Source organism: Barbus barbus, assembly GCF_936440315.1.
Source record: "Barbus barbus genome assembly, chromosome: 22".
In the NCBI taxonomy this organism is placed as follows: domain Eukaryota; kingdom Metazoa; phylum Chordata; class Actinopteri; order Cypriniformes; family Cyprinidae; genus Barbus; species Barbus barbus.
The window spans coordinates 29526403-29670581 of record NC_136750.1 but is presented as its reverse complement, the minus strand read 5'-3'; the positions used below and the strand labels follow the sequence as shown (position 1 = coordinate 29670581).

The 144179-nt window shown below is 35.7% G+C and overlaps 6 protein-coding genes across 19 annotated transcripts in view; 3 read left to right on the top strand and 3 right to left on the bottom strand.

The window, feature by feature from the left end:
* LOC306888170 (protein unc-13 homolog C-like) overlaps nt 1-8858 on the top strand; it is a gene marked incomplete at its 5' end in the record, with an annotated part of 162650 nt that extends 153792 nt beyond the window's left edge. The window contains 3 exons of the mRNA XM_079446334.1: nt 2839-2931; nt 4800-4959; nt 7377-8858. Of these exons, the coding sequence (XP_079302460.1) occupies nt 2839-2931; nt 4800-4959; nt 7377-7662 (539 nt within the window). The 3' untranslated portion in view covers nt 7663-8858. The remainder of the gene's footprint in view (nt 1-2838; nt 2932-4799; nt 4960-7376) is intronic.
* Nucleotides 8859-77498: 68640 nt separating this feature from the next.
* On the top strand, nt 77499-82806 carry LOC306888571 (potassium/sodium hyperpolarization-activated cyclic nucleotide-gated channel 1-like). Its single transcript, XM_079446989.1, has 11 exons — nt 77499-77894; nt 78452-78647; nt 78763-78864; nt 78956-79093; nt 79616-79777; nt 79862-79955; nt 80268-80395; nt 80498-80629; nt 80786-81023; nt 82108-82275; nt 82502-82806. Exons 1-11 carry the CDS (start codon nt 77692-77694, stop codon nt 82573-82575), a joined length of 1635 nt encoding a protein of 544 aa, XP_079303115.1. The 5' UTR covers nt 77499-77691; the 3' UTR covers nt 82576-82806.
* Nucleotides 80420-107433, bottom strand: LOC306888572 (ras-related protein Rab-27A-like). Of its 3 annotated transcripts, XM_079446992.1 has the most exons (7): nt 100295-100434; nt 92809-92981; nt 91185-91270; nt 90690-90793; nt 89607-89730; nt 86948-87153; nt 80420-81135 (listed from the first exon to the last, which is right to left on the bottom strand). In XM_079446992.1, the coding sequence occupies exons 2-6, from the start codon at nt 92959-92961 to the stop codon at nt 86952-86954; spliced, it is 669 nt and encodes a 222-aa protein (XP_079303118.1). In that variant the 5' UTR covers nt 92962-92981; nt 100295-100434; the 3' UTR covers nt 80420-81135; nt 86948-86951. The 3 variants fall into 3 exon arrangements, with proteins under 3 accessions (XP_079303118.1, XP_079303117.1, XP_079303116.1); XM_079446991.1 differs by lacking the exon at nt 80420-81135 and having other exon boundaries at nt 86375-87153; nt 100295-100429; XM_079446990.1 differs by lacking the exons at nt 80420-81135; nt 100295-100434 and adding an exon at nt 107264-107433 and having other exon boundaries at nt 86552-87153.
* On the top strand, nt 104049-105535 carry LOC306888574 (GPI mannosyltransferase 3-like). Its single transcript, XM_079446994.1, has 3 exons — nt 104049-104251; nt 105067-105196; nt 105278-105535. Exons 1-3 carry the CDS (start codon nt 104146-104148, stop codon nt 105417-105419), a joined length of 378 nt encoding a protein of 125 aa, XP_079303120.1. The 5' UTR covers nt 104049-104145; the 3' UTR covers nt 105420-105535.
* Nucleotides 107434-111390: 3957 nt separating the features above from the next.
* Nucleotides 111391-126012, bottom strand: LOC306888570 (cell cycle progression protein 1-like). Of its 12 annotated transcripts, none has more exons than XM_079446986.1 (12): nt 125605-125716; nt 124385-124461; nt 123294-123378; nt 122995-123083; nt 122694-122889; nt 120356-120472; nt 118760-118926; nt 116881-117016; nt 116493-116590; nt 115432-115557; nt 113682-114976; nt 111391-112456 (listed from the first exon to the last, which is right to left on the bottom strand). In XM_079446986.1, exons 2-12 carry the CDS (start codon nt 124442-124444, stop codon nt 112441-112443), a joined length of 2385 nt encoding a protein of 794 aa, XP_079303112.1. In that variant the 5' UTR covers nt 124445-124461; nt 125605-125716; the 3' UTR covers nt 111391-112440. The 12 variants fall into 12 exon arrangements, with proteins under 12 accessions (XP_079303112.1, XP_079303113.1, XP_079303114.1 ...); XM_079446987.1 differs by having other exon boundaries at nt 116502-116590; XM_079446988.1 differs by having other exon boundaries at nt 120356-120439.
* A 12711-nt stretch (nt 126013-138723) lies between these two features.
* Nucleotides 138724-142139, bottom strand: LOC306888327 (pygopus homolog 1-like; the record flags this gene model as incomplete). Its single annotated transcript, XM_079446543.1, has 3 exons — nt 138724-139839; nt 141055-141120; nt 142086-142139. The coding sequence occupies 3 exons, from the start codon at nt 142137-142139 to the stop codon at nt 138877-138879; spliced, it is 1083 nt and encodes a 360-aa protein (XP_079302669.1). The 3' UTR covers nt 138724-138876.
* Between the last annotated feature and the right edge of the window lie 2040 nt (nt 142140-144179).

The window sequence follows — 144179 nt, the reverse complement described above, 5'->3', positions numbered from 1 at the left end:
GTTTTCCCTTCATAAAAAAAACCTTCATTTAAAAACTGCATGTTGTGCTTACTTGTGTTATCTTTGATTAATATTTAAATTTGTTTGATGATCTGTAAACATTAAAGTGTGACAAACATGCAATAAAAATAAAAAATCAGGAAGGGGGCCAACACTTTTTCACACCACTGTATATTGACATCTGTGAGAAGTGGGAAATGGATTCATAGAATAGAATAAATAAACAATGTTATATAAAAAGTATTTTTTATTATACATGTACATATAACAATATATGCATATTGCACACTGCATAATATATTGAATATTGTTGAGTATAATAATAATAATAATTATTATTATTATGTGTGCTTATTACTAGTTAACAATGTTTTTCCTTGCAGCTAATGTTCTAAATTGAATTTACCATCTCGGTTTATTCTTTATTATTATACCTTAATAAATATGGTTGGTTATGGTAGTTACTATCAATTGTATAGTGAATTATTGTTGGATTGGAAAGAAGTAAAGTGATCAAGCAAATTTAGGCTATTTATATAATATATATAATAATATAACAATTTCAAATAAATTTAATTAAATTGATTAATATTATTATATTATAATATTTAGCAATTATTTTCCTTCCAATGTTCTAAAGTTCATTCACCACCTGTTGATTTACTAATAATTTAATATTTATCATTAATTGCAATTGCAACAGCTTGATTAGTGTTTATTAGCATTATTGTTTAAGTTTGTTTGCATTTCCAGCCTGGAAAATAAATCGACAGACTCTTTGGGCATCTGCCACAGAAAGTCTTTGTGAAAGCTGGCGTTTGTTACGAGGTCAGAGAGCAAATGAAAGCAGAGAGGAGGTTAATCCAATCGTGATTGATTGTTGATGTCTGCTGTGGACGCTGTAGGTCGTTTAGCTGACACTCTTCAGTTAATTTGGTTAAACGTGGCCTTGACAGTTTCCCTGTTTGCTGCAAACCTTGCGGGGGAAATGCAAAGATACAAAACACAGCGTTCACTCCTCCATTATTCTCCCATTCGGAGCGATCTGTCTGGATGTACTCCAGAGAGGACAGAGTTTAATTCTTCCAAAAATATAGTCTAAACCAACAAGCATCCCGAAATCCATTAGACTAGAGTTATGGGATTGTGAATTCTGGGGTTTGACAGTCTACAGCTATTAAATATGATTCGAGGGGAAATAAATCTCTCTCAGGTTAGATTATATTGACTTTTCCTAAAGATAGAAATGATTTTAATCTTTTTTTTTTTTTTTACAGCCTTAAAGCATCTGCAGCTCTCCAACTTTCTCTCTAATAATGTTAAACAACTTTATTAGCTTTATTGACTTTAATTTCCAATTTTCAGGTAACTTCCAATTGAGGCACAAACTAATTGCTATTTAACACCAGTTTTGTTTTTTGTGCTTCTCTTATGTGTAGTATAAGGTGGTTTATTGTTGTATCAGAAAGAAGTAATATACAGAAGTGAGAAATACAAGTGTGTGTGTGTGTGCGTGTGTGTGTGTTGTTTTTTCTTTTTGTGTTTAATACTTAGCCTTTCTTTTCCTAGGAGAAAATGTTCTAGATTGCATATTTACCATCTGTTGATTTATTATTTTAATTTTTATTTATTATTTTAATTTGATAATTATTATAAAACAAATTCTGTGTGTTTGTTTATACTGTATGTTGGCTATTTATAATAGTAATAATTGTTATTATTGATATTATGTGTTTTGTTCATATTTATGTTTTTTAAGGTTATAAATAATTATTATATTGTTTATATGTATGTTTTCTTTCTTTTTGTAACGTGTGTGTGTGTGTCTGATGATTTATTATCTATATATAAGGTGGATGGATGGGTTGGTTGGTTGGTTGGTTGGTTGGTTGGTTGGTTGGTTGGTTGGTTGGTTGGTTGGTTGGTTGGTTGGTTGGTTGGTTGGTTGGTTGGTTGGTTGGTTGGTTGGTTGGTTGGATGGATGGATGGATGGATGGATGGATGGATGGATGGATGGATGGATGGATGGATGGATGGATGGATGGATGGATGGATGGATGGATGGATGGATGGATGGATGGATGGATGGATGGATGGATGGATGGATGGATGGATGGATGGATGGATGGATGGATGGATGGATGGATGGATGGATGGATGGATGGATGGATGGATGGATGGATGGAGGGAGGGAGGGAGGGAGGGAGGGAGGGAGGGATGGATGGATGGATGGATGGATGGATGGATGGATGGTTGGTTGGTTGGTTGGAGGGAGGGAGGGAGGGAGGGAGGGATGGATGGATGGTTGGTTGGTTGGTTGGTTGGTTGGTTGGTTGGTTGGTTGGTTGGTTGGTTGGTTGGTTGGAGGGATGGATGGATGGTTGGTTGGTTGGTTGGTTGGTTGGTTGGAGGGATGGATGGATGGTTGGTTGGTTGGTTGGTTGGTTGGTTGGTTGGTTGGTTGGAGGGATGGATGGATGGATGGTTGGTTGGTTGGTTGGTTGGTTGGTTGGAGGGATGGATGGATGGTTGGTTGGTTGGTTGGTTGGTTGGTTGGTTGGAGGGATGGATGGATGGTTGGTTGGTTGGTTATAAATTATTATAATTTTTTTTTTTTATTTGTGTGTGTGTTTATATGTTGGTTTATTTGTCTTGGCAGATAATGTTCTACAACATAATTAATCACAACAGTCTCATATGTCAAGCTGAAGCACATTTCATTAATCACTCTATGGTTTTATTGTGTATTCAGTTAGTGTAGTGTGTGTGTTCAGTGTGTAACGCATGCTCTTATCTGACATACTGTATGATGTTCATGTGTCTCAAAACTGATTCCAGGTCAGTCCACGTCTGGATCCATCGGGGAGGTCGCCATCCAGGTGGACCTGATCTCACACCCCGGCACTGGAGAGCACAAAGTCAGCGTCAAAGGTAACATACACACACACACACAGCGCTTAATTCATGATTAAGACACTCTGAAGTCTAAATTACTCAAATTAGCGTGTTTCTCTTTGCCACAGACACTGTATTATTTTAATCAGTTTGTGTAATTTCACTAATAAAGCGTTTGCTGCTGCTCTAATTAGCAGAATGAAAGTTTCCTGTAATGGCTCTCATCTGGCCGCTTTATCAAGAGCTCAGGATCTGTTAATGAGCTCCGTCTCTATAGGAGACACGAAACCTGGACTGCAGAGAGACACCTGCACAACAAACCCAATTAATGACCGCAAACACTGCTTAATAATATGAAAAATCATTAAAAAAAAAAAAAACTAAATTGCACTTTCTAATCAAAATAAATATGAGTGACATTGTGTTATTATGGATTTATGCCATTGAGGAAAACTACAAAACATACATTATAATATTCCTAATTAACTTCTTTCATGATTTATTGTTGTTAATACATTTGTAGGCCGTTTACTGCTGGAGATCACCTTGGTGCATTAATAGAAAATTAAAAGAGCATATTTGCCTCGTCCAATCAGCGGTAATTATGTTTTATAATACAGCTTGTGATCTAGTTTACTACACTGTAAAAATAATAATTGAAGTTGTAAATAAAGTTATAATGTAAATGTAATATGTAAATAATGTTTCAGTCTTTATTATGGAAGCTTGTTGCTGCAAAGAAATAAAAAATATAAAGGTAATTGTAATATTTTATATCACAATTAAAAAATATATATATTTTACAATTTGGAGTTCATATTTCACAATTCAACATTTTTATCACAATTCAGATTTTTTTTTTATCACAACTATGACTTTTTTCAGAATTGTGAGGTATATACTCAATTGTGAGATATAAATGCACATTTGTGAGAAAAAAGTGAGAATTTAGAGTTTCTAACTTGCAATTCTGAGAAACAAATGTGATATATAAACATAGAAATTCAGAAATGTGAGGAAAAATTCTGAATTGTGAGATAAACTCAGAAAAAAAGTTGCTATTCTTAAATGTTTTTTATTCTGTGGCAGTAATAGAAATTATGTGGCTTCAAAAATTAAAAATTTCATGTTTAATTCAGTGTCTTACATGCTATTTCTTTGTAATTATTTTTTAAATTTACTAGCAATTTATAAGTGAAAATCAATCCTTTTTCTCCCCCAGTGTAAGCAGGTCTGAATATCTTCCTTGTGCCTGATCATGTGACTCTGTAGTGATAGCACGCAATCTAGAAGTCATATAATTAAACATGACTCTCTCGTGTTTGCTGATCTAACTCGGGAGCATCCTCTATGGAAGCAGAATAATGACAATAGTTTTTGAAACATAAAGCATGCTGAATTCCACAAATAAAAAAAAAAAAGATGCATTGCAAATAACTGCTTGCATTTAAATGCCTTGTATTTCCAGGGCTTGCATTTTTAGGTCCTGAAATTTAACATAGTTGTTTATTTAAGCTGTGAATATTTCAATTCAAAATATTTCACACACATTTTCATAATTAAAAATTCAATAATTCATATTCACCTTACAGAATTCCAAAATATCCAATCTGTTTAAAAATACGATGTATAATATTCGACAGGCAAATTTCGGTCATTTTATTTAACTTTCCAAATTCGCTGCCACAAATTCAGTGGTTAAAATTCGGCAGAAAATTCAGATAGCAGTAGAGCACCGATGCATGATCTCCAGCTGATGTCAGCCGCTCGCCAGCAGGTGGCGCAAGCTGCTGTTGATGAAGGCCACATGTGGATCATTTACAAAAACTGATTTGCAGAAACAGCATGCTTTGTTTCAAAAACTATTGTCATTATTCTGCTTCCATAATCCTCTTCCTCTGCAGTTGTGGGGGTGAACAATATCAACTGGCAGACGAACGCCATGTTTCGGCCCTTCGTGGAGATCAACGCCATCGGCCCACACCTGGCTGACAAGAAACGCAAGTTTAGCACCAAAACCAAGAATAACAACTGGTCTCCAAAATTCAACGAAGCATTCCAGTAGTGAGTATTCATTTCATATAGCAACTGAACCTGTCTATAGTTTATATTCATATCAGTTGTTGTGTACTTCAAGATATAAAAAGTACCATGTTTATGGAGATGGAACCATGCAATACCACGTTTTTTTGGGCTATTCACTCAAATATGATGCAAAAAGCACTGTCCGTGTTCAGTAACATGTAAACTTGATTTTTAATTTTTGAACATTTGCTCACCAAGGCTGCATTTATTTAATAACAAAATACAGTAAAATTTGTATATATTATTATAATTTAAAATAACTGTTTTCTGTATGAATATATTAAGAGTTAATTTGCAAAAACTCAATTTTTAACAATCTTCAAAAATCATGTTTTTTCTCCAATTTATCTCAATCAAACTGCAGTTGGGTTATTTTGATTAATTAAAAATAACAAAAAAATACAGCTAACTAACACAATAGAAACATAATAACATGATAAAAAACGTGATTTTTGACAACTTCAACTTTACGAACTCTTGATATGGTCAACTGTAATTTATTTCTGTGATTTTCAGCATCATTCCTCCAGTCTTCAGTGTCACATGATCTTCAGAAATCACTCTAATATACTGATTTACTGCTCAAGAGACATTTCTGATTATTATCAATGTTGAAAACAGTTGTGCTGCTTCATATTTTTTGCAGAAACCATCATGAATAAAAAAGAAAAGAACAGAATTGATTTGAAACGGAACATTATAAGTGTCTTTACTGTCACTTCTGATGAATTTAATGAGTCCTCGCTGAGTAAAAGCACTTTTGAATGGTAATGTATGTCAAGGTGTCACAGTATCATCACTGATACATTACACTATTGATTTATAAGAGTTGGATGTGAATCCCACAGGCTTATATATTACTGAAAATGACTATTAAATGGATAAAGAGTGGTGATTAGATACGTGATCACTATTATTCCCTCCGTAATCCCATTTCTCTGTCATCGTGCCCTCATTTCAAAAGTTTTACAGAAAGAAATGAATCATACTTTTGAAAGACCAATGTGAAACTCAGTAGCCTAATAAAAGATATTTTATTTTATATATTGAGCTCTTGGAACAGCAGAATGTATCTCACTTTATCTCCTATTATTGGACCCTTTTGCTCGTGAAATAAATGAATCATGTCTGACTGTAAATAGAGCATTCGACATCAGCGATTGTCTCGTCTGTTTCCTGGCTTTTCACAGCGGCGTTGACGGATCGCCTTTAAGCTGCACAAATGCACTTGAACAAGAGCACAGAAACCAAGCGTCCACGTGAAGATTTACTCCTGACAGTCTCATTTTAGGCTTGTGAAGGAAAAGATAATTGAGAAAGGCTTTCCAGAACAGTTGACTCCACAAAAAGACCAGCATTTGGTGTTTCAATGGCATTCAAAGCCAGCGAGTAAAATGTAATGGAAAACTCAATGACACACTGAATTAACCTCTCTCTTAGAGCGCACGTAAAATAGCATGAACTCAAAGCCCACCTTTGGATATTAAGGGCCTTTTAGCTTAATAAAGCCATTTTTGCGTGGAAACATAAAAGAGCTCCTGTGTGGCGCTTTTCACTCCGTCAATGCAATTTCTGTGTCGGACAAACATTAAGCTGACTGGGTTACAGAAACGCTGCTTTACAAACACATCTGATATATGCCTGTGGAAAAGATTTTACATTCATGCACTGGACAAACATCTTTGTGTATGTTGTGCTGGCTGATATGACAGTCGCCTCGGACTTTCTGAATGCAGAAAGCGTGAATGCATCATCGTGCAAAGGTTATGCGTGCCATTGTAGAGATGCTCTATTCACCGCCAGCCATGCAGTTGAATGAGAACTAGCAAAAGTGGTCAATAGAGTGGTTGCCATGATAAAATGAGTAATATTCAGTCAGCTTAACGTACAATAAAATACAGTAGCTTTTGAGGCTGATTTGACTGGAGTCTTCATATCTTGTAAAAACATACAAGTACCACTCGTGTTAAAACGCTTGGACATCCATGAGGTGAGACATTCTGGAGGGTTGCAATTGTATATTATGTACAAATATGTGGATTATTTGAACTTTTAAATGTATAAATTATACTTTAAGTGAATGGACTACTTGTGGCCTTTTGGTCTCTTTCTTCTGAAAACTTTCCGGTGTCATTATGCATATAATAAGAAAAATATCCATATTTAAAACTTTTATAAACCATAATAATTGTCGGCATAGCATATATTGTAATGTTTATTTGGGTTTAATATCTTGCTCCATAGAGTCCATTGTGCGTAGTTTTGTTTGTTTTTACAAACTAAAGGATTAGTTGAATTGCAATGAGTGTTAAACCTGGAACGTTTGTTTAATACGTAATCAAAAAGTCAAATTTGATGCGAATTAACATAAATGTTGTTGTGCCTTCTCCATCCAGCGTGCTGAGTAATGAACACGGCCCAGAGGCCTACGAGCTTCACATCTCCGTGAAGGACTACTGCTTCGCCCGAGAGGACCAAATCATCGGCTTGACGGTCCTGCAGCTCAGAGAACTGGCTGAGAAGGGCAGCCTGAACGCCTGCTATCCGCTCGCCAGGAGCGTAACCATGGACGAAACCGGCCTGACCATCCTGAGAATACTCTCGCAAAGGACCAACGACGAAGTGGCCAAAGAGTTCGTACGTCTCAAATCAGACACGCGGTCGGCCGAGGAAGTGTCGTAGAGAAGAGCGGTTGTGTTTGTTTTTGTGCATGTGTGTAAAACATCTGTTGGAATGTTCATTTTAAACTACAAGTACGTACAAAAGTGTTTACCTACCGTATGCTCTCTATCAAATATTATATTCTGCGAAGTTATGTTCAAGAGACAGTTTTGTATGACGATTAGTCTTTTTGAACAGATATCGTATTTGTTCAGATAAAGTGCCAAACCTGATGAGTTTAAAAAAATGCAAAAAAAAACAAAAAACAAAACAATAGACTAAATACAAATGCATATGAATTATTGGTGAAGTTGGTATCTTTCTAAATTTGCTCAATTATTTTGTCTGGTGTATATCATCCCTTTTTAAGTGTGTATCAGGTTTGTTTGTCTTCATTCCCGCACCGTTTTTGTTCGTTCGTTTGTTTTTTTCCGTTTTTAACACACGGCACTGGTGGTGCATGTCTCGTTTTCTTGGTGACGTCTCTCTCCCATGTGTTCACAGTGACTGTGGGCATCGGCTCGGACCCAACGTTTTGTATTCGAGTCCACTTTAAAAAGAGACCATTTTTTTAAATGGCGATGACTGCTACGAATCTCTTCATAAGTGTTTGTAATTTTATAGTCGTTGAAAACAATGAAAACCACCTCGAGTGCTGCCAGTCCAGGCAGGAGGGGTGGGAGGTTCTTTGCGTTTGTTTTAGTTGCTTTACGTTTCCTTTTTTACCATAGGCTTTCAGCCTTTCTGAATTATCACTGTGAACATGGGCTGTGAAAGGCAAGCTTACATCACATTTGTTGACTGTTTGATATCATCTTTTTATTTTTTCAAACAACTTTGATTCTTAAAAAAAGAATACAAACTGCCAAAGTTATATGAAAATGTTCATACAAAAGCAATCCATGATCTGTATGGAAATCAGTATATACTATGTACACCTGCTACATACTGTACATTATGTTTCTAGTATTGCTGAATCAGTTCTGATTGTCAATGGGCCGGTTTTGAGTTTATTTCGGGATGATTTCTGTGGAGTTGTTTTATCTGGTATGAACGTGGTAAATATTGCTTCACAGAAGAGTCACATCGATCGCCGTCATCTCATTTATTTTTGTTTACAGAGGAAAAAGTTTAACATTTGGTATTTATGCAACATTCCTATGTATTGCACTGATGGCAAATTGTATGTCATGTAAATATATTTAGTGAGAAATTGTAATGAAGGTCTCGTTTGCATTTTTAAACTCTCTATCAGCATTGAACGATGGTTTATGATTAAACTTTCAGGCCTCACAGAGGAAGTCAAAGGGTTAATTTCACAAATACATGGCCAGGTCATCCCAAATTTAAAACAAGAAATTGCATCGACATTATTTTCATCACACTGACTGCCCGCCAAATTCTACATTTTTATCAACAATACAGGCAAACTACACATGCATACATTATATTATACTGTGTATATCTCAGAGGTATTTGCCTTTATTGAAAAAGACATGGTTACTACACTTTTACTATAATTCTATTCAATTCAAGTTTATTTGTATAGCGCTTTGTACGATACAAATCGTTGCAAAGCAGCTTCACAGGAAATTAAGTTTCTACATTATATTTATATAGAAACTTAATATGTGTCCCTGGAGCACAAAACCAGTCTTAAGTCGCTGGGGTATATTTGTAGCAATAGCCAACTATATATCGTATGGGTTAGTATGGGTCAAAATTATCAATTTTTCTTTTATGCCAAAAATCATTAGGATATTAAGTAAAGATCATGTTCCATGAAGATATTTAGTAAATTTCTTACTGATTAGTAATATGCATTAGATTAGTAATATGCATTGCTAAGAACTTCATTTGAACAACTTTAAAGGTGATTTTCTCAATATTTAGATTTTTTTGCTCCCTCAGATTCCAGATTTTCAAATAGTTGCATCTCAGACAAATATCGTCCAATCATAACAAGCCATACATCAATGGAACGCTCATTTAGCCAGCTTTCAGATGTTGTATAAATCTCAATTTCAAAAAATTTAAAAATGTGTGGTCCAGGGTCACATATATTTAACTTATGGCAAAATGTGGTAATTCTGTATATTGTCTGAGTGTTGGCATCCTCTGAGGTCCTCTATAATAAAACCATGGTTAATTTTCGTAAGGGATATGCAACTGGATGACAGTATTTGTTGTTGGCTTTGAAACAGTGACGGATCTCCTGACAGTATGTAGTAACAGGCTCTGGATGTGACTGGCACACATAAGATGACAGCACGCTTTGAGACGGGAGCGTTTGTCATGCTGCTGGTGAACAGGAAGCTGTTCACGGATCCAGAATGGCGCTCTGAGAGATAGGTCACGTGACGTCTTTGTGCTCTTTTGCACGCTAGCAGAGAGCAGGAGGGAAATACAATTTGCATTCAAAATAATCCATGTCGCACAACAGATGGTAAGACCACAGATACAAATACACAGATTCTGTATTGACGACTATTAGTAAGTTATTGACAATCAACGCCATATTGGAAAGGTCAAACTGACAGATGTGGCGCACTACAGACAGCAGCTGTTCCAAACATTTGGTGCGTCATTAACATCAGACAATTCGTCTTAATGCAGATTATATACCATTAAAGAGAAAATTGGTCAAATGTTCTTGCACTACATGACATTATCAGGGTGCAACATAATTGTTTTGCTGTTTTGATTGGCAGTCATACTATAGCTTCCATAATTTAATCAAGAATGCCAACAGCTTCCATAATATGTGACCCTGGACCACAAAACCTGTCATAAGGGTCCATTTTTTTATATAAATAAGCTTTCCATTGGTGTATGGTTTGTTAGGATAGGACAATATTTGTCTGAGATACAACTATTTGAAAATCTGGAATCTGAGGGAGCAAAAAAATCTAAATATTGAGAAAATCACCTTTAAAGTTGTTCAAATGAAGTTCTTAGCAATGCATATTACTAATCAAAAATGAAGTTTTTATATATTTACGGTAGGAAAGTTTCAAAATATCTTCATGGAACATGATCTTTCCTTACTAATGATTTTTGGCATAAAAGAAAAATCGATTCAATTTTGACCCATACAATGTATTGTTGGCTATTGCTACAAACATGCTACTTTTCATCTCATAAATACACTTTCAAAAATAGTGGATGAAAGCATCACCATCCAAATGGGCCATAGTGTTACCTTCACATATGTAGAGAACATTTGTAAGAAAGAAAAAAAACCTGATAGAAAACAGAAAAGGTCCTAGTTTCTGCCAAGACATCAGGTTTATGGATTTTAAAGAAAAAATCTAATTTGACAAGTGAATGTATTTTCTGTATTGAAGCATATGTTGGAATGCTTTTTAAAATTATATTAATATTTTTCAAATATATTTTCAAAAATATGCAAAAAATGAATATATTGGTAGAACATATTTTTCAATTTTTCAAGCCTAAAACACAATGGAGTGCAGGTATTTTGAAAACACCTTGAAAATTCCTTCATATTAACACAGTACATTGGGAAATGTTTTCTTTTCTTGCGTACCTGTTCAGTTTTATTGAGAGAAACCTCTAAGACAGGCCTGTATGCTTCTGCAATGCTGATTTTATAGAACTCATCATTCAGAGCTCAATGAATTATTGAGTCAGTATACATATTGACTGCAGCCTCAGACGCATGGGAAGCAGTTGCTATGGAAACGCTGTATCTCAGCATCCGAGTGCTTTGGGTGATGCTCTTCATGTCTTTGACCATAAAAACTGACATCTTAAAAACCGTAATCACCAAACCAGCAATCAGCCAATATTGCAGTTCCTGTGGGTCTATAGTAAAGCTCTGACCCGGTCATCAATCTCTCAGCGGTGGCTCAAAGGGAAACAGGCCTGTTTGAGAAGATTTAGAATAATGTTGAAGGCCTTTGCTGTATCTCTTACTAATGCAGCTGAATACCAACTCACTCTGTGTTTGTTTTTGCTAACCCACGGTTTTCCCCTTTGGCCTCGACTGCATCTCTCACCCACAGCAGATCAGATTTGACAAGATATTGTGTAATTTATAATAGCTACGAAGCTCATCCTGCCCATTCAGCGGTGTTTTATTAAATGTTAATTATTTTTTCTAACACATCCACTTAATTCAGTCTCATTGGGGAAGAAAAATTGTTTCCCTTAGAGACTTTTGCTAAGATCTCAATATGAACTCAAACATATTTCATCAAAATATGAAAAGATTTTACAAGAAGCATCTGTACTACAATAAAAGCGGAGTCCTAAGCTGTGCTCATATGACAAAATAAATCAAATAAATATTCAACCTTTATATACCAAAATGTATTTCAGGGGCAAAAAAGTACATTTCATATCTTACAGTAGCCTACAATTAGAATTCATTCATTACTTATTTTTATTTAAATACATTCACACGTTATAGACAAGAGAAAAAAAATCTAATTTGACAAGTGGATGTATTTTCTGGATTGAAATACTGTATATGGAGGGCAAAATATATTTTGGAATGGTTTTACAAATTATATTAATATTTTTATAATATATTTTCAAAAATGGAAAAGAAAATATATTGGTAGAACATATTTTTCTATAAATATATTTTGTAACATACTGTAGGTTTTTGCCATTTAAAAATATATTTGAAAATAGACTTTGCCATATGGGAAGGGAAGAATCTCTCAGGAAAAACCTTCTCTGCACACTTAAAATAAAGGTTCTTTATTACAGTCTATGGTTCCATTGCACAAAAAGGTTCTTTAAATTATGAAACATTCTTTAAAGGTCTTTTCACTGAAAGGTTCTTCGAGGAACCAAAATGGTGGTTATTGCAACATAAAAAAAAGAAAAGAAAATTTGGAACCTTTATTTTTTTAACCATTTAAAGTGGGGAATGAACAAGACTTTTAGAGCCCAAATCACCAAAACAAAATAAATATATTGCACTTGAAATTCCTCAACCAACTACTTTGTTCATATGGCAGTCAATTCTGAAAACTCTTCACAATATACACAGATGAATCCAACACTCCCTTCTGTCAAAAACAGCACATGCTGTGATTCATGAATCTGCTCAGAGCCGAGGACACACACGAGCAGGTGGAGATTGATTTTGCATATGCCCTTCAACTGTCTGCTTACGGCATATTATGAAAGATCTTGAAACGAGCGGATAGGATGACATGAGACCATGCAGACAGAGATAGACTCAAGATTCTCATAGCCTTTGAATGACACACTTATAACTTACACAGGTCCAGATAAACATTATATTGCTCAGAGTTTGCTCTCTAAAGCTCATGGCTTTTGCGTTTGTTTCAAATATCAATTTTGTTGCAATCATTTCTCCTAAAAGTTCTTAGAAGAAACAAATGGACATAATACAGGCAATAGTTAGACAATAGTATATATAGTGAGAGAATTATTGGAGAAACATCTGAGACAAAGTTAAAGGAATAGTTCACCCAAAAATTTAAATTTGTTGAATGTTAACTCACCCTCAGGCCATTAAAAATGTAGTTTGTTTCTTCATCAGATTTGGAGAAATGTATCATTGTGTCTCAGCAATGGATGCTCTGCAGTGAATGGGTGCCGTCAGAATGAGAGTCCAAACAGCTGATAAAAACATCACAATAATCCACACCCCTCCAGTCCATCAGTTAACATCTGGAGAAGACAAAAGCTGCGTGTTTGTAAGAAACAAACTTATCATTAAGATGTGTTAACTTCAAACTGTTGCTTCTGGCCAAAATCCAACTCTAAAATCCTTCCTCCAGAGATAAAATCCATCTCCTGTTTTCTCTCATCAAAGTCCAGGTTTGTAAACGGTGCTTGATCTGTGCAGATTTCTCTCCTGATTCAGACCACACCACTTTTTCACTGGAGGAAGCATTATTATTAGTGCTGTCAATCGATTCTAAAAAATTAACTAATTAATCACACATTTCTGAAATTAAATCACGATTAATCCCACCTAACATTAAACTTTTTAAATATACTTTATATTGCAATAATTTCACATTCAATTATTGTAGATACAACATAAAAACAAAAGACAGTATATTTTTAATATTTGCTTAATGGCATCTTTTTTTCATGACTGAAGTGCCTGTCTCACTGATACCAATACTGATGTGTCTATGAAACGGTTCTCTTTTTCCTAATATTTAACCATTGAATATAGGCATTAAAGGACCATGGTGCTACATAAATACAGACATACAACAATGAAGTAAAAAAACACTATAAACCTAGACACAACTAACCTTGCTTACTGAAGGCCCTGACTAAAACCCCACGGTATGCCACTGCTAGGTACTTTACTATATTGACTGGGTTAAACAGAATTACTAAAAAGAGACTAAAATCCAATTTTCATTGACTAAAAATAGACGAAAATAGTCATGATAATTCTGACTAAAATATGACTAAAATGCTCAGACTTTTAGGTGACTGAAACTTGACTAGACTAAAAAGAGTATGAACGTGACTAAAACTAATAAAAACTAAAATGACATCTTCACACAAAGACTAGACTAAAACTAAAATTAAAACAGGCCGCCAAAAACAACACTAGTGTACACAAACCTCCAACACACATTTCTGTTCAAACAACTTGTAAAAGTGCATGTCGCATCCAATGACCCCTTTAAGTTGGAGAGTGCGTCTTAACGTTGTTAAACTGGAAAAATAATCACCTGATTTTGACACCACTAGTTATTATGGATTATGGACTAGTATTTTAGTTAAAAACATCTTGATGGATTTGTTTCTTACAAACAGGCAGCTTGTTAACTGATGGACTGGAGTGGTGTGGATTATTGTTATGTTTTTATCAGCTGTTTGGACTCTCATTCTGACGGCACCCATTCACTGCAGAGCATTCATTGCTGAGACACTGATGCAATGCTATACATTTCTCCAAATCCGATGAAGAAACAAACTCATCTTTTCTTTCCCATGAGGTGCGATAAAAACATTAATGTTGGCTTGCAAAAATACACAGCTCTCCTTCCAATGTTCATACTATTTTTTGGCTAAGGACAGAAGACTAAAGTGTGTTTTAAGTCTTCAGTGTTATTAAGGCTGAGCTGCTCTGGAGGCTTCCCTGTGCATCAGCCATTAGGACATTTGCCTCAGAAAACAGACACAATGCTGTCTAATTCAGGAAGCGTCTTGGGGAAGAAATGCTCCAGCGTCATTGGTCTCGCAGCGATTCTCAGACGGCTGTTTGTCCTTATTGGACATGTCTCGAGGAAGCGAGCTGTCCTGCTTCATCAAGCACAGAGAAACATACTGTACATACACAAGCAGCCAAAAGACATTAACCTTCAACCCGCATTCTCGCGCCAGCTCATAATAATCTGCTCATAAACACAAGGAGAAAAAGACAGAAAGAGATGCATTACCAAGAGTACAGAGACGACTTAATGTCGGTTGCGACCCGAAGCTCCCGTTCACATTACAGAAGTCTTTTAGCATCTGTTCAAATGACAAGGACTTCAAATGTCGTTTCGCTTTCATCTGTTCCGGGTGTGTCGACATTCATTTGACAGTTCAATGAGACGTGTTTGCGAACGCCACGCGACATATTTATGGATTGTAATAATTGCTTTCAAGGACAGGAACGGTCACACCTCTGAATATGTTTGAGTTTATCATTCCATCAGGAAATAAAGGTCTCATCTTCACAGAGGACATCATGACATGGTCACCACGTTCACACGGCAAAGTTTCAATAGTTACAAGTGCATTTACATGTACACACAGAGTGAATCTCCTAAATTAATGAAACATTGCCAGATTCACATTGCATCCAGCTGCCGCTGATCACAGGCCGACTGAAAGGAAACATACGTAACCGAGACGTTAATTTTACAAACAATTACAAAGAAATGGCAAGCAACACATTGAATTAAATAGGCCATTAATGTTTTAGTTATAACATAAAATTGTTAATGATCTGTAATAATAATAATAATAGTAAACGGTATTTTATTTTAGTTTGTTAGTCATTAGATTTACAAGAAAATTTTGCAGTTGTCAGCTGTAGTCTATGAAATATTACAACCACACATGCATAAAAATGCATGACAATAATACAATACAATAATGAGAATATAAACTATTATAAAAACATGCACATTAAAGGCAATACTGTACGTAAAGCACATTTGTTTGAGAAATTATGACCACTTTATTATTGTTAACCTCATTTAAATATTTTTTTTCTCATTAAAAATGAGTTTTTAATTATACATAATTTTATTAAAACTAAATATTGCATCTGAAAAGATGTAATCTGGATATTTATTAAAGAACAGATTTTTTTTTAATTCTCATTCTGATTTAATGACAATTTAAGGGGGAAACTGAGGGGAAATACTGTCATAAAAAAATCCTAACAATCGGATTCATTTTCTATCTTTCCCAATTTTGAGGTGTTCCTGTAGCTCAAGTGAGGCAACGCAAACGCACACCTATAGAGGTGCAAGTTGAAAAGAAAAAATATATGATCTAGTTGAAAGAGAACTGCACACTCACTTAAGCATAGGCTATTTATTGGAATAACTGAATAAAAGCCTATGCTTAAGTGTGTGCAGTTGTTATATTTCAACTAGTTCCTGTAGCTACACCTGCAACACCTAAGTCATGGGTTTGATTCTCATGAAATGCATGAACTGGTATAATCTTGAATGCATATCTTGAATGCAATGTATGTCGCTTTGGATAAAAGTGCCTGGCAAATACATGAGCATAAATGTTTAAAAATGTGCATGAAATATGGATATTTCTTTGTAATATTCCCTGTTTTACTGTATACTGGGTTCCCCTACTTGATATACTGGCTTTATAAGCAGACTGAATGAGATCATGTTTTCAGAGATCATCTTAAGCAGGGACGTGTGAAAGACGATAGAAGCTCCACAGGTTGCTAATCAATCAGGAAGAGCGCTAGAGGAATGACACAGATCCGCCTGTCCTCCTACTGGTCCAGTTCTCACAGCTGCTGCACGAGAGAGGAGAATTCGCCCCCTAAGAAGAGACCGTCGCAGTCATTTAAGAAATATGGATAAACTCCTCAATGTCGTCTAATAAAGGACGCCTCCACCTCCAGTCCCTCCCGACAGCAGGCTAAGCTTTGAAGGATCCGTCTGCCGACTGAAACACTTCAAAGCTTTGATGCTGCGCTGCAGACAGAATATTAAGTCATCACTATTACTGCTCATAGAGACCGGAGTTTCTCCAAGCACCACTCTGAATTTAAAATGCAAGTACTGAAATGATTTACTGAGATGTCACAGTATGCAGATTTTCTATATGCATGAAATGACTTGATTTCACAAAAGAATGATTCGTTTGTGAACCAGACATGACTCTGGACTGTTTGTCTGAGGCTCTGGATTAAATGTTGTAAATAATGTTCAGTTTCTTGCACAGACCGATCGTTTCTCTTCATAAGACCACAATATAACATCAGGAGCCAGGGGTATTAATTTTGTATTGCCATCTCGGAGTGATGGAAGCCATTGCATTTTATGAATCACCAGAGACCTCGCTTTCAGCTAAAAATCTTCTTTACTGTTCTACTGAAGAACAAACTCAACTGCATCTTGGATGGCCAGAACTATCCCTATTATACTATATACTACAAATGACCTGAATACTAAATGTCTTGAACTTCTAGTATGAAAAAAAATATTTGTTTCCCACTTGGTTAAAGGGATCATATCGAGAAAAAACTAATATTCCTTGAGATTTTGAACTTAAAAGTCTGATATACTATGAAAACTGCAGCTTTCAGAATTCAGACAGCCTACATCTATTGAAATTAAGCATTAAAATGAATCATCCTGAACTCCTACAATGTTCTGACATAAACTAGATACACATTTACAACGTTTGTTTTATATCCATTCACAGTGAAGTAAAGAGGAGAAAGTAGAATAGATGTTAGACTATTCTTCCACATGACATACAGTACAACTATCAACAAGCATAGAAACGAGCTTTTGCATTTGTATGCAAGTCATTAGATTCAGCCATCAGAAGTTACTTCTTAGACCATATTTGTTGTACAAGTGGCTGTCAAAAATTACAAATTTTTTATGTCAATGAAATTAATGTACTATATTTTAGTTAGATGTTTTTTTTATTTAATATTTTGTATTTTTAGGGGATTTTATGGTACTAAATTTTATTTATGCAGTAGTTGTGATCCATTTATTATCTTTTAGACACCCGTCGCAAATACTTTGAAGCATAGACTTAAGTTCGGTCTCTTTTTAAAGAAGACACTTTGCAGATTGTTTCTAAGTGAAAATGTTTTTAAAAAGTGAAATAAAATAAAAATATAGTTATATACGTTTGCTTATTGTTATGAAGAATTTTTCAAATTTTATATGAAATACAGTGGGTACGGAAAGTATTCAGACCCCCTTAAATTTTTCACTCTTTGTTATATTGCAGCCATTTGCTAAAATCATTTAAGTTCATTTTTTTTCCTCATTAATGTACACACAGCACCCCATATTGACAGAAAAACACAGAATTGTTGACATTTCTGCAGATTTATTAAAAAATAAAAACTTGAACTTGAAAATGAAGTTGTGTTCCAAATTTGAGGCTGATATCACAAAAATGAGCCTCCAGCAACATTTTGCTGGAACGTTTCCACTAGGATATGTGTTTCCATTTTTGTTTCCATTTGTTTCCACTTTTTTTGTGTGTGTGCACATGAAAAGTGCCAAGCCAAACTTTACCAAGTTTTTTCACCATTCTGATGAAGTTAAGAGAAAGAAACAAAAAACATTTCTCAAAATTTGCAGAGAAACGCACCAAGATATTGAATCATGAACGCAATATTGTTATTGAATTGATCCAACATATGTTTTTAAGTTGAAGGGAAAAATTATCTCATTAAGTGAACTTAACGAACTAACTATACAGTGAAAATGTTAAGTTGAATTAAAACAAAATCAGAAGCTCCAAGATGTGTCAACTTGAAAAAAAAAAATACTTGGAAACAACTAAACTGATATCATTTAAGATTTTGGTCACATTTGAAGGCTTGTGATTGTTATGATCCTGCACACATTCAGTCTCTTCCTGAATAATATTCACACGGTTCACAAAGTTTCTGGGATAAGCATTGAGCAACTCTGAGGGGAACAGCAAGTACAGCAATAATCAATACAGCTCTCTATAGGAGCTATACGTGCACAAACTCAAACATACAGCATTATTTTCAGATGTGTTATTTACAGAGTCTGTTTCTGGAGACACTAATGATACACTAATACATTACAGCTAATTATTTCTGTCAGGTTCACTCTAAGAAGGTCTTTCCTTTTCTATACTGGCTACAGGAGAAGTTTTACTTGGCCTTTTTGTGAGAAAAATATGTATATTTTACTATAAGAAGCCAGTGGAGAAACTCGATGACCCAACAACGTCCCGTAATGAGCTTCTATCGGGAGCTCATTATTTGACATAATACAGTTTGCTGTGGGATGCAAAAATGCTTCCGAAAAGTGTCTCCTGAAACAAACAAACAACAACAAACAAAAAAACTAGTAATCTGACATCTTTCTAAAGTTTCAGAAGAAATCTCACCAATGTGCTCAGATTTGCAAAGATACTAAATATATGCAATCAAAGGTTTAAGATCTTTAAACGCAAACATTTCTCATCAATTCATTTCATAGCTCTAACTCTATACTGTCTATTTGTATCTCTCCTAAAGGATTTTAGGAGGGTCTGAGACAGTTCTTCACAATATGAGGGAAATTGGCAGTTGTGTGATTGATTTTACTTCCAGGAGTCTGAACCATGAGGGATTTTGTGAAAGACCTGGATTTCTGAAGTTAGAGGCATCAAATCTTTGAACGATCAGTTTAATTTGAAGCACTAGCAAGTACATTAAATATACTAGCAGAAATTCAGCTTCTATACTGTCTAAAGTTTTTAGACTACCTTAAAAATGGGTATCTTGTCTTAATTTCATTTATGTTCAATTTATTTAAATTTAAGTTAACAAACATTTTGTGCTACATTAATCATTTTTGTTGCCAAGCTAAGTTGGGAGTGGATCTGTAATTAAGTCAAGTCACACAGGAACTTAAATTCATTGTTTCGACAAACATTATACAGACCTGTCAGTATTCCTGTGCACTGAAAAAAATAGAAAATCAGATGATAGCAGAAAATTACCTATATGTTACGTTTACAGATATTTCCTTCAGCCCCAAATCCCACTAGGCAATGTGTAAAATTAGTTCAAATAAAACACCTGTAAAAGTGAAGTGACATACTGCCAAGTATGGTGACCCATACTCGGAATTCGTGCTCTGCATTTAACCCATCCAACTTGCGCACACGCACACACACACACACACACACCGTGAACACACACCCGGAGCAGTGGGCAGCTAATGCTGCGGCGCCCGGGGAGCAGTTGGGGATTCGGTGTCTTGCTCAAGGGCACCTCAGTCGTGGTATTGAGGGTGGAGAGAGCGCTGGACATTCACTCCCCCCCACCTACAATCCCTGCCGGCCCGAGACTCGAACCCGCAACCTTTGGATTATGAGTCCGACTCTCTAACCATTAGGCCACGACTTCCCACAAGTTGTGGCCAAATGGTAAAAAAATCAGACAATTAATGAAAAATTCATACGGAAAAACAGTACATTGTATGCATTTTTACAGACTTTTCTTAGAGTGAAGCTTAAACAGTAGAGCATGGCACTAGCAACATCAAGGTCATGGGTTCGATTACCATATATGAACTGAATAAAATAAAATTCAAGTTGCTTTGGATAAAAAAAAAAAAAAAAAAGGTCTGACAAACGCATACAATAAATGCACGTGAATTCTGATTGCAAAGTCCACATTTACATTTATTCCTAGCATTTAGAAATTAGTTTAAAAAAAAGGACATTTCTTAGCTGCTATGTAATTATTTGAAATTATTAGACTTTTTATCAATTTTTGGTGTAATTTCAAAGTATTTCTCAATTTTTTAATTAATCAAAAAAGAGTTAATAATAATATGGTAACATTCAAATCTTTGAAATTTTTCACATCAGATCCAGTACAGTTTTAGGTGAAAAATATTAAGTGATGACTGTTTCTTAAAGGAACAAATCTCCGGGTCCATGCTGTATAATAAGTGTTCAGATCTACAGAAACAGACAGTTTTCAATACTGATGTAACTGGATTTAAAGACGCTTACTCAGATTTACCGCGTTAACCGTCATCATAGATCAGCATAAGGGACACGGCTCTCTAAAGCGGTTCCTGAAGCTCTGATTCACACTATTGATCCTGGTGTGTTTGGAGGGGTTTTGGCACCGGAGACTGCCGGATCACTCGAGCGCTGATCCATTCATGCCTGGATCTGTTTCCTATTTAATCACATATGGCTCTGCCGGCTTCCTGTTCAATCTCTGCCAAATCTGTCATCAGCGGAGCGGACGCCAACTGTCCCGATCGCAGCCTGAGCCAACCGGAATAACGGCTGCCTATGAGAGGAGACACTAGGGGCGCGTGGGTTACTTAAAACTGTTACAGGGCAGACCGGGGAGTGAGTTTTTTAGGGGAAAAGTAGAAATGCACAGTCTCCTGTGAGAGCTAAGTTTAGGTGTAGGGTTGGTGTATAGCACATACAGTTTGTTCAGTATAAAAACCATTACGCCTGTGGGATGTCCCCACTTTTCACAAAAACAAGTGTGTGTGTGTTATTTTGTATTTTATTAAATTATTATTATTATTATTATTATTTATTTAATGCTAAATCTGGGCATTAAAACAATAAAATAAAAATATTTTTTTCTGATTTAACATTATTTGGGGTAGGAAAGAGTTTTAAATGTGTTTAAAATAAGAGTTTTCTGCTCACCGAGGCTGTATTTTTATAATCAAAAATACAATAAAAACAGTGAAAATCTGAACAATTATTACAATTTGAAATAGCTATTTGAATGTGAATGCATATTAAACTGTAATTTATATCTGTGATCAAAGCTGTATTTTCAGCATCATTACTCCAGTCTTCAGTGTCATATGATCCTTCAGAAATCACTGTAATATGCTGATTTGCTTCTCAAAAGACATTTCTGATTATTATCAATGTTGAGAACAGTTGTGCTGCTTTATATTTTTGAAAACGTGTGATAAACGTTTATCAGGAATCTTTGAAATTTGAAATAGAAATCTTTTGTCACACTTTAAAATGCCACTTTTGAACAATTTAATGCATCTTTTCAAATAAAAGTATTATTTGAATGAATCTTACTGACCCCAAACATTTAAACAGTATTTAATAACATATTTGACCATGATGCATTGAGTCATTAAAGGAATTCAATCATCTAAATACAAAACACAGACTCAGGACTGCAGATATGCCTGTAACTCAATTGAGAGAGATGCGGTGTTATGAGTCTGAGATGCAGAGTGAATGATAAACAGAAGCATGTGAAGTGTGTCGCTCTGTTCAGTGTTCAGCACAGAAGCGCAGGCGTCTCAAGCCATCTGTCACACTGGTAATTACCACTACAGGGCAAAACTCTCTTTGTTTTCAGCACTTTTGGCCAGTGCCTCATTTCATTTTTACTTCTTTATTTTAATTTTTTTAAATAATTAACGCAATTATCAATTTTTCCTAGCATCCTTTGACTAGTGTTACAGTAGACTATGTACACACTATCGAGCACAATAAGATGCAAAAGAGAAGTAAATTCGGTTCTGAGCACAGAAAGCTGCTTCAATGGACAAAAACACATTTTCTGGCGAGTGACCTCATAAACACCGCCTCAAATCAGGTAAAAAGTCCTAAATGACTGCAAGGAGTTGAGAGAAAACCGGATGTGTGTCAGATCTACATCAGGATTTAAAGAGACAGCACTGCTTTTAAAGTCAAACCTGCTGCAGTCTGTCATTGACGGAAATCAAACAACAAAAGGAAAAAGAGAAATCACTCACTGCTCTGATCACTGATTAACTTTTGTTGCTTGAATAAAGATTCATTTATATTCAATTTAGAGTTTCTGCATACACAAGTTTAAGTGAAGATTGTTTTAAGCTCACTTAAATTACAAGTTGTTATTTTCAAAGCCTATGTTAAAAATAATGGCATGATACTGTAATGTTGAAAGGCTATAATGAATGGAAAATGCATTTAATAGAGACATCAGTAGCAGTATTGATATCAATGATACTGGCCTTCATTAGTAATAGGCTACTTAGTAAGAAGATGCTATTAAACACACATTTAAAATATATCTTTAAAACATCTTTGTTGTGGAGATTCAGTGTGAAATTAAATATATGAATATGTGAATAATCACAGAAAAATGTGTAAGTAGTTTATTTTGAATCGATCGACAGCAGCACTAATAATAAGCTAAAACAAACCTCTTAAAATCTCAAAAGACATAACCCTGTGGTGACCTTTAACCTTTTCTCAAACTGTCCTAAAGTGGAGAAAAATGTCTCGTATCACTAGTGAAACTGCTTCTATATTAATTTAATACACTGGGGTTTCATTTACTATTATAAATTATATTATAATCATGAAAAACAAATAATGAATAAAACAATCCCCAAACTTTATTTATTTCCATAGTAATAATTTACTCAATTTTGAGTAAAACTAAATATTCAGTTAGGGGAAAAGCTGGATTTTATCGACCAGGAATTGAGTGGCTCATAAAAAGTGGGCAAAGATCTGCAAAATAGTGCATTTTGATTTGATGTTAACTTTAAAATATTTTGAGAGATGCATAATGTAGCTCTGTGGAAGTTTCTCATTATTCCTCCACCTTCACAATGCAATAATTAATCTGACACGAACGTCTGCAATCATACTCCAAAGTCATTACATTCCCAACTTTAATTAACTTACGATCCGTCCTTAACTTTATTGTTGTACTTACAATTGTTGTAATTACATTTACAGGATATTTCATGGTGCACAAACTTTATAGCTCATTACTTACAGCAAAGCTAGGACTGCAAAACAATCCAACCAATCATTAATGATTCTTTGCTGATGCATGGTGGACATATTGCTTATTGTAAACGATGATTAAAGATCTCATGCGGACAGCGTTTAATTGTTAATCATACACACCTGTGATGTTGCATGTTGCATTTATTGAAGTGCAAACTAAAATGTTAAATCAGTGGGGTGTGTAAACAGCCCTGAGCTAGTGATTAATGCCAGCCTTGAGTAAATCTTCTGGGATTTGTTAAACACAAACCAAGAGACTGATGAAAAGAAAGCCATATGGATGTTTAGAACTATGTTATACATGGATAATGTTAAAGAAATAGTTCAGCCATCCTCAGGCCATCCAAGATGTAGATGAGTTTGTTTCTTCATCAGATTTGGAGAAATGTAGCACTGCATCAGTGTCTCAGCAATGGATGCTCTGCAGTGAATGGGTGCCGTCAGAATGAGAGTCCAAACAGCTGATAAAAACAATAATGCACACCACTCCAGTCCATCAGTTAACATCTGGAGAAGACAAAAGTAAGAAACACATTCATCATTAAGGTGTTTTATACCGTTAAAATACAAGTCCATAATCCATAGTAACACTTCCTCCAGTAAAAAGGTGGTCTGGTCTGAATCAAGAGAGAAATCTGCACAGATCAAGCACCTTTTACAAGCCAAAACAGCTCTAAACAAATGTGTGGCTGGATTTTGATGTGAGAAACAACAGGAGATGGACTTTTTCACTGGAGGACGCGTTATTATAGATTATGGACTCATATTTTAGCCGGAAGCATCAGTTTTCAGTTAAAAACGTCTTAATGATGGATTTGTTTCAGCTTTAGTCTTCTCCAGATCTTAACTGATGGACTGGAGTGGTGTGGATTATTGTGATGTTTTTATCAGCTGTTTGGACTCTCATTCTGACGGCACCCATTCACTGCAGAGCATTTCTCCAAATCTGATGAAGAAACAAACTCATCTACATCTTGGATGATCTGAGGGTAAGGATATTTTTAGCAAATTTTCATTTTTGGTTTAACTATTCCTTTAAGTTCTTAGTGATTTATCATCAAGTGAACTGTAAGTAAAAGTGCTATGCAACGAAAAATAAATGTAAAAAAAAAACGTGTATCAGACCGCAGCAGTTTCTCATCTGACTGAAGCTGAAGCACCAGAGAACAAGAGCCACTCGAACACTGAAAACAAGCTGGCTCGACTCGATAAGCAAATCTGGCTCGACAGCATGTTTCCAGCCATTGAGTGAAACACAATTAGCAAATATTTAATCTGAACCAGAAAGGGCTAACAAATTCATAAGTGCTTTATAAATACACAAACACACTCGTATACTGAACTACACAGCATGAGCACTGAACAAAATCCTCTTCATAACCAGAATATTAGTGTTGTTTTTCAGTCAAAATAATTAAAAGTCTCTCTTGAGAAGGAACATTTCCAGAAGGTAGAAAGACATCTTGTTTTAAACGTTATATGTAATGAACATGCAAATAAGTAATCTTCTTTGTGCTTTTCATAGCTAAAATACATTCACAATAAAGACAGGAAACATGCTATATATTCTGTAGTTTCAGCATGAATATATTGTGGAAATGCTCTGATGTAAAACGTCCCCAGATGTCTTTGTGGTTTTATTTCAAATGCTTAAATCTAATCTAATTTGTTATTGCAAGTATGCAAAGCATGCCGCTTTAATTATTGGCTTGATTACAGATGAACATATTCACAAATTCATGCACAACCGAATTATTCCTAAATTTAAAGGACAAAAAGTTAACTGACGTAAAAGATTTTTAAAGTTATTATTTACCCTTTTCAAACCTGTATTCTAACTAAAGAATATATGAAAGAAAAACTACACAATACATAAGTGTATTTGTGCTATAAAGTGCTCTTGCTGTTGGACTAAATGCATTCATACACTACAGGAGTAGTGAACAGCACATTTTCCGGAAGGTGTGTCTTTAGTCATGTTATAGAAAGTTGTATTCATTTCGGTATAATGTGCAATGCATTATTCTTATTTTAACAGTGTTTTTTGTGTGTACACATAAACACAGATGAAACGAAGAGCTGTTGAAGCACATGGCAGTCTGTGGAGTTTCAGGACTCCACCTGAAGCTCTAATTCTGTATTTACATTTACATTTATTCATTTAGCTGACGCTTTTATCCAAAGCGACTTACAATTGCTATATATGTCAGAGGTCGCACGCCTCTGGAGCAACTAGGGGTTAAGTGTCTTGCTCAGGGACACATTGGTGTCTCACAGTGGATTCGAACCCGGGTCTCTCACACCAAAGGCATGTGTCTTATCCACTGCACCATCACCACGTTTGGATATTTGGATTCTTCATAATAAAAGCAGCCACATGACACCGGCGAGCCTGTGAGGAGTTTGAACAGAGACGATCTAAATATAGCTGCCCAAATCATCATCATCATCACCATCATCATCACTGTGAGAGGAACCGATATGACGCTCTCCTCTGCATCTAACAGCCAGGGACACAATAGGTTTGTTTTACTGTGTTTCAATGATGATGAGACATTTTAAACTCATTATGACAGTGCTGTCTTTTCCACGGGGGAAGATATTACCATCCCAGTAATGACAGCTGATCATCACAAACCATGCTCTTTTATAAAAGGTCACCCAGAAAACGAGTGTGCTGACGTATGTGCCGTGGTGTAGAGGTTAAAGTTCAGGACTGGTCAGCAGGAGGCTTAAGACTCTACCACTGTGAATAAACATCTATTTAACATGAACTAGACCTCCAGTCACTAACCTGTGGATTAAATATGATGCCAAATTAAAAGAATAGTTGCTCCAATGAAAAACTTTTTTACATAATAAAATATATAGAAATACATAAAAATAAAAAACTAATAATAAAATTATTATTATTTTTAGAAGTAGTAGTATGGGCATTACAGTATGACTTTCTATGCACGTAACTTTGATTTTTATACTACTACTACTAATATAATAATAATAATCATAATAAAAGTAGTAGTATTTAATATTATTAATGGATGGCTGAAAATGTATTATTTATTATTATTATTAATATATATATATATATATATATATATATATGAAGAGTTCATTTGAATCAAACTGCAGTTGGGTTATTTTGATTAGGTTAAAAAATAACAAAAAAATACAGCTAACTAACAATAAAACACAATAAAAACATGATTAAAAAACATGATTTTTAGCTGGGTTTTTTTGCAAATAAACACTTCATATATATACTGTATCAATTACAACTAATGGATGGCATGCATAAAATGTATTATTATTATTTTCATTATTAGAATTATTATTATTATTGATAATTATTACATTTTATTATGTAAAATTGTTGTTCATTATTGAATAACTTATGTCATGTCACTATATATATATATATATATATATATATATATATATATATACCGTTTATCAATTAATAGATGGCTGTTATGTTATATTATTGATATAATAATAACAATAATAACATTTTATTATTAAATTATTATTATCATAATTAATGAAAGACTATCACTTTTTTCCAATTATAGCATTTTACCAAAAAAACACATGTACACACCCACACACACACAGTGATATAAATAGTCTGTTAAAGCTCTCGATTGATTGAATCACTCACGAGTGAAGGCGCTAAAATCATGAATGACGCATGTGCTGCTGTACGAGCGACTGTAAGTGTGTGTTTGAGCGGCTCTGCTACAACTACTCTCAAAGCAATGACACCTCCAACAGTCTGAAACTTCAATCTGTTTCCAATGGGAGCACAGTGTGTGTGTGTGTGTGTGAGAGAGAGAGAGAGAGAGAGCTGTCGTTGATGACGCACTGTTTTCATTGTAGTCAGTCATGAGAAGGTTCCTCAGGAGATGCTGCTAAACAGCGCGACACGAGGAGAATCCAGAGACTGAGGAATATTTAACCCTGCTGGGAAACTGATAAACACCTTTTAGACACCTTTAGAGCTTGAGTTTTCACCTTTATTAGACGGGACAGTGGAGAACTGACAGGAGAAAGAGGAATTGGATGGGTACGGGCTGGATTTGAACATAACAGCTCGCTACCCTTTGTGTCACAGCTCAGACAGACGAATAATGCAATTTAACTAACGTTAAGCTCCATCTGTGACATTACAAAGAGAAAAATCACCGACTCATCCCTGAAAGCAAAAACAACAAATAATCACAGTAATGCATAATCTTTTTTTTTTTTTTTTGGAAATAAATTAATTTTGTTTAGCACGGATGCACTAATTTGATAATAAAAATAATCAATTATATAATGATAAAATAGATTTCTATTTCAAATAAATGCTGTACTTTTGAACGTTTCTGAAGGATCATGTGACTGATATGAAAGCCCATTTATGACACTGAATAAGGTAATTATGACTTAATTTTACAATTCTGACTTTTTTTCAAAATTGCAAGATATAAACTCACAATTCTGAATTTCAGAATTGCAAGATATACTGTAAATTATAAGCAATTCTGACTTTTTTCTCACAATTGCAAGTTTATATCATGCACTTCTAACTTCTTTTCTCAGAATAGTTCATCCCTATAATTTTAGAAGTTTATCTAGAATTGTGAGATAAAAAAGTCACAATTACCTTTTTTATTTTTTATTCAGTGGCAGAAACAAGCTTCCATACACTGAAGACTGGAGTAATGATGCTGAAAATTCTGCTTTGAATCACAGGAATAAATTAGATTTTAGAATATATTTACATTGAAAACAGTTATTTTAAACTGTAATAATATTTCACAATTTTACTGTATTTTTGATTAAATAAATTCAACCTTGGTGAGCAAGAGAGATTTATTTTAAAAGCATTACAAACTCAACCCCAAACTTCTCTCCACATACATAGGTTCAAAGAGTCACAATGACGTGAATTAATGGGAGTCTCACACTTCTTTTCTTCGTTTGATAAAGGCCATGAACCTCTGGAGTGTGTGCTGGACAGTTTGACAGAAACGAGCACCTCTGTCTGTCTGTGGTGAGCCGACAGCTCTGTTAATTGAGGCTTCTGAGAAACACGTCAGCCGTCTGATAATCAGCCCATTAGATCTCACCATCTCATCTGTGTTCAATAATTCTCCATCACTCTCAAAACTATTGGTGAAGAGAAATGTTGCCCTTTAAACTCATTCATTAGCTGGTTGCTTATAATTAGTGTTATTGATTTGCATAAACCACAAACACTGAGTATGAAAATTATTCCTCAAATCACTTTGTTACTTTACTAATGATCAGACTTACAATTGCCACACGCTGCATAATAAAACAGATGAAAAAAAATATTATTAATTATAACCTGTTATAATTAATCCCACAGACGCACATTAAAGAGGGGCTCTTTAGATGACAGACAGGAAAAAAACACCTAGTAACTACTTAAAACTCCCTAACAATGCCCTAGTAACCATCCTGAACACCTTAGCAACTGCATAGTTATGGCCTAGCAACCACTCAGAACATTAATTTAATTCATGTAGCATTTTTTTTTTTGCAGGAAGGAACCACTTAGCAACTACTTAGAACTCCCTAGCAACCACCTAGCAACTCCCTAGTAACCATCTAGAACACATTAGCAACTGCATAGTTATGCCCTAGCAACCACTCAGAACATCCTATATCATGCAGCATTCTTTGCGAGGAGAAACTACCTAGCAACCACTAACTGCTTCGGGTGTGTATTCACAGGGTGTGTGTGCGTGTGTGTGTGTGTGTGTGTACTTGGATGGGTTAAATGCAGAGCACAAATACTTGTCACCATACTTGGCCACACATCACTTCACTTACAAACCCCCAGCAACCCCCTAGTAACCACCCAGAAGACCTGAACAACTGCATAGTTAGCTATATCATATAGCATTTTTGCAAAGAGACCACCTAGCAACCATTAGAACCCCGTAGGAACACCCTAGTAACCATCCAGAAGACCTTAACAACTGCAAAGCTATATCCTAGCAACCACTCAAAACATTCTATATCATGCAGCATTCTTTGCAAGGAGAAACCACCTAGCAACCACTTACAAACCCCTAGCAACATTCTAGTAAACGTCCATGAACACCTTGGCAACTGCAAAGTTATGCCCTAGCAACCACTCAGAACATCCTAATTCAAGCAGCATTTTTTTGCAGGAAGAAACCACCTAGCAACCACTTACAAACCCCTAGCAACACCCTAGTAACCATCCAAAACACCTTAGCAACTGCAACATAATGCCCTAGCCACCACTCAGAAAATCCTATATCGTGTAGCATTTCTGCAAGAAACGATTAGCAACCATTAGGACCCCCTAGCAACGCCCTAGTAACCACCTGAAAGACCTTAACAACTGCATAGCTATGCCCTAGAAACCACTCAGAACATCCTATATCATGTAGCATTTTTATGCAGAAAAAGACCACCTAGTAACTACTTAGGTGGTCAAAACACCTTTGTTAATGCATAGTTATGCAATCACTCAGCACATCCTAGTTCACCCAGCATGTTTTCAACAGACAACTCTTCTCCATCTCTGGTCCTGTACCGGCAGCAATCGAGATCGTTTCTCTGAATGACTGTAGTTAAATGTTTGTGCGATGCTTTAGGTCCGTTTCCCCTCATGATCGTTAGCGTTAATGTGCAAGCTGCATCAGGCCTTGAGTGGCGCTCTCTCGACACAGGTTAAGACACTGATTGCTGTTTACCAATAAAGAGACGTGGCAGGCGGTCAACGACTCACAACATACTAATTGAATATGAAGTACTTAAGACGCTCTCTTTAAAACAATTCAGACAGACGAGCAGGAGACGCGACGGGTCCGAGAGCACTGCATGAAATTACATCAGGTCTGTCATCATTTACTCATGTTATTCCAAGTTTTTCTTCTGTTCTGGTGACCAAGGCTGCATTTATCGGATCAAAAATGCAGTAAAAAATTTTTTAATATTTTTACAATTCAAAATGACTGTTTTCTATATGAATACATGTTAAACTGTAATTTATTTCTGTGATCAAAGCTGGATTTCAGTGTCACATGATCCTTCAGAAATCATTATAATATGCTGATTTGCTGCTCAAGAAACTTTTGATTATTTTCAATGATGAAAACTGTTGTGCTGCCCAATATTTTTGTGAAAACTTTGATCAATTTAACTTTTTTAAGATTCTTTGATTAATAATAATAATAATAATAATTCATTACATTTATATAGCGCTTTTCTGCTTTTCTAAGCACTCAAAGCGCTCTACATTGTGAGGGTGGTGTCTCCTCGTCCACCACCAGTGTGCAGCATCCACCTGGATGATGCGACGGCAGCCATATTGCGCCAGAACGCCCACCACACACCAGCTTACTGGTGGAGAGGAGACAGAGTGATGAAGCCAATCAGTGTAAGGGGATGATTAGGAGGCCATGATGGTCAGAGACCAATGGGGAAATTTGGCCAGGATGCCGAGGTCACACCTCTACTCTTTTCGAAAGACATCCTGGGATTTTTAATGACCACAGAGAGTCAGGACCTCGGTTTAACGTCTCATCCGAAAGACGGTGCTTTTTGACAGTATAGTGTCCCCGTGATTAATAGAAAGTGACTGGAATACAAGCAAAATTCTTCACATTATATAAGAAACGTTTCTTGAAGAATAAGAGTTGGAATGTCAGCAGCGTGTGTTAGAGAAGAAAAGACAGAGAGAGGAAAGGGAATCCAATTTTTTGATAAGAAAGAGAGAGAAGAGGAGGAGAAGAGCAGAGGAAAACCTGCTCAGTAAGCATGTCTGAGGAATATCATAAGTTCGCAGTACAGCCGGCCGTTTCTCCAGAGAGCAGAGCCGGAGTTTCATCCCTGCTGTTATAGCCAGTTATTGAAGAGCACACAAACTCTGAGAAACAAAGAAAGAGAGAAACAATGTGTGTCTAAGAGAAGCAATAGAGAGAGAGAGAGTATTACCAGACCACACTTATACAAGCTCATGTCTTCTTTCCATTCATTCATAACTCATTGCTATTTTTCCCTCAATTTCAAACGCATCAAAAGTGACAGTAAAGACATTTATGTTACAAACGAATTCTATTTCAAATAAATGTTTGCTAAGTTTGATCGCAACATATAATCATTGCTGTTAATAGCGTTCACCATCTGTATGATTACATGACATTAACTAACTGCTTGATTTTTACCGTACATTTCTGCCATATGGACATCAACTTGAAATAGTCACCACTGATAAGCTGCTGCTAAATATAATGTAGAAACTTTCATTTTCTGTAAAGCTGCTTTGCAACGATTTGCATCATGAAGAGCGCTATACAAATAAACTTGAACTGAATTGAATTTAAATGCTTTTGAACTTTCTGTTCATCAAAGAATCCTGAAAAACTAAATTTATCACGGTTTCCACAAAAATATGAAGCGGCACAACTGTTTTCAACATTGATAATAATCAGAAATGCTTCTTGAGCAGCAAATCAGCATATTAGAATGATTTCTGAAGATCATGTAACACTGAAATCCAGCTTTGATCACAGAAATAAATGACAGTTTAACATGTATTCATATAGAAAAGAGTTATTTTAAATTGTAATAATATTTCGCAATTTCTGCTGTATTTTTGATCAAATAAATGCAGCTATAGTGAGCAGAAGAGATTTAATTTAAAAAAAAATTCTTATCCCAAATTTTTTACAGTTTTGCTGAAAATGTTTTTATGAATTTTAACTCATAAAAATTAATTTTCACATTATCTGGTTAAACATAATTGACATGCATGTTCACATTTAAAATATTTTTTTTTGTTGTTGTTGAGTATATTTTAAAATATAATAAATGCAAATTGTTACTCTTTTTTTTCTGTTATTTTAGCAATTCCCGTCCATCAAAGGAATAAATCAAATTTTAAATTATACTCAACAAAAAAATATATACTTTTAAACTGTAATAATATTTCACAAAAGTTTTTACTGTATAGACCCTTTTTCTGTTAGTAAACATTGTGACGTTTTTCTGTGGGCGGAGCTTAGGTGGAGGCAGAAAGATTCCACTGACCACTTCACTAACGCTAGCTATGAAGTTTGTTAGCTTGTTTTTTTAACAATTAGTGGAGAAAATCCACCTGCATATGTAAGATCACTCTGGTGCAGGACCATGACTGTTATTTAAATAAGTTTAACGGACGAAACCAACCTGTACTCACTCAAAGGATGGACGATCTGACAGAATTACCTCGGGTTGAGTGACTCACATCTAACGTGTATAGTAAAGTCAAACTCACCGTGTTTATCTAGTCATGAAGATATATAGACTATATATATATATATATATATATATTTCAATTTCAGCAGGCAACTACTTTTACAGCAACACTCTTAAAAATAAAGGTGCTTCATGATGCCATAGAAGAACCTTTTTGTCTAAATGGTTCCATAAAGAACCTTTAACGTCTGAAGAACCTTTCTGCTTCACAAAAGCTTCTTTGTGGCGATATAAATCATCAGTTTGTTGTTTTACACACATGCACACAGACATTATTTCATGCACGACAAAGTCGTGAGATTAATAAGAAATCTTTAGACATGTAACACAAACCATAATCCATAACAACAAAAGACAATACTTTATTTAACCTTTTGTGATAAGAAGTGTGCGCTGCAAACGCGAGCATTTTTGATGATCGTTTCTGTCCAGTCCACTTGTTTTATCTCATTTAAACACAGCTGTCGTGGTTTTTTTTGTTTTTTTGTCTGGCAGTAGCAGCAGATATGCAATTAAATTTCAAATTGGAGCCTGTACTACTATATTTTAAGCTCCTCGTGTAGCCGAATCTGCACTGGTTTGAATGGGTCGCCTCCAGTTTTCGCTTAGTTTTGCCTCCAGCTAGCGCTGTGACGTAATCGTGACGTCGGCCCAAAATGGTCTATTTGTGATCAAATAAATGCAGCCTTGATGAGAAAAGCATTTGCTCATAACAGTAATGTAAATCTCTGCACATATTCAGAATCCAAACCACAGACACAAACACATGGTTGCTGTTAAAACTGTGAGCGTCTATCAGTTGTCCAACACATCTGGCTGTTGTTTCACACACGCCGTTCTAACGAGCTTTGATTGCTGTAAACAGAGATCAATAACCAGTCGAACGACCCATCGATTCATCAGCATCTTACAAATACCTCCTAAGAAACAGTTTCACATTAGATTATTTGTGTCGAGTGAATCTTAACAGGACATCTCAGAATGAATTCAAACATTACTCATCAAATGATCTGCTCATTGTTACTGTATGACAACTTTGAAGGTTTTAGTTTTTTTCCTCCTAAAGAATCTGAAGAGAAATTTGTTAATAGTGCATTAACGCGATTAATCGCATCCAAAATAAATGTTTTTGTTTGCATAATATGTGTACTGTGTATATTTATTATGTATATATAAATACACACACACATGCATGTTTATGAAGAAATGACACTTTGCTACAATGTAAAGTAGTGCGTGTGCAGCTTGTATAACAGTGTAAATTTGCTGTTCCCTCAAAATAACACACACAGCCATTAATGTCTAAACCGCTGGCCACAAAAGTGAGTGCACCCCTAAGTGAAAACAATAACCGTTTCCTCCAGGTAAACACTTCTCCATTCATGAAAGTCTATTCTGCATCCCATCACCCATTTCAATCAAATGTCTTTTCATGGAAATAATGAGATGACACATTTTCAAGGTGATGCGTTCATCAGCAAACAGGGCAGTTAAACGACATCGCTTCAATATTTAATAAACACCATCGCCGTAAGCACTTTGTTTAATGATCTCATTACAGACTCATTTGAAGAGACCGGAAATGTCTCCTGAAGGGTCAGAGCGGATTGAGATTTTTGCTGCTCTGCTTTTCAAGCAGGTTATTGTTGTTCACCACAACTAAAAGTATGAAAAATGGTTTTAATTGAAATAAAGCTGAGATCAATTATAAATATTAGATGAAAAACTAAGTGAAATTTGGAAATGTTGCTTTGGCAACTAACTGAAGTAAGTAAATATACAATATACAATTAATAAAAATTAAGCTGAAATAAAAATAATCCTAAATAAGGCAAGTAAAAGATGCAAATGTGGATATAAAATTAATGTGGATATTAATGTGGGCATAACTTTTGAATTTGATGAGAAATGCGTGACTTCATATTGATATCTGATTGTTGATTGCTGACTTAAATTAAAAAATCATAAAGATTAGAAGAAAATTATCTGTTATTGAAAATAAAACAAAGTATCTATAAAATATCTCAAATAAAATGAAATATCTAAAAAATAAACATGTTATTTCAGCTAGTTGCCAAGGAAACATTACTCATTGCTGTTCCCTTTCGAGGGAACTTCGAACTGCATCCTCTAGGGGTCGCTATGGGGAACGCCGTCAGCGTGATCCGTGTCTGAAGCATACATACAAAAACACCACATGTTGGCCGGCGACAGCCTATGACGTCACTACCGGCGCGACCACAGTATAAAGGGGCGCCGGGAAAATACGTCATTTTCTTCTTCGTCTTCAGTGACTGTTTTGTTTGAAGCGTGCATTCTACTGGTAAGAACGTCTTTCTACTGTTACCATGGCGAGCACTAGCAAGGCATTTAAGAGATGTGTGCATCCGTGTCCTTGTTATTTAACACCTGATGACACACACGATCTTTGCGTCTTTGGTTTGGGCGATCTCTCTGACATCATCTGATCCAGCGGCTAGTGCTCTGCTGGGTTATGCCCAGGAAGAGCAGGAGATGTCTGAGGGCGAAGAAGTTGAGACTGAGCCCTCTCAATCCTCCTGCCCTGCGTATGAGGAGTTGTTGGAGGTTATGGAACGCGCCACGGCGAGGCTTGACTTGCCGTGGAAGCGGGCCAAGGTGGTGGCGCTGCAGGGTCGTCTCGATGAATGTCATCTTTCTACCCCCCAGCTCGAGTGAGCCTTCCTTTTCTTCCTGATCTCCATGCGGAGGTTGAGAGGGAATGGAAAAAGTCGTTTTCATCTCGCATTCATAGGTTCCAGCATACTAGTTATGCTAACATTGAGGGGATGCGTGAAAGCGGTTATGAGTGGATGCCCCCTGTAGAAGAGATGCTAGCCAGCTATCTCTCTATGGGCGAGACATCCTCTCTCAAGGCTCCCTCCTTGCCATCTAAGCCCCTTCAAGAAACATCTCGATTAAATTGCAGGGCATATGCAGCAGCAGGTCAGGCTGTCGCTTCGTTGCACACGATGGAGGTGCTTCAGGCGTACCAGGCTGATCTGCTGAAAGACCTGGATAAGGGTCAGGGCTTGTCGTCTGATGAGGTAGCTGAGCTACGCCGCGCCACGGATTTGGCTCTCCGTGTCACTAAGCAGGCCGCCACTGCTATGGGCAGGTCTATGACGACCATGGTGGTAACGGAGAGACATCTGTGGGTAAATCTGGCAGATATTGGGAAGAAAGAGAAGGGCTTTTTCTCGATGCTCCAGTCTTGCCTTCCGAGCTTTTCGGTACCTCTGTCGAGACAGTGGTCGAGAAGTTTAGGGAGGCGAAGGCGCGCTCTGCAGCCTTCAAAACCTTCATTCCAAGAAGGTCCAGGTCTGAGCCCAAACAACGCAGGGGTCCTGGCCCATCTCCGTCTGAGGATCAGAGATGTGCACAGAAGGCTAGTGTCGCGACTTGTGCCCCTCCCCCGCTGCGGGTAGGGCTAGAGGGAGGCGCGGGTCAAAGAGAGGTAGGCAAGACCTAAGGGAGGTGATCCAGACGAAGCGTTCTCAACACTCTTGTCCGGACCAGAGTAAGACTTGAACATCTACTTCCTTCCCTCGGGGGCCCTGTCATCTGCCCTCATCTTCCCCTCTCTAATTCCCCTGCAACCACCGTTATTTCCACCTGACCGAGGTTAGGTGGGAACCTAGAAACCTGCGCTTGAAAAACATTGCAGTCTCTATAATAAAAAAAAAAGCTGGACTTATGATGTTTTGGTTAGGTTCTACGTTTCATAGAAACTACCTTACTGGTCCGGACTCGACTCTTCGGACTTCGCCTCCGGGACTGATCTCATGCGCAGGAACCATGGATGGGTAAGTACGATCCAGTTATACAGTTCACTGGTATTGTGTAGCCATTCTTTGCATTATGGGACCTGTCGTTTTGTGTGTTTTCACCTCTTTGTACAGTGCAGTGATGACCTCACTCGTCGATACTAGATCCAGGCTAGGATGAGAGCCCTGTTCCCAGCCTCATACCCCTGGATCGTGTGGCCCAGTCGTAGGTTTCTGTGGGAGCCTCCTTGGTCATCAAGTCTCCAGCACTGCAATGACTGGACCTGCGGGTCTTTTAATATCAGTTCTTGGCATAGGGACGCCTCCTTTGAGGAAGGTATGGCTATCTGAGGATATCTATGTGCTAGCTCAGGGACTGCTCCCCTTCCGGGGGTTTTTAAGTAGCAATCTCCCTGAGCCCCTGTGCTAGGGTATAAGTAAACACTAAGGGACTCATGAACAACTATCACTAAACAAAAAAACACAGCTTTGGATTGTTCAGGTAACAACACCGTATTAAGAATCAAGTGTAAACTTTTGAACGGGGTCATTTTTATAAATTCAACTATTATTTTCTCTTGTGGACTAAACATCTTTTATGTGAAATATCTTATTGAGGTCAGTACTAAACAATAACATGCATTTTGTATGTTCCCTCTTATTTTAGTAAAATAATTAACATTTTGCAGATTCTGAAAGGTGTATGTAAAGTTTTGACTTCAACTGTATATATTAGGGGTGTCCCCGACTAAGGATTTTCATAGTCGAATCGGGATTTTCTAATCATTCCGATAGTCGACTGATAGTCAAATCATATCATATATTACCAAGAGTCAAGTAGTCAGACATTCAACAGTCATAAATACTGACATTAAACACACAGGGAAAATGTGTAAAGGGTGCATTGCAGATACAAATGGGGTAAATAATATTTTATGCTTTGATTAAAGCATTAAACGTCAGCGAAACCCAAAGAATTCACAACATTTTTTTACAATAGTGCTCTCATTATAATGTTATGTATTGATAGTTTTCAGTCACGTGACCGGCTCGAAGCCTGGGAGGGCAAAACATCCATAGAACTGCTGCACAAAGCGTGTCAATTTTTCATGTTTCCCAGCCACAAATATTTAGATCACCTCTCAAACGAATAAAGGTATTTCTGAACAAAATGCGAGTTTTGGCCATTTGCAATCCATATTAAGCACCTGCGGCAATATTTCAATCATAAACAGTGCGACAAAACGTTGTAAAAACACTTAAAAGTGCCTTAATATATTTAAAACAGTAATATTAAAAGATCAAATTCAGTAATCACCACATTAATGATGCATAGTTTACACAGGCAATCAGATGAGGCCGGAATATGAACGCAGTCCGCTTTACGGTTCAGTCTTTTCCTTCTAATGTTTTCTACGGGAAGCCATTTAATGTGAAACTTTGCACATTGCGTTTATATCCTGGCTTCATCTTCTTGCCTGTACAAAATATACATCAACAATAAGGTGTCCACTGAATCTCGCCTTTCTTGTTTCGCCCGCCAGATGGGCCTTCCTATGAGGGTGTGATGTCACGTGAAAACTATCAATAGTAAGCTATATGACAGTATTAATGTTCTGCTTTTCTGTTTTGAGCTGCGCGCGCTGAAGATGACCAGAATGAAACATATGATAGCAGGTTTTTAATCAAGGGGATTTAACTAATTTATCTCATATAGATATAGACATTTCTGATATTTTGCACTTTCCCTTGCACATTTCTACCTCCGGATGCCGTTAAGGTCATTGGCCATATATAAGCATATGCTACTTACATACCTCACTTATAATGCACCTTCTGTTTATACTTCCTTGCAAACTAAGTTGTATGTACAGTCATTTGCACTGAGCTAGTCTCTCCCCCTCCACCTCATAACTTACATTAAGTTTTATGACATATAGTGCATATACACATTTTTTATATTTATTTATATACTTTGTTATTTGCACTTCTGGTTAGATGCTAACTGCATTTCATTGGCTCTGTACTTGTACTCTGCACAGTGACAATAAAGTTGAATCTAATCTAATCTAATATAGAATCCGCTTTGTTATTTATACAACATAACGTATCAGGACTTATATAGCCTATCTGCACAAAATGCCCCGAATGCATGAACGTGTCTGCGCGGCACTGAATGAACTCCTTTGTGGACGCGTTCTTCACGCAACAACGTGCAGAAACACGGCAACTAAACTCTAAAAATTCACAGCGTTTTATTATAATAGTGTTCTCATTATAATGTTATGTGTATATGACAGTCCCAGTCATAGTCATTAATATTATATGCAGTGTTGTTTGTCCTGCTCGCGCAGCGCGCTGAAGAGATAGTCACCGTAGTACTACAATGAAGCACTTTACTGCAGCGTAACTCAACCAAATGCATCTTATACGAGATAAATAATAGATACACGATATATATAAACCGGCTGAAATGTTTTGAAATCACTTGTACCCTACCTGTCTTTCACTCTGCCTGTGTCAGTTTGAGTCTCGCTGAAGATTTAAATCCATGCCGCCAAAATGCTTGTGTCGGTCACGGACCATGGAGTGAATCTTAAATCTGTGGGGGTGGTTAGATTTATTCATGCACGTTAAAATATTTATTTAAAGCTTCTTTCTTTACAGATTCTTATTTACAGCATTGTCATAATAGGTTGTATATTAACTTATTCGGAGAAAACTGGTAGTTTTATGTGAAATCAGACATTGAGCACCCCCAATGGCATGCCAAAATGGCATGATCCCTCCACAAATATTCAACTGTGAGATTGCCAATCTCTGATTGGTAGTCGAATCAGGATCCTCCTATTGAAGCATCGAATCGTCGACTATTCGGGGTCACCCCTAAATATATATATACACTCACTGGCCACTTTATTAGGTACACCTGTTCAATTGCTTGGTAACACAAATTGCTAATCAGCCAATCACATGGCAGCAACTCAATACATTTAGGCATCTAGATGTGGTGAAGACGACTTGCTGAAGTTCAAACCGAGAATCAGAATGGGGAAGAAAGAGGTCCGTCACAGCCTGCAGCTCATGTAGAACCGCCAGGTCGTGACCCCCCTCGTGCAGGTTTTTCAGGGCTTTGGCCTGGTGGACCAGCAGTAACGCCATGGCATGGAGGGCAGAAGCCGCCTTCCCACAGGCTCTATAAGCACTGCCAGTTAGACCTAACGAATACTTACAGGCCCGTGTGGGGAGACACGGGTCACCCCGCAGGGTGGTAGCGGATGTTGGACATAGTTGCATAGTCACAGACCGCTCCACCGAGGGGATGCCCGCGTACCCCAAAGCGGCCCCACCATCGAGGGTGGTGAGGGAGGAGGAGCCACAAGATTTTTTTCGGCCAGTGAAAGGTGCCTTCCATTATCTTGTAAGCTCCTCATGCACTTCCGGAAAGAATGGCATCGGAGGGGGGTGCTGAGAACCAGCGCGACCCCAGCCGAGAAACCACTCGTCCAACCTCAAAGGAATTACCGCATGCCAATGTCTATTGGCTCATTTAGTTACACTCAAAGTGGATTGGTCTCTCTGGCGAGATCCCAATTTCGTCGGCCATCCGACGTGGTGCGGAGTGACTGACTGAAAGGGAACAATAATAACAGCACTCTCAAAAGAAAGAAAAAGTTACGAAAGCTGTCAATGGGGTTGTACCCTTTCAAAAGGTACATCTTTGTACCTTTTTTACACCTAAAGTGTACATATTAGTACCTTAATGGTACATGTTTGTACCATTTGAAAAAGGTCCGGTCTCAGTAACAGCTTTCATACCTTTTTTGTCCCTACATTGAACATAAAAGTTGTTTATCTTCTTTTGTGTCTTGTGTTAAGCACAAATGGTGAAACTAAGGCCTATCAAGTTAAGTACTGGCCTGCAACCAAATTAAATAATAGTTACTCAGCCCCCGGTGTGAATTTACATTGCAATTTAAGGAAGAATTCAGGAACAGCTGCGGCGACCTCATTTAGTTCAGCTGAAGTCTGTAATGAGAAAACGCGAGCGGAGGTTTAAACGAGTTTTTGGGCTGCAGGTGTCGGATCTGAGGGTGAACTGAAGGCTAAACTGCTCTGTGTCCATCGCTAATTGAATTGATTTTTGTAAATGTCACAGTTATTGTTAACCAGCTGTTGCTGGAGAGGCTATTATAAGTTCGACTGCGAGGTGAAAGTTCAGATTATCCTTTAAATTGATTTATCAGAGTGTCCGACAACAAAACAAATATTGTAACTCTAAAAAGAATACAATGCTGATATTACATCAGATCCAAAATGATGCTGAATTAATTTTTCCGGTATAACAAATACTATGATATAAGGGACGAAGATGAGAAACAGCTTTCAAGCATCTGTGTCCTGTTTAATAAAAAATTTTCTGAGCAAAAAATAATGACTATCATACATTTACAGAAGACACCCACTGAAATGTCATTCAGAGTAACAATATCTCAAAATATCTTGTCAAGTCACCTTTATTTATATAGCTCTTTTAACAATGTAAATTGTGTCAAAGCAACTGCACAATATCAAAAAATTAAAATAGTGTGTCAATAATGTAAAATGAAAAGTTAAAGGCATTTTATTATTGAATTCAGTGATGTCATCATCCAGCTCAGTTCGGTTTAAATAGTGTCTTTGCAATCAGGTCGATGATATCGCTGGAAATGAAGTGTCCCCAACTAAGCAAGCCAGAGGCGACAGCGGCAAGGAACCAAAACTCCATCAGAGACAGAATGGAGAAAAAAACCTTGGGAGAAACCAGGCTCAGTCGGGGGGCCAGTTCTCCTCTGGCCAAACGAACCAGCAGTTCAATTCCAACTGCAGCAAAGTCAGATTGTAAGGTCTCAACTGGTTCCAGTGGTCTTTCCCGATGGCTGTCTAAGTGGTGGGATCCTCACAGGTGATCTGTCTCTGGCGCTCATCTCGGTGTCCTGGTCTTCGCTGACGTTCAGGACTGTAGAGGTCATCTCTGGGTGCTGATCCACCATCTGGGCTGGATACGGACCGGATCGGGTGGTTACGGCATATTTAGAACAAGAATCATTAATAACACTGAAAGACTGTGGATCACAGTGCTGCGCTAATTAGTTATCATTTTAATTCTTTACAAATCTTGGCAACTGTCCTTCAAACCATTATGTTTGACCCATTTTTTAGCACAAAGCTTTTTTTAATCATTTACAATATTATACAATTTAGTATTATCACTTATTGTTTTATATATATTTTAGAATAAGTATCCTGTTTCATTTTTACATAAATATACTTGTTATGCTGAATAAAAAAACACCCATATTTCACCCATATTTTGGCATTTTAGTTTCACAAAAGTTATTTGAAACACTAAAATAGACACTTTACCTGCATTTAATGTTTGCTGTGTATATAAAATCACTTTTGTAAATTTAATTTGATGTGGACACCAAAATGCACACAAAAAAATGAGAGAGACAAAGCCACTATATGAAAAATGTCATCTTTATTTTACTCATGTTGTCCCAAACTTATAAGACTACAAGGAGAATAAAAGGAGAAATTTAGAAAGATGTTCATACAGCTGTTTACATAAAATAAAGTATACAGTGATCAGGAGATGTAAGTCTTCAAAAAACAGGCAAACACTGTTTCCTCTGAAACTATACATTATCTATTTGTGAAAAAGTAAGCAAAAAAATATTATATTATTATATCAGCATGTTCAAACTTGCTGCAACAAGACTCACTGCATCAGGTTTGACATGAAAGTTGCCAAAGATTAGACAGATTTTCTTCCACATAAGAAATAAAGACACAAGGGGCGAGTAAATCCTCATATCTGAACTATTCCTTCAAATAAAGCTATTCAAATGATCAGTGTTGGGAAAGTTACTTTTAAAAGTAATGCATTAATATCGCATTACTCCCTAAAAAGTAACTAATTAGGTTACGTTACTTTTGCGTTACTTTTTGTGTTTAAATCTAGGTTGTGTTAAAAAATAGGACACAATATATACTGTTTAATTTTAAGGAATTTATGTTTACAGGTGTTTTACCAGTTTTGAATTTTACACTTGGTTGCATTGTGTTTAAGAGTTAACAGGAATGCCCGTAAAATGAATGGATAATGTCCTGTGTAATAAGCTGAGAGTACTTTTTCTGTTATTTTAAAGATTTATTTTTTACAGTGTATAGGCAGGGCTTGCTTGTTTGTTTTTAATATAAAAAAGTTCTATGTAAAAGCCCTTTCACAACAAAAAGTGAAATGAATAAGCCTCAGGCTGAAGGAAATGTAATTCACATCTGTACTGTAGAGGTCACAGCTCAAACAAACCTTTCAGCTGTGTGCCCATTCTGAACTGGGGGAATAATAGGGTGCAAGAGAAGAAAGTTCAACACTCTTCAGCAATATAAATAAATAAATACATTTTTGCAGCTTAGTATAGTTCAATTGGATCATTGAAGGTGCATTATTTTACTAGTTACTTACAAAAAAGTAATCTGATTACGTAATATGTTACCCCCAACACTGCAAATGATTTTCCATAATATCTGCTCTTTCCATGTGAAAGATTCAGATCATTCTCAGTGCATCTGGTCTACCCCATTGGCTATAATTTTATAATTCATTGTGATTTTATGCAATAATAAATCTAGCCGCTCAGACTGCTGGCAACCGAAGACCATTGGACTCAAAATCAATCTCAGCGTAATCAGGAGAAGCATCAGATCCACAATCCTCCCGACAGCAAAGATCAGGCCCTCAACTAAAGTTTGTCACAAGCAGAAAATAAATCACACGAGGGGTAATTAATCACAGAAACTTCAGCAACAGTCACTTTTAATGAATAGCTGGAAGAAATGGAGACTCCAACTTTTACAAAAACTAGAAATCTCATCTCTGTGTGCTGAAGTCAAATATATATCTAGAAAATATATATCGAGAGTTCCTCAAAGTGGAAAAAAAAGAGCTTGATTGCGTCAGATAAAAAGAAAGCTCACTTTAGAAAAGAAATAACATGCACATCAAACTCAATTTCCTCCATAAACTCCAGACACGGTCATCTGTAAAGTTGCAAATGATTCCTGTTTCAAATAAATGCTGTTCTTTTGAACATTCTATTCATCAAAGTGTCCTGAAAAATTAAATGTATCACAGTTTCCACAAAAATAATACATGTCCCAAATTTTGGTAAGGGGAAGACATGTAGAGACAGTAAGTGGGTCATCCATCCCACAGAGACTGAACCACTCACTGATGTGGAACAAAAGTCGGAAGTGGGTGTGTGCGCACATAAACACACACACACACACACTGGGCTGATGTTCACTGGTTGTGTGTTGTGAATTGCAGCATGTCTCTCTGGGCGTCAGGTGTGTGATCAGAGCTAACAGGCTGATCTCAGTACAGTGACCTGAACACATGCACTGCAGACTCACTCAGTCTGTTCACATACAAACATTTACAACACCGCAGCGCAATCCTTTTAGCATTCAGGCAAGTTTAGGGTTTGTGTAAATAATGTTTGCATTCTAGTGTTAACTAAAACTAAAAATAAAAGTATTGAAAAGTGTTTTCATAAACTGGAATAAAGCTGAAATAAAATATAAATATAAAATGAAAAACAAACTTAATAAGTTAAGTACTAAAATTACTAAAACTGAAATACAGTACAAATGAAGCAAAATATAGAAGTGTTTGCAAAAAAAAATAAATTAAAATTAAGATTTAAAATAATAATAATAAATGCTAATTTGAAAAACATAAATAAGTGCTATAATATGTAAATAATACTAAAATAACACTTGCATATGAGTAAAAATAGATCATTTTGACCCATACAATGTATTGTTGGCTATTGTTGGTCCAGGGTCATATATATATGTGTGTGTGTGTGGGCGTGACCCTGGACCACAAAATCAGTCATAAGTAGCACGGGTATATTTGTAGCAATAGCCAACAATACATTGTATGGGTGGGTCAAAATTATCGATATTTTTCAATTTATATTTTTCTTTTATGCCAAAAATCATTAGGACATTAAGTAAAGATCATGTTCCATGAAGATATTTTGTAAATGTCCTACCTTAAATATGTCAAAACTCAATATTTGATTAGTAATATGCATTGCTAACAACTTCATTTGAACAACTTTAAAGGAGATTTTCTCAATATTTAGATTTTTTGGAACCCTTAGATTCCAGATTTTCAAATAGTTGTATCTCAGCCAAATATTGTCCTATCATAACAAACCATACATCATGGACTGATTATTTATTCAGCTTTCAGATGATGTATAAATCTAAAATTAAAAAAAATGACCCTTATGACTTTGTGGTCCAGGGTAACATTTATATACATATATACTTGTGTTACATACATATAATTCAATTAAGTATAACTCAAATATTTCCATAAGGCTTCAGCAGTGACTCCAGGGAATTATTGTTCTTGAAACCTTTCACATCTATCGAGCTTCACAGAGGACGTGAGGAAACATTATTTATTAAAAATAAAAAACAAAACAAAACAAACAGTGGAAGCTCATAATAAACATGGACTGCCTCTTTTCTACATGACCCTGTACTGTAAAACACTTGAGACGGCCTGAGTGAATAACACAAGGACAAAGAGGAATCACCAGAACCTCCCTGAGGCCCCGGGGAGCCCGCTGCGCTTCACATCGGCATCAAGGTTAACAGCATCCCTGGACAAGTCCGGCAGGAGGAGGACAAATAACCCTGTTACAGTAAAGCTGGAAACTGACACACACACAGCAGAGCCTGGAGATCAGCTGAAACACAGAAAACCTCCGGCTGTCAAAGAACACAAAGAAACAGATGAGGGCTGAGTGGAGATTTACGCAGCAGCGCATCACGACTCCAGTTCATCACAGATGAATGACAAAACTACTGACAGACAGAATGACAAAACTCCAAAAACTACACTCTCCTGAAGAAAACGCCAGCGGAGCCCGATCATGCTAATACTGGCACTGTAATGCTAGGGTGGGTGATTACCAGACCATTCCAGTGTGGTTGCTAAGGGATGTGGGTGGTCGTTAGGGCATTGTTATGTGGTCACTAGGGTGCTGCTATGTGGTTACTAGGGATTGTGTATGGTTACTAGGGTGTTGCTATGTGGTTTTGTTGTTCTCTAGGTTGTTGCTATGTAGTTGCTATGGGTTGTGGGTGGTCACTAGGATGTTGCTTTGTGGTTTTGTTGTTCGCTAGGGTGTTGCTAAGGTTGGTGGGTGGTCACTAGGGGTTTGTGGTGGTCACTAGGGTGTTGCTATGTGGTTCTGTTGTTCACTAGGGTGTTTCTTTGTGGTTGCTAGAGGTTGTGGGTGGTCACTAGGGTGTTGCTATGTGGTTGCTAAGATTAGTGGCTGGTCACCAGGGTGACGCAATTTGGTTGTGTGGTCACTAGGAGTTGGTGGTGGTCACTAGGGAGTTGCTGTATGGTTGTGGGTGGTCACTAGGTTGTTACTATGTGGTTGCTAGGGGTTGTTGGTGATCACAAGGGTGTTTCTATGTGGTTGTGGGTGGTTGCGGGTGGTTGCTAGGGTGTTCAGTGTGGTGTTTTCCATGAAAGTAAAACGTTTTCATCAGATGTTGATGTTTTCTCATCAGGCAGTCCACCAGCTGAACTCTCTTTGTTGTAGGAAGTTGTAATTGCTTCCTCAAGGCCTCACAATTCAAGAACCCAAATAAAGTCTCTTTGTGTGAGAAAGTCGAAAATGAGAAACTTTTTAATTTTCTCACCTTTCCACTCTAAAAGTTGTTTTAAAAAAAACAGATGCCAGAAGCTTTTGGAGGTCAATGTAAGAGAGTCGCAGGTGGCCTTGAATCTCAAAAAACATAAATATATGCAGATACAAAATTCATACAAGCATGCATTCAATAAATTATTCATAACAATGAAAATGAACATCTTAAACAGCCTGTGGGACACAGACGCATTACAGCAGGTGCGAAGATTTCATTCCTTCACATGTGGTTCCTCATGCACATAATGCAGAAAAATACACTGATTTCTAACACTGAGTTTGGTAACTGGTACTAATTTCTAGGGCCATATGATTTCCGCGATGCGGAAAATGCGGATGGAATCCAGTCATAAAAACAGAATTTACTGTATAAAAAGTGAAAGTGACGTGACATATGGCCAAGTTTGGTGACCCATACTCAGAATTCGTGCTCTGCATTTAACCCATCCAAAGTGCACACACACACCGTGAACACACACACACACCGTGAACACACACCCGGAGCAGTGGGCAGCCATTTATGCTGCGGCGCCCGGGGAGCAGTTGGGGGTTCGGTGCCTTGCTCAAGGGCACCTCAGTCGTGGTATTGAGGGTGGAGAGAGCGCTGGACATTCACTCCCCCCACCTACAATCCCTGCCGGCCCGAGACTCGATCTGCAACCTTTGGATTATGAGTTCGACTCTCTAACCATTAGGCCACGACTTCCCATTCGAAATGCCACTGAATTGGCCAATTTTTGGATGAATAAATCAAAAGTAGTTCAGCACACTTAAATCAAAACATGATATGGTCTAGTGTCTCGAATATTAAGCTGCAAAAATACCATTTAAATATGACTCCTACATGTACTGTGTGTCTCTGTGCGAATGAATGGCACAGACGCACAGTTTCTTTTGAGTAAAACTATCCTTATATCATATACAAACAGAAACCTAAAGGTCTTCACAGCAACTCGCCAAAATAAAAGTTATGTTTAACTTGAAGAAACCGCAACAGAAATATTACTTAATGTAATGATAATAATCCTGCAACTTCTAATCAAATTATTATTAAAATATTATTTTAAAGGAATATTTACCAGAAACATTATTTACCAGAATATATTTAGCAGAAAGGTGCAAATACACAATGTATTTCCGGAAAAAAAAAATAAAAAAGTTTTATTTTATTTTATAAATTAATTAGAATTTGGTAAAAAATGAAAAAATAAATGAAAAAATTACATATTTCATAGGGGACTTTTAATTTTGTAATTTTTTTGTTAAACATTGTGGTTTTAAGATATTTAAAGAACTTTCATCAGGCAAATAACTTTTACTATTGCTAATATTTTCCCTACAACTACTCAAACACTTGATTATGGGTTCTGCAGCAAATCCAGTTGAAGACTCACTCATGTTCTAGAGTCCCTTTAAAGCACAAGGAGGAGTGTCATGTTTAATTCCCAGCAGGCGATCTCCTTCAGTCTCAGAGAGAGATCAAAACACGGCTGGCGTTAGTCTAACCTTCCTCTTACTCCTGCTGATGCTTTTTAAAAGAGCAGAGTTTGATTCAGCAGGCAGAGGAGATGTCTCGCTGTAACAACACTCACTTTTAATTGTCAAGAAGAGTCATTCCCTCGACTCAAACTGTCCCCGGAGTCTCGATGGGAAATCTGCAGGACGTGTAAGCAGATGTGAGCTGCATGCAACGCATTAACAAAGGACAAAATAAGCAAGGAATGGAGAAATCAGTTGCTCTCAGAATAACTGCTCTTCTATCTCTCTCTCTCTCTCTCTCTCTCTCTCTCTGAGGCATATCTACTTTTATAGTTGCTCTCCTCATACACCAGCCGTAATGCATTTTAGAAGAAGAGCCATGGTTAACCTCAGTTCCAAAGCTTAAAGGGATAATTCATCCAAAAACAACTCTATCATCATTTTACTCGCATTTTATTTTCATTTACTCAAGTCCAAATTTGTTATTTATATTCCATTGAACACAAAAAATAGTGACCATGTTTCATAAAAACAAAACAAACAAATAAATAAAACACATGCACACATAAATATATAAATACAATTAAACAAATTAATAAATAATCAATAAATATATAATGTTAAAACATTTAAATATTAATTAAATACATGCATAAATGCAGAGATTAAAATAAAATAAATACATTAAAAATAAATCTAAATAAATACATAAATATGTAAGTTAAATTAAAATAAATAAAATTACATAAATTAAAAATAAATAAATTCAATACATACGTAAATGTGATTAAATAAAATAAATAAATACACCCCTAAATAAATAAATAAATAAATAGTTTTAGCAGCAATCAATACTCAAATTTTCTTCCAAAAACATATACAATGTTTATTTTACTGGTATTACTTTTATTAGGTATAGTAGAGTAAGGAAAATAATAATTACAACATGAAAGTATATTATAGTCTACAGTAACATTAACACAAGAACTGACCAAAAATCATGGTTTAATGCAGCTTGGATTTTAATAACACCAAATTTGATTATTCAGTGAATAATGACTCAAATTTCAGTCTTTTTAAAAAAAACAAATCTATTGTATAACTTCAGAACACATGGAACCAAGCAAATAAATCAGATGCACTACTGATATGATGCAGTTTTGGTCATTTTTAGAGTAAATATCAGAATCTTTTCACGTTGGCTAGAATGCTACCACTTATTAAACTCTTACTTTTATATGTATAAAAATATGTAAAGCAGTAACATTCCCCAAAACCTCCACACAACATTCATAATTATAGTTACGCGTTCCTGATTCTGTTCTCCTTCAAATTAAAACTTATATTCTATAAAACTTCCATGTGTGGGTCTGAGAGCCAGAATTGAAATGCATGCAAAACCACAGCAGAGCGAGGCTATCGCTTACATACTGCTCATCTAACACTGACAATGTTCAATAAAGCTCTAATAGTAACAAATGAACCACATGCAACTCAGCAGACGCTCCAAACATTCCAGCCATACAGTAATGATTCTGGCTCAGCAGAACATCCCAAAACTGTGGAGCGGCAGTAGATTTATGAGCTGTGAGAGAGGCCTGTGAGCTCCGGCCGACTCCGGCCTGCATACGGCTACAGCCATCCGCTGTATTTATGATGATTAATGACCTGCAGGGAAACTGAGGATCCAAAGCAGGCCAGAGCCCGAGCCAAACGCACATACAGCAACCTGCACTCCATCCGACGCTCCTCAGAAACTCTACAACATCTCAGTTAATGAGGGACTCATTAATGACTGAATTAAGCCGACTCCTCCACGTGTTAATCTCTCTAAATCTCTATGTGAATGTACACGGCTGGTCAGAGAAAGACACAGGAGTAAATAATGGGTGGATTAGTTAGTTTTATATATATATATATATATATAAAATGTAAAAAAAATGTAAAAACTAAATGAAAATTTAAAATATAAAATGAAAATATAATTCAAAATATTAATAAATACTGTAATACTATATAAATAGTACTAAATTAACACTGATTGGACATCCAAAAAGTTATTCTTTACTCAAAATTGAGTTTAATTCATGCAAAAGTTAAATTTATTTTGTTTAGTTTTTTTAAGTTTATTTTTTCTTGCTTCATTGGTATTTATTTTATTTTTTTTCAACCATAAACCTGACTACATCTCACTAAAACCTCAAGAAACGGCCCGGGTCGTATTTCACCCCACAATAAAAAAGGAAATAACACATTATATTTTGCTTAATGGAAATTACACCTATTTTTAAAACCATTAATATTTTTTGCACCAAGACATTATTTTCAAGATTAATTTTTACCATAACAATTGTCATTAATGTAATGCAAAATATTTTATAAAATGTAAAAAATAAAAAAAAATAAAAAATAATAATATTATATATAATATATATATATATATACACACACACACACAAAAAAACATTATCTATACATAAACTACTAAACTACAACGAAATGAAATTGAAAATATAAAATTAAAAGCTAATTCAAAATATTAATAAATACTGTAATACTATATAAAGACTAATAAATTAACACTGATTGGACAGCCAAAAAGTACATTTTTACTCAAAATTGAGTTGCAGTAGTAAACTTTATTTAAACTGGTTGAGATAAAACAGTTTAATTCATGCAAAATAGTTAGATTTATTTTGTTTATTGTCAATAGTTTATTTTGAAGTATATTTCTCTGAAGTATCTGTACTTTTGTTATTTTTTCTATTTTTAAAAACTGTTTATATTTTTTAAAAACAGTAAAAATGACAAATAATAAAAATGGAAAAAAAAGCTATTTTATTCTTAAATACTATAATAATATGTAAATAATACTGCAATAACACTGATTAGACTGCCAAAAGTTAAGTCATTTTTACACAAAATGAGATAATAATAATATTAATAATAAAATGAATGCAAAAGTTTGTTTCTAACTGTACACCAGTCATATCTAATGTTAATCATGAGACAATGATAGTATATAATTGTAGTATAGTACTATTTGAAATGTTAACAATAGTAGGCACTATACAGTGTATTCTGCCCAGTGCTCAGTGCATAGTAAATTAATATTGCGTTCCAAACAGCATCAAATGACATGCTTGAAGTCATACAGACTACTTTTATGGTGAATCTGGGGTGTTTTCGCTTTGTTTTGTTTTTTTTAACACTGAAAAGTATTTTTCAGAAATGTGTTTCACAGAGAAAACATCAGCATATGGGAATTACAAAATCTTCATTTCGCCATTCCTTTCCACACACACTTGTGTTATAGCTCAGTTGTGGCTCTCAATCATGCCACCATCTGTTCCATTGCAATCACACACACGTTAAGAAACAGATAAAGGCTGATCCTTTAATCTAGCGCTGACAATATCATGACATGCCGACTCAAAACGGACAGCACTGCTTCAAACGGTGACTGTAAGCCACAGACCGCCCACCGTCCATTCACACAACAGTCTGATTCATGCATGCATCTGCTTCTGTTATCAGACACAATCCCTCGCTGGTGCTGAGCTATGAGCTGGAAACGACTACAAAATCCACACTCTATGCTGTAATCAAAATAAAGCATAACTGGTGTCCGTTTCGTTCCCAAATGCCCACTAAACTCACAGCAGTGCAATAAACGAGTTTCATTCATTCAGTGTGAACAGAGCCGTTCTGAGGCGTGGAAAACACCGGATCACGAGCTGATTGCATGAACAATGTGTGCGCTTCACTTTTAATGAAGGGACTAAGCATATTGTGCTTTCAGTTTTAGTTCGTTTGACAGATACTGTGCCAAAGCATAAGGGCCCAAAACACAATGTTAGAATAAGAAGTTTAAATATATTTTAAAAATCTACACTTTTTGCCTAGAAGACCTATCGTTTCATATCGTCATGTGACCACGATAATATCAAGACAGTTTTGCAATCACAATATTGATAATATCGTTACATCCCAACCAACCAAATAAATAAGTAAATAAAATTATTACCAGCATTTCCAGCAAGATTCCAATGTTTAATTTAATTTTCATAATGTTGCAAAAATTATTCAAACAAATCTAAACTATTTTTGTCTTTTAAAATATCTGAAACATGCTTAAAACGACAACAGCAAAAACACTATTTGAAGCACAATTGTGTCAAAATAAGACTTCATTGCTTTCAGAGAATATATTATGAAATAAAAAATATCGCTATGCAGAAATATATTTTAAAAAATAACAAGGGCAAAAGCACATTAAAAAACTACTACAAGGAAAATTAAATTTAAAACTGAACATACTGAATGAAAAGCTAATTCAAAATATTAATTAGTAATCACAGATTGGGAAAAACTCAGTATTTTTAAGCTCTGGTATATCTAAAGTACAAACTACATGCCATCTGAGAGTAAATACACAACGACCACCAACTGCACACAAGCTTCATTTCTCAAATGAAAACAACTGCAATTTTGTAAAGGATCATTTTAACTTCTTTTGATGGCTGAGAGCCAAACAGAAGACGAGTAAATCGATTCGTGTTTTTCACATGTGTGTTTTCTTTGTCAGTGTTTCCTGCGTGAGATCAGGACACAAGAAGCTGTGAATCCAGCAGCGGCGTTTATCCTTTCATTTGGAAGCATTGATCCTCTAATCTCTCTCTCTTCTCTGCACCACCTCTGCTTTCATTCCTGATGGCTGCCCGACTGACAGGCCTTTCATTACACTTCCAGTCTGAGCCATGAATTAAAGACTTCATTTTACACACACAGGTAGCCATGCACGAATGCATTTACACACGAGCGCTCGGGAGATTCAGCGTCAGTGCACTGCGCTCTACCGGAGCTCAACTTACAGTCAAATACTAGTAGCTTTCTGAAGCACTTTAACAGCCGGAGATCAAGGGAACCTGGTCTTTAGTGGACAGAATCCTCCTGTATTCCTATATAATCCTCCTGTAATGGGCATTTGATGGTTAATGCTAATAGTACACTTTCTACACTGACAGCTCTCTTGGGGTTACAGGAGTAAATCACTAAAAAATGACAGTTCGGCCATTGCTTGCTCAACGTCATGTCGAGATGCTGCTGAACTTGCTGCTTATTTCAACACAACGAAAGCTATCAAGCACCAAAAGGACACAAAAGCACCATTAAAATCCATACAATTCAGGCATCATAACTCCTTTAGCTTAGAGCTATTAAAAATTGTCAGGAATGTTTTTAAGTCAAATAAAGCTGAAAAATTAAAATAAATATTAAATGAAAAACTTTAAACAACAATTAGATAAGTTAAGTTAAAAATAATAAGTGTAAGCTGAAACACAAAAGTACTAACTGGAAAATTAATAAAAGCCAAAACTGAAAAAAAAAACTAAAAAAGAACTAAAGCTTAAATACAAAAAAGAAACCTATATAGTAATATTAAAATAATAATAAAAAATGTATTGACAGAAATATAAAAGCTGTCAGTCCTCTGTTGTGTGTCTTGTGTTCCCGCCTCTTGTGTCCTTATTTGGTTTGTTTCCTGTCCTTGTTTAGTGTCATTATTAGTTAATTGGCTGCCACTGCTCCTGGTGTATGTTCACTACTGTGTGTACCCTTGGATGGGTTAAATGCAGAGTCACCATACTTGGCCACACACCACTTCCCTTTCCCCTATCCCTTTCCTAGTTCTTGTCCAGCTGTGTTTGTCTTATTATCTATGATTAACCTGTGTATTTATGTTCCTGTCTGTTTAGTTAGTGTCGTCTGGTCTGCTCGTTCCTATCTGTGTCTGCCTTGTCTTGCCCTGCCTGTCATTAAAGACTGTTATTTGAGTTTATCCTCGTCTCTGTGTTCCTCGTTCATCCTTACTGTGTGCACCGTGACAAAACGAATTCAATTTTTTTTTCAACTTAAATCTGAAATAAACATTAGATGAAAGAATTTTTAACTTAAAACCAAAAAATAGTAGAAGTAGTAAAAACATCAAATTACTAAACATTTAAACATATCACAACAAGCTGCATGAATTCAGAAATATATAAGTGCATGGGTCAAATGTGTTTTTTTGCAGCTTGATATGATCCGTTCATGTTTTCACTGCATGGAAAAGCACAGCGTAAATGATGACAGAATTGACATTTTGTTTGAACTACACAAACTCTTATTGAATCAGCAATTTACAATGTGACAAAGTTTACATCATTTCACCTTTCTTTTATTTTCTTTCTTCACCTTAAAGCATGATTGATCTGCACTGGAAATTTCCGCTTTAAAGAAAAACACCTTCAAGCATTTCAATCACTTATAAATGACGCCATTTACCCAAAGTTGATTTTTAAGTCCAAACTCCGTGACCCATATGAGCCTCAGGCGGGGACATTTACATCTGAACGACTTTGACAGGGTTTGGTCCCATTTATCAGAGGCTTGTTAAGCGGTTCTGCAGAAATGCTGATGTGAGAGTTTGAGAGAGCAGTAATTACACTGAAACAGAGGAGCAGAAGAGACCCAACAGGATCTGTACAGTACATGCATTGGCTGAAAGAAGCCAGAGGATTTCTGAAACGGAGCTGATCTGTATTCTGAGGTCGGAGTGGATCTGTGCTCTAATGAGCAGAGACTTCAGCTGTGTTCTATAGAGTCTGAGCGTCTGACAAACACAGAGAGATACTGAGAGCTGTACAGTCTCTCTTTACTGCTGAGAGCAGCACTGGTTTCTCATTCTGAGGAACAGGGGACATTTGTGTGTGTTTCTTTGACTTCATTTATTTCTTAGATATCAAATATTAGACTTTGTTGCACTGACTTTCAACCCAATGCACCAATGCACTTCCTTTTAATATCAGAAATGCACCATCTCTGAATCACTTTAAAAAGTTTACTAAAATGCTTTTATTTAAGCTTGCTTTTAATTAATTATTGTATTTTTGTATTGCTCTTTTTGTGTTGTAGTTCTACTGTAGCGCTATAATTTTTATTATTAACAATGCAAACAAGCAATTGACCAGAATTAGATGAATATTAGATTAAATGTTTTGGGGGCAAACTGAAACTGAATTTGATGCACTAAAACCATTAACTGGAAATAGTTAAAAACTCAATTTAATACAGAAATAAAAAATAATAATAATAATCTAAATGGTAATTAATATAAATAAATAAACTTGACAAAAGCACATACCTAAAAAAACAAGAAAATGAAAACTGAAAAGTATTAAATTAATTAATGTGGGATTGAAATAATGGAATGCATTAGTAATGATTAAAATAGAATGAACAACAGAAAATTTTACCAGAACTGATGCATGAAAATTAATAACTAAATAAATAAAAACTACATCTAATACAGAAATAAAATTTAATTTCACCCAAATAGTAATAATTTTTTTTTTTTTTAACATGACGAAGGCACATACCAAAATTACTAAAAATTACTCAAATGAAAATGCAAATAGAAAAAAGAACAGAAAAAAATAAATAAATAAAAAATCCAAAAGTGTTTCTAGAATTGATGCACTAAAATTATTAACTGGAAATAAATGCAAACTAAAACTAATACATAAATAAAAAATATATATTACACCCAAACATTAATTGACAAAAATGACAAACACGTACTGTAGTTTCCTGAGAATAACCCTGTTTTTGTGTATGCTATATCTGTACAGCTTCCTGTGCCATATTAATCAATCAAACTCCAAATCATCAAGAACGATCACTAAAAATGGTGAATATCAATATATTACCCTTCTGACATTGAACTCAAGCCCCTGCAGAAGCTGAACGAATCGTCCCACCAGCATCTTTAACCAAACGACAGATAATTGATCTGACAGCTTCACAGACTCAGCTGTCAAGAGAATCAATCAAACGGAGTTTCACTGTCACAGGAAGCTGAGCAGCGACGACTTCCATCCAACAGGATACTCTTTAAAAGAGAAGCAGGTGATTTTTGCACCACTAAAATAGCTTTAAACGGGTCGTTTGAGTCTGTGTTTGTTTGTGAGTTCAAAGCTTTCTTTCCAGACCTTTTAACTGTAAAGAAGCTGAAACGTTCTGCATAAATGCATGATATTCACATGCAGCGATTCAATCAAGACATGTCACATGAAGCTGACTGAACCATCAGAGGTTTCTACTGTGATGTGTGTCAATGTATGGAGTCACAGAGAGTTTATGCACACCGAGAGAGAAAGAGCTTAGAAATCCCTAAACCTTTGACCTCTCTTTCAGATCATGTCTCTCTCTATATGAGAGCTCATAAATAAATACTCTACATCGCAGACATCTGATCTGTTAGAAACACCGCTGCGTATATAAATCTATTGTCTTTCTGGCCGATGCATCCCGACTGATCACACCCCTACAGAAGCAAGACGAAGGAAGGACAGCTGAGCACGTTAGATAGCATGAGGTTTGATTATCAGTTCCTCAAAGCGTCTGCATGCATGAGGAACAGTGATCTTCTCTTGCTTTGTTTATTTGGGGTTGCTCTGAAGCAGCATTTCTCGGCCGCTCAGAAAACTAAAGGTGAATTCACACTGACCGCCGGTAAATCACTCGAGGTCAGCAAGTGTTTCTACGCCACTGCTGTACCGCCCGAGTTCTTACTGTTATTGTTTTTAATATTTCATTTTAAGCTTTTGATATTTTACAAAATAAACAAACACTGGAGCTAAACCCACCAAAGTCAGTCTTAAAAACCTTAAAAGAAAAACACTTTAGAACAGAACTCATATAATTTTGGCCAAAACCAAAACAAACAAGCCACTCTTGTTATTGTTAACTAAAACTATAACTGTTAACTAAATCTATTTAAAATTGTTTTATTAATTGAAATAAATCTGATATAAAATACTTCAACTTAACAAAAATGCATATAAAAATTAAAATTTGAAATGTTGCTTTGGCAACTGACAGAAATAAAATAAATTTAATAATATAATAAATACAAATATATTATATAACATAATATTTAACATTTATTTCAGTAAAATAATATCTTAATACTAAAATAACAATGGATAGTGATGCATCTTTATAGTGACTTAGAGATTGATTTTCTAAAAAGTTTAGCGATATAATGTTAATATAAAGAATTACTATAATGGTATATAAAATAACGCTGAAGATGAAAAACAAATGGTGTAGCTATAACACATTGAGTTAAACATGAACTTTTGAAGTAGACAAACTGTAATAGTATTGTTTTGTAAAACACTCTTTAATCTTTGTTTTATTACAGCTCTAAACAATCATTTTTTACAGTGCATTGGTCATTACTGCGTCGTCATGCATTAGCACAGTGAAGCTCAAATCTGGCTCGTGAGATGCACTTTCCTGCAGAGTTTAGCTCCAACCCTGATCAAACTCACCTGATAGAAAATCACAGGTAGGTGAGTTTGATTAGGGTTTCTGCAGGAAAGTGCATCTCACGAGCCAGATTTGAGCATCCCTGCTTTAGCACAACGATCTCTGACACTCCTGTCACCTCAAACCCTCAACGAATATGAATGAGTTCTGCTTTATGACGGTCAGTGTGAACACCCTAACCAGGAAACATGAGAAAAGCCTCTGAAGGAGCGACAGTGATGTGCAGTAACCCAAAGTCACTCATTGTCATCGTCAGTCGGAGTGACACTGACTACTGAAGAGCAGAACTATGCAAATGAGCAGCGACAGCCAATGAGAGCACAGACTGTGATTCTGATCACACAGAAACCAGCAGACTCCAGCAGTTTAATCGCTGTCAGGTTTACTCTTATAAACCACTGCCACAAGAACAGGGACAACCTGTTGGCCACTCGGTTTCCATTTCTGTGTCTTACTGTGAAATCTCATTAGTCCAAATCACACTTCAGAGACTGGATGTGTCACGGCGTACAGGCATGAAATTAATCTATTTTCTAAATGCATGTTATTTATCTTATTGTGAATGATTCATCCCTGCATACATTTATTTTTTTTATGGTTTGACCTTATAATTTTTAATAAATGTCATAACTTGATTATCCAGTGATGTATGCAGGACTACTTTTCAATAGATAAACTTGACTACTGTAAAACTCTCATCTGCCAAACTATGAGTATTACCTGTGGTTTATTTTCCCCAACACTGATTATTACGCTAATGATATTTTCTATTTCCTGAATCTGAGCTGAACTAAATAAAATCAAAATATATAGCATTTCTGCAATTTTAGACTTTCAGTGTGACTTTATTTTAGTTAGTAGATGCTCATGGGGACCATTGCTTTAATAATAACTATCATAGTTTTTATTAATATTTAGAACAAGTTTTTATTTTTAAATTTTCAATTTAAATTTAATTCAGGTTTTAGTCATTCTGTTGTGTTTTTTTGTGATTTTTAGTACTGTTTATGTCTATATGTATATTTTTTTATTTCAGTTTTATTTTTTTTATACTTTGTCGTTCGATTTAATTCATTTTATACTTCATTATACATTTCTTTTATATATTTTTCTATATATTATAAATACTTTTTTTTCTTTTGTGTTAATATCCACCACCAAAACATAATAATAATAAAAAAAACATGAACACACAAAATTAAAGGCAATAAATCAACAAGATTTTTACATCTCCAAAGGGAAAACTAACTTGCATTAACATCTTTAACTTATAACCATACTTATAAGACATAATAGCTAAAAAAAATCATTCTTTATCACTAAGGTAATACATAAAATCCTTTTATGCAATATCAACAAACAAACAAATTAATTATTTTAGTAGACCAAGTTAAACTAAAATGAGAAATATTGCTTCAGGTTGTCAACTACCTTTATGGTTTTAGTTTTAGTTAACTATAATAATCCTGCTCTCAACAACGTAGCTGATTTCAGGTTGTTCTTTGTGGTTATATTAGTTCATACAATACAGGCAAAAACTGACCAAACCTTATGCTCATCCTATAACATTGTGCATCATGTAAAAACATTTGATTAAGCTCATTTTTATTTAGCACCCACATTATGTATTAATGAAATGCAAAGAGAAATCTGAACTCCCTCTCAAAAATTATACAGTGAGACGGCATCATAAATTTGATTTAAGAAGGTAATCTCAGAACCCAAATGCTAATGAATTACTAATGATGTCTAATAAAGCACTGAGATCTTGAGTGAATCACCACAGGACGAGTTACTCGAGGAAAACTGTGCTCTGGATGAGAAAAGCAGCAGCTAAAGAGCAGAATCTGAAGGGAGTGGCTCTGTAGAAACATCCAGGATCTGAGGACCTGATGCTTTAGATTCACAAGGACTCGACTGCCACCTGCTGGACAGCACAAAAGCAGATTACTTTTCCTAGAAATCAAAACAATCCTGATTTTGCATGTGAAAGCATTTAGAGACGAATATGTGGTAATGTTAACCACAAAAATAAATAAATCAATAAAAACCTGTTTAAAAGACTCATAAGACTTTCCATTTTTCACTCAAATTTTTATGCCGAAAATAAAACATTTTGTCTTTAAAAAATGCAAAACAGAAGCAAAAAAAACATCTATTATTAACCCTTTTATCCAACATCACAAATAAATAAGTAAAGTTAAACTAAATTAAAATGGGTTATATTGCCTTGGCAATAAAATGTTATTCTGAAAATACAAGATGAAAGATTTTTTCTAAGAAACAGAAACATTTTCACTAGTGCTCTCAGATTTCTGTACAGTATGTGAGATAAGAAGCTTGTACTATTCCACACACACGCGCACGCACACACACACACACACACAGAGAGAGAGATTACATGTCTTGTGTGTTGGTGTGTCATGTATATATGGACTCGGGATAACTGACACACACAGGATTATTGCAGCAGTGACATTCAGAGAAAGCAGAGAAACATCAAATACAGAATTCAATCTGTGCACATCAAACGCAACAAAATAAGCATTAAACCACAGCGTGTGCACAATACCCACACAAGCACGAGGGTCAGTGTGTTTCTGTGCATGAAACGATCTGTAGCTCTCTAGAGGCTCAATTACTGCTCTGAGTGACATGCAGGACTGGACACTACACCTGCCTCCCTACATCAGAAATATACTGCTCATCCATCCTGAGACAGAGCAGAACACACACACACACACACACCGCATTTGCCTTAAACATTCAGAGCTGTTTGGTCGGTCAAGTTTTGATTTGAACAAACCTCTAACACCAATTATTCATCAGACTTAGGTTTTAAAATCCTATGATTTCTACGATACGGAAAATGCGAGCGTTATTGTAGAATCCAGTAATACAAATGAAATTATAGCTGAATGCGGAATTTGTCAAAGTTGGGATGAATTATCTAAATTAATAAAATTTAAAAAATTAATAAAAGTCATTACACTTCAATCAAATTGCGATTTGGACTAGTATCTGTTAATATTAAGCAACAAAAAGACTATTTAAATATTAATCCTGTATGTTCTGTGCATCTCTGTGTGGATGAATGATGCTGTCGTCTCACTAAATGAGGACATAAATATATGAACAACATCTCAAGAACTTTTCCCATTTCATTTGAATAAAACTAGCGTCGTCATATACACACACAGAAGTATGCACGGCAACCCGTCAAAAAAAAAATCGGTTTAACTTGAAGACACTGTGCCACAAATATATTGCTGTTGTTCAGTAGAAAGTATGTAATACTACTACCACTACTACTAAAATTATTATTTTTTAAATAATAATAATTAAGGAATAATCACACAATAATTCCTCCATGTTTTATTATAGCAAATCCCCTTTATTTGCCAAAAATAAAAATACATTTTCATTAATTACAATAAAAAAAAAATTATGCCTTTATTTGATAACCAGAAAATTTTAAATACACAACACAGAATTTCTGAGGGGGGAAAAAATTCATAAGGCTATTGTAAGAATAAATAAAAGTTGTTTTTATGCATTCAAATAATTAGATATGCTAAAACATATCTAAAAAACAACAATAAACATGTCGTTTTTGTTCAACTTTTAATAAACCGATGTTAAATTGCAGCCCATAAGTTTCAGGATTTTAATTAATTAGACATGCTTTTTGATTAATACAATTTTATTTAACCATAATAATAAAAAAATGTAATCCAGAACAAAAGTAAAAACAGAATTTGGCAAAAAAATAATAATTTAACTTAACTTGGGAAAAAAATAAAACAAATTTCATAGTGCCCTAAAATGGCAATGAAAATGACAAAGATCCTGCAGAGTCATATTTAGAGACAACCACTCATAAACACACAAAAAACACTGAGCATGGCAACTGCATATCATCCTAAAAACACTCATAACCCCCTAACAACCACATAACGAGATTAAAAACCATTTCGAACACATTATCAACTCCAGCACCCCTCAGAACATCCCAGAAGCTACAAAGCAACATGCTATAAAACTACTCCAAACACTTTCTACCACCTTCAGCTTACTGTGCATGCATGAGCAACTCACACTTACTCAAGTGTAATAATCTAGTTTCCTTTCAAAGTGTTTTTATGGATTTCTGGTTTTGGGCACAAACCACCAGGGCACTTTTCTAAAAATGTATCTCTAAAATCACATCAAAGCTGATGCATGCTCACTCAGAAGTGCTCAAAACTGAATGTCAGGATTGGATTTGGTTCTGTAGTTGAATCAGACGTTTGTCACTGTAAGCATCAGTTTCGCTGAAATATCAGTTTGCTTCAGGTCACTAAACCCTTCTAGAAATCCATCTTAAGATGGTAGCTCATCCACCAACCAAAAACAACCTAGTTTATAGCTGGTTCAGGACGAGCTGCCACGCTCCAAACCAGTACTACTAGTTTAAATTGGATTTCTAGTCTCCAATTTATTTTAAAAAGCCAGATTCTTATGCATTAATCAGCTCGAGCGCATACAGAAACCCACAACCCTGCTTTAGTGAATACTGATGTAGAAGATTACCACAGTCATCTGTCACTAAACAACATACAGCCGTGATTAATCGTGTTAAAGGACAACATCAATCAGACTGAGCATCTGCTGCACTAACCCAGCTGAACAGACCAGATTAGACCATTTCCATACTGGTTTGATGGTGGCTGATGAAGCTGGGTGACCATAGATGTTGTGCTGGTTATAGGGAACATTCCAGGTTCTATCAACAGCATTAATGGCATACTATTTATTGTCATAAGAATAACCTGGATAGAAATTACTTTCAATTCAAAATTTGTCACAATAAACACGTTCAGGTGAAGTAACCAGGGTCCCACACCTAAAGTAGAAATGTATAGTTTTACTAAAGTTTGAGCTGTAAAGTTGTCCAAATCATCTAGATTAACTTCTAGTTCACTTGAAATATTTAAAACAGCAATTAAATACAAAATTATAAAATCTACATTTTTGCACTTTATATATTTTCTATTTTAAAATATTGATGTATTTCTGATATTATTATTTAGCGGTTATTTGTGATTTATAAACATGCATACATAATTCCTGTTTTGATTTTATTTTCTGTATAAATTTATTTATTTTTGTCAGATTAGAATTTTTGTAAGTATATATAAATTAAAGTACAATTTAAAAAGAAATACACATATACATATATACACATATACACACACATAAACATATATACACACACACACACACACACACATATATATATATATATATATACACACACATATATACACACACACACACACACACATATACACACACACACATATACACACACACATATACATACACACACACACACACACTTTTTAACAAGTTTTTTATATATTTTGTATTTTAAAATATTTACATATATATATATATATTAGCTGATACTTAGCAGTTATTTTATATATACTACATATATACATAATTCCTCTTTTAATTTTATTTTTATGCAATTTTTATTTAGATAAAAATTTTTCAATTATGTTAATTTATCTAAACAGTCAGTTTCGGATATTTTTGCACATGTCACATGATAGTTACCCTGTTTGCCAGCTTTACACGGTCGTGAAAGGAGTAATATTGAATAATGCACAGACTAGTGATTTTACAATAGTTTTAAATTGTCATGCATAATGCACGTTTACAGTGAAAACTATTTTAACATTTATTGTACAGTATTTCACCATGTACTTTAATTGTAGTAGTCAAAAATCCACCTGCAATCCTGTTTTTGCTTTTTTAAAGGTATTAATCAAAATAATTGACATTTTGTCATAAAAGCGGCCAAAAGAGCTCAACTTGCATTGAACCAGGCTTGTTCCTTTAAGATAGTTCAACTGTCTGGTTTTGATAGACGTTACAAGCAAGATACGTTTACAGGCCACAGCTTATTACTCAATAGTCTCATTTCTGACATCAAATATAAGACATAACGCTTCATGTGCGATTTATGACCCGAGAGAAACAGGGGCTGTTTAACAGCCAGGGTCAGCAGAGAGACAGGAACACACACTGCTGAGTGATAAATGTGCCCTGCGTAAGGGGATAAAGCTATTTAGGACATATGAAAGCATTAAAATGTCACAAGAAGTCGAGGGAAACACACTCACATGGTCTGCAATGACGTCATTCGACGACTAGCTTGTGAAACAGGAGCAATGCAGTGTGTGCAATCCACACTGATCAGGTTTCTTGTTCATCAGATTCACTCCATTTGAAAACTAAAGGGTTCATTTGTTTTTCAGATGCAGCATCTTAAACTGATGGTGCATATCAAGCCATTTTCACTTCTTTTTGAGGCGAGACAGCATAATGCTTGTTTTCTTTGGAGAATAGTGTCTTACTGGCATTTATAAAAAATGCAACAGTCTTACAGCTTCAGGGGAAAAACACGGCAGCTCGAGTCTGTTCTGAAATAAAAGTTTCTCAGAAAATCACATTTGAGTTAGAAACGATTAGATGATAAACAAGCTTAAAAACACATCAAAAGTGCAGGTGGATCAAGGCCTAACGATCATGTGATTCGAGGAACACTTCTCATTGGGCAAGATCAAATACATCCACCAATCAAAGTTATCATTCATTATTAAAGCTATATATATATATATATATATATATATATATAATACACTGATATTTCTGGCTTATACATCACATGGGTTGCATTCATAATAGCAAACTACATATTCTTAATATTTCTACCATATGATTTTGTTATTGCAAACATAGCTGTTCATGTTTTTTCCTTTGCTGTAAAGCACATTGGACAACCATGGGTTGTAATTAATAGTGCTATATACATAAATTTGCCATGCATGCATGCATAAAATCTTCTTATTGTGCACAGTATGCATGCAACAAAACACCAAGAGAAACTGTATCCTATTGTGAACAAAAGTGTTAAGAAAAATCGAAAACAAGCAGCAAAGTATCTCAATGCACAGAATTGATTCGATCTTCCACCTCAAGCACTCTCTTCTCTCCTGCAGGTCTGAGTTCAAATAGTAAAACATCTGCTCGATCCGTCTCTGCAGTAAGTTTATGTGTGTGAGTTTACAGCTGTAGTATTTCAGCTCATTTAGTGAGCGTGTGCATCGCTGCAGGCCAGTGTTTCCAGCCCGGTCTCTAGGGATGAATCGTCTTTTAAGTTTTAAGGATGAACTGACAGCAGCAGAATCTCCACCTGCCCTTTCTCCACTCCATTTCCTCTGTTCATCATCCTCCTTTAATGACCCCTGATATCAGGACTGCTATACTGTATCTAATACCTGTCACATGACATCTTTACCCACGAGTCCCCTTAAAGCTCCTTACAACAGCTTTGAGTCTCAGCAGTGCAAATGAAGCCCGTCCTGAGAGGTTTAGATGTTATTGTGCATCCGCTGGCTTATGAGCTCAAACTAACAGACTGTTCTCTTCAATCTGAAAGATCATTAGTACATAATTATCGAACACAAAAGACATCAAATTATTCTTTTAAAAACAGCAGTGAAATACAGATGAATTATTCAAATACTATGCATACATTTAGCTAATGGACACAGAAAGTTCGGCCATACGGTCATCATAATGGCGTATACGAGCTGGAAGTCGAGAAATAGCAGGTGTTGTGATGTGTTTGCCAGCTCACTTCAGATATATGATAAGTTAGTATGATATTAAGTTCATTAAATGTCTGTCACAATATAAATGAAGTGCAGATGCCTTATGAATCGCATTCGCTCTCTATTTATCTAGGATGAGTTTTACACCATGCATATAGACCATATAACAATAAGAATGCCGTGATTCTATTTTCCAGGCAAAACAGGCAATCCTTTCCTCCCAGTGAAAACATCCCTGTTGAATGCAATTATTTATAAGAGTAAGTTTTTAGAAGAGAAAACACAGGTCGTTATGCTTCAGGCCCAACTCTAAATAGGTGGAACTAATGCTAGAGAACAGCACTGATTCCTGAGAGAGACCAAATCCACACGGGAAAGAGCACAACAGGTATGAGATGCTGTGTTAAAAAAAATAGAAATAGCATGTGTGTGTGTGTACTGTGTATATTTATTATGTATATATCAATACACACACACACACACACACACACACATGCATGTATATATTTAAGAAAAATATGTTGTGTTTCTATATTAAATATATTTATATATAATATAAACTATATGAATATAAATATATATATACATGTAAATACATGTAAATATTTTCAAAATATATACTGTATGTGTGTCACTTTATTTATAAATAATTAATATACACAGTACACACAGATATATATATTATATAACCAAAAATTATTTGTGCTACCCTATCAGATTTTCCTACCTCCCATTAAAACAGTAGATAGTACAATTCGACAACGAGAAATGCTACCTTTTAAATGATGATTTATTAATGTCTACACCTATCACACCCTAAACCTACCCTTACAGTAATGCAAATACAGTAATTATGTGTTATATTCGCGGTTGTGGCTAGAAGGGATACAGCTACCGGAAACCAACAATAAATAATATTTTCTACCTATTAGATTGTGTTTTATTAACGTCTACACCTACCCCAACCCTAAACCTACCCCTACAGTAATGCAGATGCATTAAATATTGTTGTTCAGCGTGGGAAAAAGGACGAAATATTGATGTGCGCATGCGCAGTTAGGCCCAGTAGGAAAATCTGACGGGTAGGATAAAATGTCAGGACACCGGCACTAACAATTATATCATTTTATATTTATTAATGTATGATATGTCTTATACTACATATACATATGTAGCTTTATATTTGTATTCTATATACAGAAGTCAACATTTGAAGTCGATCAAAAAAGTTCATCAAAGTTGTCCTAAGACAAGAATGCATTTAGGTTTTAGGACAACTTTGATGAAATGTTTTGAGCCACTTCAAATGCTGACTAGTATATAATATATATATATATATATATATATATATATATATATATATATATATATATATATATACACATACACACACATATTACATGTGTTATGTAATGCATATTATGCATAGTTTTTTATATAGCTATTTGTGGACCAAAACTACCGCATCTATCTTTAATTTTCCACACCGGTCTGCTATAATGGCATTTCAGTTAAATTTGCTCCTAAACAGTGCTTGAAAACAAAACAGCATTTTTTTGCATTACAGTCAAAAGCTGGACCCGAAGTGAAAGGTTTGGCTACACTAGAATAGGAATAACATATCATCAGGCCTTGATTCAAGATAAAAACATAAGATGCAGGAGGTGATGAGCATAAGTGAGTCTAAAATGTTTCCCAACTTCATCATATACCTGTAATCTAATTATCTGAACCCATTGTGCTCTTAAGCAAGACGATGAATCATAGAACTCCTCTTTTTTGTGATGAAAAGCTTCTGTTAAATAACAGCTAACAAGTAAACTCTTCAGACGGCTTGGCTCTCCTGCCAAATATCAGTTTTGGATTCAACGATGATGAATGAGCCAGAATGAGATGTCCTGGAGTATAGCAAATGAGAGAGGCTAATAATGCTCTTTTTTGCTCAGGTTCAGGTCTTTGGGTTTTCTTGGTTAAATCAGCCACTTTAGTTATAATAGGATTCTTGTTTTCTGTCAACTGCACTCAAAAATCAAGATACTTTTGTCAGTTCTGGAAAGACTGGAAGTCCTACAGCTTTTACATGACATTGAGTAAATGTATTTGGGTGAACTGCTCCCTTAAAGAGCAACATTATGGAAATTTTCTTCCAGTGGTTTGTTAGTCTACGCTAGAGAGAGAGATCAGTAAACCACATCAGCGCCAGAAGGGACGTATTGCTGGAGGAAAATGTCTGCACAGACCTTTGAAAGCTTCAAAAAAGCCAGCGGCATCCCTGAAGGTCAAACAGAGTAAACCAGACGCATCCGAGAATACTGGAATTGACATTTTAAGAGAGGAAATTTTGTCCCCTGAAACTCAGAGCTTAGAGACTGTGATTGGATGAAGGAATTGAAAGCGAGAAGTTGATGCAGAAGAGAAAAACACAATCTCACAGTCTGGACAAGAACCTAATGCCTATCTCACACCTGTTTATATGAACGGAGGCTGCTGGGAAACAATCAACGACTCAAGACATCCAGCTTTTCTGTTACCATTATCCAATTATGAGTCATGCAATTAACTCAAATTCATTAGTGGTGGTGGAAAACATTGTCAGACTCACACTGCAGCACCACTTATATTTTTGTAATGTTGTTGTCACAGTGAAACACTGACTGTGTGTTATCAGCTGAAGGTGCAGCCAGGCAGCTGTCGTTGATTTGGCAAGTAGATTCCTAGCAGAGAGTTCACCATGTTCCCTCTATCCGTCTCAGCAGGGTCATCTAATCCTGAACACTCGATACAGGCTACAAATGCAATCACATGCTGCTGTACACATCAAGTTTAAGGTATTCGAGATGCCTGGATCGTTTCAGGAGAGAACGAAATACACAGCATTCAAAAGTCTATTCTCCTGCATCAAACCTTTATAGTCAGAGACATTAACCTTTAAGTAGCGAAATATTGCTTTGTGAAGATTTGAAACCATTCGTTTGAGCGAGCAATTAAGAGTGTGTTTAACTGCCAAAGTCACATGATTTGAGGCTTCATTACATCATAACTGTTTCAAACTTTTAATGTTTTGCCACTATGTGGTGATGACCCATGAACCATATAGTTTTTACCTAATCTCAGATTTTAGACATTAAGGCCCGGTTTCACAGACAGGGCTTAGACTAAACCAGGATTAGGCCCAAGGCTCGAAAATTGCACTATACACGGCCGGGTTTTTCCTGAATGAATCATAAATAATGATTTGGTTCAGTTGCCAGTTTGAAAAGTGCTAAATGCAGCTAGATGATACGCTAATTAGCATATTCAATCGTATTTCCTTTTACATTTGTTTGTCTCTCTGTGCTCATACTGTATTTTAATGCAGCCAAATTCTCAATAACTGTTTTCCTTTATATATTTTACAGATTCTGTTGCCAGTCAACGGGATAAATATTAAATAGTGACTGAAACGCAGCCCTTTTTGGCGCAAACGGGGCGTCCATGAGGAAGACCCTATCTTCTCCTTCATGTCAGATAGGGTCAACCACAGACAGCGTTTCTAAGGAGCTCAGAGATCAGCTTATATTTCAATCAAATTGAGCCCCTATCCCTCATCCAGCTCTCTAAGCAGGTCCGTCAGCTTGGTGCGCCTGTAACACTGCCATGGTGTGCAGACACGCACCAGCCTGACCTGCAGCAGCGAGCCTTCAGAGACAACGCCACGCAAGGGAACAGATAGCTCGCGAGAGTCTGTTCCACTCGGGGCATTGCTTCTGATATGAATGAATGAGAATACCTAATGCACGCGTCGCCTCGGCAACGCGCGCTGCAACAAGCGAGCTCTCACTCAAAGGGGGAAGAACCGCACAGGGCTTCCACGAGCGAGAGCGCTAGATCTGGGGAATGCAGGAGGAGATAGAGCGACGAACCGTCTCCAACCCGTTCTGCGATCCCCGCAATCTCACTCGCCGCCGTGCCTCCTATTTTTTTTTTTCTTTAATTTGTTTTTTTTCCTCCTTTTCTTTTTCTTTGCAGCGGCGGGAAAGCGGGATGTACAGCTGGGAGAAGCACAATCAGCCCCTTTTTTTTTAAGAGCTGACTGCACGCCGTTCTCATTCATAATATGCTTGTGCAAACACTGTTTCATTGACGCGTCCACCTCCACGGAGGAAGACAGGTCTAGGGAAGGGAAGAAGGGGTTCGCCCGTCTTCATTCCACGCTAATGAAAGCTCACTCCTCAAAGACAGCCTTCCGAGAGCAAGCATAAGCAATGAAAAAAGCTCACAAAACGGGCAGTCAGCTCCCTCGAGAGCTGAATCTGCGTGCTCCGCTCTCAAGCACAGACTGCGTCTGCGTGTATCCCCAGCAGTTATATAACGTGTGCAGGGAGGAACACACAGCCCATAATGCGATCTGCTATCGTCCCAGTGCTTGCACATATTGCTGGAGCCTAATTCAAGTGATTGTGAGGGACAAACAACACTAAATAAGACTCACAACACAAATCGACAGACAGAGAGTAGTGGTTGCTGAATGACAAAACGCAAACGCCGGCTCCACTCTGCACGTGCTTTTATGCTTCCCGGTCGGTGACGTCACCCTCCTATGACGTCTCGCCCATCCATTGGACAGATTACACTCTGGTTCAGAGCGCGGTCACGAGTTCCTGGAAGGGAACTAGCAACAAAGTCGCTAAATTGGCAACACTGTCGCAGTGACTCACTTATTAACAGTGATTGGTGCCACCTGCTGGTGGTTTTAATTTCACATTCAAAGTATCTTTTCTTTTCTTTTTTTAATATAATTTCAAATATCGGTATTCAACGTTTTATGTTTACAGTATTAAAACATATATGCATGTGTAATTTCTATCACTGCTGTGAACTGACCACCACACAGAATATGAATAATATCAAACTGTCCACGGTAGTCCTTAAGATCAGCACAATAACACACTCAGCAACATATCGTCTAATTACCGTTATCGATAAAATCCTAGAAAATATTGAGATATAATTTTTTGTCAATATCGCACACCCCTAGTCAACCATCCTAACCCTCGTCAAAGAGGAGCTCTCTCTTTAACCAAACTCAGATTAGCATGAAATGCCATTTGCAACCTATTATACTAGCATAATGCGACATATTTATGTGAAACAGCTAATGCATTTTATATGACTTATGACCGCTGATGTTGTTTAGTGTATATCATATAGACCGGTATGCACTGTTTGAACAAGACAAAATAACAATCAGCTTGCACATATCATTCATTATGCAGATGCTTTTGTCTAAAATGACTTTAAAAATCATAAACAAAACCATAAACACAGGAGCTCACAAGTAGTGCAGCAATACTATGATTAAAGAGCAGGCAAAATTTGAGTTTTTAATTAAATGCTAAATTAAATCATATCTTTGGAGTTCAAATATTCCCCATTGCTATTTTCTGTTTTTCTTTATCTGTAAGCTTGATGCTTATTAATGCATCTGGCAAGGTCTTTGTTAATTGTTATTCATTTCCTTGTTTGTTGATTTTGCATAATCATTCCCAATTAGTTATGTTCTGTCTATGGAGTAGCATTAATAGAAGGATGCTCTCCATCAGTCACTGACACACCCACACAACAAAAAGGCTCAATGGCATCATCTACTGGCTACTCTAAACATTTACAACTCAAGAGTATAGTGATTTCAAAGGAATGCATGACTTAGGTTTCATGATTTTAGCAAACCTCCAAATATGAGTACACCTCAGCACCAAGTCATCCTGCACTAAATGATTTACAGATATGCATAATTATTGATAGTACTTGAGATCACACTTTAGAGGAACAGTTCACCCAAAAATGAAAATTTACTAAAAATCTATTTTCTTTTTATTTAGTGTAAATTAACAAAAGCGAAAAATGCCTTTAAGTCGTGACGTATTGTCAAGTATGGTGACCCATACTCGAAATTGGTGCTCTGCGTTTAACCCATCCAAGTGCACACACACACAGCAGTGAGCAGTGAACAAATGCACACACACACACACACACACACACACACACACACACCGTGAACACACACCCGGAGCAGTGGGCAGCCATGCTGCGGCGCCCGGGGAGCAATTGGGGGTTCGGTGTCTTGCTCAAGGGCACCTCAGTCGTGGTATTGAGGGTGGAGAGAGCGCTGTACATTCACTCCCCCCACCTACAATCCCTGCCGGCCCGAGACTCGAACCCGCAACCTTCGGATGACGAGTCCGACTCTCTGACCATTAGGCCACGACTTCCCCCGTGGGCTATTCTTTAACACTAGCTTGCTCTATTCTTTTTCTATTCTATCTGTTTTTTTATTTTTTATTTATTATATAATTAAAATAAATAAAAAACCTTGCTATGTGAACTGTGTTAAGACTTGTTATAGCACTTGCATATCATTGCTCTGTTGATTTTGATTGCTTCCATTGTCCTCATTTGTAATTCGCTTTGGATAAAAGCGTCAGCTAAATGATTAAATGTAAATGTACTCACCTCAGTCCATTCTAGATGAGTTTGTTTCTTCATTAGAAATGTAGCATTGCATCAGTGTCTCAGCAATGGATGCTCTGCAGTGAATGGGTGCCGTCAGAATGAGAGTCCAAACAGCTGATAAAAACATCACAATAATCCACACCACTCCAGTCCATCAGTTAACATCTGGAGAAGTGAAAAGCTTCAAATCCATCATTAAGTCTTTTTAACTTCAAACCGTTGTTTCTGGCTAAAATACTCATGGCTAAAGTCCCCTCTTGCTTTTTCCAGAGAAAAAGTCATCTTGTCTGAATCAGGAGAGAAATCTGCACAGATCAAGCACCGTTTACAAGCCAAAAACAAATATGAGGTGGATTTTGATGTAAGAGGACAACAGAAGATGGGACTTTTCCACTGGAGGAAGTGTTATTATACACGGTAAAAAAAATTCAGACCTCCCCAACTCAATTCTCTAGTGACTGATTACATCTAAATTTTTCCATTGGCCCAATTGAATGTTCTGCTAATTGAATTTTATCAATTGTGGCAACAGTCTGTTAACATTGGCTCAATGAGAAATAATATGTCAATTTTTGTTTTACCTAATTTAAAAATGTATATTGGTATATGCGCTAAAGTATCCTTAATTAGGGCCCAAGCCAGTAAGGCGCAGGGCCCTATTGTTCTTCTAAGGATTATTTTTTTTTTTTTTTTTTTTTTTTTATTTCAATCATCCGGGCACTTTTGGGGGCCTTAACGTGCCCGAAAACTCTCGAAAATTGGCACGCACGTTGGAACCTGCGGCTATTAGGACGCCGCTGAGGCTGGGACCCGGGCGTGGCACAGGGGCTCTACGGCGCCCCCTGGAAAATTGTCAGAAAGCTTGATGTATAGCTCACACATACTTGCACGTATTCATATGAAACTCGGTACACATATAGAACTCATTGAGCCGAACAACTTCCGCGCAGCATGTCATAGGCTCCGCCCAACAGGAAGTCGGCTATTCAGGGCTGTTTAAAAAGCGCATGCTCTGGAATTTGATATACTCCTCTGAGGATTTCCATACGATTGCCACCAAACTCGGTGAACATGATCTCAAGACATTGGGGACGCTAAATTGCGAAGATATTTTTGATATGTCGAACGGTTTGCCCGTGGCGAGGCGATGAAGTTATGGCGAAAAATGAGACCCAGGAAATGCCTAATAACGTCCACATACATTGTATGATGCAGATCAAACTTCAGTGGTTTGTTCGTTGTATGATGCCGATCGGATAGATTTGACTATTATGACTGAAAGTTATAGCGCCACCAACTGGCTGCAGGAAGTGTGTTGTTTTCAAAATGCTTTGAATTCAGCATCTTATTTTTACTCGATTTGCTTCAAACTTCACCAGAATAATGTCAAAACACGGCCGATGTAAAACTGTGAAGGGAATATTGATATCTAAAATTATGTTGCCATGGCAACGTGTCAAAGTTGAAAATTCGTTTCTGGTGATTTTGAGGCAGATAACATGTTTAGAATGTCATGAAACTCAACACACATATCAGTATTAATGATAGTTAGACACTGGAAAAAGCTCATAAACGGGCGTGGAAGAGGCACTCTATAGCGCCACCTTTTGTCAAAAATGGGGGGGTTAGTTTTAGCTACAGACACCAAACTTGGTACATAAATTGTTCTTATTAATCCGGACAACTTTCTAATTTACAGTCATTAGCTACGACCAACAGGAAGTCGGCTATATTTATTTTAATGTGGGTTTTTTTTAAAAACGGGCTGTAAACAAATTAATACTCCTCCAAGCAGAAACACGGAAATCACACGAAACATTTTTTATCATGATGCCAAAATACTGAAGATGCTAAATTGCGGACGGATTTAGGATATCTTGAACGATGATTTAATGGCAATTTATTAAAGTTACAGTAAAAAAGATAATTTTTATTTTTTTTTATCTTTTAAGAGCAGCTTCCAAACACTTCATAAAAAATTACATACACAGAACAATACAGTCTGAGGATATGTGATTAATTTCATGAATTTACAATACACTATGCTTAGGAGAAAATTTAAAAACTATCAGAGAGTTGATATAATGCTTCTGAGTGAGAGGTCCTGTCAGCCTGGAGCTGAGTGAGGGGTGGGGTGGGGTGTGAGTGACTGTGTGAGTGACTGTGTGGATTGAGGCAGTGGGTGAGAGAGAGAAAGAGAGAGAGAGGGTCTGTTTTTTTTAAATCTTTAAAAAATGCTTATAAATCATTAAAGATTTTGATAACACTTTATAATAAGGTCTCAATTCTTAACATTAGGAAATGCATTAATTAACGTGAACTAACAATGAAAAATATATTTTTACAGCATGTTAATTCTTCCATGATAGTATGAACTAACAAATAACTTTTTTTTTAAAGCATTTATTAATCTTTTTAATGTTAGAAAAATAATCATGTTCAAAAGATTAACTTTAAAATGTAATAATATATAAACACATTTTGGAATTAATATTCATCAACATTAAATGGTATATAATTATTAATGATTATATATATATATAATGATAGCTACAGACACCAAACTCGGTACATAAATTGTTCTTATTAATCCGGACAACTTTCTAATTTACAGTCATTAGCTACGACCAACAGGAAATCGGCTATATTTATTTTAATGTGGGGTTTTTTTTTAAACGGGCTGTAAACAAATTAATACTCCTCCAAGCAGAAACACGGAAATCACACCAAACATTTTTTCTCATGATGCCAAAATACTGAAGATGCTAAATTGCGGACGGATTTAGGATATCTTGAACGATGATTTAATGGAAATTTATTAAAGTTACAGTAAAAAAGATAATTTTTTTTTTTTTTTTATCTTTTAAGAGCAGCTTCCAAACACTTCATAAAAAATTACATACACAGAACAATACAGTCTGAGGATATGTGATTAATTTCATGAATTTACAATACACTATGCTTAGGAGAAAATTTAAAAACTATCAGCCTGCTTCTGAGTGAGAGCTCCTGCCACTGCTTCTGAGTGAGGGGTGGGGGTGGGGTGTTGTGGGGTGTGAGTGACTGTGTGAGTGACTGTGTGGATTGAGGCAGTGGGTGAGAGAGAGAGAAAAAGAGAGAGAGGGTCTGTTTTTTAAAATCTTTAAAAAATGCTTATAAATCATTAAAGATTTTGATAACACTTTATAATAAGGTCTCATTTCTTAACATTAGGAAATGCATTAACATGAACTAACAATGAAAAATATATTTTTACAGGATGTTAATTCTTCCATGATAGTATGAACTAACAAAGAAAATTTTTTTTTAAAGCATTTATTAATCTTTTTAATGTTAGAAAAATAGTCATGTTCAAAAGATAAACTTTAAAATTTAATAATATATTAACACATTTTGGAATTAATATTGATCAACATTAAATGGTATATAATTATTAATGATTATATATATATAATGATCGCTACAGACACCAAACTCGGTACATAAATTGTTCTTATTAATCCGGACAACTTTCTAATTTACAGTCATTAGCTACGACCAACAGGAAGTCGGCTATATTTATTTTAATGTGGGTTTTTTTTTAAAACGAGCTGTAAACAAATTCATACTCCTCCAAACAGAAACACAGAAATCACACCAAAACATTTTTTCTAGTGATGCCAAAATACTGAAGATGCTAAATTGCGGACGGATTTAGGATATCTTGAACGATGATTTAATGGCAATTTATTAAAGTTACAGTAAAAAAGAGAATTCTTTTTTTTTTTTTTTTTTTTTTAAGAGCAGCTTCCAAACACTTCATAAAAAATTACATACACAGAACAATACAGTCTGAGGATATGTGATTAATTTCATGAATTTACAATACACTATGCAGAGGAGAAAATTAAAAAACTATCAGAGCTGCTGCTGAGTGAGAGCTCCCTGTCACTGCTTCTGAGTGAGGGGTGGGGTGTGACTGACTGTGTGAGTTCAGTGAGTGTGGAGGGGGAGAGAGAGAGAAAGAAAGAGAGAGAGAGAGAGAGAGAGAGAGAGGGTCTGTTTAAACTTCTCAATAAAATCCTTAAAAAATGCTTATAAAGCATTAAAGGTTTTGATAACACTTTATAATTAAGTCTCAATTGTTAACAGTAGGGAATGCATTAATTAATATGAACTAACAATGAAAAATATATTTTTTACAGCATGTTAATTCTTCATTGATAGTATGAACTTACAATGAGCTAACAATGAACATAATATTTTTAATATTAGAAAAATAGTCATGCTCAAAAGATAAAACTTTAAAATGTAATAATATATTAACTCATTTTGGAATTAATATTGATCACCATTAAATGGTATATAATTATTGTTGATGTTAACTAACAACAGTTAAATAATGTTGTTTTTTAACATTGGTTAATTCACAAATAACATTAAATATTAACAATATATTTTTTACTTTATTTGTGTTAGTAAAAATTATTCATGTTAGTTAATGGAAAAATAAATCATAAAAAAAATGCTTATAAATCATTAAAACCTTTGGTAACTATAATAATTTCTCATTTGTTAGCATTAGTAAATGCATTAACTAACATCAACTACCAATGAAAAATATATTTTCACAGAATTTAAAGTTTTATATGTTGTTCTGTGTGTGTGTGTTTCACAGAGTTGATGGTTTGGATTAACCCTTTAATTGCCGTATCCCTTAAAACCAAACTGCCAGAGGGTTACTGTGATGCTTGTGCTCGCTGGGCACCGTTTTATCGATGCCACCGGGGTGGCGTATGCTGACGGCTTGGGCCCGTCATCGCTGCTCGCAGCTATATTTAATTGTTTATTCCCTGTTGTCCCAAAAGAAAAGAAAATGATACGCTAAACACTGCCACATTTTAAAACTTTTACTGAAATATACAACAATATTGTGAAAATACCTTAAAATTATAAATACATTGAAATGTTCTACACAGTATACCTTACAATATCATGCATTTTAACTCTCACAAGATACACAAAGCTGATGAACTGCACCTTATACAATAATGCATTCACAAACGTGCAAAAAATTCAAAAACACCATAAAATAATTATTTAATAAATAACAGTAATAATTCATCTGAGGTTACTTCAACCAGTGTTTAGGTTGATGTCACTGAATATTACCATTCTCACAAAAGGTACTCTGAGCTCATGAAACTGCATCTTACACGACAAATGTTTGCCAAAAAACTCATAAGAGGTAAGAGGTTAAAATTCTGACATAACCCTCATGTCGTTCCACATCAATAAGACCGTTGTTTCATCAAAAATATCTTAATTTGTAAAAAATGACAGCGTAGGCTATTTTAATTAGTTTCCACTGAATAAAAAGCAAGTGTTTGTGCTGGTGTCCTGCAGAGCGCTCTCCGCACAAACTTACATATAGATGCATTATTATTATAGCGCAGGTTTAACGTTTAAACATTGTTATATACTTGAACTGTTTTAGTATATCTATAGATGTTATTTTAGGCAAGTGGTGATGATATGAGAAGGCTAAATTGCTATGATCACCTCATGCAGCTGGCCGCTTGGTCCTTACTTTAAAACGAAAACTTATAGGCTATTTAACAAACAAAAATGCTCCAAACGTGTTTCTAAATTAACTTAATAAAAAAACGAAACGAAATATAAAAATTTGCCATTACACACAAAACTGAACTATTTTAATAGCCGAAACAGTATTAGGAGACGGGCTCGGGTCAGGGCCTACGACTCTTTTAATGGTTTTATTTACTTTTAGAAAGACATTTCATCAGCTGATCAATCGGCGTTTTATTCCAGCCAGAAATTAAATATGGCTCTAACCTGAGGGGGAGAATGTAAATGATAGGCTAAAGGGTCAAACTCCATTGTTTTATTAAACCTTTAAAAAAAAAAAAACACACAATATTAAACACATTAGGCCAAGGATAATTCATATAAATACATAACGTTATTTATATATTAAAAAAAAACATTTTCAATCAAAATTTTCAAATCAATCAAATTAACAAAAGAAGAAGTTAAAAGTTAAAAAAAATCAACTAATTAGCTAAAACCTAGATTGTCATCACGGCTCAATGGTCACGTGCAGATTCGCTAATATTTGAATGTAAATAACCATATCTGCGTCTGCTTATGAGTCGCTCAGACGAGATGAGAGGAAATAGCTCGAGTGATCCGGGAAAAACACGCTTCTCGGGCCTTAAAGATGTCCTAACGGGAAAGCTGGCCTTAACTGTGTATCCTGAAGGAAATGAAAATGTGTGGCAAGCCGTAGAAAATGAAGAAAAGGAGGTTGAAACCTACAGATGGGTGATTCACCCCCGGAGTCACATCAGGTAACATTAATAACTAAATAATAACACAGACTCAACTAGTCCTCCTCATGTAAACTAGTACCGTGTCACAACTTCTTAACAAAACTCAATCACTTTCAGATTATTTAGCATATATGCTAATTAGAAGTGTGGTCTTGTTCTTGATAGGCTGTCAAAAAACCGTCTGTTTTTATCTCTAAAGGTTATTAACAGTTAGCATTCATAACATAACGCTAACACTGAACAAATATTGTTGTAATATCATAATAAAATTGCAATTTAAATACATGTTACGTTTGTATTTTTTTAATAATGTAATTCAATTTAAATGTAAATAATGTGAAAATTTCAAATGTTACTCTTGCAATTGAAATTAATACTTCTATATGTTGTAAATAAATGTTTATAAATACTGGTCAAGTGTTACGATTGCTATTAATGATACTTTTATATGTGGTAGGCTTCTAAATGATTACCATATGCATGTACTATGTGCATTATTACAAATAAATACCATGTGGAGCATGCATGTCAGTGTTTTATTAATGCATAAAAATGCTTTTGCTTTTGTCTTACAGGCATTACTATCTCATGTTTATGGTGATCTTAACATTCGTGAACCTTATAACGATTCCTCTAGACATGGCATTTTCTGAACATATGATAGGTAGCTCTCAGGAATACTGGGTGACCTTCAATGTATTCTCAGACGTCATGTTTTGCCTTGATGTTGGCCTTAATTTTCAGATGGGTATATTCAGTGACGACGGTCAGGTACGTGTCCTCATCATCTTTTTTATAGTGTAACATGAGTTATTTAGTGCTTTCCCTTTCTAAAATATTGCTGACTCTTAAAAATGTATAAAACACAAGTCTTGTTTCTGTCTAGGCCATCCTGGATCCAAAATTAATAAGAAATGATTATTTCAAAAGTTGGTTTGCTCCTGATATGGTGGCTGCCTTTCCGGTTGACATTATCATTATTATTGTGGTAAGTTTATTAATAAAGTTAATATCGCTCACTCTGATCAAATTGTAAAGATGCTTTATTTAACAATGAAAGCATGTCTATTTTGTCACAGGAGCACTATTATCACGCTGACACTGATGTACTGATGGCTTCGAAGCTGGTGAGGATACTCATGTTTGCCAGGATTTTCAGTTTGATCCGTTTACTCCGTGTGCCGAAGCTTCTGAGATTCTGCTTCGAATTGGAAAGTGTAAGTTTCAGTTTCACTCACAGTCATGTTCATGCATGGCAATACTGTTTTGTGTTGTTTTTCCTGCCTGCCAGTCGTCGCCTTTGCCCAATGGAGGAAAAAAAAAGACATAATTTGTTATGAAACTTAAAAAAAGAGCTTATTATGACATATTATTATTAGAGCGATGTACAATATAAAGTGCTATAACTAAAATTGACTTGACAACTGAATAAAAATAGGTTAGAATAAAAAAAATAAAACTTTCAGGCTGATTTTATATGAAAAGTTATACAAATGACTTTTTCTGAAAGTCATCTATGATCTGATGATTTAAGCAATCCCTGAAATCAAACCAATGATCTGAAAAACATCAAGTAAATAGCAAAAACTTACAGCAACTACTATATAAGTATCATTTTTTGTAGCAGTTTCTCAAATGTTTCCAATGAACCAACAAGCATCAGGTGGTATTTTTTTTTTACACCCTTACAGTAATGAGACTTTCTGATCTGATGTTGTTTGTGTTATCGGTCATTCTAGGTCTCTGACATCCAGCTTGAAGAAGCCAAGAAGTTTTTCAGGATTTTTTTCATGTTCGTGTTGATAATCCTCATTTGGCACTGGAACACGTGTGTTCAGTACTTCATATCTCTACTGGAGGAGTTTCCCGACGACAGCTGGGTCATGCAAGAGAATATCAAGGTATGTCTCAATTTGTATGGCGTATGTAGGCATTTATTGATGTGACGCTTAACATTTGTTCCTATTTTCTTTTATGTTTTGCAGAATACCACGATCGGGGAAAAATACTCCTATTCTTCCTTCAGAGCTTTCTCTCAACTGGCCTGGATTTCAACTAAATCTATTCAATCACCAACACGTACATCACACATTCTTTCGACATTCAGCAATTTTGAGAAAAGATTGTTTGTTGTTTTTTGGTGCCGAAAAATAACTTTAATTGTGGCATTTGCTACCATTTTTACTATCAAGATTAGGGATTTTTCAAAACCTGTGGCCCAAAGTATTAAACTCTGAAGTGACCAAACTTACAATTTTTCATATGCCAGATAAAAAGAAAATAGCAACAGATGGCCTGGTACTTTAGCATTGTGGCATCAGGTTTTGCATGAGCAAACACCTCTGAATAAGATGCAAAAATGTAGTTTACAATGAGATAAAATGATTTCAGGTATCGCAGAGCGGTGGCTGGCTGTTGTGAGCATGGTGGTTGGATTTATAATGTGTTTTGCTCTTATCGCCTGCTTGATCTCAACAGTCGGGAGCATGTCTGCGACTGGCAATGAATACAAGAGAAAGGTACGCTTAAGTGATTTTTTTTTAAGAGTTTAAAAGTAAAGCTGAAATGCATTCTTCAAATAAATACATGTATTAAAAGCATGACATATATATATATTACAGATCAGCCAGCTGCAATCCTCCAAAATGTTCAAGAAGCTACCCAGGGCTCTGCGCCAACGCACCACTGCCCAGTACAAGTGGCAGTATGACAAGAAGAACATCCTTGATCTGGTGTCAACACGGCTGAGAAAGGTTTTTAATTCATTCATATGAACATAGAAATAAGCAAAGGTCAGTGCAGGTAACATAGACGTACCTCAGTGTCACGCTCACACTGGAGCGTTGGCACAAAATAATCTGTTTTTATATATAACTCATTTCAATAGTGCTATGTTTTCTCTTTCAAAGGATATTATGGCTGATATGTGTCCCAACCTGCTGAGCAAAGGCTCCATGTTCATAAAGCATGACAGAGAATTCACCGAAGCAATCTTGGTGAAGCTGGAGTACGAGTTATTCCAAGCAGAAGACATCATCATTCATCAGGGCGCTAAAGCTGACCACATGTTCTTCATCGAGCATGGACATGTGCTCATGAAGAACCAATTTTTCCAAATGGAGCTGTACGATGGAGTCCAATTTGGAGGTGATGTATGAGAAACCTGCTGTAGCATGATTCAGATGAGAAGTCACATTCCAGTTCTGGTCTTGACCCGTTCCATAGTGACTGTCTGATGTGCCATTCAGGGATGTTTTGTCTGAAAGAGATAACAGAACAATATTAGATTGTTGTGAGGGGAAAAAAATCAAATGATGATGATCAGGAATTCACTCATGATTAGTAAACACTTACAAACAAAACCTTTCTTTTAACCTGACAAATCTAGGCTGCGTCCAAAAAGAGCAAGTAATTATATTGTGAGCATTAAAAAGTGCATTTGATATAGTAGTGTGTGTGTATTAGGGATTACAAATAACACATCTATGCTGTGAAGTGTCCACCGTATGCGTGCAACAGTTTCTCTCTGAAACTTGTCGGTCATTTGGGCAGTTTTATATGTGTATGTTTACAGTATATATATATATATATTGATATTTAGTCATTTAGCAGACACTTTTATCCAAAGCGACGTACAAATGATGACAATAGAAGCAATCAAAACCAACAAAAGAGCAATAATATGCAAGTGCTGTGACAAGTCTATATTTATATTTTAATACTATTATTTATTTATTGTCATTTATTTAGATAGGAACAATACAATAATCCAGTTAAAGAAAAAAATGCACTGCACAGAGATTATAGCAGGTGCTAATTTGCATCTAGAAAGGCTTTTAAAAATAATAAAACTAATGTAACAAACTCTTCATTAAAAACCTCACATTACAAACAGAATACAGAACAAACACATGCACCTTGTTTTATAGACTCTTCCAATCTTAATAATTAACTAGTACAGATCCAAATACAAAATTAAATATGCGTACAAGTCTGGTTTAATTTGAGCCAACGCTTAACCTTCAGACTTTATATCATGTATCACTTTAAATTCACTTGGCAACATATTTCAGAGTTGGCATCCGTTTACAGAGAAAGCTCTTTGCCCTTGTGATGTTCTGCAAAACCCAATCCTACAGTTTCCAACCTCTGTACTCCTAGTGGTCTTTGAAACATCAGTAACAATACCAGCCTCATGCTCAGTGTTTTAAGACGGTGTGTGTTTCTGCAGAGATCAGCTTCTTGTTTGGTGGAAGGCAGCTGGCCACAGTTTCTGCTCTGACCGCCTGCAGCCTTTTCTCCCTGTCATTAAAACATTTTGAGGAGATCGAGGAAGAGTTTCCGCATGTTGTGAAGGAACTGAGGACAGTGGCTCAACAGCTCAAAGATGATCTCGAGGGTAAGACTGACATTATGAGTTGCTTTCATAGGTGATGGAATCTCGCTCTGATTGAAGTCAACATAACATGCCTTTCACAGTTTTACTTCTGTAATGTTACATATTTCCGAGAGAAACAGAACTTTAATAGAGAAAAAATGTAGGCTGTGACTTGAAATAATTACAAAGACTAAGGACTAAGTACATATTGATTGCAAAATAATTTGAAGACTTTTGTTTATTAAAGGTGTTGAGGCGGAACGTGAAGTTGCATCAGCATTGAAGAGTGTGTGCGACGACACTTCAGGAACCTTTGTTTAAGTCAATTAGTCATCTACTGAAAAATATTATTTTCTTGTTTTAAAATTTAAAAAAATACAATTTAAACTAGGTTTATATATTTTTATGTATAGGTTAGATTTTAATTCTGTAACTTTTTATTTGAATAATTATTAATGTACTTGGTGATACATAATACAATAAAGTAAAGTTACTGTGCATGTTCACATTCATTACTTACTTTTTCTGTATTATTAAAATAAGTTATCTGAGCCCTGTTGTATTCAGTCTCTTTATTATTTATTATTGCATGCAGACATCATGATACAGATATTTAAAAAATTATTTACTAATGAACACATGAGTAAATAACCACACCGACCAAATCTGTCAAGCTTCATAAAGGACAAAACAGTACCATAAATGTAGTCCTTATACTGTCTCTACTATTCTCCAAAACATATACAGGTACATCTCAAATTAGAATATCGTGAAAAAGGTCAATATTTTTTGTCACTCATTTCAGAAAGTGAAACCCATATATTATATAGATTCATTACACAGAGTGAAATATTTCAAGCCTTTATTTCTTGAAATTTTGATGATTATGGCTTATAGATAATGAAAACCTAAAATTCAGTGTCTCAGGAAATGTGAATATTACATAAGATCAATAATAAAAAGGATATTTTAAACAGAAATGTCAGGCTTCTGGAAAGTATGTTCATTTCTATGCACTCAATATTTGGGCCTCGTTTTGCATGAATTACTGCATCAGTGCGGCGTGGCATGGAGGCAATCAGTCTGTGGCACTGCTCAGGTGTAATGGAAGCCCAGGTTGCTTTGATAGCGGTCTTCAGGTCATCTGCGTTGTTGGGTCTGGTGTCTCTCATCTTCCTCTTGACAATACCCTATAGATTCAGGTCAGGCGAGTTTGCTGGCCAATCAAGCACAGTAACACCATGGTCATTGAACCAGCTTTTGGTACCTTTGGCAGTGTGGGCAGGTGCCAAGTCCTGCTGGAAAATGAAATCAGCATCTCCATAAAGCTTGTCAGCAGAAGGAAGCATGAAGTGCTCTAAAATTTCCTGGTAGATGGCTGCGTTGACTGTGGACTTCAGAAAACACAGTGGACCAACACCAGCAGATGACATGGCAGCCCAAATCATCACTGACTGTGGAAACTTCACACTGGACTTCAAGCAACATGGATTCTGTGCCTCTACACTCTTCCTCCAGACTCTGGGACCTTGATTTCCAAATGAAATGCAAAATTTACTTTCATCTGAAAAGAGGACTTTGGACCACTGAGCAACAGTCACATGACCCTCTGTGACTTACCCTCTTTGTGGAGGGCGTCAATGTTCATCTTCTGGATCATTGCCAAGTCAGCAGTGTTCTCCATTATTGTGGTTTCAAAGAACAAGAGACACCCTGAATTTATTCTGTAGAGATGGTCATTAATTGAAACTCAAATGTAAATAATATTTTGAGATACTGATTTTTAACTTTCATGAGCTGTAAGCTCTAATCATCAAAATTAAAACAAAGAAACTTTTGAAATGTTTTACTTTACATGTAATGAATCTGAAATATATGAAAGTTTCACTTTTTGAAATAAGTTGAACTTTTTCATGATATTCTAATATTTTGAGATGTACCTGTATAAACAATGTGAATGGAAGTCATAGAGCTAAAATATTATTACACTGTCTGATCCATTTAAAGTGTAAGATTGTTTTAATATAAGGGCTTGAGTGTGAAAACAAAAAGACCAGAATTTATGCAAGCAGTGTAAAATGCTTCTTGTCTAAAAGGCAAGTGAGGGTGTCTTTCTGGAACTGAACTTCACTGATAAGAAAAGTCTTGAAAATGCATCTCATAAAAAAAAACTTGAAATAAACATGCAGAAATATCTTAATTGGAGTAACCTTTTTTCCACTGACAAGGACGCCTGTAGGTTTTTCTGTTTCCGCCAGGGGTTGCAGCTCATACAGATAAATCCCCTTAAGAACCTCATTTTAATCTAAAATGTATAATATTTTCAGTTTATTCATTGCAAAGGACCGAAATCAGCTCAAATAATCTGTAAAATAGTTTGTATGTGCCGTATTCAGCGTCTATGATTCTGACCAGCGTTGAGATAAGTAACAGGAACCACGTGACAACGCAAGATAATTATTAAATTATACTACAAATCGTCAGTAATGATTGTCAGTTTTTAATTTACTTTATTTAACGCATTTATTTACATGTTTCAGTTCTTTAAAGAACTATATAAATACATTATTAATCAAATAAACAGAGGAAGTAGCCATGTTTTTTCTCAGAAGGAGGTGATGGTTGTCTTTCTACAGACGGATAAAGATTGCAAGCGCATTGCTAAACTGAGAACAGAAGCTCTTTGTGAGGAAACTGATGCGTTATGCAATCATGCACCACACAGACGGGGCAATTTGTGAGTCTGTGCTGCAATTTCACATTTCATCAGACATGCCTGCAGATTAGCAGTATTTGAACACAGCTTAAAAAGTGCATATGACAACATCATAATAAATAATAACATTTATTTTTTTTCAAATAGAGTATTTGGCACAAAAGACAGTGTTTGGCAATGATACAGTGTTACAGGCACTACAGTAGAATAAAGCGCTTTGGAAATGATTCTGTAAACCAAACCGAAATGTCCACAGATTACAAACATTCACTCAGAATTTGTTTGCTTTTCATTTTTATGAAATTAAGGGACTGTAAAGAAGAGGAAATGAACGCATCTACTGGCATTTTGCAACCATTTTTGAGAAATATGACCACAATTTACAGTATAGATGTGGATATTTCATCTAAGCCTCATTCCAAATCCCGTGATTAAATGAAATGGCAGGAAATCTACATGAACCAGTGACCAGAAATACAGAAAAACCACAACCAACACCAGCTGGTGAATGTCTACACAAATGTACAATACAAATCAACCACTAACCTACACATGAATATAACAGCTAAATACTTATTTAATTGGTCTCTGACATCTACATGACTACAGATAACATAGTAACACATTTAAAAGTGTTCAAAAGTGGCATAGAAGTGAGTGCTTTTCACCATCAGTCCACTAGAGAGGGACAACAGCACAAATTATTACAGGAACAGCTCACCAAAAGAATTACAATTCTCTCATCATTACGAACCTTCATGCCATTTCAAGTCCATATGATGCTTTTCTTAATATTCATATATATATATATATATATATATATATTGTTTTTTTGGGTTTTTTTAAGTGACAGAGGGTGGGGAATGATGTGTTTAAATATATATATGTGACCCTGGAGCACAAAAGCAGTCTTAAGTCGCTGGCAATAGCCAAAAATACATCGTATTGGTCAAAATTATAGATTTTTCTTTTATGCCAAAAATCATTAGGACATTAGGTAAAGGTTCTATGAAGATATTTAGAAAATTTCCTACTGTAAATATATCAAATATATTTCTGATTAGTAATATGCATTGCTAAGAACTTCATTTGAACAACTTTAAAGGAGATTTTCTCAATATTTAGATTTTTTTTTTTTTTTTTGCACCCTCAGATTCCAGATTTTCAAATAGTTGTATCTCAGACAAATATTGTCCGATCCTAACAAACCATACATCAATGGAAATATTATTTATTCAGCTTTCAGATGATGTATAAATCTCAATTTCAAAAAATTCACCCTTATGACTGGTTTTGTGGTCCAGTGTGTGTGTGTGTGTGTAATATATATATATATATATATATATATATATATATATATATATCTCTCTATCTCAAAACCAGTCATAAGGGTGAATTTTTTTAAAATGAGATTTAAACAATTTGAAAACGGAATATATATATATAAAAATCACACCATTTCAAGTCCATATGATGATTTTCTTAATTTTTGAAAAAGTGATACAGGTTGTGCATTATATAAATATATATATTAAACAGATATTTAAAAAATATATATTTTTTTAACATGCTTTTTTTTCAGATTTTCAGTGATTGAATGTGGGGTTTTCATTTAGAAAATCAACACAAAACTGTGTCAGGATCAGAGAAATGCACTGATGCACGTCTAGTTTTAACAGCAGATGTGCACTAACAGTGAAACACACAGTGAGAGGAGTCGAGCCCTTAAAACACATCGAATCTGATGCATTAAGGCTTCTGAACGCAGGATTTGGTGTAAAGTGCTCTCAAAACGTGAAAACTTGAATCTAGGAGGCTTTAGTCCATCCATTCTGAGAAAAAACCAAGTGAGGCTGTGGCGTCCCCAGCTTTAACGCAGCGCAGGGTCTCTGATCCTCAACATCCGCTCAACTCAACCGTGATGTGTACTAGTGCTAATGAAGAGGATCAGAGAGCCTCGGCTGGAAGGATTCTTACGGCATTAGCAGCCGCACTTGCTCTGCTCGGCGTCACGTGGCTCGGCCAGGCTGCTGGTGCTGTGGCCGTTGGTACGAACCGTCCCGTCGGGGATCCAGGATTTGTCCACACATCTCTCCATGCGCTTCATGATCAGATCCAGCAGAACCTCCACGGCATGACTCACGTTCTCGCCGTTCGCAGCACTCGTCTCAAAGTACGGGACACTGTGAAAAGATGAAAAATAAAATTAATTAGAGCATAAACCACTACTCCAACACTTTTATTGATATATTTCATTTAGTACTCAAAGGTTTCACAGACAGGGTTTAGACTAAGCCAGGATTAGGCCATAGTTCATTTAGGACACTTAAGTAATTTTTATAAACGTGCCTTAGAAAAAAACATTACTGGTGTCCATCCTGAGACAAAACAAAGGCATTCTTATATTTTAAGATCAATTAGTGCAAGTTTCTTTCAGTTGAAACAGCTCAGACTTACAATTTAGGCTGGGACTAATCTTAAGCCTGGTCTGTGAAACCGGGGGAAAGTAAAGTATATTATTAGGCATTATCACGATCTTAGAGGATTTTTTTGAAATGCATTAATGGGATTGTCTTGTCTGTGAAGGATGCATGTGATAAAACACAGCATTGTTTTGCTGCCTAATTTTCAGAACAGCCTTTGCATTGAGAGCGTGTTAATGAGCCCTTAATATTCTGCCTACATAGGCAGCTCACTAGGATTGGGAAATGAATCAGCCTCATAAACAAACTTAAATGCACAAGATTTTATGTTCTTTCCTTATATATCACACAGACAGGAAAAAAGTCATGATCACATGAACACTCAGCATGACAACTGAAAAACACAAGCTCAAGACCATAGCTAGCTGTAAGATGTATTATTACTGCTACTACTATTATTAGATAGATATCCAATCTAAACTGGCAGTTAAAAACAAATAAATTAAATTCTAATAAATTCTTAATTGAATATTTAAAAAAGAAAAATAGTCTTGAATTATGTATAACAACAATTATTATTATTAGATATATTAAATAGATAGATTAAAGTTAAAAATAAAACAATAAAAAAAAAAGTTATACCTCCACTACCACATTGAAAGTTTAGAAAACGTTTAAAATTAAAAAAAATTATAATGTTTTGAAATAAGTCTCATATGCTCACCAATCCAGGATTTATTTGATAAAAATACAGTAAAAATAGAAATATTATTACAATGTAAAATAAGTGTTTTCTATGTGAATATCAGTTAAAATGCAATTTATTTCTGTGACGCAGCGCTGTATTTTCAGCATCATTCCTCCAGTCTTCAGTGTCACATGATCCTTCAGAAATCATTCTAATATACTGCTAATCATCAATTTATTATCAGTGTTTGTACAGAGATACACCTGGATGAGTTTAGATGCGAGTATGTGTCAATAGAATATGAATGACACTCAACAGATGAGTCACAGCAAACTCACTGAACGCTGATGAGAACTAGAACCAAACACAGTCAATATTAGCCTTCCGGTATACCGCCATCTGAACGTGTCACATTTAATGAGAGCTGCCCTCATCTTAAGCAAACACGCTACCGACACGGCCCTCAACACAAACACATCCAGAAACGACTCCAACACACCAGCCAATCACCTCACATGAGACATTACACTACAACTCTTTCACAAACCAGTGTTTCGTGTAAATACACCGATATATTTCACACAGATGCAAATGAGATCCAATGAGAAAGTGTTTTTATTGGGGGGGGGGGGGGGGTCTTGCAAGGGTAAATAAAGAACTGGTGTTTTCAATAAGTTCTGTATAGTATTTTCTTTACTCTTTACTTCAAAATCGATGTCTAAAAGGGTGATATTTGATGTATTTGAGGTCTGAGATGTGTGAATGGTGAAGAGAGCGAGGGCAAATATTTGGCATTTTAGGTCAGCGTTGCCGTCTAATCAGCCAATATTGTCTTAAATAGCCTGCATAGTACTTCATCTTTTACAACTAACTAGTTTTGACTAGTGATGCACCGATCACGATTTTTCATGGCTGATTCTGATACCGATATTTTACAAGCAAACTGGCCGATTTTTTTTTCTTTAAGCAACAAACAAGAATGAATGAAAGTATACATAAAGATGTTTATTTGGTATTTAACAGGCCAGACTGGTTTTTGGATATTGAAAACAATAGCTGTACCTTACCATCTGAAATTAAAGGCAGTAACTGCACAGTAAGTACATTCAATAGAAATATAGATGGTACTGACATTGAGCAAACGGTTCCGATTTATGGCCGGTCAACCAGTGCATCCCTAATTTTGACCCAATGTATTCAATCTTGATTTTTGTAAAATGTTGCAACAAGTAACTACAAATGAGCATGTAAAGCAAATGTCTTTAAAAGAAATTCCGTGTGGAGCATGCCCTCGATCCGCGCAATGTTCTCACCTCTTTTCCCTCCTTACCTGTTTTAATATCAGCATAATCTAATTAGCTAAATCATGTGATGACATCACAACAAACTTGTAATAAGCTGCTCAAACAACGGAGCGCCTCGAATGGATAGTGAGGTATTTCTGTCCTGAAGTGTGTTGATTTTCGAGGCAGACGAGGTCACATTCAGACACAGATACAGACACAGGATGAGTCTGGTTTCTCACCCGTATTTCTCAGCCAGTTCTCGCGCACTCTCCGTTTTCACTGCATACTGGTCCTCCAGGTCTGATTTGTTTCCACACAAGACGACGTCTGGATTCTCGCAGTACGCATGCGTCTGCAGCTGACCTGCACAAGACATCACAGCAATTCACCATTAAATATTATTATTTAAAAAAAAATATTCATGATAATGTAACAACAACAACAAGCAGCTCAGAGTGGTCTATCTATTAATAATACATTTTTTTTGTTGTTGTTAATATTTTTTAGATGGGCAACCACTCCAAACTGCTTGGTAAAAAAAAAATATATAAATAAATAAATAAATAAATAAATAAATAAATATATAGTGTTTATTAATTGAAAAAAAAAAAAAGAAAATGGAATTTTGGAAATGGAAAAAAAGTCATTTATAATTATTATTATTTATTTTTTAGATAGACAACCACTCTAAACTGCTAGTTACACATGAAATGAATAAAAATAATATTAAATATTTCATGTATTATTAGTAGTCGTTGTAGTAGTATTTGGGCAATCACTCCAAGCTATTAGGTAAAAATGTAATTAATAGAAACATGTTTTTTTACGTTTTTTGTAGCAGTAGTAGTAGATTATGCAACCACTAAGCTGCTAGTTAAAAATAAAAATTAATTACAAATAATATTAAATTAAAAATAAGTAAAGATTATTATTAATAGTAGTTGGACAAATACTCTAAGCTACTAGGTAAAGATTAAATTAATAAAAAAAAAAAAAACATATTAAAAAATATTTTCATTTTGCTTTAGTTCTAGTAGTAGTAGATGATAGGTAACCTGCTAGTTAAAAATAAAATGTAATACAAATAATCTAAAATATTATTATTATTATAACACGGGCAATCACTCTAAACTGATAGTTAAAAATAAAATGAATACAAAAATAATTTGTGGGAGTAAAATTTGTGCCAAGAACAAACAAACACAATTTCTGAAGAATAAGAAAGTAGTTGCTCATTAAATGTGGAAACAGAGAAACTCTAATAATGAATAGTAATTGTATTAAAACAAAAGTAGATAAGCAGTGTGCACACTTGGACTTACTCATCCAGTTCCGCACGTTAAGGAAGCTCTGCTCGTTAGTGAGGTCAAAGAGCAACAGGAAGCCCATGGCATCCCTGAAGAACGCTGTAGTCAAACTCCGAAACCTGCATTCAGAGGAGAAAACAGAAAAACCTTCACACGAAACCTCTCAGACTCGTATCAGCATGTTATAAAGCAGTGCTGTCAAATGATTAATTGCATCAAAAATAAAAGTTTGTTTACAAATGTGTGATTACTGTGTATATTTACTGTGCATGTATAAATACCCATACAGTATATATTTTGAAAATAATTACATGTATATATTTACATTCATATAATTTATATAAATATTTTTAATATATAAACATAAAATTTTTCTTAAATCTATACATGCATGTGTGTGTATTTAAACATGCGTTTATTATGTAAACAAAAACTTTTATTCTGGATAGGATTAATTGTGATTAATTGTTTGACAGCGCTATTATAAAGCAGTGCTGGTCTGCGTCTGACCTCTCCTGACCGGCCGTGTCCCACAGCTGGATGTGAATCCTCTGTCCTCTCCCGACCGTCCCATCAGGACCGCTGGATTTGTACACCTTACAGGACAGAAGCAGACATTTCTGAGACTCTATCCACTGCATAAGATTGTAATGAATATCCTGCCATTCTCTGCAGGCAGCGTGAGGTTTGCCCATGCAAAACGTGCCGCCACAATGTTACATTGTTGTGGTGGTTGCCAGGGTGTTGCTATGCGGTTGCTAAGGTGGTTTGGTATGCAGTTCCAGGAAACCTGAATTTACTTTTCACACAGTCAAACACAGCTGCGTAACGCACACTTGATGACTGAGAGCGGGAAACGTCTCATTAGCGCTGCGACTCGATTGTGTGACTCTAAAGCATCAGCGTTTGTTTGATGTCTTAAGTGCTCAAGTGTTTGTTCTTAAGGAGGGATCCCTGCCCTGTAAGGCCATATGATCCTGCATTCATCTTTTCCCTAAAATACACACACACACACACACGCACGCACACACACACACACGCACACACACACACACGCACACACACTTCCGTAACTCTACCTGCCAATGCAGTTTCGTCAAAGCAAATGTTCAGTCAGTTTTAGTTACCATGGGAACTGTTATTAGTATACAGTACTCAGACAAGTAGTACAAAGTACACATATCAAGAAACTGAGTGAAAGTACAGATACCCTGATAAAATATTACTCCAGTAACAGTATAAGCACACATCAAATTTGATGAATTTTACAAATATTACAATTTGAGAATACAAAAGTACTTGATTTTTAATATACTTAAGTATTAAGGAAATAATACTGATCGATAAATCATGTTTATTATTTAATAATTAATTAATAAGAAACAGTGCAGATATTTAATATGTATTGACCTGAAAATATGCAAACATTTTATTAGCACGATGCATATTATACACTATCAAAACTATTTGACTATCTATCGGTCTGAATATCTGTCTGTTTATGTATCTGTATTTCTCTATCCATCTGTCTGTATCCATCTGTTTGAATAGATATCTGAATATCTATCTATCGTTCTATCAGAGGTATTGTAAGGTGTGTATTATGTGCATTATGTCGACGGTCTCTTGCTGAAGTGTGTTCCCAACAAATTAAACAGCCTTAGGCATCCAATAGCATTCAGGAAAAGCATAATTACCCTGTGCGTGTCTGTTTGCTTTCTGCATGTGTTTTTCCTGCATCCAGTATTCATGACTGTGTTCAGACGAATGCGTGTATATCTCCCTGCATCCGAGGCTGCGATCTACACATGAATGACTGCTCTTGACCTCTGGGCAAGTTTCCATGTGCAGTTACAAACTAAGCTAAACAGGAGCATGGGATTTTACAGTCCGGTAAACCCCGAGCGGGACTCCACAACAATAAACCTCCATTACAAATCAAGCAGGAAACATCTGAACCAAGGAGACTGTGAGAACAGCACCCTAGCACAGCACTATAAATACTCCAACACAGTTGGACACTCATTAATAAACGGTTTCAAATGTCAACATATAAAAACCAATGCATGGATTTCTGCTGAATGGAAAATATCAATCAACTTGTCATTTTAGTGCCAGTATTAAAAACACTCACCACTCGTTTTTCTCGGAAGTCTATTCCCACTGTGGTGATGAATTTGGAGTTGAATTTGCCGTCTGTGTACTGATATAGGAAGCTGGTCTTTCCCACCCCAGAGTCCCCCAGCGCCAGGAACTTGATGAGGTAATCATAGTCCCCATCGGACATACTGAGAGCTGAACGAGGACCTGTGATGAACAAACACAAAGCACTGTTATCTTAGTGTCAATGATATACTATTATAGTGTTTTGATTTGATTTTTATCATTTCTGATTTCTATAGAAGCTTGTTTGCACCATTGGGGTGAGGGGTGACTTATTTCATGCAATTCTCTTTTTTCTTGTAATTTCTCGCTATTCCCATTTTTTTTCTCTCTCCCTCTCTGAATTTAGAGTTTATCTCACACAATTCTGTTGTTGTTTTTGGCCGTGGAATATAAAAACTAAAAAAGTAATTCCAACTTTTTATCTCACAGTTCTAACAAAAATAAAGTTTATAAAAAGTCTGAATTGTGAGATACTAACGGAGATAAAAAGTTCCAATTACCTTTTTATTAAATTTTTTTACTCCATGGCATAAAAAACTAATTGTGATAAACTTGGAATTGAGAGGAAAAAACAGAATTGCAAGAAAATTCTCAGAATTGTTGGAATAAATGCTTCAAATAGCTTTTATTTATTTGTCATTTCTTTTTCTTTCTTTCAAAATCCTGTGACGGAAACAAATTTACGTGCTTTTTTTTTTTTATTAAGTTTTAGTTTATTTTAGTCCTTTAACAAACTAAACAAAAATGAGAAATCCTGTCTTGGTAACTTGCTGAAATAAAATAAAAGTTTCAGTTTTTGATATTATATTTTATTTCAGCTAAAGTTTATTTTGTTTCAAGTAATAGTGAATATTTTTATAGTTTAAGTTAATGATAATAACCCTGACACAAACATTTGTGAACTCATACAAACAAAACACTAACAGTAACTCAAGAAATACAAGTCGACATGAAACTTTTCACAAATTAACTTCCATAGCATGGCAGGATCATTAACAAGCTTCATGCTGACTTTAAAGAACTACCCAAAATGAACCCATTAGTCTATACAATCCATCATTTTTTAAAAGCATTTCGGTTAAAATGAAGACAGACAGGCTTTTGCATTGATGCAACAGTGCTGATTCAGTAACAGGAAACAAAAAGAAGAATTTGAGACTACAGCTGAAGTGTTGCATATCTATTCCAGAAGAGTAAATATGCTTCTGAAACCTCTTTTTTTGTTATTGATCATGGGAGTCCATAAATCCTGGAGCCTAAATGAGGAAACAGACTTTGAAAAAGCAGCTTTCATACTTGAATGCATTGACACAATGGCTTTTATTCCCACTCACATTTGTCAACTCAAGTTTCTTTTCACTGTAGCTTAAGACTACAATACAGAGACATTCATCAGCTAAAAATTAAGGATTTCATAACCTATAATATTTAACTAGAGACAATCATTATCAGTCATTGTAGGCTTTCAAATGTTGTCATGCTCTATTTTTATCTGTCAGTACTGTAATGCTTGGTGCTGAAGTATTATTTTAAGACATTCTGTGACAAGAGCTTGTTAAGGGGAAGTCGGGGAAGTTAAGGGGAAGTTGTGGCCTAATGGTTAGAGAGTCGGCCTTGTAATCCAAAGGTTGTGGGTTCGAGTCTCGGGCCGGCAGGGATTGTAGGTGGAGGGGAGTGAATGTCCAGCGCTCTCTCCACCCTCAATACCACGACTGAGGTGCCCTTGAGCAAGGCACCGAACTCTCAACTGCTCCCCGGGCGCCGCAGCATAAATGCTGCCCACTGCTCCGGGTGTGTGTTCACGGTGTGTGTGTGTGTGTATGTGTGTGTTCACTGCTGTGTGTGTGTGTGTGTGTGTTCACTGCTGTGTGTGTGCACGTTGGATGGGTTAAATGCAGAGCACGAATTCCGAGTATGGGTCACCATATTTGGCTGAATGTCACTTCACTTTAAGTCGGCACCATGTTTCTTTTGTTTTTTTCAAAAGGAAGTTTTAAACCCTGAAAATTATAGCAAGTTTTGACAGCAAGATCAATGAAAGTTCCTCAATGAAGGCTCTTCCTTACTGAGATGAAGTTATGTGCAAGTTTAACTAAAATGTTGGCTATAGTACGAGCGCTTTTCTAAACCTGCACTATGATTTCATCATGTCTTCATACACATCTAGTCTTGACACGTTCTCAGAATCAGGGAGAGGAAAGCGTCTGTCTATGGCTGGGTTCTCAGACCGTATTAAAGCTGATCATATGACTGCAGAAAAAGCATAAAAACTCGAACAAACGGCCACACGGCAGTGCTAAACACCATCCTGACCATAAGCAGCTTAACGTCTGGGGTCGACCCAAGCACCCGGATCGATCTGGAGACTTTGAGTTCATCTAAAAAAATTAATTAAAAAAAGGAATCTCATATTCGTGTGTATATTACTGCCGTCAAACGATTAATCGCATCCAAAATAAAAGTTTTTGTTTACATAATATATGTATGTGTACTGTGTATATTTATTATGTATATGGGTAGTTGACATATCAATGTGTCCTATGGTGTGACGGAAAAAAATAAAAATAAATAACATTAAAGATAAACCTCTCATTCTATTTGTAACTCTAAGAATGAAGATAAATTGTTCTCATATTATTTGTGTTTCAAGTTTTTTTTTTCTACGTCACACCATAGGACAGTCCAATTTTTATGTCATATATATATATATATATATATATATATAAACACACACCATATGTAACAGATAACTGTGTTTCTTTTTATTTTCAAAAAACATTTTTTATTGTTATGTTTTTATTGTGTTTTTTAGTTATTTTTTTAATCTAGTGAAAATAACCCAACTGCAGTTTGATTGAGATTAACTGGAATGCATGATTTTTGAGAATTGTTAAAAACAGAGTTATATATATATATATATAGTGTAGTAGATCAAAACCTTTCATCAAAGTTGTCCTAAAACCAATATATGTATATATAGTGAAATTGTGAGTGCATGCATCACCCCAGGCCTTAATAGCTATTTTAAGAACAGTTTTACTAGCTTCGCAGCTGAACTAGAGTCAACAGAGTTACAAGCATTACAGTAAATCTTACCACTGACAGTGCTTTGGTCTCAGCGACAAGATTACCCAGAATGCATTTCAGTGTTTATCACAGATGAAATCAGTCACTTCATTATGGGTTGTCTTGGAGGAAACGTTCAGTGAAACTGTTTATCTAGAAGATTTGCACACTACTGCTATCTTACACACTGCAAAACTTCTAGTTGTCATGAAATGTAACTAAAGGATCACAATCTAGTTAGAAAAGCATTTAACAAACTAACAGCATGTATATGAGAATGTCTAGTGGTCATCCAAAATATGATTTTCCATTGCTGATGCAGATACTGGTGAAACATGTGGGGTCGGAAAGAATGATGCATTAAATTGATCAGAAGTGACAGTAAAGACATTTATAATGTTACAGACGATTTCTTTTCTTTTTTTTTTTTTAAATGCTGCTCTTTTGAACTTTCTATTCATCTTTGAATCTTGAAAAATAAAATGTATCACAGTTTCCACAAAAATATGAAGTAGCACAACTAATTTTCAACATTGATAATACTAAAGACATGTTTCTTGAGCAGTAAATCAGTATATTAGAATGCTTTCTGAAGGATCATGTGATACTGAAGACTGTAATGATGCTGAAAATTCAGCTTTGATCACAGAAATAAATTACATTTGAACACATTACAATTTTTTTTTACTGTATTATTGATCAAATAAATAATTCAATGGTAGCAAATAATATGCAATTACATGTAGTGAATTTAAATAATTTATTTAACACAGTATGTACTTATTTCACAAAAAATGTGTATTATCCATAAACAGTCATTTGCTGGTAGTCTCAAATTACCACGTCCAACAAAGAGACACTGCTATTGCAAAATTAATGCACCAGCCGAGCAACTGAGAAAAATGAGAAGATCTATCCAGGTATATTAAAACCAATGCCTCATATAACCTCAAAAGGGACAAATATTGGCCAATCAGTACTGGAAGCTGTTTTCCATGGTTGCAACAGCTGATCTTCTTAGTTGTGCAGTGCTTTGAAATCTGCTCAACCTAAAGACTCTTATTGTAAAAGGATCATTTCAAGACATGCAACTCCTAAATGTGACTTTTCCGTTTGTGTTTTTCCATAAATAATGAAGTTTATTACAGCTACAGGAAAATTACGAGAAATTAGATGCTCAGAAAGAGAGTTTTCAATTTCTGGAAAGTGCACCGATTTGCAAAAACAACCTCGTCTTTATGCGCTAAATAAGCATGAACACAATCCCAGTGTTAGACACAAGTGGTGAGTGTTCGGCTGTAACATCTGATGGTCATTTGACACTACGTGAACTTCTGAAGACTGGCTGACACATCTACACATCCAGCTTCAATAATCACCGGCCTTGTGCAAGAGCTCACCGAAATGCCTGAGCTTTGAGTTCAGCTTCCTGTCCAACCAAAACAGCCCTGATGAAGACGCAGGCTTTTATCAAGCATTCCCAGCAGAGCACCAACCAGGGGCAGCACGCCAGCGCAAGCGGATTCAAGAGCGCTTCTGCATTTCACACCCGACAGTCAAGCGGATTTGTTTTCTTCGTCCACTTCCCTCTTCTCAAGCTGTATGTGTGAAAGACCAAACTGCCGTGCAGACCTAAAAAACCTCATAACCTTTGACCTGATGTGAGAAACGTAACAAGAGGATTTCTTTGGCCTCTTGGATATTCACATTTTAGCTATAACCTTTCAGTGATGCATAAATGATGCAAAAACTTGAGCTAGCTTTCTTTCTGTCTAACCAGAAAAGATTCTGTGGTCTGTAGATACTACTGCGTTGAAGTCATGTCAGAAAGATCATATTTACAAGTACATGAATGACACCATATAGTCATAATAATGAGTTGGGAAAAGCTGGATTTTGGAGCTGAAACTGAATAAAAACAAACAAAAACACAGCTGATCTCACAATTGTTCTTTTTCAGTCACAAAAATTAAAATAAAAAAGACAATTGTAACTTTTGATCTCACATGTCTGACTGTTCTTAACAGAATTGCAAATATTTAACTGAAATAAAAGTCCAAATTGTCAGACGTCAACTCGCAAACTCATATTTGCGGCCAGAAAAGACTGAACTGCGAGAACAAAATTTAAGCTTGTTTCTTATACACAGAATAAAAAGAATAAAAAAGATAATTGGGACTTTGTAACTTTTGTTCTGAACTGTGTTCATATCTCACGATTCTGAGTTCATATCAATTCAGAAAGTAATTTTTCATTCCATGATGCAAATAATCTTCCATTTCTTTCTTAATAATAATAATAATAATAATTTAATGCTTTAATTTTAATGAAAAAAATCTTAATGACTTTGTGAGATTATATCTTGCAGTTCTGATTCTGTACTTTTTTATTTTCATAAGTCTGAAGGTATAAACTCAGAATTGTGAGATAAAGAGTCACAATTATCATCTTTATTTATTTTTTATCCCATGATGGAAACAAGCTTTCACATAAATGGCATGTCTAAAACATAGCAATAGTGATGCAAATTGCACTATTAAGATTTCATCCTGACCACTGGAGATATGCAAAATTAAATCATTGTCCAATGGGCCAAAACATTCTTCATTAACTAAACAACGACTCACATCAAAGCGTCAGAGTGATTTTTGTCATTCACACTCCAGTCCCACTGACAGCTTATATAAAGGCTCTTTTTGGGCTTTCTGAAGGATGCGGACCATAAGATTTAACATCAGGCTCATCTAATAACCATCAGCTGGTGCTCATGTGCTCTTGGCATCCTGTCATGTGACCCTTGATTCCCAAGACCCTACGTAAAACACACACACACACACACACACACACACTTGACTTGAGTCTATGTTAATTTCATTTGCTTTCTCTAGAACAGGCAGGAAAGACCGCTAAGCCCATTTAAATCATCTGAGACTTCTGGAAAATTCTTCTCAGGACAGATTAAAGGAATTATTTAAACATTTCTCACTCTCATGTTCCAAATTCCAAATGTTTTTCCATGCAACACAAATCAAATTTGCAGAATGTTATTTTGCTTTGCATGCAATGAAAGTGAACGGGGCTGTAAAGCTCATAAAATACACACTTGTGCAGTATATTCCAAGTCTTCTTAAGTTATATGGCAGGTTTGCATGTGCAACTGACTGATATTCAACTCAATATAAACAAAATGCTTTAAAAAGCACTCAAATTTGCAGACATTAAAATATGGTGCATTAAGACATGTCTCAAGTTTCATGTAAGCGACATTCAATATTACGGGCCAAAGTGACCAAACATTGAAGTTTGATGTTAAAGACACTTGATAAAATTAATTGCATGGATATTTTGCAGGTAAAAAGGAAGAAAGAAATAACAGGTTTGGAGTGACGTGAGCTGAGAAAATGACAACAAGCCTCAAACTTCAGTCAAACTTTTACAAAGGGTGTCAAATTCAGAATACCATTGTGATGATGGTAAATCGATTCAAAGAATAGATCAATTCTGAGTCACAAACATATACGTCTTACACGCTACTTATAGTATTTCTCCAATTAAGCAAGTAAGAATGGAAATTTGATCATTCAGAAGGGAAAAGATCCCAAAGCAGACATTCCTGAGGTAACCTGATCTGGGAGTGAAGCAGTGTAAAGCTGGTAAATTAACAGGGAACTTCTTCCCAGTGTTGGGAGTAACGCATTACAGGCAACGCGAGTTACGTAATCAGATTACTTTTTTAAAGTAACTAGTAAAGTAATGCATTACTTTTTAATTATCATTACCAATATCTTTGCTGCTAACCTTTGATGATCCGATTCAGCCATACTAATAAGCAAAAATGACATGTGTGTTTGATTTGAGTTATTGCTGAATAGTGTTGAACTTTCCTCTCCTGCTCTTATTCTTCATGCAGTTAGTTTGAGCTGTGACTGTATATTTCCTTCAGCCTGAGGTGTATTCATTTCACTTTTGGTGTGAAAGGGCTTTTACATACAACTTTTTTATATTAAAAACAAACAAGCAAAACCTGGCCAGATTTGACTTTTTCCATAAAAAGTAACGTAATGCGTTACTTTTTTTAGGGAGCAACGCAATATTGTAACGCATTACTTTCTTTCCCTGTTTCCTTTTAGATCAGATTCAGGTCACAGTTATATTGAGATGCTAGATCTGATCTAGGATTGAGCCACGTGTGTGTTCAGATACACAACAGCTGTTTATCACTAAACACACATTATCACTAACTACAGCAACATATGTAAGATGTATATGAGGTCAGTGTTACACATTGAATATTTATACGTGCATACACTACGCCAAAATGCAAGTCTTAAATAAAGTTAACATCACCTTTTGAAGAGTTTTACGTCGTGAAAAGCTTTCGCACTTACCAAGTCAGTGATGTGAAAGTCTGCTGATCTCTGTGGGTTTTCTTTTTCGAAAATATCAAGCCGACTGAGGAGAAGTTTAAGTGTGAAGCGATGGACACTTTGTTTCCTAAAGTTGCTCCCACACCCACATACAGTGACGCAACACTTCCGGTGCGGCCGCAGAGCCTATCCTACGCGGCCCTGGCTTAGCTCATTAATATTAATTAGGTAGCGCTGACGCTGCTTAGAGACCTTCCTGGAGAGACCACCGCGCAAGTAGCGTAATTAATAGCATTATAAGCACAGCCTCGGCTCCACCATGCAAGTTATCAGGCTATTTAGCCAATCGGAAAGGAATATCCGGCAAACGTCAAGTTGCGTGCTTAATATTCATGAGCTAAGCCTTCGCCATAGTAGAATGAGTTCTCTCTTCAGTTCAGAATGCACGAAAAAGCTTTAAATTAATTTAACTAGTGGCAAGCTTTGGTTTCTGCATCTAAAATAATGTTTAAAATATGTGCAAATTGTGCAATGGGCTCTATACCCCTTTCAAAACTGTGTGTGTGTGCGTGTGTGTGTGCGTGTGTGCGTGCGTGTGTGTGTGTGTGTGTGTGTTATGTGGTTTATGAGGACACAAATGTGTATAATGACATGGGTATGACAGAGGTATTACAATATGAAGGTGGTTTATGAGGACACTGCCTATGTCCCCGTAATTCAAAAGGCTTAAAAAACATACTAATTGGTGTTTTTTTGAAAATCTAAAAATGCACAAAGTCTCCTGTGAGGGCTAAGTTTAGGTGTAGGGTTGGTGTAGGGCAGTGGTTCTCAAACTTTTTTGGTCATTCCCCACTTTAGACAAGGGGGAATTTTAAAGCCCCACCTGCCCCCATCGCCCCAACACAATGCTAATGAAATGCGCAACAAGCTTAACATGTTCCAATTTATTGAACTAACAAGTAGTATCGGAGTAACAAGTTGTATCTAAAATACAAACTATATACATAAAATAACAGAAAGTTCAAAAATAAAGAAAATAAAAGTGCAGCTGTGTCATCATAACTTGCATGAAATTAAAAAAATAGAGAAAATAAAAGTGCAGCTGTCAACATTTTTACTAATTTCAAAAATAGAAAAGATATAAAAGTGCCACTTTGCAATCTGTAAAAAGAAAAGAAGAGAAATCCATTCGGCAGGTTATCCCTGCATTAGTGGCTGCAATTGTTTTTTTCAAGGTGACTGTTATTTTATAACATTCCCGCTTAATGTTTCCATGGCGACGCGTCATATTTGTCACGTGACACACCGCAGCCACAATAACACTGTATGATCAGATCGCCTTAATTTCCTTTTTTATTTCAAAATATTCACAAAGTTGCTTACCATGTCATCAACTATCTGATATTCCGATTCTCAAAAATGTGTAAGTGAGTGTGTTCGGTCGTTTAAAAACCTTTATAAATAATCTTGATCTATAACGTGAGATGGGCGCCACCATGTTTCTTTGCGACTCAGTTCAGAGAGTCCTGTCTGTCATCAGTTTCTCCCGAAGTACATGCAAGAAAGTGACCGGTGAACTCCGAGAAGAATAGAGTAAACTTTATAGTTACTTCCACTATGTTTGTCTGATGTGAATAACACACGTCGTCAAATTATATTTGAATAGATTGTTATTGCTGCTTCCACAGACATCAGTGTGTATTTTACAAACTCCAAATGTATTGTTTTACTAGTGCGTATGTGTATTTAAATGTCTGAAACCTAAAATAAACATTATTAGGTTGAAAACAATGCATAGTTGTGATATATGACAGCGCTGAGCGCGTCCCTCTCTGGTTCAGCACCAACCAGCGCGCGAAAGCACAATTTGAAACTGGCAGTTATGTCACGTCACTGAACATTCTAAATCCCATATCTGGGACCGTACTCTCAGGAGCACAGAAATAAAAATACCATATATGGGACCAAACCGGATACCGCTCAAAAGGTTAAACATTTCATTTGTAACCATGAATACAAAAATGAAACTGAAATGACGTGTTGAACACACACACACCGCGCAGTCACTCTCTAGTCTAGTGCGTGGTCTTGCTCCAGATTCCGGAAGATTTGATCTCACGTTACCATATAAGGCATAAAAAGGAAAATTTCCTCCCGTTTGGCGCGCCCCACTTGTCACATCTCTATTCCCCACCAGTGGGGCGCGCCCCACAGTTTGAGAAACGCTGGTGTAGGGCAATAGCACACACAGTTTGTTCAGTATAAAAACCATTACGCCTATGGAGAGTCCCCATAAACCACAAAAACCAACATGTGTGTGTGTGTGTGTGTGTGTGTGTGGTGACATCTGCTGGTGTAAAATGTCAAAGGTACATGAAAATTTACATTGTTAGAAACAATTACTGTTGAAAAGGTTCAGTCTCTTTGGTTCTTAATATACTGTGAATGTTTGCATTTTATGTAAGAGATAATGAGTCCCAATCAGGATCTCAGCATCATAAAGACAAGGTCTTTATACATTTTAGTTGTATAATTATATGTTAATTATTTGTATAATGAAATATATATTGTTTGTAAATATTATTTTAATTAAATATTATATATATTAGTGCTGTCAAACGATTAATCGCAACTCATCGCATCCAAAATAAGTTTTGTGTGTGTGTGTATTTATTATGTACGTATATATAAATACACGCCCATGCATGTATGTCTTTAAGAAAAATATGTTACATTTATATGTTAAATATATTTATATATATAGTATAAATTATATGATTATATATATATAGATATATTCAAAATATATACTGTGAGTGTGTATTTATATATACATAAATACACACAGTACACACACATATACTATGTGAACAAAAACTTATTTTGCACTAATATATATATATATATATAATTTTAACAAAATTATTTATTCTTTATTTAATGTTATTTAACAATTATCATTTAGCTTTTTGTTAAAAATTGTATTTGTTTGTAAATGATAAACATCTTGCAGATTCTGAAATGATACAAGCTCAATTCAATGTCAAATAATTGCTAGCATTGTATTTTTCTCACTATTTGATTATTTTTACACTATTTATTTTAAAAAAGGAGGGTGCAAACTTAAATTAATAATTTTGTTTTATTAATTTTTTTAGATTTGGATGTTAATTTTTTATCATTTTTATTTTATATATTTTTTTAAGTAAATGAATAGAATGGTGTAGAATCTTTTTGTTTATTTGCAGTGCTAATTAACACCATTTACAAAGTAGATGAGAATAACAAGCAAAGCTTATGAGATACTACCATGCTGTTCTGGAGTCATTGCATTTGTACATCAGCTATTGTGTTGCATACTGCTCTTTACAGAATTTCAAGTATGCATAAATCAAGTACACTGCACAGATAGCCTACTATTCCAGCATATCAGCGTGCATTATGGACCCGACGACGATATTGACTTAAATGAGGTTCAGCCTGAGGTTTTCAGTCGTTTATTATTATAACTGAGAGTAGTGTGAGAAGCGTGCAGAACACAAGCAGACAAGGACGAAAGAGCCACTACGGCAACTCGCGCAGGCCAAATGCGACGCATTTTAATTTTTTTCAACATATATTTTTTAATAAGATGTGTCGGAGCCCATTTCCACAAAACTTAAAATTATTATAAACATTAATTTGTTTAGCGTTAAACGTGTTTTTAATGACCTTATTACATATTCATGAGGTCGCGCGTGACGTCAGCGCCCAAACCCGGAAGTAAGCCTCGTTTCCACATTCAATTCACAGTAAATGCGCCTCAAAATGAACACACACAGTCGGGGTTAAAATACTGAATTTTAAACCCCATCTGAGTCTCATGTGGAGACATGGAGAAGATTCGAGAGCGCTTCAAGCAGAAGAAGTCCTCGAGTGAATCAGTGACACTGAGGAAGAGGAGCTCCTTTCTGTACAGCACTGACATCAAAACACTCAGTGAGACTCTTCCTGACATCATTACTCTTATTTTACAGCTGAATGTGCTTTAATGAGGACAAAAGTAGTATTTAGTCATCTTTAAATAACACTAACAAAAAGTAGAATTAGCATTACTAGTAATTTACATGAATATTCAGATTTATTTGCGTTAAGCACGTTTGTTTAGCTCTTTCTTTGCATTATTACATTATATTAATCATGCAATAGAAATTAAATAGACAGTGCTGCTCACAAACATCATGTTTAACCCAAAATCAATACACACGAGACAATAAATAAAATTGTAAGTATGAAGATACATGCTTTTATTATTATTATGGGCTATTTAGTTTAGTTTTTTGCATTGTGACATTATTATTATGACAATTAAGTGGATTTAAAAATCATATTTCAGTCTGCTAAAAATTATTTCAATTTATTAATATTTTTAACTGAATTTAATAGCTTGCTTTTAATCAAAAGACTGTAATGAATATTATAATTAATTTATAATATTATTATTTTGCATTGACATTTTCATGAATTACTTCAATTTCCCCCCTAAATTCTCATTACCGTGTACTTATCATATATTTATTGCATTGAATTGTATTTAAAAAGTAGTTAGCAATGATGATAGTGCATGTTGCAATGAATTTAATATGCGATTAATGAGAATTTGGTGAATTTAACCAAAACAAAAATGAACACTTGAACCAAAACGAAAAGTGAAACAGCCACCTTGCTCTGATGATTTTACCATCAGCCATTAAAACACATTAATCACTACATGCAAAGATTATAAATGTGTGCTAACGGTGTGATTTCTGCAGAATTGTTTGGCATCAGCATCACAGTTTTCTCGGTCGTTTTCCGCCTGCTCAACTGCATCCTGGTCCAGACCAGCTTCGTCCCGGATGAGTACTGGCAGTCACTGGAGATTCCCCATCGAATGGTCTTCAGATATCCTCGTTTATGCATTGTTTAGTTTGAATATAATACTCTGGAAAAATGTACAAATTAGATCCTTAACACATTTCTCACTTATGGCTATGAGACGTGGGAATGGAAGGAAGGCATCCGGGGATATTCTTATCCTCTTCTGTTCGCTCTGATGTACAAACTCCTGCATCTGATCAATTATGACACCGTTTATTTATTGGTAAGACTTCAGTGTATTATATAGACAGCAGGTCTGATTGTTCTCTAACATGAATACCGGTTCCTGCAGGTGTTTGTGCCGCGTGTTTTCCAGGCGCTGCTGGCTGCGTATGCCGACGTGAAGCTGTACAAACTCATCCTGCAGTGGGAAACTCCAGATGTGGCCAAATGGACAGTAAGACGACAATCTTAAAGGAATAGTTCACCAACAAATGAAAGTCGGCTGAAAAATGCACTATCCAAGACGTAGATGAGTTTGTTTCTTCATCAGATTTGGAGAAATGTAGCATTGCATCAGTGTCTCAGCAATGGATGCTCTGCAGTGAATGGGTGCCGTCAGAATGAGAGTCCAAACAGCTGATAAAAACAAGACGTTTTTAACTAAAATCCATAATAACACTTCCTCCATTTAAAAAAAAAAAAGTCCATCTCCAGTTGTCTTTCACATCAAAATCCAGCCACATATTTGTTTAGAGCTGTTTTTGACTGTAAACGGCACTTGATCTGTGCAGATTTCTCTCCCGATTCAGACCGGAACACAATATTATAGACTCATATTTTAGCCGAAGGTCTTAAGTTAATGAAGACTTGATGATTGATTTATTTCATCTTTTGACTGGAGTGGTGTGGATTATTGTGATGTTTTTATCAGCTGTTTGGACTCTCATTCTGACGGCACCCATTCACTGCAGAGCATCCATTGCTGAGACACTGATGCAGAGACACATTTCTCCAAACCTGATGAAGAAACACACTCATCCTGATCTTGGATGGCTTGAGGATGAGCACATTTTCAGCAGATTTTAATTTTTGGATGAACCGTTCCTTTTATGGTATTATGCAGATACACAAACATTACTTTGAATGCTTTTGTTCTGGTTTGACTCAGTTCTGCTGTGTTTTCTGTCAGTATTTCTGTCAGCTGTGTTCATGGTTCACCTGGTTCTGCTGCAGCCGGACTCTGACCAACACTATGGAAACGGTTCTGACCACCCTGGCACTTTGCTTTTTCCCTTTACCTGACTCCAGAACGCACAACAGGTGGGTCATTCCATGTCAACTCAACCAGAGGTCTCCGGCTCAGATTTTAGATTTTGCTAATATTTTTTCTGAAGAAAGATAAACATGTATAGTGATGAAAGCCAAAATATTAAATCTCATGGATGAATATTTACTGAATAATCCACTACTTTGTAGAGGGGGGTCAAATTGACAATTTTCACCTGAGATTCAGAGCCAAATTACAGGGGGTTAAAAATGACTTCAAAAAGATAGCATGTTATTTTTACAGAGAGATCAGTAGGTCTGTTAGTAACATCTGTTGACTTTAGCAATCTTTGTTGCATTATGTGCCAGTGGTGACCATTCAAAAATGGGAAACAGCACTTTTCAAGTTTTTTTCTCCAAAGTTTGCATGCCTGTAACTCAAGATGTATTTAAGATATTTAATGCCCTTTTTTAGATATTGGGTCTTAACAAACTTTCCTTTTGGCATCTTCATTGTTAAGGCCCTATATGGTTGGGTTCCAGAGATGTTGAAAGTGAAAGTGTCATACGGCCAAATATGGTGACCCATACTCGGAATTTGTGCTCTGCATTTAACCCATCCAAAGTGCACACACACACCCGGTGCTCAAGGGCACCTCAGTCGTGGTATTGAGGGTGGAGAGAGCGCTGTACATTCACCCCCCCCACCTCCAATCCCTGCCGGACCCGAGACTCGAACCCGCAACCTTTGGGTTACGAGCCCGACTCTAACCATTAGGCCAGGACTTGGAATTGTAATATGGCTCCAGGAGTAAATTGTTAAAACGTACATATTTTCAGCATTATTTAGTGTCATAACTACACACCAGTGAGTGCACGGACCTGTTACAGACTCTTTTTCTGCTTTCTCCTCTTCAGCTGGAAGTATTTGTCTCTGGTGTCGTTGGCCGTCGTTGTTCGTCCCACAGCTCTGATCGTCTGGCTTCCTCTGCTCTTCTATCATTTCTGTGTGGAACAGAACAAGCTGAAGCTCATCACACAGAGATGCTTTCCCATTGCGTATATATTGCATTTGTTTCACTTGTAGTTTATTGTTTGGACATTGGTGATAATCTCTGTTAGTCTTCTGTTTGTTCACGAATGTTTCCATCATTTGCGCAGGGCTCTCGCATTGACCGTCTCGACACTGATAGACTCCGTGTTCTATGGAAAGGTAGTTTTAATTTCAATCACACACTTTGGGATTACAGAAATAAAAAATATAAATGTGCATTGATCTATTGAGCAAAATGCCTAAAGCAACAAATCTAATGATTTTTATGAGTGAGTAAAATAGTGTTAAGATCATGCTCTTGTCATATTTCAACCCAAAAAGACATAAACCAGTGTTATTTTAGTTATATATACGATTTTATATATATATATATATATATATATATATATAATTTATATTTTCAGTTTTTTTTTATATTTCCATTTAGCTTAAATTTGTTTTTGTTCGTTTTAGCAATTTTAGCACTTCAACTAAAACGTAATCTAATATCTAAAGTTTTTTATGTAATATTTATCTCTTTTTATTTTATTTTAAATGTAAATATATAAATTAAAGTGTGTATATCTATATACACACACACACAGTATATATATATATACATATATATATATAATATTGTAACATTTCTATACACGTGTGTTTCTTGCACTTAATTTAATGTAGGCTTTTTAAATTAAAAAGCAGTAATGAATATGTAATGTGAACCACTTTGTGAATAATTAGAACAAACTGAAAAGTAAAACATCTGGATGCATTATGATGAAAAAAGAAATAGGGAGGAGAATTTGCTTAATTGTCATTATGCAAAATAATAGTTGATTTTGTGGTGAAATATGACCCAAGTCGTGTTCTCGACAGTCTTCATGTGATGCTTTTAGAAGCTTTCAGGCTTAGACTGAAGTGTGAAGTTCATGTCTCATCCTCTGTATTTCTGAAGTGGATCCTGGTTCAGTGGAACTTCCTGAAGTTTAATGTGCTGCACAACGTGGCGGAGTTTTACGGATCACATCCATGGCACTGGTACTTCACTCAGGGTCTGCCGGTCGTGATCGGCCCGCACCTTCCTCTCTTCCTGCACGGATGTTCACTGGCCACCAAAAAGCACAGAATCCTGCTAATAACCATCTTATGGACTACAGCTGTTTACAGGTGCACATCTGCATTTAACATACCACATACAGAGAGCATTATATCAGCAACTTTTGCATAGATGACCATGTAAGTATCTGCTTTTACCACAAAAATATCAGCATCTGCACCACATTCCATATTTGTGCTCAGTTTAGGCCTTTGAATAAAACTGAAACTACATATCATTACTATATTATAATATACAAGCCATAAAAGCCTGATAGATCAAATATGATACTCACCAAAAACATGTGCAGTCTTGTTTATTACATTTTTAAAAAACAAGTTTGAATAAACTATTCCATAAAATATTTTTTTTCTGACTATTATTTAATATGTTATGCTTTACAGGGTTACATTGCATTTATGAAGTACTTCAAAGAATACAGTAATAGTTTTATATGTAGAAAACCAAAATTGTATTTTATTTAGCTCATTAAATATGTTTTTTGCAGTTTGCTCGCACACAAGGAGTTCCGGTTTGTTTATCCAGTGCTGCCGTTCTGTATGATATTTAGCGGTGAGTGTCTGAACATTTAGCCGTTTGTGTAGATATGAAAGCGTTCTGAAGATCTTCATGCTCTTGCTGACAGGTATGTCTCTAGCGAAGCTGCAAGCGTGGAGGAAACCTGCTGCTGCTGCCCTGCTGCTCTTCAATCTGATTCCTGCGTTATATACGGGTTTGATTCACCAGCGTGGGTCTCTGGACGTCATGCATGACCTGCGGGAACTGTGTGACCCCAGCGACTCTCAGAGCTCACCTGAGCTGCTGTTCCTCATGCCCTGTCACTCCACACCGCTCTACAGGTAACCTTCTACATCTAAAATTATTACTGTATTCTTTGATGTACTTCATAAATACCATAATTCATTGACCCTGTAAAGCATAAGATATGAAATAATAGTCAGAAAAAACATTTTACAAAATATTTTTGAATCCAAAATTGCTATAAAATTAAAGCCTTGTGTCTATATAAGTTATGTTCCAAAGTTGATATTAAAAAAAATTAGATTTTATTTAGGGCGTTATACCATAAACAGCCACTGGGTGCCATCAAAACACCATTGAATGTTTTTGATACATTTTTCTGTAACAAATGTCTCAGTTTCTCTTTCAATATTACTAGCATCAAAAAAATATGAAATCTTGAGACTCTGACCTTTCCGACGATATGTATTTTGTCAAGATTAAAAAAAATAAATTATTCTAAAAGATCGAAATACTTCTTGTAATTTGGCACTTGACTCCACCCACTAAGGGGAGGAGACCGCTAAAAGATTTTCATTTCCATGGTAACGCAATGTCCGATTTAAAAATGGAATTCTGAGGTGTTAAGCTTTCAAAATGATATATCAATTATGACGATTACTAAAATATTTTATAGAGAAAAAAAGAGCGCCATTGGGCCCACCTGTGAGCTGGTGACACTTAAGGGGGGTTAAAAATGTAAGAAAAAAACAAGACTGCACGTGTTTTTTGTGAGTATAATATTTGATCTATCAGGCTTTGATGGCTTGTATATTATAAAATAGTGATAATATGTAGGAAAAAACAGATCAGTTTTATTCAAAGGCCTAAACTTACAAAAACATGCAATGTGGTGCAGATGCTGATATTTATGAGGTCAAATTAAGATGAAATTATGATAGCTTGTAAATCAATGAGATATTTATAACAGTATAGCAGATACTTGCATAAAATTATAAAAAATATCAGTCGTCACTCTATATCTCCAATAATACGGCTTTTTAAGATGAGATTTAAATGCTTAGTTGGTGCACTATAAAGGTATTCATAATGTATAATGCATTATATCTTTTCATAAATAATTTTATCCAAAGTTAATACTTGCAGATTCTTTGCTACATCTGAAATTGGTTGTTTGCCATGTGTTTCAATGCATGATACTTTCTAAAGGCGTGACAGTGAATAGATAAGAATTATCATGTATTATAACTGTATGCATTAAATATGAAGGCTTCAAGTGACGTGGTACCACAGCTCTGTAGTTTCCAAACATATAATGCAATGCAATTATTGAGAGATGAATAAACAAACATTCCTCAAAAGCCTGATGAGCAGATTTGAGACTCACTGATGAATAAAAAATTATTCATGGAGAATCAAGTAAAGCCGAGCTGCTTCAGTCCAGCAAGTGAAATATTGCTACAGTTATTCTTATGTTTACTTGATAAAACTTGATAAAGATTTGACGGTAAAAAGACCTGTGAAGCACGAGCTGCAGGTGGATATTTGCTAAAAAATTCTGAACTATCACTCAGACGACAGAAAGCATGGACTAGATTGTGTGACAGATTTATCAGCAGTTTTGTTAATGTTAGAGGCTTTAGAAATGTGCAATAAAAGGCTTGTTCTATTTATGTTTTGCAGTCACCTGCACTGTCCCCTCAAACTGCGGTTCCTGGAGTGTCCACCAGATCTCACGGGAAATAAGGAGTATGTGGACGAAGCAGACGTGTTCTTCTCCAACCCTCTTCACTGGCTCCAAACATCCTTCCCATCTCAGTCCACGCTACCTTCACATATAGTGCTGTTCGACGCCCTGGAGAAGGTAGAAGAGCCAAAACAATGAAGTGCAGTCAAATCACATCACTAAATGTTTACAATCACTGACCAAAACCTAGATGCTACTTGCCTGCAAAAGTTGCCACAGTGTTTCTTTCTCTTTCAGGAGATTTCATCATTCCTGGAGGAAAAAAGATTCGCCAAACAAGCTGAAATATTCCACACACACTTTCCTGAAGGTCGAGTGGGAAGGAACATATTAATATACACGAGAGGATCTGCACTGAAGACTATCTGAACTGATTGCAAACTTATATAAAGAGATTTGTTTTGTTACACTGTCTCTTTCATTTCACACTCCAGAGTAAGATCAGATCTCTTTCTGCTCAAAGCAAGAGGACGATCATCAAGGAAGCAGTGAAAGACTTTTATTCTAAAGTTTTAAGTGCAACATTAAGCAGTTTAAGTGCATTTGTGTTCAATTACATTACAGCCATTTCCAAACAAGGAATGTAATTTAGCCGATAACCACACAGACAAGAAAAAGAGGGCAAAGTAGTGCACTAACAAGTAACTAAATCTTAAATTATAGCTTCTACTGATTTGCATGTTCAGATAAAACTGGAGACATACGGCAGAAACCAGATTACTTCAAAGAGAACTTTATAATTAAGAGCAGTTTTCATTATCCTTCCAACTTTTGAGATGAAAATAATTTCAATATAATGCATTTTATTGTTTTTTTTGGTCCTAAGCAACATTAAACATACATTTTTGTTCTGATCTAGTTTTTATGTTTAGAAAACATTAACGAATTAAAACACAACAAAACAAAGTGCCCTTTTGGTAAGTAATCCAAAATAACGTGCACATTAGTTTTAATCATTTCCAATACCTTTTTCCATAACTTCAGGGAATGGGAATATAAACGTGCTTCAAAAATACTTAATTCTAAGCTGCTTAAAATTGCAAAAAGAGAAACACGCTAGAAATCATTCAACCAGCATTCGAACATTTACACTGTGCAAAAAAAATCACTTCTCCAAGACAAAACTAGTGCAAAACAGGAGCAATCTTGAGAAGGACTGAAATGTTTCATCTAATATCTGGGATCGAAGGGCATGGGACCCAGCTCTATTTTGACATCTGTGAACTGTCGGTTGGGGTCGCGTCCCGATTGGCTCCATTTCTTGGCTCTCTGAGGGCGAGGACGAAGCTGCTGCCGATTCCTCTGCTGCCGCTGGCAGTGACGCCATGCCTTGCCCTTCGACCCCGGCCCTTCAAAGGGTCGACTGCAAATTTACAAACAGGACAGTGTTTAGGGTTTGCGTGGTGTACATGCAGACTCTACTGTTTCTCAGACCTACAGACAGAGAAGCAACAGAGAAGGTTATGAACATGCAACCTGAGTATAAATGATTACAGACATTACTGACCAATCCTAGCTCAGCTGACATAAGTCATGCTATCAGTCTATGTCTATATATACATCTTTATGAATGATATGTGCTTTAATGGTTTTGAACAGAATTTTAAAGAAATTACCTCAAAAATACAATAAATGTTGCTCTTGTAATAGTGACATATGGTATCTATGGAGGACACACAGTATATTTTCCAAATGATTCTTTATCAAATATACATCCTTACATTCAAGCTTTTACATGTTAATACAAGTATATATTTCCATATAAATATATTTATGAATGATTTAGTTTTGAACAAAATTTTACATTTAAATTTTCTCAAAATACAATACAATAAATGTGCTCTTATAGTAATAACACATGGTATTTATAGAGGATACAAGCAGTATTTTCCAAATTACTTTTTTTAATCTTAAATGTTGTTTTCAAATGCCTGTAGCAGTGTTATAATTAACAAAAACTACAACTATTTAAAATCATTTTCAGTCATTAAAATAAAGCTGAAATAAAATATAAATATTATATGAAAAACTAAACTTAAAAAGCTTTAAAAAAAAGTTTGAAATTTTGCCATGGCAACTAACTGAAATAAACTTAAGTTTAAGTTGAAGAAATACATTTACTAAAAATAAAACTAATTAATAAAATTAAATAGAAATATATAAAATAAAAATTATATTAATTACATTTAATTTTAATAAAAAAAATATGAAAAAACGAATAAAAGCAATAAAATTACTTAAATGAAAACAGAAAATATAAAAATAAATGCTGATTCAAAATATTAATAAATACTGTAATAACAATAAATAAATACAGTTTAATCCACACATATATATATATATATATATATATATATATATATGAATGAATAACCAGTCTGTAGATTAAACTGTTCCCAAATAAACAATTATAGCATTAGTAAGAACATTTACATTTCCCAAATATAGTGAATGCATTGCAGAAATGTTACAAACACATTACTGCATAATTTAACAATGTGTTTATGAAATGAATTAAGCACGCAATGTTAAACGGGGGCGGGGCTTAACGAATTGTCAATCCCTGATGGATAAAATCAAGTCAAGTAAATTATGGAAGTAAAACAGGCTCATGTTGAGTCTCCAAATAAGATTATTTCAACACCACAAAACATCTTACCTCGGCCCAAAGTATTTTAAATATGTATCTCCAAATATGTGGCGGTATATGTAATCATCCAGATCCTCAAACACGTCGTCACTGAGGCTGTGATATTCGTCCATTTCCTCGAGGTAATCCTCAACGCCGCTGACGAAGTCCGTAAACAGCATCTGGTCGTGAATGAAGACGCCGTTATAGAAGAATTTATCGATGAAGCTCTCCAGCTCCCTCCAGTGGTGGAAATGCCCCACTTCTTTCTGCAAATAGCTGCGCAGGAGCTCGTTAAACTCGTCTGCGCGGATGGGATCCATGGCCTTGTTGAACAGACTCATGGACTCCTGATAGGCGCAGTCGAACACTCCAGAACAGCCTTTGGGCGGCGCTTTCTGCCTCTGAGCGCCGGGTTTGCGCGTGTTGCGATCGGCGTGAAAGGAGTCGAAGGTTGATTTGCGAGGATGTCGGTGTAAAGGTTTCTGCGGCTGCCAGTCTTCGGCACGCTTGTTCCCTTGCTCCTGCTGGAACGGGTGACGCTCGGGTTTGGCGTCGTGAAATCTCTTTTGATGATTGAAGACATTCGAAGCGGAGTTTTTAAAATGCCTAAATGTTGATTTAACAGAGTCGGAAAACTTCCGGAGGTTTTCCTTCACCGCCTCTTTGGCTTTCTTGATCTGCTCCTTGTGATGGTGCACAAACTCCTTAGTGGAGTTCTTCACAGCGTCGAAGGTTTCCTTCACTTTTCCCAGCATCCCGTCTTTGGGAATCTTGGTCTTCACATCCCGGTCACCCTTCGCTCTCTCCTCCTTTGATTCCACATACAGTCTCTCCCAAAGATCGGAGCGCTGCTGCTCAAACTTCAGCTTATTCTCGAGCTCCTGAAGTCGCGTCTGCATTTCTTCGGTTTCAGGATCCGTCTTGCCTTCGATGTCTTCCTCCTTCCTAATTTCCTCCAGTTCTTCCTTCAGCTTGTCGGTCACCTTGCGCTCTTTATCGAGCTCCTTCCGCAGCTCCTGGGCTTCGGCCATCAGCGCTTCTCTTTGGGTCATGAAGCTGCGCACTTTCTGTTTCTCCTCCTGTAAGTGGCCCTTCAGTCGCTGGTTCTCGGACATGATGGTGTCGGCCCCGGCTCCTCGCACCTCCAGCTCTCGTATCTGTCCCCGTAGATGCCGCAGCTCCTCCTGAAGGGCCGACAGAGACGCCTCTTCTCGCTCCAGAGAGACTTTAAGGTGCTGGTTCTCCGTGGTCAGGTCGTTCTGCCGAGACTCCATTTGGCTTTTGGTTTGCGTCAGTTGCACGTATAAATCTTGTCTTTGGGTCTGTGTTTTCAAACAGAAAGTCAAACTGTTAATGTGGCCAGTTCCCATGAAGTTTCAACTATTTTTGAATGCAGTTCAGATAAAGCAGCGTAATGTACTGTTTGTGTGCAAGTGAAATAACCAGAAGCTGCACATATTCAAATTTAAATAAAATAAACATTTTTCAGCAATTTGTCCAAGCAACACAGTTTCATGTAGTTTTAATTCAAATTAATAAAAAATTATTTAAATAAAATAAAAAATAAAAACTAATAAAATGAACAAAAACACTTAATGAAATAAAATTTAAATGAAAAAAGAATGTGCACCAATTCTAAATATAAAAAAATATATAAAAAACTACTATAAACTACAATCAGTAAAAATTGGTGAATTTTGTTGCAGCTATACTTTGTTTTTAGTTTCCCCCAAAACATGAGAGATTTTGGGAGTAAACAATAATGCAGTCAGGTTACCTGTAACTCTTCCTGTTTGACTCTGAGATGCTGGTTTTCTTTAGTTATCTTATCCATGACGTTCATGAGGGACATCACCATGTCTTGCTTTTCCTCTAGGTCTTCCCTGAGATTCTCCACCACTTCCTAAACGCATGGAGACTGACGTGAGAATGATGCCCATGAAGAGCTACTCTGCTGTTCAAAGTTTGGAGTCAGTAAGATTTTTTTATGTTTTTGAAAGAAGTCACCAAGGCTGCATTTATTTGATCAAAAATACAGTAAAAAATGTTAAATATTATTACACTATAAAATCACTATTTTCTATGTGAATATATTGTAAAATGTAATTTATTTCTGTGATCAAAGCTGTATTTTCAGCATCATTACTGCAGTCTTCAGTGTCACATGATCCTTCAGAAATCATTCTATTATACTGATTTGCTGCTCAAGAAACATTATTGTCCATGTTGAAAACTGCTCAATATTTTTGTGGAAACGGTGATACATTTGATTTTTCTGAATTCTTTGATGAACAGAAATTTATCTGAAATAGAATTTTTTTGTAACATTATAAATGTCTTTACTGTCACTGTTAATCAATTTTAAGCATCCTTGCATATAATTCATCATCAAAAAATTATTTATAATTCTTTCCTAAAGCAACATAAAACTAGGCAAGATTTAGAAAAAATTTATAATTAGGAAAAAAAAGACATTCATTAAATACTGAGCCAGGGAATGTAAAGAAGCTCAATAACAACAATACAGCAAAAGTGATTTAAATGTATCAGTGGAAGGATAAACGAGTACAAAAATAAGATAAAGGACACAAAATCATAGCATCTAAAGCTGAATCTAAGAGAAAATGATCAGCAACTACAATTAAAAAGCTGGACAATAAAAGCTGAAACAAAGTTCACCAATTAAAAAAACAGGTGAAACCAAAAAGCACAGAGAGCTATTTGTAGGAAACTGGATTCAAACTTTAGCTGAATGCTCATTTTATCCCTGTTTGAATCCAAGTAACCAAGCATTTATATCCGCAGTAAAGCTCAGTGAGCGGTTTGTGACAGACGGACCTTACTTACAACATCCAGCTCTCTCTTACACGGCGCTTCCAGCTCATTCATACGACTCTTCTCCATGATCTTCTGCCTCTCCTGAATCTGCACTGTGCCTGGAACACACACACACACACACACACACACACACACACTCTGGTTCAATAAGAAAAATTACAATCTTGATGTGCAGTTTCCTATCTGATAACAGAAAAAACACACACATGTGACCATTTATGTACCGCATAGGTTTTCTGTACCTACCTTTATTTTAGGAAGTGCTATATAAATAAAGCTTTATTTACTTGCACAGTAATAATCGTAAGGATACTCATCCAAAAATTGTAACTTTAATCATTTAATAAGAAGAGCATGTGAATAAGACGGCTGTGATGTTCCTGCTCACCGTAGAAGTGTCCGAAGCCCATGCTGATGGCGATGAGCAGCGCTAGTAAAATGCATTTGTTCAGGGTGCCGCTGACGGGACCCTGATCCTGCCGAGCAGCGCGGCCCTCCAGATGAGCTCCTATCTCCTCAATCACCTGATGTAGAAACGTGCAGGATTTCAGAACATTTTCAGCACAATTAATGCTGGTGTTGCAGTAGCTGGATACATTAATGAGGGTTTCATATCTTTTGCATCAGAAAGAGTAGGTTCATTGTAAACAAATCAGTAATGTTTTATATCACATACACTCACTGGCCACTTTATTAGGTACACCTTGCTAGTACCGGGTTGGACCCCCTTTTGCCTTCAGAACTGCCTTAATTCTTCGTGGCATAGATTCAACAAGGTGTTGGAAACATTCCTCAGAGATTTTGGTCCATATTAATATGATAGCATCACGCAGTTGCTGCAGATTTGTCGGCTGCACATCCATGATGCGAATCTCCCGTTCCACCACATCCCAAAGGTGCTCTATTGGATTGAGATCTGGTGACTGTGGAGGCCATTTGAGTAAAGTCAACTCATTGTCCTGTTCAAGAAACCAGTCTGAGATGATTTGAGCTTTGTGACATGGTGCATTATCCTGCTGGAAGTAGCCATCAGAGGATGAGTACACTGTAGTCATAAAGGGATGGACATGGTCAGCAACAATACTCAGGTAGGCTGTGGCGTTTAAACAATGCTCAACTGGTACTAAGGGGCCCAAAGTGTGCCAAGATAATATCCCCCACACCATTACACCACCACCACCAGCCTGAACCGTTGAGACAAGGCAGGATGGATCCATGCTTTCATGTTCTTTACGCCAAATTCTGACCCTCATCAGACCAGGCAACGTTTTTCCAATCTTCTTTTGTCCAATTTTGGTGAGCCTGTGTGAATTGTAGCCTCTGTTTCCTGTTCTTAGCTGACAGGAGCGGCACCCGGTGTGGTCTTCTGCTGCTGTAGCCCATCTGCTTCAGGGTTCGACGTGTTGTGTGTTCAGAGATGGTATTCTGCATACCTTGGTTGTAACGAGTGATTATTTGAGTTACTGTTGCCTTTCTATCAGTCTGCCCATTCTCCTCTGACCTCTGACATCAACAAGGCATTTTCGTCACACAACTGCCGCTCTCTGGATATTTTCTCTTTTTCGGACCATTCTCTGTAAACCCTAGAGATGGTTGTGTGTGAAAATCCCAGTAGATCAGCAGTTTTTGAAATACTCAGACCAGCCCGTCTGGCACAACAACCATTCCACGATCAAAGTCACTTAAATCCCCTTTCTTCCCCATTCTGATGCTCGGTTTGAACTTCAGCAAGTCGTCTTCACCACATCTAGATGCTGCCATGTGATTGGCTGATTAGCAATCTGTGTTACCAAGCAATTGAACAGATGTACCTAATAAAGTGGCCGGTGAGTGTATTTTATATACATATATATAAAATTTTAAACAACAAGAGTTAAAGGTATATGACAATTTTTTTTACAATTTTACTAAAACGTAATTAACCCTTAACTAAAAAGATTCACTTAAACTAAGCTAAAATCTACAATTACAATGAAAATATAAAATCCAAAAAATATTCATAAAAACAATTATTATATCTAGATTTGAAATTACTGAATTTCTTTTCCAGTGAAAGCACGTTTATGAATTTATGTCTTTCATGTAGTAACATTATTAGCTGTATAGTGTAGTTGTATAATTTCCAGCTATTATTGCAAATTCAAATAACTAAAGAATTTGCTTGATATGAAAATAAAAATAAATAAACTTTTTTTGTATTGTGCTCATATCTCATATTTGTCTGATTTGTAGACGCTGGAGTGATGAGTTGTTTTGAGGCGCAGCACCTCCTCCTGTCTCCTGTGGGGCTCCTGGGGGTCTCCAGGCTCTGAGCCGGCGGTGCTCCTCCTCACTCTGCGCCTCCTCACCACAGGACTGGCCTTCACCTCACCTTCCTCATCCTCACTACTGCTGTTACTGCCGTCTCGCTGCACAGGCTGATCCGCCGGGAAAACTGAATAAAAACACATGCAACCCAGAGGAATTAATACACACACACACACACACACACACACACACATGGTGATGACGTCCCATTGACGTCTGCTGTTTTTAAATGAAGCCAATTATAATTACCACCGTTGTGACATAAATAAATAAATAAATAAATAAATAAATAAAAACAGCAGTAAATAGCAATATCAATAAATAAATAAAAATATATCACAATATTTAATAAAAAATAAATAGCCATAACTATAAGGACTATAAGGGTTGTCACAGGCTTAGATTTCAAGACATTATTTAGTCCTTTTACAAAGCCAACTTCATCACAGAGACTCACAAAAAGATCTGCAATGTAGGTTAGTGAGGTTTTACTTACTTTTAGGTACCAAACAGCAAAATCAGCACACACACACACACACTTGCAGAACACATTTCACATGCCATGATGCAACACAGGAAAACAGACCTGTTTACACAAGTGTAACAAGCTAATCGACTAAACCAGCACATGACTGCTCCAAAAACACAGCTGCAGGCCTAAAGCTTTGTGAATGTCTGCTTTGTATTCTCTGTTAAGCTACTGTGTCAGCGCTAAGGGATATACTTCAGTTCATACAGAGAGAGGAAATGACTTAAGCATACTGGAAACACACCTGAAGGAACTGAGATCCTATGATCACAGATGAACATCAAATAAGTCAATATAGGTGTGTGTGTGTGTGTATATATATATATTATATATATTACACTTGAGGGGTCACTCTGTGTCAAATAAACCAAATTTCAGAAAGTTACCTGGCTCAAATGTTTTATTTTGTTAATATATTTTCTGAAGAAAGATAAATATAAATAGTGATGAAAGCCGACCTATTAAATGTCATTTCTATGTTTATCTATTGAGTAATCCACTATTTTGTTAACGGTCACCATTGGCATATAATGCAAGAAAGTTTGCTACATATTTTATTAGAGACCTATCAATATCTATGTAAAAATGACATGATGATGCTGCCATCTTTCTAACACAATCTGGCTCCAAATCTCAGGTGAAAACTGTCATTTTTACAAATAAGTGGATTACTCAGTAAATATTTTCACCTTCCTTCTTCAGAAAAAATATGAACAAAATCAAAAAGCAGGCACCTATGGTTGAGTTGATAGAATTACCCAACACTAATTAGCTCAGTCTAGTCGAGATGTGGATTTATGACACATTTTACAGCTCACAGAAATGTAGGTCAAACACATCATCGTGGCTTTTTCACACACTTTACACGTGTCATTTCCTCTCACAGCCATTGGCTGGGCGTTTCATCAGCCAGGTTAATGTGGCACAACTTATTTTGGCCACATCGCTCACAAACACACTGGCGCTCCTCAGAGCTTTATCAGCATGCTGATCACAACAACACGCTCACACTCCCCTGTCAGAGCACCTGAGAGAGAGAGAGAGCTGTGCAGATGGCTGCCATATTCCCACAGCGTCCTGGAAAATCCCCATCCGCTCCAAGACCAGTCTGCTGCCGCTCCGGGAGAGAGAGACCAACATGACTCTGTGTGTTATCAGGGCCAATGTCATGAAAACTGATTATGAAATGTGTGGGTCATATTCAACCACAAAATCAAAAGAAATTATATTTTGCAATAAAAAAAATAAAAAAATCACAACTTTTTAGGAAAATTAAGATATTTTGCTTTATTATTATGAATTATATGTAGAAATGTGTGTCAACTTATTTCCGCCACAGACTAAAAAACTCAAAAAGGTAATTGCAACTTTTTATCTCATAATTCTGACTTTCTGCGAGATATAAACTGAAATCATAAAAATCATAAGTCTGATTTGTGAGACATAATTGCGAGAAAAGGTGACTTCTCACAATTCTGACTTTTCTTCTCCGAATTAACAACATATAAAACTACCACATTTTGCTTAATCGCAAAGTTTAATCGCAACATATTGCAGTCAATAATGTTCATCTGTTTGATTGCGTGTAATTTGTAACTAACGGCATAATTTTTACTGTACATTTCTGCCATAGTCACCACTAATAACCTACTCCTAAATATAATGTAGAAACTTAACATTTTCTGTAAAGCTGCTGCGCAACGATTTGCATCGTGAAAATCACTATACTAACAAACTTGAATTGAATTGAATTTGCAAATTAACATCTTGCATATCAGACTTATATTTCTCGGAATTCTGGCGTTTTTTCTGACAATTGAGAGATATAAATCAGAATTGTGAGATATTGATTTATAGATCTGAAAAGAATAGTCAGAATTGTGAGATATAAACTCGCAATTTCTCACAACCGGGAGCTTATTTCTCGCAATTCAGACTTTTCTTCTCAGAATTATGAATTTTCAAGTTAACATCTCACAAGTGTGACGTTTTTCTCAGAATTGCACATTTATATCCATATATAATTGCGAGTTTATAGCTCGCAATATCTTGCAAAATATCCGAACTGCTACTGTGCTGTAACATGGCAATGCTGGTAAAACCCTCTCTATTACCCACTCGTGACGCTATGCTCTGATTATAATAGCTTTGTAGGACTATACATTATGGAGAATTAGTCCAAAAAAAAAAAAAAGTTACACCTGATTCTGTTGCATTGAACTGAACAAAAATAATAAATTGATATTTAATATTAATATACTTTCTGTCCAATTTTATTGTGCTACTTTCAGTAAAATTGTGGTTATTTATTGGCTTGCATTTTTAAAATTCAATATAATTAAAATTATTGAGTTTGCAAAGTCTTGCAAAATTACTTTATATTATTAAATAAAATAATACATAATAATTACAAAGCATTTTGAGTTTCGTGCATTCAGAATTTTCATTTCAGTTTCGGCCAAGAATTTTCATTTCGGTGCATCCCTAATTACAAAATGTAATTTCTGAAATATGGTGGAATACGAGCCACGCATTTATTCATGAGATGCATCCATACAATGAAAACACTAGGAATTGCAGGGCAAGTTTATAGGAAATTCTGAAACTGCTTGGGAATTCACCTAGTATTTTCAGGCTAATTGCAAATGACAGATATTAGAGGTCACGTATGTTTTAGCACCTTCAAGTTCATCTGGAAACCTCCTCTTTCCAACTTCAGAAACTTTGAAAATCGCAATGTGCATTCAAGTGATTTTTGGTCAGGAAAAAATAAATGTATTGTGCTATTTTAAATTTCTTGCTCTTGACAAATATGTGTGTAATCGATGCATATTTTATCTTTCTCGCACTACCAAAGAGAATCATGGGAAGTGTTGTTTTGTCACACAAGCTTGATGCTATTTTTATTTTTTTGATAAAAATTGTGTTTTTTGATTTAGATATCATTAATAATAATCATTTTTATTTTTATTCATTGTTATTATTAATTGCTACATAAAAATTTTAAACACCGAAACATAAGCTGCTTGAGTATAAAAGAACACGATACCATATTCTGAAAAACGCAGCACATATATTTATTTAAATACATCGCAGACTTTGCGATTTGATTTGATAACTGCACTAAGCTTTATTGTGATTTTGTGTTATATTTCGATTGATCACATAGCACTAGTTTTGCACGCTATCTTTCTCAGCAACAAGCAAAATGAATACAAACCAAACTCTTCCATCAACATTCACAATTAAATCGCAACTGTGATCAAATAACTTTCAACATGATTCTTTTCTTTTCTAAAAAATCCCACGGCTGATTACGATATTGCAGTGGTGTTAATATGCATGAAAACATGTTATCCACTCACTCGTCTCCGACTCTCTAAACGTGTACTGGCTGCTCGACGAGCTTCCAAGATAGAGCACCTCACTTCCTGCTTCCTCCGTCTCCTTAGCAACAGGCTCCTCCCACGAGTCAGTCTCCGCCTCCCGAGAGTCCGCCAGCGTGATGATGTCAGAGTTCTCACAGGAGGAGCAAAGGATCACATGTTCTTCTCCACCCGCCTGCAAGAAAACATAAATACCACTTCATTAAGCCGGATTACTGGAGAATTCCCCTCTGTGGAACAATAACACATGCCAGGACATCATTTTCAGGTTTAATCGCACCTCTCGGGCCGGTTCCGCCTCCGCCGCCACCTCATCTCTCAGTGTGAGAACTAGTGAAGACTCTCTCAAACTCTCCTCACCCCGTTTGGCTGAAAAAACAAGCTCAAATATTTCAAACTTGTTTGACCACTTCTGGATTTACACATTACACTCATCCTTTTGCGTTTGTGAGCTGACACACATGATTAACCACACACTAATGCTGCATTCTACATGAGCAGTACTCATTCAATTCGTGCCACAAAACCTGACCTCTAAAACAACATAAATAGTTTTGTCTTTGTTCATGACATCCTCACCATCAGGTACGACCGGAGCACAGCTAACCGCTCCTTCCTCACACTCTCCGGCGTTATCCAGCCCCAGCGTCTCAATATCAGAACCCTGTAACACACACACACACACTTTCACTATGGCATTTAAAAGAAAGTTTTTGCTAAATAAACAGTATAAAAAGCAGCTTTACTGGTTTCAGAGCATGGATTAAAAAACAGCAGCAGTGATATTAAAGTGAAAATGTTAACTTTTATATTTATAGTTTTATATTTCTATACATTGTGTGTGTGTAGACAGACAGACAGACAGACAGACATAGATAGATAGATAGATAGATAGATAGATAGATAGATAGATAGATAGATAGATAGATAGATAGATAGATAGATAGATAGATAGATAGATAGATAGATAGATAGATAGATAGATAGATAGATAGACAGACATAGACAGACAGACAGACAGACAGACAGACAGACAGACAGACAGATAGATAGATAGATAGATAGAGACAGATAGACAGACAGACAGACAGACAGACAGACAGACAGATAGACAGACAGACAGATAGAGACAGATAGACAGACAGACAGACAGACAGACAGACAGATAGATAGAGACAGATAGACAGACAGACAGACAGACAGACAGACAGACAGACAGACAGATAGATAGATAGATAGATAGATAGATAGATAGATAGATAGATAGATAGATAGATAGATAGATAGATAGATAGATAGATAGATAGATAGATAGAGAGAGACAGATAGACAGACAGACAGATAGGAATATATAAATATATGCATTTTTTTCTAAATTGAGTTAATCTCACAAAAAGTATGTTTTAAATCCAAAATGAAAAGAGTATATATAGAGTACTATCAATCAAAAATATGTAAATGTGCTTCATTGTCATGAAAAAATATATATAATTTAGGTATACAATTAAAGAATTTATAAGTTTGACATGCATATATATATATATATATAATATGACCTAGATGTGCTCTTCACCCAGCAGAGGACTGTAAAAGAATAACTCTCAAAAAGCTATTTTCAGATAATATGTAAACCCGATGGGTATCATTCCAAGCAATAAAACATGATTCACCTCATTACTAATGACTGTCCATCCGCAGGACGACTCCGTGTCACTGGAGCTGTCGGACATCTCTCAACCAGAAATAACTACACAACAGAACCACATGGACTGTTATTTACACAAAAACACACATTTGACTGTGCAAACTGTGTTATTTCTCATCAGTGTTGTTGTCCTCTGACATCCAAATGAACGCTCATTTATGGGATGGAAATGTCAGGTTGACCCTGTCGCTGGTAAATGATTATTCTGCGTTTGCAGAAGCCGTGTTATTAAACAAGAAGGATTACAGGCACAAATAAAGAAACTTCTCATTGCACATCTGACTGAAATCTGAAGCAGTCTGGTGGTGTATCTTCATGCAAAACCTTTTTAAACACAAAGTATTGCATTTTCACGATGCAAGAGTTCATGAAAAGTCTGTAACAACATGCAGGATTGGCTGAGTAAATAATGCCAGAACTCTCATTCGAGGTGAACTATTTATTTAAAAACCACAAAACTACCATCTGGTTGTTTCACTGGTTTGTTTTTCAGGAAGAGGATGCAAAAATAACACACTCTGGTTTGTTAACCATCCAAAAAAGCAGAAGAACAGAGCCGTTACACACATATATCATCATCCAAACAAAACCACTGAACACGGAAACACTTCAACAGATCTGAACGAGTGCAAAAGCATCCGATTCATTATATTTAGGTGCTTTTTAGTGTTAAAACCACAAAGGAGTGCTAGAAGGTCCATGGAAATGTGAAAAAATTAAATGAATAAATATATAAGATTAAATCTAATTAAAATAAGTAAATATATATTTAAATTAATAATAAAAATGTGATTAAAATAATCTATTAAACAAATAAAAAATATAATAAAAACAAATTAGTTTTAAATAAATAAATGGCTAAAAATGAAATAAAAAATGTTACTTAAATAAATAAATAATACATCTAACAGTACATTTTAGGATGGGGGTCAAGATAATCATATTTAGGAGTAACATTTAAACAATTAAACCCCCCTGTTATAGGTTGATGGATGATGGTTTTTTTTATAATCTAAAGTTAGATTTATAAGATCCTAAACTCAACAACTGCACTGTTTACTTTAGAGATTAACAGACAAAATGAGCAACACTGACTCTAACTAACACAGCAGCAGTCTCTTTAGTCTGTCAGTCCTGCTAAAGATGGCTTTAAACTGCATTAGGTGAGTTATATGTTGTTCTTACCTGTTTTAGAGGTAAATTGCAGCGGGAGAAAGGAAGAAAGCAATCGTCCTCTGTGCAAATCTACCATTAAAATGTCACGCCTCTTCGACTGAGCCAAAACATCAACAACACAACATGGGAGTTGTAGTTTTACACGTAATCATCCTTTAACATCCTTTAACTCTAAAAACTACATTTCCCATGATTACCGTATCCTCTGAATTTTTGAAGCGTCTCTGTTTGCGTGGTTGCTGATCGTTTTAATCTCTTTGACAGCGATTCCGACGTTTATATTTAATTTCCTAATAAACCTAGTTGATCGTTGGTTGAATTGTTATTTTATGCTGTTTTGTTTACGCGCAGGCGCAGTTGACGTAACCGCTCATTGCCATAGAGACGTCTTTACAACACAAGCGTTTGAGCGTCACTGTGAAACTGGTCAGCTGTATTTATTATATTTACACTTTAGAAGATTAAATTTATCTTTTTTCATCGTTGTGTAATATTGCAATTGCGCTAAAACAGCATGAATAAATTATAAATAATTCATAAAATATTATATTACATTTTAGGAGTTAAAAAAAAGTTTTAGCGTTTAGAGAAAACTTGTGTAGAAATGTACAAATAATAATAAAAAATTGTAAAATTCGGATTAAATTAACTATTTGTCTTTGATTAATAAATAAATCCAATTTGGATCAAATAATAATAAATAATCAGCATTTGATTAAAATAAATATATTTAAAAATCTAAATAATAAATGCATTCATTAAAATAAATGCATAAATGTGATTTAAATATATAAATAATACATCTAACAGTATACAATAATTATACAATTTATTGTACAAATATAAAAAGTTAAATACTTTACAGTTAAAAATTTTTATTAATTTGCATATCCAAATGAATTGATAAATAAATATTAGAGAGACTATTTACCAGAGGTTATAGGGTTATATTATCTGCATTTTACCACTGATAAATGCATTCATTATGTTCTTAAAATCATACTTTTTAATAACAGAAAAACTAAGGAAATAAAACTGAATTAAGCAAAGGTCAATAAAACAAAAGTTCCTAAAATGATTCACTGGCTTTGGTTACTGTAATAATAATTCATTAGTCTACACTTGATCTCCTTTCAGCCTGCAGTCATAATGTCGAATCCGGAGCATGGGGCTAATCCTGGAAATCCATGCATGATCAAACCAGGATCTCACACGTCGTCTGAAGACCCAGCGCTGTCCAGATCTCAGGACCTGATGTATAAAACGACATCCAGCGACTACGGCGCTCGATCACCCACGTTTGAGTCCTCGCCCTGTTCCTATCACCCCATATCCCAGAGCTTCTCCCAGCACCTTGGATTGTGCGGGATGTTCCAGGACAACTCCTTTAACACCATCTTGGACCACCGCTATGTGTATATCCCAAATTACAACACACAGTTTAAGGGAGAGTGACTAAACCCTTTTGCATCCCTTATTTGAGAACAACTTCTGATCATTCACTCAAGACAGGTCTTGTGTTGTTGTTAATTGATCTTTTTAACCTTGTCCAGTATTGTGTCTGTTTGATGATATGGCACCTGAGACTGACTGTACCAGATGTAACAATGACCTTATTAAATAAAATATGTTCTTGATGTGTTAACAGAACATGCGTTTTATGTTACAAAGGGTCATTTAATAATGTCCTGGAATAGTTACTTTACTTAACATGAGCTTATGATGTTAAACTTGACAGTTGTAGTTGATTTAAAGGAATAGCTCACCCAAAAATCTAAATTTGCTGAAAATATCTTTACCCTCAGCCCATCCAAGATGTAGATGAGTTTGTTTCTTCATCAGGTTTGGAGAAATGTAGCATTGCATCACTTGCTCAGGAATGGATGCTCTGCAGTGAATGGGTGCCGTCAGAATGAGAGCTGATTAAAACATCACAATAATCCACAAGCAATCTAAAACTGATTTGTCCTCTGGACATCTTTACTTGAAGATTCAGGATAAGGAAGAGTAGCATGAAATTATGCTGTGGTTTGTCCAATAGTAGCATCTAGTGGTGAATATATAATATTGCATCAATGGATTTATAGGTCCAACTGGCAGGCTTCTACTAGTTTTGCTCCTGCAGCAGCAGCACACACTCTTGACAATTAAAATACACTATATTGCCAAAAGTATTGGCACCCCCTTCTAATGAACATGTCTGACTACTTTAGTCATTTCTATGAGTACAAATCTTAATGTTTAAGCATATAATGATATTCTAGGGAATTGTGTGCTGCTTATTCTATAGCACCTTTTTCAAGTTCAAGTTCAAGTCAGCTTTATTGTCAATTCTTCCACATGTACAGTACATACATACAGAGAATTGAAATTGCATTACTCTCAGACCCTTGGTGCATACAGTTAACATTAAACACGTTCAGATACAGATAAATACAGTTTAAACATATGTACATACAACTATATGTATTTTTCTATTCTAATATGACAGTGTCTCTGTGTATAAGACACGGTTAAAAATTAAATGACTGATTGAGTCAGTGTGGAAGAACTTGACTGGAAAAACTCATCTCATGGGATGAACACGCAAGCTTTGTACATAAAGCCTGTACGTTGCCAGACTGTACTTTGTGTGATATTACTCATACTTGAATATGATACAGGACGTACATCAGCACTGGCAGAAGATCTTGTTTCACATTATCATAGCTACACGGAGATTCTACAGGGCGTGGTAATTTACTACCGCCCATACTCTACTACACAATTCTGTACTTCTCATAAAACACAACTGCAGCAGCTCTTCATCAACACTCATCTTTTACAGGAAATCACAGGACTTCGTACAAACAGTAAGTTTTTCAGCATACGTAACACTCTTTAAAATAAAGCTCCTTTATTGGTATCATGAAGAATTGAATTCGGCACTAAGATGGCGTTTTAATACACGTTGAATTAGAAAACTGATGTTTGTTTTTGTTATATCTCGGCTCAAGGGCGTAGTGTTGGTTTGAACATTGGGGGGGTTGAAGTGGTCATGTTCCCTCTTTATTTATTTATTTTTTTGTTTGCTTAAATGTTTATTTTTGTAAAATGGTCTTTTGTGCTATCCACCACGCATGCAAAGTTGGTTGATTGCGTAACTGCAATAAATAGGCTAGTTAACAAATACTTGTTTACATATATAATGTATTTTATATTATTTAGACACTTAGGCTATAGTTGGACAGAATGTTCTAATTCAACACGCCATGGGAAGTCAATCTAACTTAACTTTTCTTTTATTGATATTGTTTATTTCTTACTTCAGGCTTCAAATGTTAGTGAAAAGAATAAAAAAATCTAAAACTTTTAGATATCAATCTGCATATCCGTTATGATCATGGTTGGTATCTCCTTAAGGCATCTTGAGTTAAAAACAGCCCCAGCTTTAACGGAGCACACTCGTTTTAATTTCTGGTTTTTCAACAGATGACAAGTTGGGGGACCCTGGATGAAGTGGGTGAAGCATGGTGGGAGTTGGCATATCAGCTGTTTCTTGAAAACGATCCAATAACAACGACTCTGAGTAATGTTGCTTATTATCTGAATGGCGATACATGGAATGATTATGGATTCAGCTGTGAAACACATGTTCCTCCAACTGGGCAATTCCGTGGTGTTTCTAGAAAGGCAATTTTGGTGGTGATTTCAAGAAAAAGGTGTATGGAGTGGGGTGATTGGAAGAAGTTACGTGGGACTAGTTCTGATACTAAACCTGAGGATCTAGCGAGGTATGACAAGGACGTTATAAACTGGATTACTGGCCAGATATATAACGAGGACGGCAGCCCTAAACCATTTAATAGATAGGCTGAACAATATTAATGAGAGAACCTTTACAGAATGGGATGGGTGTTTTTATTATGACTTTTCCTTTTATTATTCTTATTACTATATCCATCAGTTAATCATTTACATTCTCATTTGCATCTATAAGAGACTATTGTATGCTTTCAAAAGTGTTTGTCCTGTTTGAGTCTTCAGACTGAGTATATGTTCTGCAACCGATTCTATTCATCATTAACTCAAGATCAAGGACTTGTTTTGTTTTATCTGCAATTACATAAGGCAATTGATGTACTTCCAGCATTGTGCATGTGACCGCAATAAACATCCATTCCAAGAGCCAAATGTGGTTTTATTGGGAAAATGAATGAAAACATTTCTCTAGCGTAACCAGTCTTTATTTGTGGTTTCATATTATAAACCAGTGTTAAACACAACATGTTCATGTACATTTCTGCACTGATTACAGGTGCAATCGTGATCCTAGCTTTTCAGGAGCTATATGGTCATGTTGTGCCTTGTATGATCTCATGAATCTTGTCTGTATCAGCTTGCAGGGCTGCATTGTGTGGGTCAATATCTAGAGCCGCCTGATAGTCCTGAAGACCTAAATAAATCATCAGATTGATGTTGTGAAATACTTCCTGAATTTCAGGAAGTTACAAAGAGAACCAGAGTTGTGTGGGAATCAGAAATCAAATGACGATGTCTTTAAAATTCCAACTAGAGCTAAATAAACTTATCAGTGCATCTAAACCAACAACATGTTTATTAGATCCTATACCCACTAAATACTGAAAGAGTTGTTACCCGTAGCAGAAGAACCGCTTCTTAATATTATTAACTCATCGTTATCTTTAGGTCACGTCCCAAAACCATTCAAGCTGGCGGTTATTAAGCCTCTTATTAATAAACCACAACTAGATTCTAATGAACTGGCAAATTACAGACCCATTTCAAATCTTCCGTTTATGTCTAAAATTATAGAAAATGTTGTGTCTGCTCAATTGTGCTCCTTCTTGCAAAAAAAAGATCTCTATGAAGAATTTCAGTCAGGTTTCAGGCCTCACCATAGTACAGAAACTGCACTTGTTAAAATTACAAATGACTTGCTTCTTGCTTCAGACCAAGGCTGCATCTCATTGCTAGTATTACTTGATCTTAGTGCTGCGTTCGACACTATAGACCATGACACACTCATAGATCGATTACAAAACTATACTGGTATTCAAGGACAGGCTTTAAGATGGTTTAGATCCTACCTGTCCGATCGCTGCCACTTTGTTCATTTAAATGGGGAGTCATCTCAATTATCACCAGTAAAGTATGGAGTACCACAAGGATCTGTCCTAGGTCCTCTGCTATTTTCAATATACATGTTGCCTCTTGGTAATATTATTAGAAAATACAGGATTAGTTTTCATTGTTATGCTGATGATACTCAACTATATATCTCAACAAGACCAGATGAAACTTCTCAACTATCTAAGCTAATAGATTGTGTAAAAAATGAAAAAGATTGGATGACCAATAATTTCCTCCTATTAAATTCAGATAATAATAATAATAATAATAATACATTTTATTTGAAAGCGCCTTTCAGGACACCCAAGGACACTGTACAAATCGAACAACGAAACAAAATATAAACAAAAATATAAAGAAAATATACTTAAAACATCAGAGCAGGTAACAGTTAAAACAAGGTGCAACATGACAAGGTAAGTACATTACTAATCGATGTAAGACAAACGAAACAGATAAGTCTTGAGTCTAGATTTGAACAACGGAAGAGAGTCTATGGCACGGAGATCTGGGGGGAGGGAATTCCAGAGCTGGGGAGCAGCGCAACCAAATGCTCTGCGGCCCATGGTCACAAGTTTAATGGGTGGAACAGAAAGCTGAAGAGTAGAGGAAGAACGAAGAGTGCGAGCTGGAATAGCAACATGAAGAAGATCCGAGATATAAGAAGGGGCCAGACTATGAAGTGCTATAAATGTAATGAGGAGTATTTTAAAGTTAATTCTTTGTTTTATGGGGAGCCAGTGGAGTTGTTGCAAAGTAGAAGTGATATGGAAAAAGTTCGGAGTCTGAGTTACGATCCGTGCTGCAGAGTTTTGAAGGAGCTGCAGTTTCTGGAGGGATTTATTAGGAAGACCATAGAGAAGCGAATTGCAATAATCAATCCGGGAAGTGACGAGGGAGTGCACGAGGATAGCAGTGGTGTGGGGGGTGAGTGAAGGACGAAGACGAGAGATATTACGTAAGTGAAAATATGCAGATCGAGTGATAGTATTGATATGTGACCGAAAAGATAATGTACTATCGAGGATGACGCCCAGGCTCTTAACTTGAGGGGAAGGAAAAACAGATAAGTTATTAATGACTATTGAAGAGCATTTGTATTTGGAGAGAATGGATGGGGTACCTATGAGAAGGAATTCTGTTTTGGAATTGTTAAGTTTAAGAAAATTAGCGGAAAACCAGGAATGAATTTCTTGTAAACAGAGGGCAAGGGAGGATGGAGGGAAAAACTTGAGTGGTTTAGTGGAGAGGTAGAGCTGGGTGTCATCGGCATAGCAGTGAAAGTGAATGTTGTATTTACGGAATATATAACCGAGTGGAAGAATGTAAATGATAAAAAGGAGGGGTCCCAGGACAGAGCCCTGAGGGACACCGGCAGATACAGAAAAAGAGTCAGACCTATGGGATTTGAGTTGAATAAACTGTGTGCGACCAGATAAATATGAAGTAAACCAGGCGAGGGGGATGTTACTTAAACCAATATAGGAGAGTCTGTCAAGAAGGATGGAATGAGAGATAGTATCAAACGCTGCTGTAAGATCAAGGAGAATAAGGATGGAGAGCAAACCCGAATCACAAGCTACAAGTAGGTCATTTGTTATTTTAAGGAGAGCTGTTTCAGTGCTGTGAAGGGGGCGAAAACCGGATTGAAAATTCTCATAAATATTATTAGTAGTAAGATGGGAATGGAGTTGCATAGCCACAGATAAGACAGAGATATTACTTATTGGACCAAAAAACAGTACACAGAATCTCTTAGATTAACTAGACGGATGTACTGTTACGTCCTCTAAAGTAAAAAATCTGGGTGTTATATTAGACAGCAACTAGTCCTTTGAAAATCATATTTCCCAAAACATCATTCTTCCATCTTAGAAACATTGCCAAGCTTTGAAGCATGCTCCCTGTTTCTGATGCAGAAAAGCTAGTTCATGCATTCATGACCTCTAGACTGGACTATTGTAATGCACTGCTAGCTGCTCGTCCTGCATCTTCAATAAACAAGCTACAGATAGTCCAAAATGCAGCGGCTAGAGTTCTTACCAGGTCAAGAAAATATGATCATATTACCCCAATTTTACAGTCTCTGCACTGGCTACCTATTCAGTTCCGTATCATTTACAAAATATTATTACTTGCCTATAAGGCCCTAAATGGTTTAGCTCCTGCGTACCTAACTTGTCTTCTACCACGCTACAATCCAACCCGCTCTCTAAGGTCGCAAAACTCTGGACTTCTGGTAGTACCTAGGATAGCAAAGTCCACTAAAGGAGGTAGAGCTTTTTCACATTTGGCTCCCAAACTCTGGAATAGCCTTCCTGATAACGTTCGGGGTTTCAGACACACTCTCTCTGTTTAAATCTAGATTAAAGACACATCTCTTTAGCCAAGCATTCACATAATGCATCTTATAATCTTGTACTGCAGTTATATCTGATCAAATGTACATTATTATTATTCTTTAGCTTGGGTTGAACGAATCATTTTTGCTTGGATGGAACAGCAGCTACGCTAATTATGTCTCTATTTGTTTCTCTGTTGATTAACATCCCGTGGTAACTAGGAATGACAGAAGCTTCAGTCTGGATCCAACCCTTAAATGATCTGAGATGACCGAACACCTGAGAAAAGATGATGCCAACCCCTCAGAGGACCTCAGAGGATGCCAACGCTCAGACAACACACAGAATTACCACATTTTGCCATAAGTTAAATATATTAAGGTTCTGCAATATATAAATATATTGTGGAAACTTAATTTCCTGTAGAGCTGCTTTGCAAGGATTTGTATCGTAAAAAGCTCTATACAAATAAACTTGAATTGAATTTAATTTCTCAGTTTGAGGTGACAGGCAGCTCGGTTAGAAAATAAAGCCGGGATCTTCCTGTTCAGTTTTATGGAGAGATTATAAGCGTTGACGGCAGCCTGGTAGTTTCCTGCCATGAAAAATTTACTGCAGGAAAAGAGGAAAAAAGGTGATTCTGATATTTAATGTTGTGTTTTTAATAAATGACACTTTGATAATTTGTTATATAATGCAATCGCATTCAGATAGTTGTACTGCACCTGTACATATCATTCAAAAGTTTGGGGTCAGGAAGAAATTAATACTTTTATTTAAAAAGGATGCATTAAATTGATCAAAAGTAACATTTACAATGTTACAAAAGATTTATATTTCAAACAAATGCTGTTCTTCTGAACTTTCTATTCATCAAAGAATCCTGAAAAATAAAATGTATCTTGTTTCCACAAAATATTAAACTGATTTAATTTTCCTGAGCAGCAAATCAGCATATTAGAATGATTTCTGAAGACTGAAGTAATGATGCTGAAAATTCAGCTTTGATCACAGAAATAAATTATATTTGACCATAAATTCATATAGAAAACAGCTATTTTAAATAGTAATATTATTTCACGTTTTTACAGATTTTTTGCAGTCTTGGTGAGCAGAACAGACTTCTTTTAGTATTGTACATATAGTATTGTTTTATATGCACAGTAATGTACATTATGTATTTATAAGTGCTGCTTAATATTACCACAGGGAATTGCATGCATCTTCAAAATAAATAAATAAAACCATAATCGCACTGTGCACATACATATATATATATATATATATATATATATATATATATATATATATATATATATATTATACAAAATTCTTTTTTTTTTGCTTAATATTACCACTGGGAATAGCACTCATCATTCTCTCCAAAAAATAAATAAATAATTCAGAGTGCACAACATACAATTATCTATTTTTGCTAAAGCGGTTGTTTAGAATTAATTTTATACCTTATTGTGAGTGAATTTTATTCCATATAAAACAAATCAGAGCTGTGCATCACTTCAGTAAAATTAATTGACATTGCATGGAGAAAAATGTCTTTTTAAAATCAGTTCTATTAAACACAATTCGAAGTGAAACTGAAACAGTTGAATATTACATTTGAATTATGGCTTTGCCAAGGTTTTTCTATTAAACAAGACAGAGAAATATGAGAAATGAGTTACAACACACAAGAGAAGCTTAACTTACATTCAGTAAACAGTACCAGCTTTGTTTTGAGGATGCCACAAATGTATTCACTTCATATTGGTCGTTATTTACAGTTTGCATTTACATTTATTCATTTAGCTGACACTTTTATCCAAAGCGACTTACAATTGCTATATATGTCAGAGGTCGCACGCCTCTGGAGCAACTAGGGGTTAAGTGTCTTGCTCAGGGACACATTGGTGTCTCACAGTGGATTCGAACCCGGGTCTCTCACACCAAAGGCATGTGTCTTATCCACTGCACCACCACCACCACCCCAGTTTATTGGCTCCGTACATTCATTGTCCTGTTATAAAATTAGTATTCTCACGTCATATTGATAAGTGTGTAAATGATTCACTGCACAATGCCATCAGCTCAGGGTCTGAATATCATGTTTAAAAAATTCAAAAACAAATGTAAGGCACCAGGGGTCAACAGTCAAATGTGGCCAATTATTCAATAATTGTTCCTTCATTATTTTGTCCTTCGGACACATTATCACTAACATGAACATTGTCATGAATTTGTGCTTTTTTAATAAATGGCAAGGAAATACTCTATGATTGTTCACATGACCTTGCTTAAATTAAATCAGATGAGTGTGTTTTGTGATTGGCATTGTTACTCAATGCAACGACATCTTTAGATTACATTCACGACGCCAGTGTTTCCTAACTCAATGGAAGAAAACCTTCTCTGAGGAGCGACACACAAAACAAGGGAACGTGTAACGTTACAACAGCAAATCCAAACTGAATCAACACGGATGTAGCTGGATTTAAAAATCTACTAAATGGAAAAAAAAATGTAGAAAATTAAAGTTATGTATTTGAGATGATACATGGGTGAATCTAACAAAAATATGTTCAGGTAATGCATCCAGACAGAGCTTTTTTTAAATTAATTTTTAATTAACTAAATTAATTCAAATTTGTATTACAATGTTTTTTTTTCTGTAACGCAATATTTACTAATTTAATTTAATTTAATTTAATTTAATTTAATTTAATTTAATTTAATTTAATTTAATTTAATTTAATTTAATTTAGAGTGAATTATGACCTGCACATGTTCTTGTTTGTTTTTCTTTTTGTTTTTGACTATATATATATATAGATTTTTTTTTTTTTTGTGCTCTTTCATGCATCATGCCCTGAAATAAGGTCTTCAAGTAGCAAATCTCCTCCATCTCCTCAATAAAAAAAACCCTCACATAAACCCAGTAAAGCTCTCAGATAACAAAACTTACAAAAGTATCAATTGCATCCAAAATTTAAACTTGTTCTCTGGCTCTGTTAATTCAAGATTTTCACTTCATTTGATCATAAAACAATCAACGAGCCAAGCTGTTTGAAAAAGAGTAATGAGAAGAAACAAAATGCAATATACAGCACATCCAGGCATATTGCTCACTGAGGCTAAACTACATGCTGCTAGTACCCTCAACAGTTACACAAGACACATGATGATGATGCTCTACAATCAATGGGAAAGACCCAGTCATGTGAATTATTAAATGATCAGCATCTACAAAACCCGCTCAGCTCATATCAACTGTGTTTGTGAAGTTTAGAGCACCACGTCGTCTTCAGCTCACAGAGTATTGGTAATCTGACAGATTGAACATCGTTCTGTATAAAGAAAATGAAGCGCTTGTGTTTTTGAGTTACTCTGAAACCTGGATACTAACTTGAGTTACAGCTGTAATGTAAAAAATGTATAAAAACCCATCATCAGTAAAATCCCAGATATTAAGTGACTATGTTTTCATAGATCGATCAAACTGAACCAAAGGAAGATATGCGACCACTTCGAAGTAAACGCATGATAAAGAAACCACTGTCAGAAAGAGTCGGTTCTGCAGGACAGATGAAATTTGTAGAAATTAAGAAATGAAGGGCCCTTTCATAGGCACAGACACACCTCCGGATTTAAAGACATTACATTAGAGATCCACACCAGCAATAATTCACCCAAAAACAAATACACTACATTTCAAAAGTTTGGGGACAGTAAGATGTTGTTTTCTTTTTAAAGAAATTAATACTTTTATTCATCAAGGATGCATCACATTGATCATAAGTGACACTAAAGATTATAATAGGGCTCTGAAATCCATTAATCACATCCAAAATAAAATTGTGTTTATATATTTATATGTATATAATAATACACACACAAGCCACAAATGATTCAGACACCAGATATATTTTTTGCATGTTTGTTCTAGTGGGTGCAGGACACTATAGTTCATTTATGTAAGTGAGGAGAGCAAAATAAAGTAAACTGTGACATATTATACCCAAAAACTCTTCAGACATTTTGACATGAGCATGTTTTTTTCCTTTAATTGCTAATGCAATGCTTTTCCATCACAGACTGAACTAAATGAAGCATTGCTTGGTAATTGGTTGAGCTAAATTGTTATTATCTAATTGTGTTCTTAAATGAAACAGCTGACAGCTATTCAACCCAATTCATTTGTGAGACCGTCTAACAGAAGGATGGCGTTATCAAGATGAATTTGGACTGACATGTAATTCAGGGTTCTTGCCATATTTTACTACCATTTTCTAAACTATAGAGAATAAAATGTGATAATGTGAGAAATGTTGAAGGTGTCTGAATACATTTTGGTTTGATTGTACATGTATATATTTAAGAAATATGTACACACACATATATACTAATATTTATATATGATTTATATTATATATACACACATAAACACACACACACACATATATATACACACATATATATATATATATATATATATATATATAAAGATTAGTCCTGTTGGTTAATCGCATCCAAAATAGATGTTTTTGTTTACATAATGTGTGTGTACTATGTATATTTATTATGTATATAAATACACACATACAGTATATATTTTGAAAATATTTACATCTATTTACATTTATATTCACATAATTTATATAAATATATTTAATCTATAAACATAACATTTTTCTTAAATGTATACATGCATGTGTGTGTATTTATATATACATAATAAATATACAGAGTACATACACATATAGTATGCAAACAAAAACATTTATTTTGGATGCAATTAATCACGATTAATCGTTTGACAGCACTAATAAAGATAAATAAATATTACCTATATTTCTTAAATATATAGACGCATGTATGTGTAAATGCTGTTATTTAGAATTTTCTATTCATCAAAGAATCCTGAAAAATTAAATATATCACAGTTTCCACAAAAATATATATTTCTTGAGCAGTAAATCAGTATATTAGAATGATTTCTGAAGATCATGTGACACTGAAGACTGGAGTAATGCTGAAAATACAGCTGCGCATCACAGAAATAAATTACATTTTAACATATATTCACATAGAAAACAGCTATTTTAAATTATAATAATATTTCACTATTTTTAGTGTATTTTTTTATTAAATAAACGCAACCTTGATGAGCAGAAGAAACTTCTTTCAAATATTTTTAAGAATCTTACCAACCCCAAACATTCTGAAACTGATTTCAAATCACTGGAAGATTTTTTGATTTAGTCAAAAGATGAATTAATCAGGTATAATTAATGTGAATTTAGCCAGTTATATGTCAGGTTGTTCTTCCATTATAATCTGACCCTCATGATAGGAAACATATGTAAAAATACAAAGGGGGCCTCTTTCCTTACTAAACACGTCTAAGAGCCCCTTCTCTCTAGGGAGGGAACATATAAGGAATATAACCAGAAAAAGGTAAAACACATGTATGAAATGTACTGAACACGCCTAGAGGAAAAACTATTTAAAGAGGACACAGAGAACATTCTGCAGATCTTTTCTGCAGAAAACTTCTCAGCTTTATTCTCTTTTTGTAATAAAGTCTATCTTCTGGCAAGACTCTGAGAGTGATTCTTCATAGAAAAGGGAAACCACCACATCACTTACTCACCCTCATGTTGTTCCAAACCCCTATGACTTGCTCCTTTTGTGATTCACTGAAAAATTTGTTTTTAACAATAGAAAAGCATTCTGGGTGAGCAGAAACACAAGGAGAACTTTGGAACTCAATCAAGTTCAAACAGAATGATCGGGACATCAGTGGCTGTCAGTCACGCTCATGATTGTCCGATGCCTCTCGTGTCTTAAGCAGCGCTCCTTTGTCCTCCATGCAAGCGTCGCATCCCCAAACCGCAGATGCCTCGGCCGTCAGCAGATTGTACGCCGTCTCGGTCATTCCTGTGCAAACTTTGTGGAACCATTTCTGACACGAGGCTTCACACAGAATGGCCTCTTGGTCATCGTTCACTTCGCTCAGGCATATGCCACACGGATAAACCAGCTCGGACGAAGAGGAAGTGCTCCTTCTGTTCACAACTTTATTATTGGTCAAAGCGCCGTTATTGCCGGGCCTGCGGGCGTCTGTGGGTCGTGGCGACTTCAAGGCTTCGTTGTTGGCGTGAAGGACGCCGTTGAGTTTTCCCGCTCCGCTCTTCGTCTTTAGCTTATCGTCCTGAGTCTCGTTTTCGTCACAGTTCTGGTTTTGCGAGGGGACGCTTTTGTTCACGGTTTCGCTCGGGTCCTGTCTGGGTGTTGGCGTGCTGGATTGCGTGAAGTTATTCAGTTGTTGAGAGAGATTTGGGCTCAAAATCTTTGCCTCTGGACCGAAAACCGGACCACCTGGACTAGCTCTTTGGTTCAGATTGTGAAGACTGACTCGCTCTCCTGGACTTGGTCTGAAGTGCATAACGTTGTTGCTGCTGCTAAACGGCTGCCTGTAATTTGGGTTTTCGCTGTAATTAAACCCTGGTGACCGGTTGAAGCCCATGGGATTCTGGGAAAACGGATGAGGCTGGTTTCGCATCTGGTGAGGAGCCGCATATGGAGAAGGCATCCTGGGCGGCCCATAGCCGCTGAACCCTGGGTAATGCGACTGGCCAAAATAAGGGTTGGCAGGTGGCTTCAGGGACGGAGAGTTGTAATTGTCATCGAAAGGGTTGGAGGCTATTAGGTGATCCGCACTCGGGTTTGGAGGCGGCGCATATTCAGACAGAGGAGAGAAGGACGGCGCCTGTCGAGAGAGAGACTTATTTTCACTCCTGAATGCTCATAAGTGACCCTGCAGCACAAAAGCAGTCATGAGTAACACAGGTATATCTGTAGCAATAGCCAACAATACGTTGTATGGATCAAAATTATACATTTCTCTTTTATGCCAAATATCATTAGGATTTTAAGTAAAGATCATGTTCCTTGAAGATATTTTGTAAATTTCCTACCATAAATATATCAAAACTTAATTTTTGATCAGTAATATGCATTGCTAAGAACTTCATTTTGGTGATTTTCTCAATATTTTTGTGCACCCTCAGATTCCAGATTTTCAAATAGTTGCATTTCAGCCAAATATTGTCTGATCCTAACAAACCATACATCAATGGAAAGATTATTTATTAAAAGCCAATTTATAAAAATGTAACCTTATGACTGGTTTTGTGCTCCAGGGTCACATATAAAGCTCTGACGCATCTGACAAAGAGCTTTTGTCCCCCATATTTAGAGATATATTAATATGCGTCTTTCTTTTCTTCTGGATCCTCCTTCACTTCCTAAACACATTGAGACAGGATGAAAAGCTACTCTACTGTTCAAAAATAGGCAAGTTGTGTTTGACTCTTCTGCTCACCAAGAATGCATATATTTGAGCACAAATATAGTAAAAACTGTAAAATATTATTATAATTTAATAATTTTTCTGTTAATATCTGTTAAAATGTAATTTATTTCTGTGATCAAAGCTGTATTTCCAGCATCATTACTCCAGTCTTCAGTGTCACATGATCTTCAGAAATCATTTGCTGCTCAATAAACATTTCTGATTATATCAATGTTTAGAGTTGTGCTGCTTCATATTTTAGTGGAATCCAAAAACTTTTCCCATATTTTGATAAATAGTAAATTCAAAAGAACAGCATTTATTTGAAATAGAAATCTTTTGTCAATGTCTTTGTCACTTTTGATCAATTTAATGCATCCTTGATGAATAAAAGTATTAATTTCTTTTAACAATAATCTTACTGACCCCAAACTTTTGAACGGTGCTGTATGTATTTTGCAATAACATGTGTCATTTAAACTTAAATCAACTATATTTATGTAATAGTTGATATTGTTTATTTCTGTTGTTTCTATTTCAAACGATTGGCAATGCATGTGGTAATATTGTGATTCATGTTGAAAACTTGTGTTGAAATGTCTATGAAGAAAACTCAAGGGAAAATAGTACCTGTGTGCTTGACTTGCGTCTCTTTTTCTCTGGACTTCCCAACAGCAGCCCACCTTCACCTCCTGGAAAAATCACAAACTGAGATCAAATAAAATGATCATTTATGCTCCATCTGAAACATATCACGTCTATAGCACTGACACAATATATAAAACATAAGCTCTTCATTTTAACATCCCCATATAATGGCTTGAGAAACAGTTGAACAGATTTCTTACTGAGTTTGATTTAGAAAAGGACTCGTTAGATTACGTTAGATTACATCACAGTGTCATCAAAAAAAAAATAAAACATTCTCATAAGACTGTGCATTTTAAAAGTGCATATTTATTTCATCAACTTTCACTAGTAAATTAGCATATAGATGAAAAAGTTCAAAGCTAGTAGACAAAAGTTACAAAACTTCAATTTAGATTGCATATTAGTGTCTTAAAGTGTTTGCTGAAAATGCTACAAAAATTCACATTTCAAGATTAATTTTCAGTGTTGTGCATGTTTCATTACAGTCCATTCTCAGAAAATAAGCCCAAATAAACCATATCACGGCAGCAGCACTGCATGGTTATTAACTAAAACTATAAAGGAGGGGGAAAAAATATTTCTGTTACTTGAAATAAAATAAAGGTTGACTGAAAGTTAAATGTTATTTTACTTCAGCTAGTTGCCAAAGAAACATTTCTCTTCATTTAGTTTGATTTGATCTACTAAAAATACTTAAATTAAAATTTATAAATGCACATTGAATATTTCTGTCTCATTGCAAACTGCTTTTGTTACATTTATGCATTCACACACAAATGTATGTTTATGTTTTAAGTCTTATTCACTGTAACTTTTGTGATTTTTGCGTTAATAAACATTTGAGGGCCAGTTTGACTGTTGCATGCTCCATTGAAGCACATTTAATAAACAAACTTTGGTATGATTTTCTCTGGTTATGTCGCTGTCAGTAAAGGCCTGAAGGCCTGCTGCTGTGGCTCCGGTAATTACGACAGACACCGAATCAAGCCTCAAAAACACGGAAAATCCACGTTACCTCGGTTTCGTTTTAGAGAGAATGAATCTTTCTCCTGCTCTGTGGACATTACAGGCTCCCTCACATGACTCAAACTCACGGAAGGAAAGGGGAAATGGTGTAACTTTGATGTTATAAAGAGTGATTGTAGTCAACTCGTCTCGTTCTTCCTCCGTTTCGCTGCAATCACGGCGGCGGCGACCGGGAGGCGCATTTATTATTCATACTATGACGAAGGCGTCGCTATTAATATTCATGAGCCATTTGAAGTATTCCAAACGACGTCATCTGTTTAATATTCATGAGACAAAGACGTCTGACTGGTTTCGATGTAATAATACACTTAAATGATCATGGATTTGAGAAAGATAAAGCATATTTAATACAATTGTTAATTTGAATAGGAAAGTTTCATATTCATAAAAGGAAGCGGTCAGGCTCTAAACCAAAGTTTTCTCATTTTATAATCGATTTCAAGCTTTATTGTAATGTCCTGTGTAAATGCACAAGTAAAAAGGTTATTAGAACTTATAATTTTGTAAGCAGGTATTGTATAAAGTTTATTTATTACTGTTACTGTCCCTGTTTCATTTATTAATGTTGTTTATCATTTATTTTTTTATTTTTTTACATTTGAGTATTTCTTATTGTAGTGTTCTGATGTAAGGTATTATTAGTAAAAAAAAAATTATAAATAAAAAGACGTCACCTGGCCCACAGCGTTCTCAGAGCTCATTAATATTAAAGAGGGCAAGAACGTCAGCACGGCCTAATTAATATTCAAAAGCTAAGCCTTCGCCATAGTAGTTTCGGTAATTGCGCGATCAGGAAAGCTGCACCAAAGTTTGGGAGGAGCGAACACCTTTGACTTGTTGTTAACGGGGCAGTTCACGGAAATGAACGTGTTTTCTGTGTAAAGCGGCGCGTGATTGTGGGTGGAGAGTGTGTGCGCGCGCAGAAACCCCTCTACATCAAAGCACGTGTTTGTGTCTGAAGTGCTGCACTTGATGATGATGATGCAATGATGATTTGCTGATGTCATAATATTATAAAGTGCTGTCATTTTAAAAGTTTTCATTTATATCGTGTGGCTGCAACACAGCTGCAAAATAATGTCAAAGACATATTTTATTTTGTTTTATTTAAAAATATTAAAAATAATTTTATTTTTAAAAATTTTAAATTTTTAAAAACAAATCTTTCAAATCTAAAGTCAGAAATCTATCACGATTTCTGTAATAAAGCCACTTTCCTTTATTTCCATTAATTAACTTGCCTTAATTTTATTTTTTCATTTATTTATTGATTTTTTGCTTATTTCTGTACTCTATTTTTATATACGAAATTGTATAAGTGTGCCTTTATATATATATATATATATATATATATATATATATATACAGTAAATAACAGTAATATCAAATAATAAAATAATACAAATTAGTGCTGTCAAATTATTAATCTTGATTAATCGCATCCAAATAAAAGTGGTTTACATAATGTGTGTGTACTGTGTATATTTATTATGTATAAATACACATACATGTATATATAGTATATGTCTTGGAAATATGTCTTTACATGTATATATTTATATTCATATAATTTATATGATATAAATATATTTAATATACGTGTGTGTGTGTATTTATATAAATATACACACACATTATGTAAACAAAAACTTTTATTTTAGATGGGATTAATCACAATTAATCGTTTGACGGCACTAATATAAATACATGAAACAATTTTCAAGAGAAAAGAGACAACATTTTCAACATTTTTTAATCATTCTTAATAAACAATGTTATTTGTGGTGGGGGTAACTACTGTAAATGTATACCGTTTGACAAACATTACACCGTATTGCTGGACAGAAAAACACAAAACCCTCTTCCAATAAACACATGCGTGTATTTGGGAAGTAAAGCAGAATATTGACAAGTGTGATTTTATTTATTAAGAAATACATTCAGTTTTTAAGGCTTATAGATACATTTACTGCTGCAGTGTGATGGAAACCAAACCATCACTGCTTGAAGAGTTTACAAAGATCTCCCTTTTCCCTTCAGTTCAGACAAATTCAGAACAAACAACTTCAACAGAA

Excerpts from the sequence above, each read along its gene's own strand:
- LOC306888572 (XM_079446990.1), bottom strand. The coding sequence starts at position 107,384 with ATGATAGAAGAGCAGAGGAAGCCAGACGATCAGAGCTGTGGGACGAAC. Across the intron at positions 92,982-107,263 it reads AGAAAAAGAGTCTGTAACAG|GTCCTCGTTCAGCTCTCAGT; the intron begins GTCCGTGCACTC and ends TGTTCATCACAG. Across the intron at positions 87,154-89,606 it reads GAACTGGCTGAGAAATACGG|TGTCCCGTACTTTGAGACGA; the intron begins GTGAGAAACCAG and ends ATCTTTTCACAG.
- LOC306888571 (XM_079446989.1), top strand. The coding sequence starts at position 77,692 with ATGAGTCGCTCAGACGAGATGAGAGGAAATAGCTCGAGTGATCCGGGA. Across the intron at positions 81,024-82,107 it reads CGATGGAGTCCAATTTGGAG|AGATCAGCTTCTTGTTTGGT; the intron begins GTGATGTATGAG and ends GTGTTTCTGCAG. Across the intron at positions 82,276-82,501 it reads GCTCAAAGATGATCTCGAGG|GTGTTGAGGCGGAACGTGAA; the intron begins GTAAGACTGACA and ends TGTTTATTAAAG.
- LOC306888570 (XM_079446977.1), bottom strand. The coding sequence starts at position 124,444 with ATGTCCGACAGCTCCAGTGACACGGAGTCGTCCTGCGGATGGACAGTC. Across the intron at positions 120,473-122,693 it reads GTTTAGAGAGTCGGAGACGA|AGTCATGTTGGTCTCTCTCT; the intron begins GTGAGTGGATAA and ends GATAACACACAG. Across the intron at positions 118,927-120,355 it reads CAGCTCTCTCTCTCTCTCAG|TTTTCCCGGCGGATCAGCCT; the intron begins GTGCTCTGACAG and ends GTTTTTATTCAG.
- LOC306888574 (XM_079446994.1), top strand. The coding sequence starts at position 104,146 with ATGGAGAAGATTCGAGAGCGCTTCAAGCAGAAGAAGTCCTCGAGTGAA. Across the intron at positions 104,252-105,066 it reads CACTGACATCAAAACACTCA|AATTGTTTGGCATCAGCATC; the intron begins GTGAGACTCTTC and ends TGATTTCTGCAG. Across the intron at positions 105,197-105,277 it reads CCCCATCGAATGGTCTTCAG|TTATGGCTATGAGACGTGGG; the intron begins ATATCCTCGTTT and ends CACATTTCTCAC.